The 144,179-nt window shown below is 41.8% G+C and overlaps 2 protein-coding genes across 6 annotated transcripts in view; both read right to left on the reverse strand.

Moving 5' to 3' along the window:
* Positions 1–5,394: 5,394 nt before the first annotated feature.
* On the reverse strand, positions 5,395–80,397 carry LOC120931574 (src substrate cortactin-like). Of its 2 annotated transcripts, XM_040343152.1 has the most exons (18): positions 80,191–80,393; positions 69,650–69,733; positions 59,650–59,723; positions 57,222–57,351; positions 54,505–54,615; positions 53,947–54,001; positions 49,880–49,935; positions 45,116–45,170; positions 38,097–38,207; positions 28,471–28,581; positions 25,094–25,204; positions 23,554–23,609; positions 22,387–22,456; positions 17,491–17,636; positions 12,882–12,992; positions 12,540–12,795; positions 10,145–10,189; positions 5,395–5,885 (listed from the first exon to the last, which is right to left on the reverse strand). In XM_040343152.1, the coding sequence occupies exons 2-18, from the start codon at positions 69,731–69,733 to the stop codon at positions 5,749–5,751; spliced, it is 1,719 nt and encodes a 572-aa protein (XP_040199086.1). In that variant the 5' UTR covers positions 80,191–80,393; the 3' UTR covers positions 5,395–5,748. The 2 variants fall into 2 exon arrangements, with proteins under 2 accessions (XP_040199086.1, XP_040199087.1); XM_040343153.1 differs by lacking the exon at positions 25,094–25,204 and having other exon boundaries at positions 80,191–80,397.
* A 9,914-nt stretch (positions 80,398–90,311) lies between these two features.
* The window catches only part of LOC120931576 (golgin subfamily B member 1-like), a 64,255-nt gene continuing 10,387 nt past the window's right edge, over positions 90,312–144,179 (reverse strand). For all 4 annotated transcript variants that reach the window (XM_040343158.1, XM_040343156.1, XM_040343154.1 and 1 more), the window contains exons 3-16: positions 133,618–133,785; positions 126,993–127,106; positions 125,937–126,233; positions 120,895–121,005; positions 117,968–119,342; positions 115,901–115,962; positions 103,569–108,607; positions 101,665–103,453; positions 101,408–101,551; positions 99,152–99,283; positions 98,904–98,998; positions 94,336–94,461; positions 93,901–93,994; positions 90,312–91,632 (exon numbers count right to left, since the gene is read on the reverse strand). In XM_040343158.1, the coding sequence (XP_040199092.1) occupies positions 91,501–91,632; positions 93,901–93,994; positions 94,336–94,461; positions 98,904–98,998; positions 99,152–99,283; positions 101,408–101,551; positions 101,665–103,453; positions 103,569–108,607; positions 115,901–115,962; positions 117,968–119,342; positions 120,895–121,005; positions 125,937–126,233; positions 126,993–127,106; positions 133,618–133,785 (9,678 nt within the window). In that variant the 3' untranslated portion in view covers positions 90,312–91,500. The remainder of the gene's footprint in view (positions 91,633–93,900; positions 93,995–94,335; positions 94,462–98,903; positions 98,999–99,151; positions 99,284–101,407; positions 101,552–101,664; positions 103,454–103,568; positions 108,608–115,900; positions 115,963–117,967; positions 119,343–120,894; positions 121,006–125,936; positions 126,234–126,992; positions 127,107–133,617; positions 133,786–144,179) is intronic.

The following is a 144,179-nucleotide window of genomic DNA, read 5'->3' on the forward strand; positions in this document are numbered from 1 at the left end:
CGCGGTATTGCATCCTAAGATCCAACAGTGTAATTCAATTACACCTGTCGGATTTTAGGGCTATCTATGCGTAACTGATTCTATGAATCAGTCGCATAGATACTCTGAGAGATACGACGGAGTATCTGAGATACGACGGAGTATCTCCTTTGTGAATCTGGCCCATAGTGTCCTATCATTGGTGGTCAGAATATGTACCCCAACATTGGTGGTCAGTGTCAGGAATGTAACCCCATCATTGGCAGTAAGGTGAAGAAATGTAGGCCCATCACTTGTGGTCAGAGAGAGAAGGGTAACTCCATCACTGGTGTTCAGTGGAAGGAATGTAGCCCCATCATTGGTTGTCAGTGTGTAAAATGTATGCTCATAACTAGTGGTCAGTTTGTGGAATGTAGCCTTATCTTTGATGATCAGTCTGAGTAATGTAGCCCTATCATTGGTGTTAAGTGGGAGAAATGTAGCTACATCATTAGTGTTCATTGGCACTTACCCTGTAAGCCCCATGTCCTGCACTAATCCTTATGGGGAGTACTGGGACTATACAGACATCATCGGGCAGAAGATCACCCCATCTTAGAGTGCCCAAGTTACACTCTGCACTCCCCTACTTTCATTGTATAATGAAAAAGCACTGCATGCGGGGCCATCTGATTCCTGGGGCTGGTTTATGCAACCCAAAGTGCATAATGAGCATGTGAGCCTGCATTGTGCCAGTATAAAGCCCACAGTGTGCACGGAGGTTCAGTTTTGAGCAGTTTTGGTTATTGTATTGTTTTTGAAACAAGCTGATCACAATGTCCTGCACTCTGTGGGTGCCACTGTAGTATATTATGGAGAAGGGGCGCTGCAACAATTCTCTGGTACTTTGTTCAAGTAGGGGATTTCCAAATGCATGAAGTAATCATATCCGTCAGAGAGGCACGCAGGCCTAAAACCCTAAAAGGTGGACGAGGAGGAATCATAAATGCAAGCTCTGTTGCCAAATGTATAGAAATGGAATCAGTTTAATTAGCAAGTAGTGTCTGTTGTTTATTTCTTATCAATTCACTGTGCATACAAAGCTGTTCAGGCACTGCCTCTTTCATCTGGCTACAGGTTTCTTGACCGACATGTTTTCCAAAATGTGGTTTTGTGGCAGCAAGATACCATGTTATTCTAATCACTAAGCATTGCTTGATCTTCATTTCATCATAAACGGAACTTCTAACCTGGGAGGGTGCAATACAGTCTAATTGTTGTAATGTAAATACATATCGTAGTTCAGAATTGCTCCAGCCTTTGACAATCATCTCAGCCCAAGGAATTGCTGCGTTTGCACCTATTGAATTATTTACTGCCATATCAGCACTAGGGTTGCCACCTTTTCTTCAAGTCAAACCCGAACACTTTCGCGGAGCACAGAAATGTTGTTTTATAGTATAAACTATACATAGATTTTTCTATTAAATAACATTTCTAATCATATGAAGTTAATAACAAGAGTCCCCCTTTACATCAGAGTCCACAGAGTTCCCCTTTTACATCTGAATCCACAGAGTTTTCCTTTTACATCTAAACTTGCAGAGTTCCCTTTCACTGTAAGGGGGGACTCTGCAGACTCTAACATAAGGGATTCTCTGAAAACCCTGATTTAAGGGGGAACGCTGAGAACTCTGATGTACAGAGAGGACGCTGATGTAAGGGGGAACACTGTTGCCTCTGGTGTAAAGGGGAACTCTGATGTAAGGGGTGCTCGGAGAACCCTAAATTACCTTAGTATACTCACTCAGAGGCAGGAGAGAGAAGGGGGGAGACTTCAGTCACAGACAGGGATGGATGTTGAGCTTACTCACCTCCTGGTAGTCATTACCTTTCATCCAGATGTATCTGAGGCTGCTGGACTTCATATTTCCAGACCCCCATTTCTTTTACGAGGTACAGCACCAGGGATTGGAGTGTGGGCAGACACAGAGGTGTAGGGGCAGCAGGAAGAGGTGCAGATCGAGCCCTCTCTCTTCTCCCATCTGTGTGTGTGGGTTTGGGATGGGGGGGGGGTTGTTAGTGCTGGCAGTGTAAAAGAAAGTGTAAAAAAAAAAAATTCAGCTTCGACAACTGCAACCAGCAACCCTGCTGGGAAGCCATAGTCCAGTCTGAATAATGTGTTTGGGTTTAAGGCAGTCTGAAACCCGGACACATGATTCCAAATCCGAACTGTCCGGGTGAATCCCAGACAGGTGGCAACCCTAGTTTCTTCACAGTAAGAGATGCGAAAATATGGAATAGACTCCCTCAAGAGCGAGTTCTGGCCAGCTCAGTAGATTGCTTTAAAAAAAAGGCCTGGATTCTTTCCTAAATGTACATAATATAACTGGGTACTAACATTTATAGGTAAACTTGATCTTGTGAATATCTCTCGGGGGATCAGGAAGGATTTTGTTCCCCTGCTGGAGCCTTTCTCTGGATCAACTGAGTATAGGATTATGTATATGGGATTGTATGATTTTTTTCCCCTTCTATTGGTTAAACTAGATGGACCTTTGTCTTTTTTCAATTAGACTAACTATGTAACTATGGTATGCTTGTTAGGTTATGATATGATTAAATTATCAGATCAATTACTAAATATTGATAAAGTTCTAAATTGGAAGAAGGTTGAAGCCCCCTCGCTGGCACCCTGGAAAAATCTAGTGCATAGCAATCTACCACTGTATAGGGAGACATATTGTAATAGAGGAAACTAGGAGAAATATGAAAGAGTATGGGCAAATTGTATAGAGAATGCTATGACGGCTTCAGGGTATGGGGATACGGAAATGGGATAAACAACACCATCGGAAGAAAGAGTTAAGGAAGGGTAAATAAGTGTTTTATATGTGATTGTGATGAAATGATTATTAATAATTTGATTTTATGGAAGCTCCTGAGTGAGTGGACAAATGTAAGCTGTGAAATGTATATTTGGATAAAAAAATAAATAAATAAAGAGATAAAAAAAAATGTATCAGATCAATTACTAAATATTGATAAATTTCACATAAAATGCACTTAGTCTTGGTAAGTTTTTCATAAGTTTAATGCAGAATAATTATTGAAGATTGCACTGTAGATAAAAGTAATTATAGAAACTTTGTTGCAAGTTTAGAAATTGTATATGCAAAAACTCGACTCCAGCTATGACTTTTTGTTCTTGGATCAGTTGAAAAGAATACGGTATTTATTATTGCCCTTGATCCTTTTGGAGAGATTTCACCTCACTTCCTGTCCCTCAGACAACGGTGAATAAATGAAGTGGTTATCTATGGCAATGGTTCTTAACCTCAGGGCCTTGTAAATTCTTTTAAACCTGCCATACCCCAAAACCCTTCAGTGAAAACAAACTCATACAATAAAAGTATGGGAATAGTAAATACGTATTAAAATTTAATAAAAAGGGAGTAATCAGTTGCAAATACGAGTTACTGTAATTTAAAGTGGAGGTTCACCCGAAAAGTTAATTTTTAACCTTAGATTGATGCTCATTTTGTCAAGGGGAATCGGGTAGTTTTTTTAAAATCTAAGCAGTACTTACCGTTTTAGAGATAGATCTTCTCCGCCGCTTCCGGGTATGGGCTGCGGGACTGGGCGTTCCTATTTGATTGACAGTCTTCCGACGGTCGCATACATCGCGTCACGATTTTCCAAAAGTAGCCGAACGTCGGTGCGCAGGCGCCGTATAGAGCCGCACCGATGTTCGGCTTCTTTCGGCTACTCGTGACGCGATGTATGCGACCGTCGGAAGCCTGTCGGAAGACTGTCAATCAAATAGGAACGCCCAGTCCCGAAGACCATACCCGGAAGCGGCGGAGAGCGGCGGAGAAGATCGCTCTCTAAAACGGTAAGTACTGCTCGGATTTTAAAAAAACTACCCGATTCCCCTTGACAAAATGAGCATTAATCTAAGGTTAAAAAAAAAATTTCGGGTGAACTCCTGCTTTAAGAAGACACCAAAAGACTCCCTCTGATATGCCATCCTAATAGTTGTTCTCATATTCATCCATTAGCAGACCCTACCATGTGCAACTCCCTTATATTCAACAGCATGCCTCCCTAATTTCCAGCCCTCTTACATTCATTCATCAGCAGCCCCTCAAAGTAACATTTTTTAATGTTCATCTATCAGAATCTCAGTAGCCCCATGAATGCATCTATCACCAGTCCTCTACGAACAGCCTACCAACCCTTCCCCAATTTCTAACAAGTTCTTTACAACAGTGGTCATCAACCCTGTCCTGCAGGGCCCACTAACAGGCCAGGTTTTATGTATTACCTTGGGGAGATGCAGTCTAGAATACTGCAATCACTGAGGACCAAATGATATCAGCTGTGATGTATTTCAGTTATCTTGCAAACCTGGCCTGTTAGTGGGCCCTGCAGGACAAGGTTGATGACCACTGCTTTACAACACCAAACTACCCACCACCATTTAGATTTATTTTAATTGAATTACAAAACAAAAATGACCACTAGTGTCACAATAGTAGGATGCCTGGAGCACTGGTTTGGAAATAATTGATAGCCAACTATTTTGCCTGTCACTTTAGGAAAGACATGGCCCAGCAGGAGGGAGGCTTCAGCCTGCTAATGAGCCACAATACAGAGACTGAGAACTACTGATCTGTGGGGCAAGGAGAGACAGCCTCTGGAGTTGAAAAAGTTAAAAGCTGATTAGTTTCTATGCACAGCTGCAGCAGATTTTGCCCTCTACATTTTTAGTAAATGAACTCCAGTAATACTAACAGGAAGATTAAAGTGTTTTTAACCCTAAATAAAAAAGAGCTCCTGTTTCCTTATAGCAGATTAAATAGCACAGTGCTTGTGCTGTCTAATCTGCCCCTCTCTGAGCTGTAGAAAATCTGGCTAAACCTGCCAGTTCCTGTGTCCCCCTCTGTGTACTGACCACCATAATAAACATGGCTGCTGAGCCCTGACTACAGTGGTCAGTGTGCGTCTCTCTGTCATCCGCAGCTCTCCTTTGCCCCCCTCACCTCCTACCTCCTGGCCTGTAAGCTCTGTGTGTCTTTGTCTCTGTCTCCGCCTCTCCCCTCTTGCCGCTAATAGTAAAAAATAGAAGATTACAAATTGTCACTGGCAGCCCCTCAATTATATCTAGGCATAACACACAGGGTAAGTGTTTTATTAAAACAAAGCTTGTAAATACCTCTTTACAGCTATATTCAGGCCGCTCACATGACTCCTATCCGGTTTCCTACTCTGATTCAGGGCTACAGTGGGGAGGGCTGATTGGTCACGTGACCTCCCCAGCTAACGTCAGAGGAAGATCTCATCTCCTCCTGCTGTAGCCTTGGATCGGAGTAAGAGATCAGCTGGGAGTCACGTGATCGGCCTGAATATAGCTGTAAAAAGGTACTTACAAGCTTTGTTTTAATAAAACACTTACTGTGTGTTATGCCTAGATATAATAGAGGGACTGGCCGTGAACTACATGTTTAAGGTAACAACCACTTTAATAAGAGAAAGTTAAAGATTTCCCCATTCAATTGGAAAAACCTACCCAACAGGAACACACATTACAAGTGAAACCATCAATCCTTTCCCCACTATGTGCAAAACTAAACAAAAAAGTCCTTGCTGGAGTTGGGTTTGAAGAACAGTTATGAATGTTTCATCTTACAACGTATTTTACTGTCCTAAAAGACTTTCAAGTTACAAAACACAACTGGATTAAAATGTTTTCAGGAAGCATGACATATCAGAAATCTGGTTGGGTTATCACTGCATAAGCTCCACATATGTAGCAGGAAAGAGCCCTCGCCGCCCATTGCAGGATCCAGTCCACCAACCCTCATCTATCATTTCAATGTCTGTGATGATATCCTGAGGTTCAAATGAGATCTCATCATCACCACCTGTGAATTACAAAACAAGAAGATGTAGATGCACACAGATATAGTACATATTGTTTTTTGTCCCAAATTGTCATTTCACTCCTGAAGATAAACTTCAGCTTGAATTAAATATCAGTCAGAACCTTATTTAAAGCCCCACTAAACTTTCCGTTTCAATCAGCAGTATACCTACATTCTAGGTGCATTAATACAAAACAGTCACAGCCTAAAAATAACAACTTCTGTTCGCGTTCTGACACGCCTTGGTAAGTCAGAGTTAGAGCTCTGCAATCAGCACCAAGCATGGAATTTATTTATTATTATAACATACATATGTGTCAGCAGTTTCAAGTGTTATGCTGGGATAATGCCTGCATCTACGGGAATCATCCCAGTATGTTTTTTTTTTCTGCCGGCTGCTGGTTCTATGTAAAATCTATCCTAGTGGCTAATTAGCATCTTGATTGCTTTTACAGGGGGCAAGAGAGGTCCTCCCCTCCTGCCACCCACCGGTGATCACTAGAATGAAGCCAGCAGTTTCGCCGGCTTACCAGCAAGCTTTTTTAGGACCAGAAAGTCCCTTATAAGCTCTATGGTATAGGAAACTGGAAGCGACTAGTACTTTGTCACTTCCAGTTTCCTCGGATGTAAACTGTAATTTGTGAAAGCATCTGTTCACACCAGTTTTGGTGTGATCAGATGCTTTTAAGGACAGAGGAGACATCTGGGGTCTATAGACCCCAGATGTCTCCTCTGTCCTTAAAAGCATCTAATAGACCCCTGATCTTTCCACAAAGCGTACCTGTCACTGCATATTGTTGTCACAATGGATGTTTACATTCCTTGTGACAGCAATAAAAGTGATCTTTAAAAAAAAAAAGAAACAGTATAAAAAAAATAATAACAATAAAAAATATATATATATAGTAGCCTTTACTCTGTTGGGATATGTCTCTAGTAGATTTGCACATCTAGACTTTGTAATATTTGCCCACTCTTCTTTGCAGAACTACTTCAGTTTCATTTGAAGGTTACAATTTGTGGACTGCAATCTTTAAGTCATTCCACAGATTTTAAATGGGGTGTAAGTCTGGGCTCTGACTAGGTCGTGCAAGGAGATTCACCTTTTTATCCTATTGATATATATATATATTCTTTAAAAAGCGTCCCGTTCCCCTTGTTTGTGCGCAAAGGCAAAAAACACGCATTAGTCCTGCATAAGTAGATTTTCAATGGGGTGTAAGTCTGGGCTCTGACTAGGCCATGCAAGGACATTCACCTTTTTCTCCTTCAACCACTGTGTGATCATTTTTGCTGTGTGCTTTGGGTCATTGTCATGTTGGAAGCAGTGACGGTGCGTCCATAGAGGGCGCAGGAGCTCCGCCCCCTCTCTCCTGCACAAGTCAATCAACAATAGATAGATTCATGCATTGCATGAATTTATCTATTGTCGCCGCTGCCGCCCTCTATTCACGTGTCCGGCCCCTTGTCGGGCACTGGGCATCTGAATTACAGCGGTGGGGGTGTTTTGGAAGTGCCTGATTAGGCTCTATAATAGGCTTCCTGATTAGAGCTTGTGGGCTCCAATAGGCTTCCAAATCTTTAAACAGCGGGCACACTGCTGTGCGTTCGAAAAAAGGGCTTCTCTAACACTGACCCGCCGGGTCTGGTTACCTGTCACCTGATTGGCTGAAGCGACAGGCACTGTGATTGGACACCTATCAGGCATTCAATCATAGCAGAGATGACATGAAGAGGACGGGAGAAGACATTGAGGACTCGGAGGGAGCGTGGAGGACAGCGTTGACCCAAAACAGGTAAGTGCAGGGCGGGGGGGCACACTGGCAGCATTTGATGGGGCAAACTGGCGGCGTCAATAAGACCCCACATCTCTCCTCCAGGCTGGAAAGCATGAGATCGGGGAAAAATTCACCGATCTAATGCTGACAGCATGATGTCACAACCTCGCGCCCGGGCCTCTGACGGTCATAGAGATGACTGGAAATCTCTATCGTCGTAAGCCGGCGCCAGCCGATTCGTTCTCTGGGCCCCGATGGCACGGGAGAGCACTGAGAAGCACCAGATGACGTCCTATGTGTAGAAGTGGTTAAATTCATTACCTTAACCCTCTGTACATTTGATTCTACTATATATAGCAGCATCACTCAAGTACAATAAAAAATAGTCTGGAAAAGGTGGCAATAAAGACCAGAGCAATTATTGTTTTTAATGTTTCATGTATTTGTATCTTTGGTAAATAATAGTTGCTATATTGTGTTACTCTTTGTGTATGAGAAACTAAGCTCTACGTTCATGGCCAAAAGAGCGAGTCACTCACTGACCTTGTTTATAATACTAGGAATAAATCATAATCCTTTGTTTGCGCTAAACCTTCTCTTACCATCTGGCTGCTGTGCTGCTTATTTAAAAGGAAAAATGGTTTGAGGTTACTTTTATTTGAGGTTACTTTTATTTTTTGTTTACGTTTAAAAGTTGGTAAAGTTGTGCTGTATAGATTTTTTTTTTTTTAAATAAAATCTATATTTTACAAATGCACCTTTAGGCCTCAGGCCCTGAGACCCATTGTCTGTGAATGGGCCATGCATTGAAGAGGCTAGAGCCACCAAGTGCTGGGTGCAGACAGCCCATTAAAGTCAATTTGACAGCTGTGCACACTGTGTACAATCGGGACCACTCCCCCACACTGTCAGATTGGGACAAGCGGCTGTTTCCGTGCAGCTGCTGCATCCCCATAGGCTTAAAAAGTGTTACCTGCATGGAGCACCTTGTGTCTTAAAGAGGAACTGCAGTCTGCTCACATAATTTGTAATAAAACATCTTTGCCATTCTGAAGCTTCCCTCCAACCACTTTGCATATTATTTTATATGTACTGTGATTCTGCACTTGCCAAATATGCTGCAGAAATTGCCCTCCTCTGAGTCTGGCTTCATCCATTTTAACTGTGGGCAGCTGAAGCTGCTGCCTGTTCACTTCCTGGATTTACACAGACACACAGGAGGCACACCTCCACCTCTGAAGCTCTCATTGGCCCTTGTATGACTCACCCCTCCTTCCTGGCAAACTCTCAGGAGAGAGTTAGAGAGAGCTGTGCATGATCTCATAAGCCTAGGCTTTTTACCAGACAAAAACAGGAAGTGGGCTGTTTAAGGTATTTACTGGCAGAAAAAAAAATGTTTTACTATCCAAAGTTAAAACAACAAGGGCAGAAGATTTAATAGATGGAAAGTTGAAAAATTACTGAAGGTCCACTTTAAGCCGCTTAACACATGGCCCATTCCCAAACAACGGATCTCAGTGCCTGTGTAAATGAGAACATATATTCTCAAAAGAGTACCACTGTGATACAAGTTTTGCATGGTATTATGAGTTTTCTAAAGTAGGAGCACAACAATAGCTTCTTTTATGACAGTCTGTGTGTAATTTAAACTCTGTATAGAGGCCAATACAGCAGGGGAGGAGAGAGGGACAGAAGAAGGGCTGGGTCACTCCTTTGGCTCATTCAGCATATAATCTGGGCTTCAGCTACTGGGCTGTGTAAACAGTTTTTTGGGCAAAACAGTTAAGGTTAGCCTGGTAAGCTTGTCTTATTGCTCCAATTGTTGGCTGGAAAATAGGCAACGTGCATATGCAATATTTAATATTTGCAAGAATAAAAACATTTAAAAGTAATTTTATTTTTTAGCCTGGAACATAATAACATAAAACAAATCTATATATTTATGAAATAAATAAAACAACACATTTATAAAGCACAACAATGTACTTTATTGATGTGCTTAGCATATGCCACCAGATTCAGGACTCTAAATAAAATATGGTAGTATAAGCAAAAGAGCCTGGTCACATGACCTGCCAAAGTCACATGTCTGGCTGCCCCCCAAATTGGTGCTGCATTAAGCAAAGAGAACTTCCCAGAATTTCACAGGCTGTATATCCCAACCCTGACTTTACAATGGAAATTCTAACACTGAGACTGCACACAGACAAGACAGATTCATATATAAGGGACGATAGAATATGAGAACAAATCATCAGTAATTGCTCTCAGTTTCTAAATAAGAATTGTTTAATTTTCCCACAAAATTTAGGATGAAGCCTAGTTGTTGCTACTGGCAACTACACTTTGGTTCCCAATTTATTTTCTCCAGTTTTAATGAATCAGCCACACGGTACCACTGCATCAGACAAGCTTCATTTCAATAAAACTGTCTCACTATTGGTATTTTAATGGGGAATAAAATATACATTTTCAGCTTACCTGCTTCATAATCATACAGAGCAATAGCAGAAGGTTCTGAGTTGCCTGTTTAAAAACAGAAAAAAAAAGAATGTGTTAATTTTGAAGATAAAGCTTCTTAATTAAAGGAGTTGTAAAGGAATTTTTTTTTTGCTCAAATGACTGTTTACATGGTATATAGACATAATAGTTAACTGATTCCTTTTAAAAATGATAAAAAATTGATAAAAATCAATCATATAATGTACCTGTAGTTTCAGTTTCGTTTTTGCATGTTATCCTGCCTCTGTGCTGTATAGAGCCATAGAGAAGTGATGGTTTGGAAAACGAAACTAGAAGCTCCCAGTACTGTGGTGATCATGAAACAGACAACCAGGAAGTGTCCAAAACAGAGGAGAATTACAGCAACATCAGAGCAAAAACAAACAATGAGGACATGAAACCAGGACTGCAGTAAGGTAAAGGAAGCTATTTAGCTAAAAAAAAATCCTTTAGTGACCCTTTAATGTTGAGTGCTGTGAGCTTACATGCATCTTAGAAGAAAACTCTAAAAGCAAATGCACTTCTAGGAGGAATCAAGTGACAATGGCACCTTTTTTCCCCATATTAGTGTATATGCCAGCCTCTTTCACCCAGGCTTATTTATATGATGTATCATAAGCTGTAGATATAATCATTATTAGCAGGGTTGGCAGAGACTTAACCTCCCTGGAGGTATGATTCTTTCAGAAAAAACATGCTGAAAGCGGTACCATTATTTGCAAGGAAATTTGGTGTTTTATATTGTAGGTCTGTAATTTTTAGAAATAACTCACTTAAATCTGACCAAACAAGATTCTAATAGGCATCCCGGGTATGACATTTTTTAAAAAACAAAATTATAAATTATAATATAATAAATAACTATAAATAATTATAACAAATAATAATATAATTATAATAAAAATTATTCAATAATGTAATCAACTCAAAATCACTGAAATTTGCTCAGTTGCAGAACTGTCATTGTCATAATTTTTTTTTTTATGACGAATCTCCCCACAAATCGCTATCGCACAATTCTGCAAGTGATTATAATTTATTATCGCTGTTTTCTAGCTGATCTAAAACTATTTTTGACATAAAGGGACACTTTTGGTTGCTATGGACAATCTACAGTTTACAGGGAGAAAAAAAGGTTTTTATTATATAAAATGACATGTAGGGCACTGGGCAGACCACTAGGGACAAGGGTGTGTGTTTTTTTTACATACAGTACTGTAATCTATAAGATTACAGTATACTGTATGTAATGTGTTTGTTTACTTTTTTGAATATGGCGCCGTTCTCCGTCCCCGTGCGTCGTAACGTCGCAGGGAACGGAGATCGGCGGCACAGGAGGACGCTGTGTGAATCGAGCGAGGTCCCGCTCGCTCACACAGCGCGGTGGCATCGCTGGATCCAGGGACAAGGTAAGTAAACACTCCCTGTACATCCAGCGAGGCAAGCCCGAGTCTGACTCGGGGTTACCGATTTTAGCCCAAAAATCTCACCCCGAGTCAGACTCGGGAACACCGCCCAGGAGGTTAAAGTGTAACTCTACTTTTGTCTCCAAAGAAAAATCCCCTTGGGGTGATCCATGTACATAGCAAGGATTTTCACAGACTGTGTAGCAGGTTCCTGCCCTTTTCTGTCCTGAAGAAAAAGCTGCTTGTTTTACCAAGTCCAGTCCAGGCTAATTGCTGGCTGGGAGGGTCTGCACTCATTATAACTGCCTGATGCACTTTCAGCGTTCTAGTGAGGAAAGTTGCAATGTCTGCCTCCCTTTAGAAGTAGTTAACCAAAATGAAATGCCAAAATGTTACTAGTATCTTTGCAAAGTTGTCGGAGAAAATCAGCGAGCCAATCACACAAGCAGGAAATATTTCTGGGGATGCGACTCAAAAATGCAACAAAAATGAAAAACTATTTTACCATGATTTTGATGCATTTTTCAATGGGGAGCTGCATGCAGCGTACAGGACCATACATCTCCCCCCCCCCCCCCCAGCTATAGAAGAATGGTTACAAGAACTGAATAGGTGTATAGATTTTGAGAAACACACTCACTTTCTACATGACTCCATGCATATTGCATTGTATCTGGTCCTGCTGGCTAGATGCCAGCATATATCAATGTCACCTAAAGTATAAGAAAGAATGCCCTAGGGCCTTAACTCCTCGGGTTATTTTTCTTATTACACAAATTGACAAAACAAACTTCATATACTTATTACATTCCAAATGATTTAGAACTGTTTTTGGCTGTATCGGTTTTTATGTTGTGTTTTTGTATTTACTTCGAAAACCTTAATAAATAAAATATGTTCGACAAAAACGTAACGTTTAGGTTTTTATTTTAATATTTATTATTTATGAATGTTCTCATTCTACTCACCATCTTTTGGCAATTCTTCATACAACTGTTCCTGTTGTGTAACTGGTTCATCTGGGATACATTCATAATCATCACCGTCCTCTTCTTCCTGCTCCCTCGGTGGAGGATCTGGAATATCTTCATACTCATCTTCTGTGATAGGTGGGGGGACAATAATATCTTCATATGTCTCTTCCTCAGAGCCTGATTCATCTGGAGGGGGCATCATCATTGGCACTTTGGGAGGGACCATTGGAGGTGCTTCATAGTTAGGATCCTGTAATAAATAAAGATGTGAAGGGTATAATAACAAGATGTGGAAGATCCCATATCTAATTTTAAAGTCTATGTAAATGTATTTACATCGTCTTCAGTAGGTTGTGAAGTCACTGTGGAGACACGTGGAGTTGGAGTAGGAAGCGGTATTTGGACTTTTTGCCTCTGAGGCACTTCAGGTTCTACATTCTCTTCAACCTACAACAAAATGAACAGTTTATATTTAGCTCTATTTTTACCTTTAGTATTGTACAATTGTTCAGGCTCCTCACCTTTACTGAAATGGCTTAGTCATAATGTGCATTAGAGGCGGCAACAAGTCAGATACAGCGACCTGGCTCTTGGATAGAGGATACTCTCTGTCATCTCTCCCTCTTTCCTACCCAATTAAAGGGGTTGTAAAGGTGTGTTTTTTATTTTCTAAATAGGTTCCTTTAAGCTAGTGCATTGTTGGTTCACTAACCTTTTCCTTCGATTTCCCTTCTTAATGTTTTTTTTTTTTTGTGTGAATTTATCACTACCTGTTCCTCCTCAGTAAGATGTTCTGGCTGACTAACCCCCAACCAGAACGGCTCGGATGATGGGGGCAAAGCTTACTGAGGAGGAACAGGAAGTGAGAAATTCACACAAAGAAAAAAAAACAGAGCAGCACAGTGGTGCAGTGAGTAGCACTTTCGCCTAGCAGCAAAAGGGTCGCTGGTTCGAATTCCGACCACGACACCATCTGCTTGGAGTTTGCATGTTCTCCCTGTGCCTGCGTGGGTTTCCTCCGGGTACTCCGGTTTCCTCCCACACTCCAAAGACATGCTGGTAGGTAAATTGGATCCTGTCCAAAAAATTGGCCCAGTATATATGTGTATGACTGTGTGTCCGAAGCGTGTTGAGATCCTATGGGGTAAAATGACCGCACCAGCCAAGCAGACTCTGGCTGGAAAAAGCGCCCAGAGGCGATTCAGTTCGCATGTGCAGCGCTATACAAGTCATTCATTCAGAAATTCAGACAAAGAAAAAAAACATTTAGAAGGGAAATCGAAGGAAAAGGTAAGTGAACCAACAATGCACCTATTTAGAAAATAAAAAACAAACCTTTACAACCCCTTTAACCACTTAAGGACCGCCCAACGCCAACATACGTCGGCAGAATGGCACGGCTGGGCACAGGTACGTACCTGTACGTCGCCTTTAAGAGCCTAGCCGCGGGTCGCGTGCGCCGCCCCCGGCGCACTCACGACCCGGTCCGGAATTTCCGTGACCACGCCTGCAGGACCCATGGACCCGATCGCCGCCGGTGTCCCGCGATCGGTCACAGGACCTGAAGAACGGGGAGAGGTGAGTGTAAACAAACCTTCCCTGTTCTTCTCTGTGGCAGTGTCACTGATAGTCTGTTCAATGTTATAGGGAACGACGATTAGTGACATTACACCTACAGCCACGCCCCCCCCCCCACAGTAAGAATCACTCCCTAGGGCACACTTAATCCCTTAGTGCCCCCTTGTGGTTAACCCCTTCACTGCCATTGTCATTTTCACAGTAATCAGTGCATTTTTATAGCACTTTTCGCTGTGAAAATGACAATGGTCCCAAAAATGTGTCAAAAGTGTCCGATGTGTCCGCCATAATGTCGCACTCACGAAAAAAATCGCTGATCGCCGCCATTACTAGTAAAAAAAAAATATTAATAAAAATGCCATAAAACTATCTCCTATTTTGTAAATGCTATTACTTTTGCACAAACTAATCAATAAACGCTTATTGCGATTTTTTTCACCAAAAATAAGTACAAGAATAAGAATAAGAATAAAAGTAGAAGAATACGTATCGGCCTAAACTGAGGAAAAAAATGTTTTTTTATATATTTTTTGGGGATATTTATTAATAGCAAAAAGTAAAAAATATTGAATTTTTTTCAAAATTGTCGCTCTATTTTTGTTTATAGCGCAAAAAATAAAAACCGCAGAGGTGATCAAATACCACCAAAAGAAAGCTCTATTTGTGGGGAAAAAAGAACGCCAATTTTGTTTGGGAGCCACGTCGCAATTGTCAGTTAAAGCGACGCAGTGCAGAATCGCAAAAAGGGGCAAGGTCCTTAACCTGCATAATGGTCCGATACGATAATTTTTGTATTACAGAATAAAAATTCAGAAGTGATGTAATGTGTTGTAGTGCATTTGTATTGTATTTTTGGATGAAAACTGTACTGATTAAACTAAAATCGTACGACCTGGTATCGTCCAAGAAATATTTTCGTGTTTGTCCCTTCGGAAAATTTTGAATGACAGCTCTGTACTAACGATCAGATTCTCGTATGATCTCGTCGAAAGCGTATTTTTTTGTACGATATTCTGATCGTGTGTACGGCTTAACTCCTCCACACTGACATCCCTCCATCAAGGCATTTTGATTTTTGCAAAACTCCATCAAAGAGTCAGCCCACTGCTTTTATCAGGGCTCAGGACAGGTGCTGTGATGGTTTAACAAAGCTGACCCCTTCCACTAGCCATAATCTGTCTACATTGCATAGCCCAGAGACCAAGTGATGATCTCAATCTAAAATGATCTAAAATAAGATATGCCAAAAAAAAAAAAAAATCTTCAAAGTTGTAATACTTGCGCTGAGACTTAGTAAGATGGTGTAAAGCAGCTGACACAATTTGCTGGCCAGAAATTAGAAAATATCATAAATAAATGTAGCAGTAAACATCAATGATTCATATATAAAATAAACATTAATTCCAAGAATAAAATATCAATATAATAAAAAAAAGCTGTTCATTCAAATAGTCCCAATAGAGAATGCAAAAAAAAAAAACAGAATGTATTGACCCTAAAAATTCTCAGTGGTCAAACAGCGCCTTTATCACAATAATAGTAAGGCTTCCCACGCTCATACATCACAATTTCCAAAAGGCATCTTCAAACAATTGCAGTAAATGTTCCTCCTGAAGTTCAGGACAACACGTTGTTGAACATCAGATGGGAGCACATTCACTGCAGTTGTTTGGAGAAGATGCATTGTGGAGTGTATGAGCATAGGAAGCCCTAGTGATTAATGTCATAAAGGCATTCCTTGACCACTCAAATTTTTGAGGGTCAATACCATCTGGTAAACAGTTTGGCTCACTCACTATTTGTGTTGTGTACAATATTCAGAGATTGTAAGCTCTAACGAGCAGGGGCCTCTGATTACTCCTGTATTAAATTGTATTGTAATGCCGCATACACACGCTCGGAATTTCCGACAACAAATGTTCGATGGGAGCTTTTGGTAGGAAATTCCCCCCATTGGACATTTTCTGTGGGAATTTCCAACAACAAAAATTTGATAGCTGGTTCTCAAATTTCCCAACAACAAAATCCGTTCTCGGAAATTCCGATCATGGGTGGACAATTCAGATGCACAAAATTCCACAGATGCTCTGGATCAAGTACGAGATGGATTCCACACACATGCTCTGGATCAAGTACTCAGTCTGGTAAAATTAGCGTTCGTAATGGAGATAGTACATTTGTCACGCTGTAACGGAATGAAAAGCATGAGGCTGAAAAGCGCAAATCGTCTCTCACCAAACTTCTACTAACACGACTGGTATTGAACTTCTCTTTTCTAGTGCCGTCATACGTGTAGTACGTCAACGCGTTCTTGACGTTCGGAATTTCCGACAACATTTGTGTGACCGTGTGTATGCAAGACAAGTTTGAGCCAACATCCGTCTGAAATGTATTCACGATTTTGTTGTCGGAATGTCCGATCGTCTGTACACAGCATAATTGTACTGCCTGTCCTAATGTTGTAGAGTTATTGCAATATAAATCCTGTACAATAATAGAAGAACATTTGTAAATATGCAGGTATGTATATGTGATGTGCCAATATTTTAGGTCTAATTTCTGTACACAATATAATTGACTCATATAGAATGTCTCTTTTTATGTAGTGAAACCTCTTCCTTTTCCCCTTTTTTGTGTCCTGAGAAAGTAGACCAGCAAAACACGTTGATGCACAGGGGCTCACTCACGCGATATTATGTAATAACATTTTTGCAAATATTTTTTTAACTGACATTTGCTTTTTGTGTGTCTTTTTATACTAGTGAGTGACATTGAAGAGAATGATTATTAAAGTGAACTTTCTGTTTACTCATGCAAGGCAGGGGAAAGGTGGTTAAATGTAAGCTCCAGATTGACTTGTCAGAGCTCACACATGGCTATGAAAACCTTGTCAGCCCCATGTAACAGAACTTGTCCAATCAGGAGAGGGCAAAGGGGGAATGAGTCACAGTCCTACCCAAACTTGGAACTGCTGGATATTTTACATAGCTCATTGCACCCAAACAGAACAGTCAAAGAATGAGAAAAGGTGAGTATATGCTACTAGGGGAGGGGTGTCTAAGTAAACCTTTCAAGTTGCCCTATATGGGCAGCATCACTATAAACTTTCAGCTACATAGACAATGTTACTCTGACTATTTCTCATCTTTTTTTCTCTCCTTTGCCTTCATTGGTTTTTGTATTGTTTTCTAATCAAAATGCAAGGTAGCCATTGTGACCAAGGATATGTACTAGGAGAAGAGATTAGAAACCTTTGGCCCAGGAGTTCTGCCAGTTGCTGTTAAAAAGGGAAATTCCTACACTGAACTGATATTTTTTAAGATTATCATTTTTAATACATTAAACAACTATTTTATTTATGTCTTACCTCTTTTTTTACTTGTCCTTGTCGCTCAATCTTGTCTCTCTGCTCTCTCCTTGCTCTCTCTTCTTCTGCTTTCTTTTGGTTTTCTTTCTCTGCTGTCTTGGCCATGTTTTCAAATCGTGATCTTAGATTCTGAGCATCACTTGTCACTTAAAAAAAGGATTTTCAGGGTAAAAAAAATACTACTACTACTTATCTTTTTTCTGCAGCCCTCAAGCATAAATGTGATACGAACACAACATACCGGTATACACTTTGAAAATGGTAAAAATCTGAAAAATAATACATAGGCTCCTCAACACTCTAATATAATACTTTAAGCAGATACTTGCTCATAAATTTGCATAAAGCACTGGCAAAAGTTTTTGTTTTTGAATAATGCCGCGTACACACGATCGGTCCATCCGATGAGAACGGTCTGATGGACCGTTTTCATCGGTAAACCGATGAAGCTGAATGATGGTCAGTCGTGCCTACACACCATCAATTAAAAAAACGATTGTGTCAGAACGCGGTGACGTAAAACACAACAACGTGCTGAAAAAAAACGAAGTTCAATGCTTCCAAGCATGCGTCGACTTGATTCTGAGCATGCATGGATTTTTAAACAATGGTCGTGCCTACTAACGATCATTTTTTTTCTATCGGTTTGGAATCCATCGGTTAAATTTAAAACAAGTTGGCTTTTTTTTAAGCTATGGATAAATAACCGATGGGGCCCACACACAATCGGTTTGGTCTGATGAAAACGGTCCATCAGACCGTTCTCATCGGTTTGACCGATCGTGTTTACGCGGCATTAGGGTTGGAACTAATGTGACTAGAGCAATTTCGTTGAAGCAATTTCCCTAAAGCCCCATACACACCATCAGATTATCTGCAGATTTTTGTCTTCAGATTTACCAAAACCATGTAGTACAAGGGCCTGCCTGATTGCATACAAATTGAAACTCTTAAGGTTTGACCTCCTATTAGATGGTTTTGGTAAATCTGCAGAAAAAAATCTGCAGATAATCTGATGGTGTGTATGGGGCTTAAGAAACAAGCAATACATTGGTTTATTATCTCTAGAGATTTAAACTACAGCCGGCACTGGACAGCCTGACAGTGTCTGTAATATTCTAGTGCCAGCCTCACTCAGGAGAGCTGGAGTTAGCAGTGTGGGAATGGTGGAGCCTCTCCTATCTCAGGTAGGTAACCACTGACACTCTGAATATATCTGATCACCTACTGACCACCAATGCAAGCAGGCACTTCTCAGTTTATCACCAGTGTAATTTAAACACATTTTTCACTGACCACCATCGCAAAGGGGACACTACATCGTGGTAGGAGGACACAGTACTGACTACTAGTGTAAGGGGACACTTTTCTACCAACCACCATGGTAAAGAACACCAGTGTAAAAGTAGACTTTACCACTGACTACCAATATAAGAGTATACTACACTGACACCAGTGCCTCTTCTCTGCTTACCATTGCTAGAGACACTATTCCATTGACCACTAAGGCCTCGTACACACGATAGGTTAAACAGAGGACAACAGTCTGATGGACCGTTTTCATCGGTCAAAACCGATCGTGTGTGGGCCCCATAGGTTATTTAACCACCGGTTAAAAAGAAGCCAACTTGCTTTAAATTGAACTGATGGATTCCTAACCGATGGGAAAAAAACGATCATTAGTAGGCACAACCATCGGTTAAAAATCCACGCATGCTCAGAATCAAGTCGACGCATGCTTGGAAGCATTGAACTTCGTTTTTTTCAGCACGTCATTGTGTTTTACGTCACCGCGTTCTGACACTATCGTTTTTTTAACAGATGGTGTGTAGGCGTGACGGACCATCAGTCAGCTTCATCGGTTAACCGATGAAAACGGTCCATCGGTCCGTTCTCATCGGATGGACTGATTGTGTGTACGCGGCATAAGCTTTCCACTGACAATCCAACATAAGAGGTCCCTTCTTTTCTTGCAGATTAGTCTGCTTAGGAGTAATTTTGAGTCCTTTTAACATTCTGCCATTTCACCAAGTCTTGATGAAGTGGGTCTGTGTGCCAAAAGTCTTGGCTGTCATTTGCCTTGCTTGTTGTAACCAGTTGAACAATACAATTTGGACTCTTCAGGATTTTTTGACCTATTACCATAGGCTTTAATTTCTGTCTGTCTTATGTCCTCCTATATTAGACAAAATCTGTTCATTGAGAGGTTGTTTTTTTCTCCTAAGTGCTTTCCTAACATCCAAACCCTAGCAAAGGAATGCAAGGACCTGCACTTCGGGGCGACAAAACGGTCTCTCAATACACAGGTGGTCCAGCATAGGAGGGAAAAATATAAAAATATAGTTTTTCTACACCATAAGGAAAGGGGACATTCTTTAAAGGATAGCGAGATGTATGTTTTGACAGAAAAGACAACTGGTTCAAAAGAGGTGGGAAAAAGGCCATCTATGTTAAACTGGAACTGTCTCCCACATATATTGCTGTTTTACCATCTCTAACATGGCAATTTCACCATTTACACCTTCAGCCATGTATATCAAAAGAAAAACATATAAGTAGACTTCCTGACACCAAGGGACGGGATTATGTAATTCGAACGGGGTGAATTCACAACCTTCACAATTCCCATTCTATTCTTTGACAATCATCTGCCTTGACACATTCTGTGGTGACTGGATTAATATGTTGCCCTTGTGTCTATAAATGTCAGCTTAAGTTCCTGACACTCGTAAGTCCTAATCTGGGCCATCGTATCTATGCAACTGATTCTTAGAATCAGTTACGCATAGATATCCATTAGATCCGACAGGCGTAAGGCTCTTACGCTGTCGGATCTTAAATGCAATTTTTTTTTGGGCCGCTTGGTGTAGCCTCTGTCGTTTTCCCCGTCGAGTATACAAATTAGCAAAATACGCGAATTCCCGAATGTACGCACGGTCGACGCAGTGAAGTTACGACGTTTACGTTAGATTTGTGCCGCGTAAAGTTTACAGGCAAGTTCATTGTGAAGAAAGCACTTGCCATTTAAAACTTGCGGTGTAACGTAACGCAGATACGTTACGCCCGCACAGTTTTACGCCCATATACGAGAATCTGGGCCACAATGTATAACAAATGATTTCCAGAGCACTATGGGTGAGGTAAAGAGGCAATGGCGGTTAATTTACTAAAACTGGAGAGCGCTCCATACCACAGGATCCTCTGCTACTGCTGTTTGGATTAGGCTCAACATCAGGACACACCACCCAGGATCCTGGGGAGTGTTCTTCTTCTCATTATGCACAATGGATTTATATATGCTTCCTGTTTGCCTGGAGAGCAATACTGAAGAAGTGGACTTCTTCTGTATGGCCGACCATCTTCAATGTAAAGAAGGAACTGAAGCAACTACTAGGGATAAGCTAGATTTGGAGATACAGAACTATTTCCATCTCAAGTGTTTCACATCCAGATGGCAGGCCTTTATGGTCTCTATTTTTTCAGACTCAGAATGGCTTCCTTTCATTTTGGGGATTGGCTCACATATGCCTCTCCTAAAGCACCATAAACTTTTGCCCTCCTGCTTTCATAACATATTTAAGGAACTCTGTCTCTGGCCAAATATCCTTGGAAACATTGCATCATTGGTTTTCCCCTGAGTATTCAAGTGGCTTAGCGGTCTCTGGACTTCTGTACATTTTCTTGTAACCTTAGTGTTATCCTGTCTCCCCCACCTAACTTTCACCTCCCTTCCCTCCTTATTCACTGTAGGGGTTAATGTTGTGGTAATACACATTAGGTTTTTGGATTCTTGGTCCTCCCAGGAATGGTACTGACAAAGTGAGTAGGAATTACTTGCATGAAGACTCCATCCACGCCTCGTTACTTTACAGGACAATTCTGTTATATTGTTATAAGAATGTGACCTTTTTGATCTAAGGTTTTTCTCTTATCTTTGCCTGCTTATTTTCCTGAAGGTTTTTATTAGAATCTCTGATCGCTTGGAGGATCGGAGCGATGTAATGACGTCACTTCTGGTCTAGGGTGGAAGTAAACAATTTTTTATCCCTTTTGCTTTTAAAGGTAGAGGAGAGATTTGGGGTCTTATTGACCCCAGATCTCTCCATAAAGAGGACCTGTCATCCCTTATTTATATTACAAGGGATGTCCTTGTAATAGGAATAAAAGTAATTAAAAAAAATTAAAGGGACAGTGTCAAAATAAAAAATTGATTAAAAAGGAAAACAAATTTAAAGCACCCTATCCCTCCGTGATAATGCGTAAAAGTGAACACATACGTAAGTCATGCACGAATATGACATTTTAATTTCATATTTTTATTATTTCGTATTTATTTAAAAAAATGTAAGCGTCGCCTATGGAGATTTTTAAGTATCGTAGTTTGTCGCCATTCCATGAGCGTGTGCAATTTTAAAGCATGACATGTTAGGTATCTATTTACTCAGCATAACATCATATTTTATATCTTACCCAAACACTTAGGTTATATATTATGATTTTTTGCATTAAAATGAATGAAAGTGTATTTTTAAAAAGAAAAAGTGTTTCAAAATCTGCTGTGCAAATACTGCATGACATAAAATATTGCAACAATCGCCATTTTATTCTCTAGAGTCTCTGCTCTCTCTCTCTCTCTCTCTCTCTCTCTCTCTCTCTCTCTCTCTCTCACTCTCTCTCTCTATATATATATATATATATATATATATATATATTAATAAATGGGGGCTCTAAGAAATTGTCTACCAAAAAATACTGATTTAAACTTGTAAACAAAAAGTGCCAGAAAAGGCTTGGTCAGCAAGTGGATATTCCTGTTAGCTTTATTGTAATTACTAATATTTCTACCCATAACTCTTGTTTTTTTTCCATAAACATAGTCAAATTCTTGTAACTTACTGGCTTCCAGGGGCTGTGTTTTCTGGTATACAGAACTTGGTGCTTCAATGTCAGCAAACCCTGAGGCAGACTATAGGGACAAAATACATATAAAAAACAGTGAGGTACGCATACACAATTAGTCCTTTGTTTTTTAAAGCTATATTGCACATTCCCTTTACTATATACAGTATGTCAAAGGCCAGGCCATTTAAGACAGATTAAGAAATAACTGAGAACTGGACACAACTTTTCCAGTCAAGGTTCTGATGATTCTACTACAGCCATCACTGCAAACCCACCACATTATGGCATGTTTGGACATAATCATTCATACCTTGCAATAGTATGACCTTATTTATTGATCTTTTTAGTATGCTATAACAAAGTTTCAGATGATCCTATATTTCTTAAAGTAATTATGTTATTAAATAATGGCTGCCATTGGTGACCTCCTTCTGAAGGTTCTGATAGTTGCCTGGCACATTGTCTTTAATTCTTTATTTGACATAGAAGGGTATGCAGGTCAGGACAGTTGTAATCAGCATACAGTACCTGTTCCAGGGTGGAGACTCAAAGTACTAAAGCAAGATAGTCAATGTAACATTCAGGAGAATGCCAGCAATGGCAGAATTTATTCTTCTAACATGACAGATTTCCTTTTTATTTTAAGGTGGAGACAATGTTCCTTTTTGAATGTCTTGTTTGCCTATATGTAATTCTATATATCGTCTAACACAGAACTATCACTTTTCGGTCATGCACTGTGATCATATGGACTCAATGGAGAAAAGAGCAGAAAGCTCATCATATTTATGACTTTAGTATACCAGAACAATATACGACACTGCTTTTCTTTTGATTCATACCAGTTGGAAAAGAGTGGATTCCAAAATAATTTCCTTAACAGTCACCTAGCTGGAAGGTGTAGGGTTGGTAGCTTTATTATCAACACATGTAAATAATGTCACTTCGCCATTCTATCCCTTTTACAATATTTAAATATAAAGTTAGCCTTTTTTATGGGTGCAATTAGGATTCTAGGTAAATAGCATAACTAGAGATTAGAATTGCTTTGACTCACTGGTTTGGATACAATGGACTGCAACTGTTACAAATTGACAAACAAAGCAATCTTTTCTAATCAGCCATTATTGCATAGTAAACAGTGCAATCTGAACTTCTCACCTTGTCCACACGGTCCGTCTGTACTCCAAAGCGCCCTCCAAACCCTTTGGCATAATCTAAATCATCAAAATAATTTTCAGTTGGAGCATTTTAAAATAGTGCACCATTATTTTTTTTAAGATTTTAGGCTTTGTTCAGATGAATGTTAGCGTCTGTCCTGCGTGCATGCGGTTTTTGTTTTGGCGACTGCATGTCCCCCCCCCCCTCATGCAGGCAACCTAAAGAGGTGGATACAGACGCAGCCATAAAGGAGCAGCTGTTTGGCCCCAAAAATACACAATTTGTGTCAGCATGCACCTCTATAGGCTGCATTCATGAAGCTAGGAGAGGATGCAGATACCAAAACAAAAGCAGCCTGCATACAGGACGGGTGCCAGTGCCCATCTTAATGAATCCTTCGAATATCAAGCACAAGGCGTACATGACACTTTAATAAGCACATAACCTGTGCTATATTGTTTATTATACCGTATATACACACACATACAATATCTATTCACATATCTACCGATAAATAAAAATACCTGCTTTCTCCTCTGCCAGATCTTTGCAGTTTATTGAAGGTGTAACTATCATAGAATATCAGATGTTTGGCCATGGACTAGCAAAAACATGGCTACATTATTATGGGTGTGCCCTATACAAATAGGAAGCAAAGCATATGGCAAATACAGCACAGAGTAGATAGAGGGGACACAGCCATTGACACCTTATTTGTAAACTGCAAATAGAAATAAGATCAGACTAGATTCTGTCTAAGCAAAAACTGTCTATTGTGGTTTTTATTTTTTGACACTTTTTTGGTGACTGGGTAGGGGTACAATGTACCCGATACCTATTCACATGGGGGGCTGGGATCTGGGGGCCCCTTTTTAAAGGGGGGTTCCAGATTCCGATAAGCCCCCCGCCCGCATGACCTCAACAACCACAGCCCAGGGCCCAAAGGGCCTGGTATAGACTGGGGGGAACCCTACACAGTTTTTTTCATTGATCTTTCATCTATATTGCTGGGAGCTGGCAATACATTACAGCCACAAGCAAGTTTAAATTGCATTTTTTCCTTTAGAAATGTAATTCTTGCTGTGGCAATGTTCTACACATCGCACAGATGCGCCACTTTACAGGCAGACTAAGGGGACCCCCAAGGCTCGATATTTAAAGGAATATTTCATTTTTATTGTTTCACTTTAGGCATTATTAAAATCACTGCTCCTGAAAAAAACAATAATTAAAAAAAAACGTTGTTTGCATTGTTACATGTCACCTAGGGCAGTACCCAGGTCCCCATACACTTTGTATGTTAATAACATGCATATAAGCTTTTAAAATTAGGACTTTTGATTTTTCATGTTCGTGTCCAAGAGACTTTAATAGGGTTTGTATGTTCGCTAGAACTTTTTGCCTGTTCGAGGTGTTCTGGTGCGAACTAAACTGGGGGGTGTTCGGCCTATCCCTACTCAGAAATAACTAACATACAAATATATGACTTATAGATAAGAGCCATGTGTCAACATTCTAATTAGTTTGGTCTACATATCACCTGTCTGAGATTCATGGGGCTGTAGCTGTTCCTTATGGCTCCAGCTGTGAGCAGATTTATCTTGTCTGTCTTTCTGTACTCCAAATTTCCCTCCGAATCCTTGAGAATGATCTAATTAGGCCAAAATAAAAGTAGCAATATAGGTGGAAAAGCTACATTTAAATAAAAAAAACTGAATATAATACTTACTAATTTCAATCTGTCATATACAAAGTATTGAAACAGTGAACAGAATGAAACAATATAGAAACTGGTTTTACTTTTTGAATTTGTGCTGTCATTGCTTGTTTATCAGCTGTGCAAAAAGCAACAGACTTACATCTCTGAGTCTGACATTTTAGCAGTAATCTTTTTAGAGCCAAAAGGTCTTCAACCTGCTCTGTACTGTACATGGACAACTCAGATAATATGGATTTAAAATGGTCCCAACTACACTAAATTTATTACATTGTAATAACCATTGTAATGTTACATTGTAACATTCATTTGGACAATGCATGCACATTATTTTCATCCACATGTCAATTCAATTGCTTCAGAAAGAAAGATTCCTTATATTATACAGAAATACAATGTTAAAGTCCAGCATTAGCCAAGGCTTCTTTTTTTAATTTTCATAGTAGGGAAGAATGAAAACATCTTTCAAACTTTTATTGCTGGATGGTGGCGGATAAAAAAGAGTGCTAAGAGTATTTATTTCATAATAGAAGTCCAAATATAGCAATCAAACTAGTTTGGGAGCTATAACATTCCCCTTCGTTGGGGGTCCTGTTCTCTGATTGTGTGCTTCATCAGCTGGTTGTATAAAAGATGCAAAGCTCCTTAAAATTGTAAATCACACTACATTAACCTTCACAATGTGAATAGGCTAGACTAAAATTGGACCTTTAATGTTAAATTAGGGGTCAGGAGGACAACCAGAATTGAGAATGGGGATCACATATATTTCACACATGATAGTTTCTAAGAAGGCTTTACATTTTGGAAAATACACCTTATTAATTTTGGCCATCAATGGCTTTGGTAACCATTTCCTGGCAATGGGTAATTGAGAGCAAATATTAATACACATATTTGGAATTGTTGTATTATGCTGCATTTTTATGGAGCTATCTATCCCTAGCAGAGAGAAATATGCTATATTCAAGCCCTGTATACACGCTCAGTTTTCCAGGTGGGAAAAAGTCCACCGGGAAAACCAAGGGGAAAGTCAAGAACTCGGCAGGAAAACTGCCAAGAGAGCTTTGGCCAGGAATCCCGGCCGTGTGTATGCTCCATCGGAAAAGCCTTGCAGTGTTTCCCATAGGAAAGTATTAGTAAATCTGGCAGAAAAAAAAAAACGCCCCATAATACACTGCGAGATCTCAGTGCATTGACGGCTGCTGATTAGCCAAAGCATGCACCTGACCTGCATGCTTTGGCCAATCACAGCGCAATGTGCTGCGAGAGCCATGATTGGCCAAAGGCAGGGTGCCTTTGGGCAATCATGGCTCAAGGGCTAAGTCCACGCCCCACACTATATAAGGCCGCAGCTTACACGGTGGTCGTATATAGTGATTGAATGAAGATTGTGCAGGTAGTGGTGTAGCGTGCAGTCAGTGTAGTGTATATATAATACAGTTCAGAGTATATAGTGCAGTTAGTGTAGTGTATATAATACAGTGGAGAATATATAGTGCCATCATTGTAGTATATATAATACATTGCAGAGTATATAGTGCAGTCAGTGTAGTATATATAATACAGTCCATGGCAAATAGTGCAATGTAGAGTATATAATACAATGTATTGAAGGGGACAGGGCCTCTTCCTGACAACCCTGGAATGTGGTTGTTGGGGTCTGTGGGCGGGGGCTTATCATAATCTGGAAGCCACTTTATCAAGGGGGCCCCTGGATCCCGCCCCCCATGTGAATTGGCAATGGGTACATTGTACCCCTACCCATTCACCAATTTTTTTTGAAAAAAGTAAAAACCACAACAGACAATTTTTGACAATTCCTTCATTAAAAAAGAAAAAAAGCTGACAGCTGTTATACAGGCACGGACAGCCATCTGGTGACATAACTCAGTGACCTGCCCCTTCTGACATCATATAATGTCATATAACATCAGAGGGGGGCGAGGTCATCCGGTTACGTCAGCGGGTTGCCCGCCCTTGCCTATATAAGAGCTGTCAAAGCAAAAAGACAGCAGTTTAAGGTTTTTCTATTTTCCGGATGTGTCGGGCAGCGTGATTGACAATGGATTTACATTGCTGGGCACTTTTTTTTTTTAATAAAGGAATTGTCAAAAACTGTCTCTTGTGGATTTAACGTTTTGATACTTTTTTTGATGAATGGGTAGTAGTACAATGTACCCGATACCCATTCACATAGGGGGGGGCCGGGATCTGGGGGCCCCTTTGCTAAACGGGGGTTCCAGATTCCGAAAAGCCCCCCACCCACAGACCCTGCCAACCACAGCCCAGGGATGGATGGGGGGGACCCTGCACCATTTTTTCATAGATTTTTCATCTATATCGGCGAGATTTGGCAATATATTACAGCAGCAAACAAGTTTAAATTATTATTTTTTCTTTAGAAATGTCATTATTGCTGTGGCACTGTTCTACACATTACAAAGATACAGATGCACCACTTTACAGTCAGACTAAGGGGACCCCCCAGGCAAGATATTTAAAGGAATATTTCATTTGTATTGTTTCACTTTAGGAATTATTAAAGTCACTGCTCCCAAAAAAACGATTGCTTTAAAAACGTATTCTTGGAGCCCATTAAGGGTGGATGGGTGGCAAGCCTCGTTTGAATTGCCAATTCTAATTGCCATAAACAAATAAGACCTGTTTTCATACACGTTTATAAGTAATTATATTGTGATAATTGTTCTGATATTTGACACATTTGTTGTTAATTATTTCCCATATATGAGCTCACAGATTACTATGTCTTTCTCATATAAATTCTATTAAAAATATTGAACAAGAAAAACTTTTTTTGCACTGATACATGCCTCCTAGGGCAGTACCCGGGTCACCATACACTTTTTATGGACATAATGTTCGCATGTTCGCTAGAACTTTTTGCATGTTCGAGGTGTTCTGGTGCGTACCGAATCGGGGAGTGTTTGACCCATCCTTATTTAGAAATCACTAACATACAAATATATGACTTCTAGATAAGAGCCACTTGCCAACATTCTGATCAGTTTGGTCTACATATTGTGAGGGAATGTGTTGAATACGTTTTTTGTCACTGGAGTGTTTGAATCTATTCTTAGGTATCACACCCACTGGGAGGTCCTCCCAACTAGGGAGTCCATAACAGTGAGGTAACCATCTCTCTAGCGCCCTCTTTCACATCTCGGTCTACATATCACCTGTCTGAGATTCATGGGTCTGTAGTTGTTCCTTATGGCTCCAGCTGTGAGCAGATTTATCTTGTCTGTCTTTCTGTACTCCAAATTTCCCTCCGAATCCTTGAGAATGATCTAATTAGGCCAAAATAAAAGTAGCAACATTTAAAAACAAAAAACTGAATATATTTCTTACTAATTTCAACCTCTCATATACAAAGTATTGAAACAGTAAACAGAATGAAACAATATAGAAACTGGTTTTACTTTTTGAATTTGTGCTGTCATTGCTAATTTATCAGCTGTGCAAAAGCAACAGATTTAAATCTCTGACATTTTAGCAGTAATCGTTTTAGAGCCAGGAGGTCTTCAACCTGCTCTGTACATGGACAACTCAGATAAAGTTTATTTAAAATGGTCCCAACTACACTAAATGTGTTACATTGTAATATCCATTGTAATGTTACATTGTAACATTCATTTGGACAAATCATGCACATTATTTCCACCCACATGTCAATTCAGTTGCTTCAGAGAGAAAGATTCATTTTATTATGCAGAACTAAAATGTTAAAGCCCAGCATTAGCCAAGGCTTCTTTTTCATTTTTAAAAGTAGGGAAGAGTGAAAAATAGGATTTTTTGTACTCACCGTAAAATCCTTTTCTCTGAAGTCCATGGACGGACACAGCTCCTTAAATCTTGACAAGTGGGTTATGTTCCCTGTTTACAGGAGAGGACTAGGCAGAAACATGTTAAATAGTTAAATACATGTTACATTAACAGAGTTGAACAGCCCCGCCCAGGGGGCGGTCCCTCCAGACATAACCCTCCTCACTGCAGCTTGCAGCCTCAGTTCGTAACAAGCAGTACAAACCTAAAAAGGAGGGGTGGGAGCTGTGTCCGTCCATGGACTTCAGAGAAAAGGATTTTACGGTGAGTACAAAAAATCCTATTTTCTCTTATCGTCCATGGACGGACACAGCTCCTTAAATCTTGACAAGTGGGACGTCCCCAAGCAGTGTCAAAAAACGAGGGGTGGGAAATATATCAGTAAAAACAATTTTAACTTCACCCCAAAACAAGCAGAGCTCCTCAACGGAGGAGGTGCAACTTTAAACAGCCGCCGGCAAAAACTAGCGGCTGAAAAAAACATCATAAGATGCACTCACAGCAACCATGTAAATTCTGGAAAAAGCGTGAACGGACGAGCAAATCGCCGCCTCGCACACCTGTGAGACCGACGCATGATGTCGGGAAAAAAAAAAAAAAAAAAAAAAAAAAAAAAAACCCAGGAAGCACCAATTGCCCTGGTCGAAAGTGCCGTGACCGGAAAGGGGGGCCCGCCCTTAGGAGCATAGGCCTGTATGACGGCCTGCCCGATCCACCGAGAAATGGTGGTCGACGAGACCGCCAGGCCCTTTTGTGGACCAGACACCGACACAAAAGAGAGTCAGAAGCTCCGAAATGGAGCCGTAGTAGGCTGGTATACCCGCAAAGCGCGTACCACGCCTAAAGTATGAAAGGCCGAAACCTCCTTCGGAAGAAGGGAAGGTCGCGGGCGCACCATCACCTAATCCTTATGGGGGATCAAGCATGGCGGCTTGCAAGACAAGACCGCCAACTCAGAAACCCCTCTAACAGAGGTAAAGGCCACTAAAGGGGCCACCTTCTGAGATAGTGTCAAGAGAAAATCTCTCTGATGTTTCCAAAAGGAAGGTTCCTGAAGAACCGAGAGCACCAGAGTCAAAACTCATGGGGGAAGAGATGGGCCAAGAGGGGAAAGTATATGACAAACCCCTTGAACACAAAAAAAGGGGACCCACCAGGGAACGGGCCGCAAAAAGGCCACTAAAAGAACACAGCCAAGGCTGAAATCTGCCCCCAAACGGTGCTTTAAGCAATTTTTAGATCCAATCCAAGCTTTAAAAACAGCAGGACCCTGGACATTGAAAGTACGCCCGTGGACGTCACTCCATCCCTTCGCACCAAGAGAGGTGCGACGGTAGATCCTCCGGAAGAAGACTACGGTGCCCTGTTGAGATGACCGAGTCAGACAGACCCTGGTCACCTAAAGTCTGGCTTCCAATAACCATGTTAAGCAAGTCAGTGACTGTACAACAGGAGGAAGTATGGGACCTTGAGACAGGAACCTCCTGCCCTGGCAATCGCCAGGGTGCCTCCGCTACCAGGCGCCCGATATCAGCGTACCAAGGACGCCGAGATTAATCTGGAGCGATTAGAATCATCGGGATCTCCTCAGCATCCACTCTGTGGAGCGGCCGAGGAAGCAACTACCATGGAGGAATGGCAAAAAATCACCGATACAGACAACACAGGGTCACCAGCGCGACTGACGCGTCTGTACAAGATCACTAGACCTGGCCACTAACTGACACCCTTGCGGCGGAGACAAGCTGCCAGGAGATCCATGCCATGTGAGGCTCACCTCCTGCAAGGGAGCCGAAACACCCCAAGCACAAAGACCAGTCGCCCTGGTCCAGCATCTGGCGACTCCAGTAGTCTGCCTGCCGGCATACCTGATGGTAGACTGAAGCCACGGCCGTGGCGTTGTCCGGCTGAAACCAGATTGGTCGACCACAAGGAGAAGCATAGCCTGATCGCCTAAAATAGTAGGACAATGAACAGTAGACAGCACCTGGTATTCCCAGGCGGTCTTCCACCAGGCACTAGCCAGGCCCGACCCTGGGTAGCTACCGAGACCAGACACATTCAAGGAGGTGTGGTCATAGGTCCACGCAAGTCCAGCGACTCAGGGCCGACTGGACCCCCCAGTTTTGTGAACCTCCAGGTTCACAACCCGTGAGCTGGCATTCGTCGTAAACACCGACCACTGGAAGGAAGGAAGGAACAACTTCCCGGACCGAAGAGTCGGGAATCTCTGTCACCAACTCAGAGAGACTCTGACTAGGTGGCGCACAGGAATCTAATGATTTCAGAGACAAGAGATTTTTACCACCTGGACAGTAGTTCCACTGGAAAACCAGGGTGTGGAACTGGGCATACAGTACCACCTTGAAGGAGGCTACCCACAGACCCTGAACCAGCAGGCGCCCGGAGAGAAGACCGATTGCGTGATGCCAATACCTTCTCCGCAGACTGAAGAGTCTGCAATTTCTCCAGGGGAAGAAGGACCTTTGCCACTGAGGAGTCTGGATCAACACTAGATACTCCAACGCTGAGTCGGAACCTAGCATGCCCATAATTTGAACCCTGGGTCGCACACATGTAGGGCAGGCTTGCTGCCACTGAGCTACACTTTCTGGCCTAAACGTTTAACATCCACCCGAATCTTCGGAGGGTCTGAATGGGAATAACCCATCCACTAGGTCGGAGACAGAAGCTGCTCTCAGAAGAAAGTCGTCAAAGTAGCCAATGAGGCAAAGCCTCGCTGTCCCAACAAAATTCAAATAAGTGCGAGCTCCTAGCTGAAAACCCATGGTGCTGACGCCAGATCAAAAGGGAGGGCCACAGGCTGACAGAGACCCTTCTCTCATCACGAAGCACAGAAAAAAACACTGACATGTGCAAAACGGGACATGCATGTATGCGTCCCTGATGTCCGAGGACGTCAGGACATCCCCCGGATGAAGCGCAGCTACCACCGAACAAATGGATTCCATGCGGAACTACCCGACGTTCACAAAGGTATTTAGGGCCTGAGGCCCATAGAAAACCCCAAAACTCTCGTCCTGCAGGAAAGGTAAAATTACCTTGCAGCTTAGCAAATCCCACACTGCCCAAGGCAGACCGACGTGCCGGGAGGGGAAGACACAAGGACAGAACTTTGTTCTGTGGATAGGAGGAAACCCTATCTAGTACTCCGAAGAGACCACCTCGCAGACCCACTAGTCGGAGAGCAGGGAGGTTTCACTGAATTGTGAACCTGCAAGCCGCCCCTCCCACCTAGAGACAGGAAGGGAAGGCTATATACATTGGCAGGATTTGGGTGCCGGCGTGATCGGCTTATGCACCCAGGGACAGATTAGTCCCCCAGCTGGGCCTTTGACGGCCTGGGAGGGTTGCCCCTAAATAATACACACACATAGTGTGTATGTATATTATGTAGGTGTATGCACACATGTCTTTGGAGGAAACCGGAGTACCCGGAGGAAACCCACACAGACACAGGGAGCGACAATGCAAGCTCCAGGCAGATTGGCGTCAGTGTGCAGATTGGCGTCAGTGTGCAGATTCGAACCAATGACTCTTTTGCTGCCAAGTAATGGAGTTAAGCACTACACCACCGTGTGCATAAAACCATTCTGAAACAGACGCCCTGGATAACAAGGGCGCAGCATTCAATGAAGCATCACAGACCTATATGAGGCCCTGGACCAGCTGGTCCGCTAGGCTAATAACCTCAGGAGAGAGTCGGTGCTCCTCCACTGTCTGGTGCAAAATGCTCACTCTGTGAGTTGTATACAGCACTAGGGGTCAGGACTACTCCAAGATGGCCGCCGAGCGTTCAGAACGCGGCCACAGGAAAAAGGCCAGCACAATGTAAGCTGCGCCATAGCGTGGCTACGACAAAATGGGCGCCAATGGGAGTTTTCAATGTAATTGAAAAATCTCCCAAAAAATAGCGCCAGCGACCACTGAGACCCCAGTGTAGTGGCCACAATAGGCCGCAAGCCAGACCCCAGCATGGTAAACATGGAACGGGTCAGTACTTCGGATCTTCTATCAGTCAGATCCATACAAGTAGGGGTTCCCGCCCGGCGGTGAGGGACTACAAAAGCCCTCAGTGGCTTTTCTCATTCCGCATCTCAGAAATTATCAAAGAAGGGCACAGAAGGAAAAAACCTACACAGCGGTCTGATTTGTGTGATCCAAAAAAGACCGAGCCCTCAGCGGAAACCCAGCTGCACTATGCAGCTTAGGAGAGTCCCTTGCAGCAGTAAAAAGCGCACCCATAAATGCCTTATTCTGCCCTTTTTTTTTTTTTTTTTTTTTTTTTAACTAGGTACCTAGTCCATGGCTCCATAACAGAGCATTCCCCAGGGGATAACGGGGGAAGGGGGCACTCTTTTACCGCCCGCCCGCAGTCCACCCCCACCCTGGCACAAACTGTGTCCAGGACTAACAATAAAAACTCTGTGGGAATCACAGGTGCTAACACCTGCTGCCACCACCAGCATGTGGGGAAGGACCCAGATACTGACTCCAATATTTACATATAGTGTGTATTATAATATGCACACCTGTCCATACAAATAGACAAAAGCTCCTAGAGCCCTATTCAGGGCCTCTCACCCACTTGCTGCGCTGACCAGGGGTAACCAGGGGACTCCCTCAGGAGGAGACTGCACAGCGCTGCCTGTGAGGAAAAGAACCGTGAGGTAACTTTTGCAGGGACCTGTGTTTAAACAGGAAAAGCCTCATAGGGCTGTTTTATTTAAGGATAAGACACAGATACAGCATAAAAAGCAAAACCATTACAGGTGTCACCAATCAGTCAGTGTCTGCTGAAGTATAATCATAAACATCTGTGCTCATCACAGGGCTTTTTACCTCACAGGAAAGCCCAATACAAAAAAGAAAAAACACAGGCCAGATAACACAGTCCCCTCAGGAAGGCCCCCTCCCCCCTGACAGCGGCAATGTTAGCAATGCAGCAAGGGAAAGGAGCAGGGAAGTAAGGGGAAGGGACCCCCGAACCCCAGGAATGCCCAGCTGTACCAACCCACCGAAGCAGGAGGGACTGTACTTACCCGTCCAAGCGAGGACTCGCTGACGCATTCCTGACAGAACTACAACCGAAATGGAGGTAGCTGTTGGCCCGGTCCACTGTGAGTGAGACAACACCACAGCCCAGTCATATGTGGACCTCGGAGCAAAGCTCACCGGCCACCTCAGGAGTCATGAGGTATGGCGTGGCAGACCAAGCCTCTTTGCAAAGGTGTGCCCACGCTTGCTGGTCGGACTGAGTAGACTACAAGGATCTATAATATCCAGCCTGTCTCTCAGCCAACAGTTGAAAGAAGATTCTTCAAGAAAAAGTAAAGTAAAATAAAATAAAATTTCTCCTCAGGGCGCTGGGCCCAAAGGGAGCCATACGTCCTTCTCCTTTGCTAGGCAGAACGAAACTGAGGCTGCAAGCTGCAGTGAGGAGGGTTATGTCTGGAGGGACCGCCCCCTGGGCGGGGCTGTTCAACTCTGTTAATGTAACATGTATTTAACTATTTAACATGTTTCTGCCTAGTCCTCTCCTGTAAACAGGGAACATAACCCACTTGTCAAGATTTAAGGAGCTGTGTCCGTCCATGGACGATAAGAGAAACATCTTTTAACCCTTTATTGCTGGATTGTGGGGCATAAACAATAGTGCTAAGAGTATTTATTTCATAATAGAAGTCCAAAGATTACAATCCAACGCGTTCGGGAGCTATAACATTCCTCTTCCTTGTGGATCCTCTCCTCTGATTGTGTGCTTGACCAGCTTGTTGTGTAAATTTTAAATCGCACCAAGACTCTAATCTGCACTCACACCAGGCGCTCATACTTAGCCCTGATATACATAAGGCTTTTGATAGAGTCAGGTTGTCTTATTTAGACCTATTACTCCCTAAACATGGCATATGTAATGAATGTTTACATGGATTCAAAGCATTATATCAAAATCCACAAACAAGAATTAAGCTCCCCGGTAATAATTCAGATTTTTTTTCTCACTGGGCAGGGGCACTAGGCAGGGGTGTCCATTATCTCCACTCCTATTTTCTTTAGCCATGGAACCCCTCGCCTGTGCTATCCAAAATAACTTAAGCATTAAAGGTTACACTAAAGGCTCCAGAGAATTTAAATTAAGTTACGATGTCCTATTGTTTCTGACCCGTTAATTTCTCTACCAAACCTCATTAAATAACTCAATATATTCCATAACCTCACTGGTTTAGGCGTAAATCTATCCAAATGTTCTGCTATGATAATAAATATACCACCCCAAATGACATCCCTTTGAAAGGAAAAATTCACATTGTTCTAGCGCCTTTAGATATTTCGGAATTCACTTCACTCCTTCCTATAAAACCCTTTTTCAGGCTAATTATATACTACTCTTTAACAATATAACATCCTTGCTCAAGCTATGGTCAACTTATGACATTTCTTTTACAAGTAGAACAGTTGCCACTAAAATGGTTGTTTTTTTACACATTTTTTTGGAACTGTGAACATCTTAAACCTACATGGCAACTAACCTTGAGCAAAATAAAGCAATTGACAGGTAAAACAATCTAATTATCACCACAAATGTGTCTTTTGTTCACACCTATACCAGATATTTCCATATCTTGTACTAGACTTATCCATACCTTATTTAGCTCTATTCATTGGATAATAGTGTGTAATTTGCGCTCTACCCATATAACTTGGCACCAGGTAATAAACAGAATGGAACAAATTTAACTTTCTGAATGCATTCATCATGTTCTTTTAGATACAATGCATATTTTTTTTATAAAAATGGAAACAATGGATATCTCTCTACATTTACAATTTCCTTGACAAATAATACTAAATGTGACATAGATTACTTTTATATTATTGAACTATATATATGTTACCTACCTTTAGCCATTTGTATATCTGAACTTTTAAAATTTCTCGCCTATACATCTTAAACATTAATGTATTGGATTATGAGCTTTTGACATAATATATATATTTTTTAAATCACACTCTGTTAGCCCTTACAAGTTCATCACTCTATTCAAATCAGCAGTTGAAGCCCTAATAAGAGGAATAGTTTAGCCTTCTAAATGTGTTGGATTATTATCTTTGAATTTCTATGAATAAATAAATACTCGTAGACGTCTTAAGCTTTGGTGTGGATCTTTCGTATTTATTCCACTTTCCTGGGTTAAAGAGCCAAGGTACTTCATACTCTACAGTAGTGACTTACCTTCACACTGAGAATTTAAAACAACTTTGGATCAAGTCCCTCAAAAGCTTTATTTTTTGCTGTCTGTGTCTCCAGTGGAAACATTTTTCCTCACCTCCCATTTTGTGGACAAACATTACAATGGCAGAAAGTGGAAATCTCCCCAGTGGGGACAAAGATAGCAGTAAGAACTTAACAAAAATGGAAACTGACGTGCCACACCACTGCTAAGAGGTCCAGATACAACTTTATTCCAATAAAAATTATAGGGTCAATCTACAAATTATCCAATGCATTTTGGCAGTCCAAAGATGCTCTCTTTATCAGGGCTTGAAAACAATGTGAATAGGCTAGACGTGAATTGGACCTTGAATGTTGCTTCTTCCTGAGTGATTACAAGCACAGGCCTTGTCACAGCTAGTTTGACAGTTGTATCTGGACCACTTAGAAGAGGTGTGGTGCTTCACTTTTAATTTTTGCTACCTTCAACTACAAGCCAATGATCCACGAGGGTGTAGAAGCTGCCTGTCCAGGAACCTCATTATTTACAGCAACATCAACACTTTAACCTCTTCCTGCCTGCCACACGCATATATGCAGCCTCTCTGCGGTTGGGCTTTAATGCTGAGAGTCCACATATATGCACAGTCACCGGCAGAGACTTGAAAGCTACCGATGCATACTTGTGATCAAGAGCTTTCTGATCGTGTGACTGTCAATCACAGTGGTCACATGACCTAAATGCCCACTTCCCAGAATCTAGAAGCTTATAAAAGGCCCAGGAGACAGCAGCGGGAAGGGGTTGAGATTGCAATAACATTAATATAACCTTACAGGTCCAGTGCTATTTTTTCACTGTCTTCAATTAGTAGTAAAAACCTGACCTGGGATTCTAATTCTTTTTTTTGGGGTGGAAGTCGGTATTAAAGTGGAGTTCCACCCTGAAAAAAAAATTTCCTCCAAAAAAAAAAAAAAAATATATATAAAAAAAAAAGAAAAAAAAATGTTTTACTTACACGAAATAGCTGTTGCTATGCGGAAGTCCAGAATCTGCCTCTTCATCCTCTGCGGTGGATTCTCTTCCTCCTCCTACACTCGGTTTCTTCTTGTGAATGGGGCGCGCTGAATTCTGGGAACTGTGTGTATCCCAGAAAGCAGCCGGCCCATTCACAAAGCGTCGCGCTGCTCGCACATGCGCAGTAGAAAAAGGGGCAGTGAAGCTGCACGGCTTCACTGCCTGTTTCCCTTACTGTGGATGGCGGCGCCTGGAGCTGCCAGGATGGAGGATCGGCCTCGGTGGGGGCCGACATCGCTGACGACAAGGACAGGTAAGTGTCCTTATTAAAAGTCAGCAGCTACAGTGTTAGCAGCTGCTGACTTTTATTTTTTTATTTCTTTTTACCGGACCTCCGCTTAAAGTAAATATCTAATTATTATGTCAGGACACCAGTCCAGTAGTTTTAGACACACTCCTGATGTTGCAGAGACTAATCGTTTATGTGAATGGCTTCACATTTCAGATATTGAATCTGATTTACAAAAGAAGTTGAGAATCTTCACTTTCTATATGAATATTCACTTCCTCCCTTCTATTCACATGATCAGATTAAAAAAAAATAAACAAATTCAAACATTTTTGATGAAGATTCTCAGCTTTTTTTTAGTAAATCATCCTCATTATCTCTATAATCACAATTATAAATCATAGGTTCATGGACTTTTTACTTTAATGGGAGGTCTACATACCTGTTTGAGACTGATGTGGCTGTACCTCTTCCTTGTGGGCCCAGCTGTGAGCTGATTTATCTTGTCTGTCTTTTTGTACACCAAATTTCCCTCCAAATCCTTTAGAATGATCTGAAGGTCATAAGTAAAAATACGTGAAATAAACTGACAGGACTTGCGGAACATCAATTTGTAAGAGTAAGTTGAACATCTAAGACATAAAGTTTGTTTGCGAGAAATACCAAAAGAGACAACATCCAGGCAAATCAAATCAATATCATGTGTCCGACCATTAATGTCCTAGCGATTTTGTGACATGAGTAAAGGATATAAAGCAAAGGTCTGGCACAAAAAAAAAGGGAGAGAAGAAAAAAAATAGACGGCCACGGCCTGCACTATTCATCTGGGGCTTACAGGAGCTCCACAACAAGGGGAGGAAGCATGTAAAAGCAATAAGCAGAGAGAAAAGTGAAATTAAGAGAAGAAAGGAGGGGAAATAGAGGGGGGAACAGGCACCCCAGGGGTTTTTAAGCTGTACCACATAGAACCTTTACAGTTCTAAGAATCAGGTGGCCATTTGAGAAGGCAGTTAGTGGTCTATCCAGAGCTGCCAAATCTCAAACCGTGAACCCAGTTTTTGACCTCTTCAAAGCTAAGAAGTGATGTTTTCCACGACCGTGCTATAGTTTGCTTTGTTGCCATAAAAATGTGAGTAATTAGGGTGGCGTCTGCAATAGGTTTATGTAAGAGTGCCCACCATGGGTCTCTGTAAATTCACATAGAGGACCATATCGACCAATGTGTCTACCCTAATCCACAACCTCCGGACCTTGAGACAGGTCCACCATATATGTTTCATCTCGCCCAAATCTGGGCAACCTCAAAAGCAGTTGAACGGGTATTATGCCTGACTTGTAGCGATCCTAGTTGGGGTAAAATACCAACAAGACATAACTTTGAAAGAACATTCAAGAGCCAGAACATTACAAGATGATTTAAACAAGGTCTCCCACATTTTACGCCAGTCGCCTGGTTATGGAGCAGGGACCAAGGTCTTTTGTCCATTTGTCAGACAACATAGGGGTTGTTTTTGTTGTTTTCCAATGCAAAAAGTATAACAAGAAAAAAAATGTCAGTACTAAGACTTTTACTACACTCATCAGGTTCATACTTGCTTTGGAAATTTCAATGTGTTTGGTAATAAAGGAAACAGAGATAGAGAAAGTTGCAGGGCTCAGAATTTAGGAAGTGCATTCACAGTGAGCTACATGAAGGCTAACTGCAGGGGATTGCAGAGAACTTTTAGACTGTTAGATTTTTCCAATGTTTCTTTAGTAGAAAATGAAATTAGTGCAAAGCGATCAGGTAGTCAGGAATATCAAGTAAAGTTAAAGGGGTTGCACATAGCCACTGCCAGCCCCTCTGCTCACATAAACACAGTCCTAAACCTTGTGGACAGTCTTCCCAAAAGAGTTGAAGCCTTTATAGCTGCAAAGGGTGGACCAACTTAATATTGAACCCTACGGACTAAGACTGGGATGTCATTAAATTTCATGTGCGTGTAAAGGTAGGTGTCCCAAAACTTTTGGTAATATAGTGTATACTAGGGCCAATTTAGACAGGAGCCAATTAACCTACCAGCATGCCTTTTGAGTGTGGGAGAAAACCAGAGTACCCGGAGGAAATTCACACAGGCACAGGAATTACATACAAACTCCATGCAGGTAGTGCCATGGTTGGGATTTGAACCGACAACCCTAGTGCTGCTAGGCTGAAGTGCTAATAACTTATCCACTGTGCTGACCTTTAAATTGTTGGAAAAACAACAGCATGTAATGAAAAGTAGCTTTCTAATGTGACTTTAAACTATATATATATATGCCTTTGACTTTTCTATCTAGCAAGTGGCACTGCAGTGTTATAATGTGTATTCTATGGTTCAATGGTAATGTAATGAGAGGAAGTGTTTGTTTTCCTCACTGTGCACTTGTTTGTTGTTCTCTTCCTGTCATGATAAAAAGCATGTAATATATTCCTCCATAGAAGTACAGCTGTTTGCTGTATCCAAGAAGCTTCCAAAGCATCATTTAAATACTCAGATAATAGGTTATGGGTCCCAGGCACCCAGCAGCACCCAGGCACTGAAAAAAGAGAATTCTTCAAGACAGTAAGTACCTCATACCTGAAGAGATAAGGAATAGTACACGAGACAACCACACCATACACTCCTGAACAAAATGGTGTAGCAGAAAGGAAAAATCACACTGTTATAGAAATGGCCAGATGCATGTTGTCGAATGCCAACCTACCTCACAAATACTGGGCAGAAGCAATCATGACTGCAACCTACCTACAGAACAGACTACCCTCAAGCGCCATTAAAAGTACTACATTCAAAATGTGGCATGGATCAAAGCCTAGTATAGGGCACATCAGAGTGTTTGGATGTAAAGCATATGCCTATATTCCAAGTGAAAAGCAATACAAGCTGGAGAACAGAGCCATAAAGGACATGCTTGTAGTCTACAACAAGCAGAATAAGGGTTACAGAATAATACACCCAAAGACTGACAAAGTGACAATAAGCCGTAGTGTTTATTATGATGAGAGCCCATCACCAGAAACATAGATCCCTAAAAGCTGTGAAGTGAATATGCCAAGCAAACCAGAAGAAAAGGTTGATCAAAGAAAACCTGTGCAGGAGTCAGAACAAGAGGTGGAACTCACAATGTCTAAATCAAGCCCCCCACCAGATCCTGCTGAACTGCCTGTAGTTAGAAAATCCACTCGGGCTACAAAAGGGATACCACCCTGCAAGCTGTCATACACTGTCACATTACACAGCATACTTGAACCAACATCCTGGGAAGACATAGAAAAACTGCCAAAACGCAAAGCCAATAAATGGAGAAATACAACAGAAGAACTAAAGTCACTTCAAGAACATAAAACCTGGACACTCACAGAGCTCCCTCCTATATAAACTATAGGAAATAAGATGACTTTCAAAATAAAGTCAGACGCAGAAGGGAATATCCACAAATACAAAACCTAGTTGCCAAAACCTAGTTACTCCCAGAATCTCAGTGAAGATTACGATAAAACATTTGCTCCCGTCATAAAACACTCCACCATCAGAGCCTTGTTAGCGTTGCAGCCAGGAAGGGTATGCAAGTGAAACACCTAGACGTTAAAACTGCTTTTCTATATGGAGACATTAACCTTCCGGCGGTAATCCCGAGAGTGGCTCAGGGTTAATTTTCAGTACCAAAAGCGGTAACCTCGAGCCACACTTGGGATTACACTGTAGTATCCCTGTATTGTTACTTACCTTGTCCCTATGATTTCCCTGATGTCCTTCCGCTGTGTCCTCCGGCTGTGTCCTCTGGCCGATGCATTTTTCTTCTGGGTTCCCTGCTCTGCTAGCGCTGCGACACAGGGGGGCAGAGCCGGGCAGGAAATTCAAAAAGTTCAAAACATAAAATACACACGATACATTGTAATCTGTTAAGAATATATTACTGTATAAAATCATTCCACCTCAGTTTAGTCCCTAGTGCTTTGTCCCGTGCACTGCCTGCACTTTTACCATTCTTTCAGCCTGGAAACTTGAGAATGTCCATGCAATTCAAAAAGCATCCCTTTAGGTTAAAAGCAGTTTTAGACCAGCTAGAAAACAGTGATAGTGAATTAGAATTGCTTGCAGAATTGAGCGATAGTGATTTGTGGGGAAATTCGTCATCAGACACTGAGAGTGACCACATTGACGATTCTGCGACTGAGCTCAGTGATGTGCGAACTTGGTGCTCTATTGACTGCGGTACGAATCAGGCAGCGCACCCAAGATTTCAGTTCACTGGAGCATCTAGTATAAAAGCAGACATTGAACAGGACAACCCCTTGGCATACTTACAATTATTTCTGACTGATGAGGTTATTGAAAACATTTTTACTGAGACAAACCGGTACAAAGAGCAACAATTAGCTACTATGCATTGGAAGTTTCCAAGAAGCAGAAAGTGGGAGCCAGTGACCTAAGATGACATTGGAAATTTCTGGGCCTAATAATAGTTCAGGGGGTGGTGGGGAAGTGCAGAAGTGGTATTGGACAACTAATAAATTACTTGCCACTCCTTTCTTTGGCACGGTCATGTCAGAGGAATTCTTGGGAATTACAGTATCTCAAATGACACTAAAGAATTTCCAAGAGCTATGTGCCAGAAAAAGTAATCAGCATAGGTGAAAGTCTAATGGCCTAAAAGGGAAGGCTCAGCTGGGTACAATACATTGCATCAAAAAGAGCGTGATTTGGTGTAAAATCCTACATGCTGTGCAAATCGTCAACTGGCTACAATTGGAAATTAGTCATATACACTGGAAAAGGAACAATATTCAATCCAAAATACAGCAACTATGGAATGGCAACATCTTCCGTTCTTTCACTGATCGAGCCATTACTAAATCAGGGCTATTGTGTAACAACCGACAACTTTTATATGTCTCTTGAACTTTATGAGTTTCTTCTGCAAAACAAAACAGATGCCTATGGAACCGTTAGGGCTGACCAGTGCGACATGCTGGCAATGTTTGGCAATAAGAAGCTGAAGACTGGAGAAATGTTTGCCTGGCAGAAAGGCAAAATGAGAGTACTGAGATGGCGTGACAAGAAAGATGTGTGCCTAAAGAGTACAGTTCATAATATCTCCACTGTTATGGTACACACGAAAGTTGGGAAAGAAATCAAAGAGCCACAAGTAGTGATAGACTACAATAATGCCATGGGAGGTGTCGACAGAGCTGACCAAGCAATGACATTCTACCCAGCAATGAGGAAACAGCAAAATAAGTACTACAAGAAGATCTTTAGGCATCTTCCTGAGCAATGCTTGTGGAATACATTCTGCTAAAAAAAAAAGAGTGACAAGCCTTTTATTCATTCCACCATCAATGGCTGTGAATAGATATGGATGTCGTGAATAGATATGAAGCCATTTTGACGTAATTTGGAAAGTTGACGAACGGATCTTTGTGAATCACCAAACACCATCAATGGCTGTAAATAGATATGGACATGTGCTGTTGTGTTGTCAACCCGGACCACCTGACTGGTTGTCACTTCAAGGACTACATACCACCAACCGATAAAAAGTCAGCACCTACAAGGATGTGGTTCAATTGTCCTGATTGTGACGTCAGACTTTGTGCAGTCCCATGTTTCAAAAATGTTCATACCTGGGATGTTTACCAAACCAATATGGAGTGTCTAGTATTACAGTAACTAGTATATTGCACCCTTGTTTGGACAAATTTCAGTGTTTTTGGTTTGATTACATTATTGAATAAAATATATTATTATTATATTATTATTATTTTTTTATAATTATTTATTATATTATAATTTATGATTTTATGTTTCAAACTTTATCATACCCAGGATGTCTTCTAGACTTGTTTGGACAGATTTAAGTGAGTTATTTCTAAGAATTACAGGCCTACAATATAAAACAACAAATTTCCATGCAAAACAATGTACCACTTTGACTTTGAAAAATATTGATTGATATAATCAGACCACCATTGAGGTAAAGGAAGACCTCTACATGGAGCAACCGCCAGAGTTTGAGCAAGGAGACAACCTTGTGTGTAAACTTCAGATGAGCATCTACAGTCTTAAGCAGTCTGCAAGGATGTGGAATGAGAAAAATGAATAAAGTACTTACTACAGAGGGATTCTCAAGAAGTAAAGCAGATCTCTACTCCAAGAATCAAGAAGACAGATGGATATACATCCTTATCTATGTTGATTACATTATAACCTGTTTTAAACAAGAAGGGTATTGCAATCAGATAGTTCACAAGCTGAAAGAAAATTTTGAAGTCAAAGAGATAGGGAACATTAGATACTATCTGGGAATCCAAATAGAGAGAGGAGAGGAGAAGATGGAAGTTATCTTCTCAATCAATCTCAGAAAATCTTGGAAATCTTGGAAGATGTGCAAGATGCAAAGGAAATGAAAACTCCTATGGAACCAGGCTATCAAACGAGCAATGAAGCAGAAATCTTGCTACCCAACAATAATACGTATCGCAGAGCAACCGGTAAGCTGCTATATGTTGCCACTGTGACAAGACCAGACATAGTCGCAGCAGTGGGCATACTATGCGGGAAAGTCTTAGCCCCTTGTCAGCATGACTGGAACACAGTAAAAAGAGTGATGCAGTACCTCAAAGGAACGATTCAGATGACGTTACGGTTACCAGCAACATCACATCCAAAACTGTTGCAACAAGCAACTGGCACTCTATCTTCAACTGAGGCAGAGTACATTGCAGAAGCACACGCATGTCAAGAAGCAATATGGATTCGTCAAATTTTTGTGGATATTGGGGTAAACATGTCAAAACCAATTCCCATTTTTGAAGACAACCAAGGTTGTATAAAGCTTACGCAATCAGAAAGGGTCAATCCTAGGACCAAACACATCAATGTCTAGTATTACCTACTAGACATCAAGAGACACTAGTCAATCAAGAGCAAAGTGTTATTGACATTCAATATTGCCCATCAGAGGAGATGACCGTCATACTTATTTCCAGAAGAAGCTGAATGTAATTTGACAAAAGACATGCTGTTGAAAAGGGGTGTTGGAAAAACAACAGCATGCAATGCAAAGCAACTTTCTAATGGGACTATAAACTATATATATATATATATATATATATATATATATATATATATATATATATATGCATTATACCTTTTGATGCAGCAGGTGGCACTGCAGTGTTATAATGTGTATTCTATGATCATGTAATGAGAAGAAGTGTTTACTTTCCTCACTGTGCACTTGTTTGTTGTTCTCTTCCTGTCTATAATATATGGCATGTAATATATTCCTTCATAAAAGTAAAGCCGTTTGCTGTATCCAAGAAGGTTCCAAAGCATAATTTCAATACTCAGCTAATATAAATTCAGTCTGTACTGCCCATTAACCTGCTGGCTGTATACTGTATGTATTATATTGATGTTAACTGATTACCTTGCTGAGATGCATGTTGTTCCACAGAAGCCTTGTAGTCATATCCTAGTGCAGACTGAAAAAACAACACTTTAAATGGACTGAATTCTAAGGCAACATACAGTAAAATACATTTTGCATTTTTAAAAAGTATTTATTATTTTTAAGTCTTGGAATTTGGCTGTAGAGGACTTGTTGTGGTCAACTCTAGTTTTTCAGCTGTCTTTCACTTTGTATCCCATCATGAGATCAGATGTTTGCCATCTATCCTATGACTTCTGTCAGTTTTTACAAGACTGGCAAGAGGGACACTTTTAAGAAATAAAAATACATGTCCTTGCCAAAACCTTTACATACTTCCATTATATTGGAAGGCAAAAAAAAAAAAATACCTTATGTACAAAAGGATATCATGCATTTACAATTTTTTCAACCACCTACAGAACAAAAAGGATTACAAATATTTTTTGCTCCCCCATAGTAACCACATTATATCATGTGTCTGAAGTATGTCAAGCTAAAACCTGGCCAACTCATAGTTAACACAGGGCTGTGTATCCTCCTCTTGGTAACAGCTGAGATAAGAAAACCATGATGGGGCCTTTAACTTTGTTAGCTTATGAACTACAATGTATTCTTATTTAGGTTACCCAGCTCTCTTTTGATAATACTGCAATCCATTATAGTCAACTATTTTCTCATCTTTTGTAATCTTTTGGAGGTTCTACCTTTTCTATGTATTTATTAACTTGAGGGGACATCTGAATAGAAAATCTAAAGGTGAAAAGAGGAATGTTGTGAACTGATTCTATCAAGTGTGATTTGACCATTAGCTGTAGTGGTCTATCATATCTTGTGAGTCTATTCATTTTAGGGGAGCTCAACTGTGAAGGTCATAACTGGATGAATTTTTTTTTTGGCGCACATTTGGGCACGTTTTTCACATTATATTATATGTTGCGCACTCATATAATTTATTTTTTAGAGATTGAGCACCGTAGAGGTTACGGCTACTTTATTTTATGTGTTTCTTTTATGATACAAATGGATTAAAAAAAACACTACATTAAAATATTCAGTTTTTTTATGGGTGACCAGAGTGAGGGGTGGTATATAGTATATGCTGTATCTCCAAAATTAGAGCTGATAGCTAAAAATTGGCGCCATTTTTGGAATCAGTGTGGTTGATTTACTAAACTGGAGCATGTAAAATCTTGTGCAGCCAATGGTAGCCAATCAGCTTCTAACTTCTGCTTGTTCAATTAAGCTTCGACAAAAAACCTGGAAGCTGATTGGTTCCTATGCAGAGCTGCACCAGGTTTTGCACTCTGCAATTTTAGTAAATCAACCCCATTGTGTCAAATATACCCAGGAACAGGTCTAACTTCGAGACACTAAAATGTGTGTTGGTCTGTGTCATTTTTTAAAGCGTTAAGGATATGATTGCACATTGATAACTGTGAACATTTAATTATTGGGAATATTGATACAGCTTTTAAGTACTTGCTTATTGCATATGTGTTTCTGAGTTAGTTTTATTAAATGAGCATTACATTTAATAAGAGGCGGTTCACAAAGGGGCGACCTGGGATCCGACTTGAAGTTGCCCCAAGTTGCGTGGTTGAGAAAATCAATGGAAGTGAATGGAGCCGACCTTAATACACACTAATGCAGTCGCTCCGACTTCAGGAAAGGTTCCTGTACTACTTCAATCCGACTTCTAGGCAACTTGTAAGCAACTTGTACCCATTGATTTCAATGGAAGTTGCCTCAGAAGTCGGATCACTGTCTTAACTGAAGCAACAATACAGGAAGAGAACATACATTTCTAAGGCAAACCCCTCCCTCCCACAGAGCTGATTGTTGTTTGATTGGCCACTGGAAAGCCTCCTGTCCTGTCCTTGAAGTTGCCTTGTAAGTTGCCTGATGATTCATACTCAAGTCGCATCCAAGTTGCCTCCCAAAGTCGTGCTGCCCCTGTGTGAACCGGCTCTAAATCAACAGTATCATAGCTGATTTACTAATCTGCATGTTTGTTTGGATTAGATGATATAAAAAGTACTGAATCTTGTGATTCAGCACAAAAACGTTGAGAAAATTATGCTTTAAAAAATATAAAAAAAAGCATAAAAAATAAAAAAATCGGGCCCTGGACAGTTTAACTCATAATGTGCTAGTATGCATCTCATACTAGCACATTATGACAGACTTACCTGAAAACGAGGCAGTGTTCTGTCACCACTGAAGATGCTTTTTATCTTCACCTGGTCTTCTTTACAGGTTAGCGGGCTTCGTCCATGTGAATGACATGCGCACAGGAGTCACTGTTTACTGCACGGCTCTGAAGGAACGGCACGGGTATGCCATTCCTTCAGAGAGCTTGAGCCGGTGACGTCACCAGCTGCATCTAAAGTAAATATCTCCTCAACGGTGCTCATTTAGGAGATATTTACAGTACCTATAGGTAAGCCTTATTATAGACAAAACAGGATACCACGCTAGTGGTAAGCAAAAAAGCTGCAACTAAACAGTGAGATATACACCAAAACACAAATGCAAACATTTAAAGGAGTTGTAAAGGAAAAATAAATTTTGCCTAAAATTAATGTCTGCAAGGTAGACAGACAGAATAGTGTAATGATTCTGTTAAAAAACGAGTAAATACCTATTAAATTCCTTCATCTATATCACCTCCGGCATTCTAGTTTCTGTTCTCTCATTCACTTCCTGGTTTGCATCGTTTGTTCATGTAAGAACTACATTTCCCAGTATGCATTGCGGCACGCCCAGTAATTCGCACCTACTTGAAGTCTCTAACACATAGAGAGCGTCCTGCCACACAGATGTAGTTCCCAGGAGGGGGCGAGCACGTCACTGACCACCGCAGTAAAGCCTCCCTTCACGGTGGTCAGTAAAATCAGACAAGCAGGAAGTGAACAGAACAGAGAAGAAATAGAGCAACTTCTGAGCAAAAACGAACAATGAGGAAGTGAAAAGAGGAATGTCTGCAGGTAAAGGATGCTTATTAGGAAAAAAAATGCTTCCCTTTACAACCCCTTTAAAGCTGCGCTAAGAAAGATCCCACTATATAAATGGGAAAAAGTGATTAGTGTTATATTAAACCAACATCTAGAAATAAATTGATAAGCAATTTGGATAGTGAAACAAAACCAAAACTAATTCACCAAACACCATAAATTCGGAAGTGTAAAATGATACAGAAAATAAGTAATAATATAAATAAATAAATATAGTAAACAGAAAAATATACATAAAGTCCGTGGATGGTGAAGGAGAGGAATAATGAAGAGCCCCCAAAGCACCGAATGGTATTCAAAATGATAGGATATCCACCAAGGTATACTTGTGCACCACCACCATATAAATTTTAAGCTTACCACAAGCAAGCTATTTAAGGCTTGCGGCTATAACCCAGCCCAGATCCTGTACCAGGAAGTGTTGGTAACACAGAGAATGATCCAGAGAGATATGCATCAGCACGCCGTCTAAGGCCCCGTACACACGACCGAACATGTCTGCTGAAACTGGTCCGCGGACCAGTTTCAGCAGACATGTTCGGTCGTGTGTACGGCCGATCGGACAGGATTCCAGACCGTTTTCGAGTGGGCAAATGTTTCTAAACTTGCTTAGAAACATGCCCGCTGGAATCCTGCCCGTCGGACATGTACGGTCGTCTGTACAGACTTACCGTACATGTCTGAGCGGCCGCCATCCCTCGCATGCGTCAAATGACTTTGACGCATGCTTGGAAGCATTGAACTTCCAGGGCCGTGCACGTCGCCGCGTCATCGTCGCGGCGACGGCGCGGCCTCGTCACCGCGTATCGTGTACGCGCGGATTTCTGTATGATGGTGTGTACAGCCATCATACAGAAATCTCCGGGCGGGCATGTCCGCTGAAAACGGTCCGGCGGACCGTTTTCATCGTACATGTTTGCCCGTGTGTACGAGGCATAAGGAGTATTCCCAATTAGGTTGAAGACTCAGGCAGGTCAATGATACCCCTAATGGAATGACCATGCAGTGTATGAATGCACATACACATGTAAAAACTACTCTCAGACCAGGTGCGACGTTCCTCTCTGTATCCACCAATCGTGTCAGCCAGAATTCGATGATAGCAGGTATTTAGAAATACAGCTGGTTGGAAGGAATTGCATTAGTCAAAAGTATTGGTGACACCTGGCAAAAATAACCAGGAGGCATCCTAAAGGCCGATGAGTGCCACAAAGGGATGGATTCCACGAGGATCTGACTTTATGCCTACAAAAAGCCTTGGGGTTACTACAACCTGCAGTGGATCGCCTCTCAGTGGTGTGTAGTGCACACTGCACAGCTAGAACTACACACCACTGAGAGGCGAAAATCATACATGGACGTTTACTACCTTAATGCTAGCAAAAAGGCCAAGGCAGAGATTGACTTGTTAAACAATTATTTTGTTGATTTTCTGCAGTAGTTGAATAGGTTGAGAACTGATAACTACCTAGTTGTGAACATTATTCAGCAGGTTTTTTTGTTTTTTTAAAACTTCAGATAACCTATGTATAACATAAGACTGTAAGGGATTACTTTAGAAAAACTGTGTATTTAAGTGTATACTCTTTTCTGTTACATTATATTTATTCTTCTTATCTTTAGAATGCTCATAATAACATAAAATGTATTTTCTTAAGGACCTTATACAACACAGCTGTCCTTCCTCTATAATAAATCAATCACCCTCCCTATCTGTCAACATTGCTGCACTGGATACACATATTACCTTGTCCACACGGTCTTTCTGAACTCCATAACGCCCTCCAAAACCTTTGGAATGATCTGTACAGAGAGATAATTTTACCAAATCTAAAAATATATACTATAAAATTTGTAACTCATTTTCAAACTGTTACGGAATATTTTTCTTATAGTCTGTATTGTCCAGGCCAATTTTCAGATTTCAGCGATGTCACAATTTGAATAACAATTGCGTGGTAATGCAACACTGTACCCAAACAAATTTTTTATCATTTTTCCCCCACAAATAGAGCTTTCATTTGATGGTATTCGATCACCACTGGGTTTTTAATTTTTTGCGCTACAAATAGAAAACCCCCAAAAATTTTGAAAAACAAAAAAGTTTTCTTTGTTTCTGTCATAAAACGTTGTAAATAAGTACCGTATTTATCGGCATATAACACACACAGGCATATAACACGCACCCTAACTTTAAGAGGGAAGTTTCAGGGAAAAAAAAGTTCTACAGCCCCCTACGTATAAGACACAGGCACAGTTTATCCTCAATTTTCAGGGTAAAAAAGTGAGTGTTATACGCCAATAAATACAGTAAGTTTTCTCCTTCACTGATGAGCACTGATGAGGCTGCACTGACGGGCACTGATGATGAGGCATTTATGTGCAGCACTGATGGGCACTGATAGGCAGCACCAACGGGCAATAATAGGTGGCACTGATATGCAGCACTGATAGGTGACACTGATGGGCATTGATAGGCAGCACTGATTAGGAGGCACTGGCATGCAGCAGTGATGGGCACAGATTGGCATTTCTAATTGGCACTGATTGACATTCCTGGTGGGCTCTAGTGGGTATCCCTGGTGTTCTCTAGTGGGCATCCCTGGTGGGCTCTAGTGGGTACCCTTGATGTGTCTGCACTGATAATCAAAGCGCTGATTATCAGCGTGGTCCCCCCTGTCAGGAGAGCAGCCGATCGGCTATCCTCTACTTGTGCCATGTCAGCACCAGTAGAGGAAGAGCCGATAAAGGAAACTTTCTGGTTACCATGTGATGAGCTGTGATTAGACACAGTTGATCACATGGTAAAGAGCCTACATCATAGGCTCTTTACCAGGATCAGAGATGTGGTGTGTTAGATTGACACACCACACCACCAATTGTCGCACACTAGCGGCTTATCCTGCTGGACGCCATATAATGCCCGTTAAGGATAATACAACCACTTTCAGGCCATCATTCTGCTATATGGCAGGTGGGAAGTTGTTAAATATTTTTAAAGTTAATGGGAACATGTAACAAATAGTAGTTGTTATCCCAATATAAATGTTTTACTTTATGCTAAAAAAACACATCCAATAAAAAAAAATCTTTATCAATTCAGGCCAAAATGTATTCTGCTACATGTCTCTGGTAAAAAAAAAAATCCCAATAATACTATATTATTATATATTACTATATTGATTGGCATGAAAGTTATAGCATCTACAAATGGTGGTATACAGTATATACTGGATTTTTTTTTTAATACTAGAAATAGTGGTGATCAGTGACTTATAGTGGGACTGTGATACTGCGGTGGACAATCCGACACTAACTGACACTGGGTGGGAACTGACTAACTGCCACTGACATCACCAGTGACACTAATACAGTTATCAGTGCTAATACTATACACTGTCACTGTGCAAAATACACTGGCTGGTTAACATCTAGGCGATCAAAAGGTTAACTGTGTGCCTAACAATGTGTAATGTTTGCTGCTTTTACTAATCGATGTGACTGATTTTTCTCCCTGCTTTTCTGGGAGGAAAAAAACAGGCACATTGTGGCTCCATGCATAGATCCCTGTGTTGTTTGTAAACACAGGGCTCTGTACTGTGATTCGCTAAGCCGATCAGCAGGTCCCAGATATAAATCATTGGCCGGGACCTGCTGACTGACTTGTGCTGTATCGAATGACAGCACAGATCGGGTGGCAGATGGGCGCGTGGGAGCCCCCTATCCAGTAATGCTGGATTACAATGCCTTAACCAGTTTGCTGCCAAAGCCTTTTTTGGCATTTTTGAACATGTTAAAAATCACATTTTAGGCTTGAAGATAAGTAAATCCCACAAACATCATTTTCACTTTCTGAAAAAAAGACCCTGGAGAATAAAATGGTGGTAATTGCAATTTTGCATGTCACATGATATTAGCACACATTTATCAATTGCTAATTTTCGGTAAAAAATACACTAAAGTTAATTATAGTGCACAGAGACACAATATTTTACTCAATTTAGATAATATTGTGTCAAGTAAAGTATACCAAACGTGTCAAACCTTAACTTCAAATTCCAGTACATAAAAGTGTCCATAGGAGACGCTTTAAAAGACTTCACAGGTCATTAATTTAGAGTTAACCATGAATAATATCCCTAAAATGATTGCACTCACCCCTGCATGAGTGGCGACACCTAATATGTTTAATGCAATTGCCTTATTCATATGTAGATGCACCCATCTGAACTTTTATGTATGCATGTGCATGTACGAAGGGAGTGATACCATTACCAGAAAGCTGACAGTCAGCTTGACAGTTGTAAACACACTTTAAGCTGTTATAACAGCAGCGGGCATGAGCCACAGTTTATAAATGGCACTGATAGACAAGAGGTTGAGGCCGGGTTCACACTGGTACGACACAATGACTGTCATCCTACTTTTTCCTATTACATCGGCCCTACATCTGTTCTACATTGGTACTACATCCGTCCTGCATCGGTCCTACTTCCATCTGACTTGAATGAACAGGATACGATTTTGCTCCAACTTTGAGGTAGTCCAACTTGTCCTTTGACCAATCAAAACAATCCCAGTGTGACATAAATTCCTTTTCCTGCTGCCGTAATCACAATCTTGGATGTCACAAGTCGGATGGTTAGGACAAGGATCTGACTTTGATCCGACTTCAATGATATTCAATGGGCTGAAAATGGACCAAAGTAGTGCAGGAACCTTTGCTAAAGTCAGACCAGTTAAGGCGGCTCTCATAGAAGGTGTCTTAACTGGTCAGGCACAAGTCGGTCCGACTTTGACAAAGGTTCCTGCACTACTTTGGTCTGACTTTGGTCTGTTTTCAGCCCATTTAATATCATTGATATCAGATCGATGTAGGATCCTAAGCATCTGATTTGTGATGTCTGACAGGGTGATTACAGAAGCAGGAAAATATATTTATGTCACATCGGGATTGTTTTGATTGGTCAAAGGACAAGTCAGACTATAACAAATTTGGAGCAAAATTGTATCCTGTTCATTCAAGTCAGATGGAAGTAGTACCGATGTCGTAGGGCATAGTTGGATGGACAGTCACACAACAGTCGTGTCATACCAGTTCGAACCCGGGCTGAGGCTACATTCACACAGTGTTTTGCTACAGATAGAATGGCACTTGTATATACATTGTATACATACATACCGCTGTGAACAGCCACCAATAGCTGCGTCTGCTGACAACCTGTTATTGAAGTGTATGGGGTTGGCTGCTGCAGCTAGCTGCTCTCTGGTAAAACACAGCAATAGGAATCAGTAGATTCCCACCACTGCCATTCACACCATGGCAAATGCCCATGCAAATGTAGGCTAATGAAACAGGGACTTTCTAGACTGATTTACCTCTGAGGTATCTGAAGTGAAGAGAAGTGAAGATAGGCCTTTGTTTACAAGTGTGATGTAATGTGGGAGGGACATGGATGATTTACAAAAAAAAAATCATTTTACTAAAGCTTTATTGTATTGACATGTACATCACACATCTAACCATGGTTCAAGGGAATTCAAACTTTTCTCTTTGAGGTACACCCAGGTGCACTTCACTTCACCTTACTTCACACTGTAGAAAATCTGGCTTAGGGCGATTGTTACTCACACTTTAGTAAAGCCCAAGTGTACATGTAAATGAAGCCCCCATTCTGTCCTTGTTGGTAGTGCTAAGTTCCTGTGTATTGCCTATACAGACCATTACATGACAGATCCTCCTGGTTAAGATGCCCATATAGACTTTCTGCTGAATGATGTAGCCCATGTATAAAATTACAGTAATCATCTCACCTTGCTGAGAAGAGTGTTGTTCAGTTTCACCTTTGTAATCAAATCCTACTGCAGACTAAAAAAAAAAGGCAATTATTTAAACAGGGCAATGTAAATAAAGTATTTATAATTTATATATATATATATATATATATATATATATATATATATATATATATATATATATATATATATATATATATATATACATACATACATGTTATGGTAAATTTGACTTTGTGAACAAATATGCTGAATAAGTATACATTTTATTTTGTATATGTATAAATTTAATTAAACATATTTAGAATGATGTAACAAAGCAGTGTTAAGGTCAATGATTAATTGCAAAGTGCGGTAGCCTACAATAAATGATCAGATTTCAGTTTACTTTTGACACGTCAGTGAAGAGAACATTTCTGGCTTTTGTCTATGATTAATAATAATTGTAACAATACCGGTAGAGCACCAGCTGTGCTCACAAGCGGCTTGCATGGGTTATCCATAATTCTTATCCTAGGGAATCATGGAAGGCTGCCGCATTATCCCTGTTGCTGGTTATCCGGAAGGTAAACTCACCTTATCACATCTTTCCTTTTGCACTCCATATTTGCCTCCAAAGCCTTTAGCTGCATCAGTCTGTGAGGAGTGTTTTTCCACTTCTGACCTGTAGTCGTGACCCAGGGCACTCTTGTAAAGAGAAGAAGAAGATATCAGTAAACTTTAAATGTAATTGTTTGTTTCCTCAGATAGATTTTAAAGCAGTAGTAAATTTGTTTACAAAAAAAAAATTCCTCCTGCAAGGCAATGATATAATGTGCTATTATGCATCGCATACCAGCACATTATGTGAAACCTACATTAAAATGAACCCCTCCAGTGGTGCGCTGTCACTTCTTACTTCCGGGTTTGCAGGCTCCTTTGGATGGAGGAGCCATGATGATGTCATATGTGTGTAGGAGTCGCTGTTCACAGCACAGGGCTCTGTAGGAATGGCACAGGTATGACGTTCCTTCAGAGTGCATCCCCTGGTGACGTCACCATCAGCTTCACAAGTAAATATCTCCTAAATGGCGCACATTTTTAAGATATTTACTGTACCTATAAGTAAGCCTTTTTATAGGCTTACCTATAGGTATAAATCATCAACCAAGGGAGTTTACTTCCACTTTAAATTGCAAGGTGATATAACATTTTCAGAAAAACGAAAGGGTCTTTGGCTAAAAATGTACATTTTTCCTGGGTAACAGTCGAAGAAAGTGGTTGTTCGGTGGCAATGCTAATTAAGGTTCTAATATTATGAATAACTTCTTTATGTCACATTTTGAGAATAGGTAGGTCTATGGATTATGGATTATTATGATTCTGTCAATCTATATAAGTGGTGAGATGGGGCGGTAAGATCGTACATACCGTATTTGAGATTACAGTAAGTGAATTTAAAGTCTGGTTTAAAAAAAATCTACTCAAGTATGCATTTATAACTTAACCACTTCATTACTGGGCACTTAAACCCCCTTCGTGCCCAGACCAATTTTCAGCGCTGACGCATTTTGAATGACAATTCCCAGATCACACAACACTGTACCCAAATTAAAATTTTACACATTTTTACCCACAAAGAGAGCTTTCTTTTGGTGGTATTTGATCATCTCTGCGATTTTTATTTTTTGCGCTATAAACATAAAAAGACAGAACATTTTGAAAAAAAACCCACAATGGGCCAGATTCAGGTAGGAGATACGACAGCCTATCTCCAGATATGCCGTCGTATCTCTGAGTGTGAGGCGTTGTATCTTGGCGCCTGATTCAAAGAATCAGATACGCCAGAATTTGTCTAAGATACGAGTCTCCTACGCCGTCGTATCTTAACTGCATATTTACGCTGGCCGCTAGGGGCTGTACGCTGATTTACACCTAGAATATGTAAATCAGCTAGATACACCTATTCACGAACGTACGCCCGGCCGTCGCAGTACAGATACGCCGTTTACGTAAGTCTTTTTTCGGCGTAAAGTTACCCCTGCTATATGAGGCGCAGCCAATGTTAAGTATGGACGTCGGGCCAGCGTCAAATTTTCCGTAGATTACGTCATTTGCGTAAGTCGTTTGCGAATAGGGCTGGGCGTAATTTACGTTCACGTCCCTGCTGTCACCACCGATCGCGGGTACCGGGCGGACATTGCGGCTGCCAGGCACACGCATCGGCTTCCCAGCGATGTGCCGGGCACAATGTTTCCCCGCTGCGCGCCCCCAGCGGCGTGCACGGGGAATGTAAACAAGAGGACTTCCAGAGACGTCCACTCGGCACTTGAGAGCCGCGCTGTGGACGTCTTTCGTCCATAGCGCGGATCCCAAGTGGTTAAACGCTCAGCCTCCTCCAAATCTCAGTATTTTTTTTTTTGCTGCTTTTATCGAACTTCCTCTTAACCTCCCTGGCGGTATGACTAGGTCAGATTTTTGATGCTGAAAGCGGTACAATAGGCCTGTAATTCTTAGGAATAACTCACTTAAATCTGTCCAAACAAGAGTCTAGTAGACATCCCGGGTATGATAAAGTTTGAAACACAAAATCATAAATTATAATATAATAAATAACTATAAATAATTATAAAAAATAATAATATAATAATAATACAAATTATTCAATAAGGTAATCAAATCAAAAACACTGAAATTTGCTCAGTTGCAGAATTGTTGCTGTCATTACTTTCAGTGTTTGATGACGAATTTCCCAACAAATCACTATCGCTCAATTCTGTGATTGTGATTCTAATTTATTATCGCTGTTTTCTAGCTGGTCAAAAATCACTTTTGACATACAGGGACACTTTTTGGTTGCTATGGACAATCTAGTTTCCAGGCAGAAAAAAAATGTATTTATAATATAAAAGTGCATGCAGGGCACTGGGCAGACCACTAGGGACAAAGAGGGTGTGTAATTATTGTATACAGTACTGTAATCTGTAAGATTACAGTATACTGTATGTGTACTGTGTTTTTACTTTTTTGAATTTGGCGTCGATCTCCGCCCCCGTGCGTCGCAACGTCGCAGGGAACGGAGCTTGACGGCACTCGGGCACTGTGTGAATCGAGCGGGGAAACAATTTAGTTTTAAAAAAGATTACTAGGACAGCTGTTATTGGGACACGAAGAGTAAAGAAAAACTTCTAAACCTTACAAACAGCAAAAAGCACCTAACAAAGGACATAATCCTCCCCCACCGTATCCAAATTGAAAAAATATATTGGGCTAGAGTCCCACTTTAAGAACTTTCATACATTTTAAAGACTCACCTTGTCCATCCTGTCTTTCTCTGTTCCAAATTGTCCTCCATATCCATATGAGGCTTTTGGACCTTCCTTTAACTCTTTCTTCTTTAGTTGTTCATGTTCTTTAGAAACGTTGCTTCTTAACTGACTTATACTTTAAGAAAAAATAATCAAAAAAAAGTTACAGTCTATACATTTTTTTAATTTTTCCTAATTCCTTTAATGTCATGACCTTAAACAGCTTAAATCTGCTATTCCAACTTATGTTACACTCGAGCAGTTCTGCCCACGTTTCCATTTTCCTCTGCTGTAGGTGCCAGGTCTTGCGATAAAACCAGGGCTCAAGTCCTGTGGGAACGCGTGGGAACGGAGTTCCTGCACTTTTTTTACAGCAGGAACGCAGTTCCCTTTGCAGGACTAGAGCAGCTGAGCCACCCGAGCCAATCCTTCACTGTGCGGCGATGCCCAGCTTGACTCACTGTCAGGGGCAGGCGAACCTTAGTAATCTTTTATGTTACTGGCTGCTTCCTGTATATGGATTCATCGGGTAGTGTGCGGGTATTCCGTCACTTCCTCGATGCCGCAATGCCTCCTGGGAGCTTTTGTCATTGTTCCAAGGAGACATTGCGGAAGCCTGCCGCGAGTTATTGCGGGATTTAGAAAGAACTTGCTTAAAAAAAAAAACATGCGCTTTAGTAATTATGCATATGAGCGTATCATTTTTTTTTTTTGGTGGGGGAGTGGATCTTGGGTGGGAGTTCCCACACTTTTTTTCCCAGGACTTGACCCCTAAAACATACATTCCAGACCCATGTGCTTCCCAGGATGCACAAGGATCATTGTCAACTGGCTCTCTGTAAATCCATACTGAATAAAATATAGAGACTGACAAGCTGACCTCTTCTAAAAAAAATCCTGGTCATTATGCTGATCCAATGTTTTAAAACTTTCTTGGCTCTGGGCAAATATACAGATCAAAAGTTCTGACTTTCTCTGAGTTTATTTGCAGCATTTTTGTCCTAGGAGAGAATCTGAAGCCTCGTACACAAGACCGAGTTTCTCAGCAAAAAACAGCAAGAAACTTGCTGGGATTTTTTTTTCCGAGGAAACCGGTCGTGTGTACATTTTTCGACGAGGAAACTGTCGAGGATCCCGTCGAGCCAAAAAGAGAGCATGTCTTCTTTTTCCTCGACGGGAATGGAGAAACTTGCCTTGTCAAGTTCCTCGACAGCCTAACAAGGAACTCGACGAGGAAAACGATGTGTTTCGCCCGTCGAGTTCCTCGGTCGTGTGTACGAGGCTTCAGAAAACAAAAACAAAGCCAGAGCTAGCCAGGCAACTAGCGCTTTCAAATGTGGTCAGCATTGGAAGCATGAATATATCTTACAGTACAGGCTTTGTTTAAGGCCTCGTTCACATGTGTTGACCTGCACCCACACAGATGTCAGATTGGGAGCAGCGTCTGTCTCCATGCAGCTTCTATGTCCCAATTGACATGAATGGGACTGTCTGCAAAGGCATGCATTGAACACCTGTGCATCCCTGTGTGGGTAAACATGGCCATCCACTTTATTATGCCCCTGTGTGAATGGTGCCCAAGTCTGGAAAAAATAATAAATGAGTAAAGAAATGTAATTAATTATATATTTATGGTGGATATGCATAAATAAACGTCTTAAACACCGCACACCTAGCAAAGCCATTAATAAACCCGGCGAAAGCAGCCTTAGCCAGCTTCACCCAAAGCCATGCTCTTAAAAGCATTGCAGAAAACACTGGATGGATTTACAGGAGCTTGAACAGAGACCTTAAGGCAGGGGTCTTCAAACTATGGCACTCCAGTTGTTCAGCAACTACAGTTCCCATCATGCCTAGTCATGTCTGTGAATGTCAGGGTTTTACAATGCCTCATGGGACGTGTAGTTCCGCAACAGCTGGATGGCTGTAGTTTGAGGATCCCTGCCTTAAGGTGTCACTAAACCCAGGACCCTTCATTCGCTATATCTGGTCTCCCACATTACACACAAAATGGAAATGCAATTATTTTAGTAAATCTAAACTGCTAAATACTTTTTCTCCTCAGTCTTGTGACTTCTATCAATGTCTGGTTAAAACTTGTAGAAGAAGTTTTCATTCTACCCTGACTGTACTATGAGGCTGCATGACCCCTGACCCTCTGTCTGGACAGTGCTGATTGGCCTTGTGCTGATCACCTTAGTGATTTTAACCAGGCGCTACACTACTTTCTGAGTTACCATGCTAGAACAAGTCACAGAGAATTTAGAAGTCCTTATGCATACTTTTTCAGAGTCAGTGAGTCAAAATGATAGCCTGGTAACTAAAATTTTAGGAGAGAGCAGCGATAGCGGCCTTCATATTTCTCTTGTGACCGGTATCTTTTAAAGAAAACAAGACATCCTGCTAAATTTTGCTTACAAAGTAGAGAACTTACTTTATATGCTGAGGACGGCCAGATCCTTCAATGGTTTTGGCCCCCCACCTTTGTTCCTCTTCACTGATGTCGTTCTAAGAAAGGTACATTTTAATATAATGAATAGCACTAAAAGTAACAAATAAACATCTATTCTTTATTTCTATCAGCATAACAAAATAGCATGTCACTGTTTATTAGAATTAAACCTTTGGTGTATGAGGCGTGCCCAAAAAGTGTTGACGCTGTAATTGGTGGGAGCTGGCTGCCAGTTTACCAGCTTGGGCCCTCTCTGTGATTCAGGAGCACTGATATTGGCTTCTGTGTGAATGAAGCCTGTAAACAGTGTATTCATTAATAGAATGTTGTTATGGTGCTTTGAATGTTGTTATGGTGCCTAGGTGCCGCTCTTTCTCTCCAGGCCACCCTCCCTATATGCAATGGATAGATTCATGCATAGCAAGAATCTATCCACGGCTGCCATGGCCGCCCCCTCGTCATGCGTCTGGCCCGTTTCAGGGCACCGGGCGCATTAAATTACAGCAGCAGTTTTTTTTTAAGCACCTGATTAGAGCCAAAGGCTCCAATAGGCTTCAAAATAGGGTGGGTTTGGATAACAGAGAATGCACTCTGATCCCACCCAGGTGTGTTGCAACAGCGAATGAAAATTCACTGTTGCAAAACTGATTCTCCTCCCCGCCAATCGGGAAGCAGGTATGAAACCCGTTGACCGATTGGTCAAAACATCAGGCAATCGTATTGTATGCCTAGTGCCGGGAGGAGCAGAGAGGAGACGCACTGGAGAGAAGAGAGTAGAGGACACCGGATCAGCTTTCCCCGAGCACGCCACGCTTAAGCACAGGGACAGGCAGGAAGATGGCCACATGCAGGGTAAGGAATGACCAGACAGTGTGTGGGGGGATTTGCTGGGGGTGTTATTGCCGCACTGCTTGAAATACAAAAATCAATTAAAGATGTTTAAGAGGCTGTTTGAGTTCACATTGTGTAAAGATCGATTCACATAATGAGAGCTACAAAAAAAAAGTTCTCTTTATAAAAACCAAATCGCCAGCTGTAAAAGTCCATACCAAACTTACTGCTGCAGCAGTGGCCATTAGCATGCTTTAGCCCCTTGAATGCCAGGACTTACCTTGGTAGGTCCTGGCGCCGCCCCCCCCTCCTGTAGGCAAAAAAATAAATATATATATATATATATATATATATATATATATTTTTTTTTTTTGGCCCCTTTAAGAAAGAAACTTAAAAAAAAAAAAAATTCTTTAATGGGTTGGGATTGAGCGCCGGCCACCATTTCCCTATGAAGCGCCCCGTCACTACAATCTAGACATGGCGCTTCATTTGCAGGCTTTTATCTTGAATATGGGCGCATTGAAAAGCGCTGATATGCTTCCCGTGCCTCTCTATGAGCGCCGGGAGCATTACTACTGTGACTTCCGGCTATTCGTCTTACAGACAAAAATCGGAAATGACGTCACGCGGCACTTTCTCTGAAGTTCACACTGCCCGAGCGGAGTGAAGCTGGCGCTGCTAAGGTAAGCCAGCCAAGCCACACTCAGTTCAAAATGGATTTGATTTATCGCCCCATTAGGTCATCAGCGGACAGCGGTGCACTGCCTGATCCCCACCCATCCACCTTGGAGCCTGTTATTGTATTTAGACTGCTGGGACTTGTAGTTCTCCATCATCTCCTGGGGCTCAGGTGCATGCAATCCACCCTCTATGGGACTACAAGTCCCAGCAGTGAGAAAAACTGAACAAATATGGTGGATTGCATGCACCTGAGCCCCAGGAGATGATGGAGAACTACAAGTCCCATCAGGTTATAATATAAAGCTTCAAGGTGGATGGATGTCTGGACAGTGACAATTGATGGGCACAGTGGTGACATTTGATGGGCACAGTGGTGACAATTGGTGGCACAGTGGTGACAATTGATGGCACAGAGGTAACAATTGATGGCATGGCACAGTGGTGACAATTGATGGCACAGTGGTAACAATTGATGGCATGGCACAGTGGTAACAATTGATGGCATGGCACAGTGGTGACAATTGATGGCACAGTGGTAACAATTGATGGCATGGCACAGTGGTAACAATTGATGGCATGGCACAGTGGTGACAATTGATGGCACAGTGGTAACAATTGATGGCATGGCAAAGTGGTGACAATTGATGGCACAGTGGTAACAATTGATGGCATGGCACAGTGGTAACAATTGATGGCATGGCACAGTGGTGACAATTGATGGCACAGTGGTAACAATTGATGGCATGGCACAGTGGTAACAATTGATGGCATGGCACAGTGGTGACAATTGATGGCACAGTGGTAACAATTGATGGCATGGCAAAGTGGTGACAATTGATGGCACAGTGGTAACAATTGATGGCATGGCACAGTGGTAACAATTGATGGCATGGCACAGTGGTGACAATTGATGGCACAGTGGTAACAATTGATGGCATGGCACAGTGGTGACAATTGATGGCACAGTGGTGACAATTGATGGCACAGTGGTAACAATTGATGGCATGGCACAGTGGTGACAATTGATGGCACAGTGGTGACAATTGATGGCAAAGTGGTGACAATTGATGGCATGGCAAAGTGGTGACAATTGATGGCATGGCAAAGTGGTGACAAATGATGGCATAGTGTTTGATGGCATGGCACAGTGGTTGCGTTTTGATGGCACAGTGGTTGCGTTTTGATGGCACAGTGGTTGCGTTTTGATGGCACAGTGGCTGCGTTTGATGGCACAGTGGTGATAATTGATAGGCCGAGTGAGGCTGCAATTGTTTTTTTTTTTTTTTTTTCGTTTGCGCCCCCCCAAAAAATTTGAGCACCAGCCGCCACTGGTAGACAGGGGATTATGTATGTAAATGCTCAAATGGTTGTGAAAAAACTTTACAGACTAAATTCTAATTAGCTGTAGTTAAGTTGGACATATTGGCTTTTGAACACTAAAGGTGACTAGAGGCATTTTAATGTGGGCATTTTCAGTAACTTTACAATTTTGCATGCATATTAGACATATGTGATTTGTTTCATAATGAATCGAAATTTGGACAAAATTTTAATTTTTTGAAAATTCGGATGCATACAAATTTCTGAATCACAATAGTAATGAATTTCAATGAGTCCAAAATAAATTATATCAAAACGAATTGTCCTGATTTGAAAATGAATTTGAATTTGAAATGAAAATACAGTAAGGTATAAGAGTTAAATTAGTCTATGATTCCTAATTAAGCCACTTTATAGAATAGAATAAAATAAAATAGAATACAATATAATAAAACAGAATAGAATATAATAGAAAACACAAGAATATAATAGAAAACACAAGAATAGCATGGAATAGAATATAAAAAAAAATGAATAAACTAGAACAAATATAGCTATTTTCTGAATCTCGAATTTTGAATTAATTTGAAAAAAAATAAAAAAAAAGACAAAACGAATACAAATATACTAAACAAATTCCAAAAACTGTTCATTCTAACATAATGATTATGACTAAACAAAATTATTAACTTTTAACGAACAAATCCAAAACGAAACACATTTTTCCGTCATGCACATCTCGAATAAATGTATTTCTGGCCTGTAACAATATAGAGTACAGCAACAGCTTTAAAAAAATAAATACCTTTTATAATCAAAAAAAGCAACCCTTAAACTTCAAGCAAGTGACATTTCCTAGGCTAAAATGATGTCATCAATCTGCTGCAGGCAGGAGGAAGAATTTTATCAGTCTCCTGTTCTCCTGTGATGGCTCTGACTGCAACATTGTAACTTTGTAGTAAGGTGAGATGCTGCAACAGAGGCTGATCTATTTTAGACATTTATTAGTACAGTCAAGATCTGTGCAGACACAAGTATTTACATCATTGTGTCATCTCTGAGTCACCATCTCAGTCTAGGAAACGGATGTTCACCCTGGATGATGCAAAAGATGGTGCAAAGCAAGATGAAGACCCTGGTGATTGGGCAATGTGATCTCTGAGAGGTAATGAAAACCTTTAGTGTTATTGCTCTACTCTCTCATTTAGGCCCCAGGCATCCACCTCTCTCACTGTATACAAAATACTCAATGAGCCCCTACAAACATCATTGCATGATGATTTACTAATCAAAATATCAAATAATCAAAGTTAGTAATGGTGATCCCATGCATGGTAGATAAATGGAACTATGGAGACAAAGGCCCGGATTCACATACCTGAGCGCATCTTTATGCCGGCGTAGCACATCTCATATGCGCTACGCCGACGTAACACAGAGAGGCAAGCACAGTATTCACAAATCACTTGCTCCCAACGTTGCGCCGGCGTAACGTAAATTCCTAGGCGTAAGCCGGCCTAATTCAAAGTAGGTGGAAGTGGGCGTGATACATTTAAATGAACCGTGACCCCATGCAAATGATGGGCCGAACGAACGGCGCATGCGCCGTCCCGTAGATGCTTCCCAGTGCGCATGCTCAGAATCACATTGGAACGAACGCCTAAGATACGTCGAATCACTGAACGTAACCTACGCCCAGCCCTATTCACGTAGTACTACGTAAACAACGTAAAATACGACAGCTGTTCCGTGGTCCATGCCTTTGCATGGGATGCGCCTCCTATATGTGGAATAACTTTACGCCGGACGTACGCCTTACAAAAACTGCGTATATTACTGTGACGGGCGCAAGTACGTTCGTGAATCGGCGTATCTCAGTAATTTACATATTCGACGCGTAAATCAATGGGAGCGCCCCTCGCGGCCAACATAAATATGCGCCTAAGATACGCCGGCGTAGGAAAGTTACGTTGGTCGGAGGAAGCCTATTTTCAGGCGTATCTAGTTCTATGGGCACGGCGCATAGATACGACGGCGCACATTTACACTTACGCGGCGTATCTGTAGATACGTCGGCGTAAGTGCTATGTGAATCCGGCCCAAAGAGTTCAATGCATTGTGATGCAAAAGGAAGACAAGGCAATAGCCATTCAATGATAATGTCCTTGTGAAAAAAGATGATAAATATCAATACTCCAAGGTGCCAGGTGAAGGAACAGGTGGAGAAACATGGAACCCTGGTTAACTCATATTGTGAGAACTCCCATAGTGGTAAGGGAGAGATGAATTAATGTGGTCCAGAGAAGGGTGAATGTTCACCAAATAAGCAAAGTCAATGGCTATCTAGACTCTAGACTCTAGATTCTAGAGCAGGGATCTTCAAACTACGGCCCTCCAGCTGTTGCAGAACTACACCTCCCATGAGGCATTGCGAAACTCTGACATTCACAGACATGACTAGGCATGATGGGAATTGTAGTTCCTGAACAACTGGAGGGCCGTAGTTTGAGGACCCCTGTTCTAGAGCATATATCTGTATGGTCCTGTAGTTAGACCAAGGTGGATTTTGTGAACATAGCCTCCCTCGCACATCAATGCCTATTCAAATAACCCATTCCATTGGCTGCCTTGGAAGAGAGTCCACAAAGTAATTGAATAGGACCCAAGAGTCACAAAGTCAATAGCTGTGTTTAAAGAGGCATGCATGCAAGTTTTGTATACTTATCGATCAAGTGGTTCGTGGAAATGAAGACCCATTGTTCTCATGCAGGGGAATGTGCTTCCTGGATACGCATGGCCATGCACCAACGGATGAACGGGGCAGAGAAAGAAGGTGGACACCAGATAAGCCTGGCCGGTTTTGCCAGGCACCGGCTGGTTGCTTCAAAGGCAAAGTGGTTAGAGGTTTACAACCACTATAAGGTGTCCATAGATGGATCAAATTTCATCTGGTTTAGCAGGGACCGGACAAATTTTGATCCATGTCTGGCCACTTCAGTTTAAGAGAATTCGATCTGTAAATCAACTTCTGTTTCACTGCCCTGTTGGATGAAATCTGCATGTTCAGCAGCTGCATCCAATGGCTACAGCGCTGATCTGTGTAGTGAATTTGTTCACTTTTGTTTCTTGCAGCCACTGGCAAAACAAAAAAAATAAAACAGAAACATGTACGGCCAGCTTTAGCCTGGATGACTGTTTATAGAGGAAATGCTGCTGGATATTAGCATAAGTGCCTTAATGCAATGACACTAAATAAAAAATGTGTTGAAGTGCAAATAACGTTTTTTTTTACCACAGAGCATGTGATCACAGCATCACAATGCAATATTTAATGATGTTATTTTTATATGAAATTTTGACACTTACTGTATGTGCACTCAGCACTTTTGATCACAGCATCACTTTAACCAGTAGCCTACCGCCCGCCGGAACGATGAGGCTCTCGTTCTGGCCGGACATCATATGGCGTCTTCGCCTTCCCTTCCCACTAGAGGGCGCGTGCCGTGTCACCGGGAACCCGATGCGCGTGCCCGGCGGCCGCGATGGCCTCTGGGCACCCGCAGTTGCCCAGTAACTGAGCAGGACCGTGGATCTGTGTGTGTAAGCACACAGATCTACGTCCTTTCAGGGAGAGGAGACCGATGGTGTGTCACTTGTACATAGGGTCACCGATCGGTCACCTCCCCCAGTCAGTCACCTCCCCCCACAGTTAGAATCACTCCCTAGGGAACACATTTAACCCCTTGATCACCCCCTAGTGTTAACCCCTTCTTTGCCAGTCATATTTATACAGTAATCAATGCATTTTTATAGCATGGATCGCTGTATAAATGTGAATGTTCCCAAAAATGTGTCAAAAGTGTCCGATGTGTCAGCCGCAATATCGGTCACAATAAAAATTGCAGGTTGCCGCCATTACTAGTAAAAAAATAATAATAATAAAAATGCTATAAATCTATCCCCTATTTTGTTGCCGCTATAACTTTTGCAAAAACCAATCAATATACACTTATTGCGATTTTTTTACTAAAAATATGTAGAAGGATACATATCGGTCAAAACTGAGGAATTTTCACTTTTCTTTTGTTTATAACGCAAAAAAATGAAAAACGCAGAGGTGATCTTATACCACCAAAAGAAAGCTCTATTTGTGGGGAAAAATTATAAATATGTAATTTGGGTCCAATGAGGCATGACGGCGCAATTGTCATTCAAAGTGTGACAGTGCTGAAAGCTGAAAAATGGCTTGGGCAGGAAGGGGGTAAAAGTGTCCTGTATTGAGGTGGTTAAATATACATATTTTAAATTTTTTAATATTATATATTTTTTGCATGTATTTGGACCACTATATTTGATACATGAAGTTATTTTGTATAAATTTTTTGGAGTCAACACATTTTTTATTTAGTGTCATTGCATCAAGGCACTCATGCTAACATCCAGATAGCTCAGCATTTCCTCTATAAATATTGCATTTGCACGGTCATATGGGATGTAGACAGTGCTAGCAGCTGTCCTGATAAAAGGTGTTACATATTTACAAATTTTGAGTAGCTCGCAAGATTTCTTGGTTTTAGCCTGGATGACTGGTTTCACGATTTATTCTGACTCGTTTTCTAGTTTGTTAATCTTCTGCCACATTTGCTTGATTCTGACCTTTGACCTCTGCAGCCTGCACCAAACTCTGCCTCCATTGCTATCATAGAGCAAAGAAAAGTGAGACATTATTGCTTGAAGTATACACTGATCATTCTACTTTTGCACCAACCTCTGACCTGGCCAACTTCAACTTTGTGTTTTGATCTTTGGCTTTTGATGTCTTCTGGTACTTCAGTAATATTTCAGTAAGGTTGTGGTTCTATCTCCCCCGGTATATTATATTGTAGCGCATAAATCCTGGGGCATCCAAGTATGGGAAAAATGTGTCTTACTTCCTTAAAAGTATTTAAGGTAGATGAGGAATACCAATAGAACAGTTACTGCATAGTGGTAGTCAGGGCCGGCCTTAGGTGTTCAGGGTCCCTGTGCGAGCTAATCCTGTGGCGCCCCCACCCCCATCTTCACCCCTCGCCCCCTGGTCACCTAAAAATACACAAAGAGGAAAAAAATGCCACCCCGGGTGTAATACAATCGCGCAGGGGGTGCTGGTCTGACACCCCCCCATTGTGTGGTACCCAGGGGCTCACCCCCCCCATAGTACGCCTCTGGGTGGCCGCACGGCGCCCCTGTTGCCCATGGCGCCCTGTGTGGCCGCACAGCTCGCACACCCCAAAGGCCGGCCCTGGTGGTAGTAGCTGCAATTTGTATAATAGGGTAAACTAGAATAAGTGTGGTTGCAGTAGTCTAAAAAATTAAAATAAAAAAAGATAACAGACTGAACTAATCCTGTGGGTATACCTCCCTGCCTCTCTGTCCCCACAAAAAAACACTTAAAAAACGATTACAATGATTGCGTTGATCCAGAGGCGTCCCTAGGGGGGCCAGAGGGGGCCCTGACCCCCCCCCCCCAACATCATGCTGTGCCCCACCATGTGCCCCCCCAGAGAGGGTGAGCGTCCCCAGTCAGCTCTGCGGGGGATTCCTCCCCCTCCCTCTGCTTGCCGACACTGCATAATGCATAATGCGAGCGCTCACACAACCAGAAATTCTAGCCTGGACCGTGTTTAAGTGTGTGCACTGCAGACTGTAGTACACTGTAATCACTGAACTACATTATCTCCATCCCTTCTCTCCCCCCTCCCATCTGTCTCCCTCCCCCTCTTCTGTTCTTTCAAAACATTCACAATTTACTTTCACTTTCAGTTAGGCAGATAATATACGATGCAAATTTATTTCCTGCATCCACAGATTGCAGGAAAGAAACTTGCATGATTCCCCCATCAACAGACAGTGGTGACAGGGGAATATCCCTCCTGCCCAGCAATTATATTCTCCCGACGATTATCACCAGTGGCTATACAGCAACCACTAGTGACAATTATAAGAGAATCTGCTCATTAATGGTTCAAATCTCAGCCAGTTTCTGCTGAACCAGCTGAGATTTAAACTGTCTATGGTTGGTCTTAGCTCTTAGGCAGCCCATACATTGATTAGCACTGTGGAGTGTCGGCTTCCTGGCGTGATCGGGCATGTGGGATTTCAAACACACCCGAGCCCATCTCTATTGGTTGTAGACAGTTGAGCTCCCTGCAGGTTGCTCAGCAGCAGTGGACCCTTCTCTGACATGCTGATCGGGATGCAGCCAGGTGATGCTCTTAGTCAAATCCTAGTCATAAATATCAGTGATTTTATTGATCAAAGCCCACAGTTTACAGGCATAGAGCCCACATGGCTGCTGATCATACGGTTAATTATATTTATGTGGTTGTACTCTTGATGCTAATAAATACTGTGTTTATTAGATCTGACTGGGAGCATCACCTGGATCACATGCCGATCAGCATGTCAACAGAGAGGGTTATACAGCATTACTGCTGCTAGGTGATGACCAGCTGGGGGCTCGGCTCTCTATAACCAATAGTGCCAGCCTTCCCCTACATGCACCCATAATGTCACCAGCACTAGATCCTAATAGACTGCCGCTACTGCCAAGGAGACAGATGCCAGACCAGCGCTGTAAATAGCAGGGACAGGACAGCTGGGGATCCCCACTCCGGCAGAACACCAGGGCCCGGTGGCAAGACAACCTTTGCAACAATGATAGTTCTCCCACTGCTTTGGACCCTTATATTTTCTTGGTGTGCTGGTGACATATATCTCTTGTTTTCTGCCACCCTGTGGGGCCCCAGTATAGTAGGAAGGGAGCTCACTGCAGAACATGTGAAAGGGCCCATAGTGGGATCGTAGTAAAGGGCCCCAGGATATATATATATAATTGCATTTTATAGTTGGCCCCCCTACTTTTGTCCCTGTCCCCCCATGTGCCCCCCCTAAATATGAAAGCTGGAGACGCCACGGCGTTGATCCAAGCAACAAGTTTAGTCTCTAGTCATAGAAACCAACTGAGCTAGCCAAAATCATCATAGATTAAAAGCAACGTAAAATGCTATTACTACAGATTTTTTGCTAGACTGCAACAGTATAGTTTTTTTTTTAAAAAGGTACAGTATATTGCCTAAAATAACAAATTCATAGCAGTTTGACTTACCACAAAATCTGGATCAGTTTCCCAGTCATCTCCACCATCATTCTGAGTTACTGAAACTTTGTGTCCCGCAGCTGCCTTCCACATCTGTTGTAAAAACATATATAGGATGGAGACATTGAATATTGAATATTACCAGGTAAATCTCATAAAGCGCCAAAAATATATTTTAAATACTCTAGTTTTGTATGAGGGAGAGTTAGAACCTCTTTCAGTATTCCTACTAGATTCACCAATGCAATCATTTCCCGTCCTGGAGTTAGAAATATTCCTGTAAAGTTCCTGTTAGAAATGAAGACCATTTTCTTATTTATTTTTTTTAAACAATTTAAGTGTACATACTGAAACTCTTCTACATAAATGTAGAAACATAGTTATCTGTCGGGCTTATAAACACCATTAGCTGCTAAGATATTCCAATAGGGCACAAGTCTTTTTATATTGAAAGAACTTCTGGTAAAATTTGCCCTAATACTATATCCTTTTTTAAATGGGCCAGTGTTAATATGGAGTTGTTAATTGCAACTTTTGACTCTTTTCCTTTTATTGTATTTTTGCTGAAACTCAATAAATACATATTCAACCTAAAATGGTCTAATGTTTCCCAACAATTTAACTGATCTCCTTAAATTAGGATGAAAAATTCATTGCATAGGCACGTTCCTGAAATTGCATGTCTGAAATGATTTTCATTGCCCATTTCAACAGGAAATGACCCCTGTCTATATTTCCTACCAATTTGATATTCTGTTCTAGTCTAACCCTATCAAAACATTTTTTATAAATATTTTTAGAATTATTACAGATTGTGAACTGCAATCCTCTAATACAGTGGTCTCCAAACTGTGGCCCGGGGGCCAGATGCCGACCTTCACTTGCTTTTATCTGGCAGTTGGGGCACAATTTTACACACTGAAACCAATGATGGTGCATAATCCCCCCCCCACTGACTCCAACGATGGGGCACTATTCCTCCCACTAACACCAATGATGGGGCAGAATTCCTCCCACTGACACCAATAATGGGGCACAATTCCTCCCACTGACACTGATGATGGGGTACTATTCCTCCCAATGACACCAATGATGGGGCACTATTCCTCCTCCCACTGATACCATTGATGGGGCACTATTCCTTCTCCCACTGATACCATTGATGGGGTACTATTCCTCCCACTGATACCATTGATGGGGTACTATTCCTCCCACTGATACTATTGATGGGGCACTATTCCTCCCACTGACGCCAACGATAGGGCACAATTCCTTCCACTGATACTAAAGATGGGGCATTGTTTTCCCCCCACTGTCTTTGGGGCTTTTTCTACTCCCACTGGCCACAATGATGCCCCTTAAAATCTGAAGGATGGTAAACTGGCCCCTTTTTTTTAGAAAGTTTGGAGACCCCTGCTCTAATGGATCATAAGTATGCCTAATTCTCACAAACTGACCTTTGGGTAAGTTATTAACCAAAGATGGGTGATGACAACTCATTGGAACAATGGAAATATAGAAATTATGGTCAGTAAGCTTAAAATAAGATGTTGCATGTAACTTATCTGAAACCTTAAATTGTTATCTCCAAAATATGAACCCTTTGTTTCCCAATATCAAAGGTTAATTCTACCACTTCATGATTTAATGCTTCTAACACTGTTATATCTCCATCCCAGATAAAAATATATCGTCAATATATCTTTTCCTGACAACAAAACAAGGAATAAGATTCTAAAAAAAACACATTCTCCTTCCATTTGGCAATAAATAGATTGGTTGTGTGTGAATGTGACTCCCATATTTACATTACATTTACAGTTCTATTTAAGGATAACTTCTAGGCAGTAGTTTGAGAGTACGATTTCTGCTACAGCATGCTGTGTGAATAAAAACCAGATTGCATGCTTATACAGTAATATGATTGGATGTATCTATCAACATCAATATGCTCCATTAATCTGCTTTAGTAGCCCACATTACATTTGTTCTAATAAAGTAAATACTATTTATAGTACAGGAGGAAGTGTAGAAAATGTTGTTTCCTTTATTTAGCATGAAATCTATGTAAGTATTTGTTCTGGATTATTGTAAACAATGAATAGAGTGTATGACTCAAGCTAATTCTACACTAGCAACTGATTTAAGTACGTAAACCATTTCTAAGTTAAAACTGCATTTAATAGTGGGCCAGTAAATTTTAATCTTAGCTTGCCTTAATAAATGCTGCTGACTACCCTAAACCAAAATTGAATTGATAGACATGCAATCCTTTCAATGCAAAGGCAACAAACAGGGACTCAAAAGGAAAAAGGACACTGATTACAATAGTTTATAGTCTACTAGTATAAGTGAAAGGTCCTTAAGATGTTGTTATGCTGGTCTTGCTGGGTTGCCCTAATAACATTTGAAAATATTTACAGCGTGTAGAATGTAAATTTTTTGGAGCTTATTAGACTAAAGATATCTGCGTGAATTTTTTGGGTACTCCGGTTTCCTCCCACACTCCAAAGACATGCTGGTAGGTTTATTGTCTCCTGTCTAAATTGGCTCTGGTATGTGTATGTATGAATGTGAGTTAGGCACCTTAGATTGTAAGCTTCCTGAGGGCAGGGACTGATGTGAATGTATAATATATGTAATCTGCTGGCGCTAAATAAGGCCAAAAAGAACCAAAAAGCTCTTTACCTCTTCATACACTAAAGAAGAAAGGGCCCTCAAGGTGCTGCCTCTTACAAATACTATTACAGAGTTTCCATATATATATATATATTATTCTAAAAATTAAAAAATGGGGAGGAGGAGTGGGATGGGAGCTCCTGGTAAATACTATGGGCCAGATTCAGAAAGATCAGCGGATCTTTCTGCTGGCGTAACGTATCTCATTTACGTTACGCCGCCGCAAGTTTTTCAGGCAAATGCTTTATTCACAAAGCACTTGCCTGTAAAGTTGCGGCGGCGTAGCGTAAATCACCCGGCGGAATTCAAATTCGGCGGGTAGGGGGCGTGTATCATTTAAATGAAGCACGTCCCCGCGCCGAACGAACTGCACATGCGCCGGCCGCGACTGAATCCCAGTGCGCATGCTCCAAATGACGTTGGCAAATTGTCATGCTTTCGACGTGAACGTAAATTACGTCCAGCCGTATTCGCGAACGACTTACGCAAACAACGTAAAATTTCAAAACTCGGCGCGGGAACGACGGCCATACTTAACATTAGCTACACCTCATCTAGTAGGGGTAACTATACGCCGGAAAAAGCCGAACGCAAACGACGTAAAAAAAAAGCGCCGGGCGGTCGTTCGTTTCTGAATCGGCGTAAATCCTAATTTGCATATTCCTTGCGTAAAACATACGGAAGTGCCACCTAGCGGCCAGCCTGAAATTGCAGCCTAAGATCTGACGGTGTAAGACACTTACACCTGGCGGATCTTAGGGATATCTATGCGTAACTGATTTTCTGAATCAGTCGCATAGATACGACCGGTCGGACTCAGAGATACGACGGCGTATCAGGAGATACGCCGCCGTATCTCTTTCTGAATCCGGCCCTATATGTTTAACTCAAAAATAAAAAACCTGATTGTGCTCAATTATCACAATAAACTATTTACACCACTCACTGTGCACATCATGAAAGTACAAAAAATATTTATTGTTATCAACACAAATGAAAAAATGAAAAATCTACGTTAAAATCAGTATCATTCAACCAATGACATACATACAGGTAAAACACCATGTCCACCTCTTATAAACATGTGGATATGAGCACAAATGTAACAAATACCGTATATAATTATAGTATCACCCCCTGGCTCATATGGCTTCCCCAGAGGGATACACGTATATGTCTGTGTGCAAAACCAAAATATTTGGCTAGTATCATGCAGTAAGGTTATTCATCCCATTCACTGGATTGCTTCACAATAAGGTCTGTATCCTGACAAGGCTAAAAGAAAATGCCAAAGTTCGTGCTGGAAGATGACAAAGATGAATAATGGTAGGGTAGCTGAGAAAATTTGGTAATAACAGTGGTCCAGAGGAGGTACAGTGCCTTGAAAAGTATTCATACCCCTTAAAATTTTCCACATTTTGTCATGTTACAACCATGGCGTGCATTTGTATTCGGCCCCCCTGAGTCAATACTTTGTAGAACCACCTTTCACTCCATTTACAGCAGCAAGTCTTTTGGGGATGTCTCTACCAGCTTTGCACATCTTGAGAGTGAAATTTTTGCCCATTGCTCTTTGCAAAATAGCTTAAAGGAGTTGTAAAGGAAAAAAATGTTTTGCCTAAAATTAATGTCTGCAAGGTAGACAGACAGAATAGTGTAATGATTCTGTTAAAAAACAAGTAAATACCTATTAAATTCCTTCATCTATATCACCTCCGGCATTCTAGTTTCTGTTCTCTCATTCACTTCCTGGTTTGCGGCGCTCGTTTATGTAAGAACTAAATTTCCCAGTATGAATTGCGGCACGCCCAGTAATTCACACTTCCTTGAAGTCTCTAACTCGTAGAGAGCGTCCTGCCACACAGATGTAGTTCCCAGGAGGGGGTGAGCATGTTACTGACCACCGCAGTAAAGCCTCCCTTCAAGGTGGTCAGTAAAATCTGACAAGCAGGAAGTGAACAGAACAGAGAAGAAATATAGCAACTTCTGAGCAAAAACTAACAATGAGAAAGTGAAAAGAGGAATGTCTGCATGTAAAGGATGCTTATTATGAAAAAAAATGTTTTCCTTTACAACCCCTTTAAGTTCCGTCAGATTGGATGGAGAGGGTCTGTGAACAGCAATTTTCAAGTCTTGCCACAGATTCTCAATTGGATTTAGGTCTGGACTTTGACTGGGCCATTCTAACACAAGAATATGCTTTTATCTAAACCAATCCATTGTAGCTCTGGCTGTATGTTTAGGGTCATTGTCCTGCTGGAAGGTGAACCTCTGCCCCAGGCTCAAGTCTTAAGTGTTTTGCAGACTCTAACAGGTTTTCTTCTAAGATTGCCTTGTATATGGTGCCATCCATCTTCCCTTCAACTCTGACCAACTTCCCTGTCCCTGCTGAAGAAAAGCATCCACCACCATGATTCACAATGAGGATAGTGTGTTCAGGGTGTGTGCAGTGTTAGTTTCCTGCCACACATAGCGTTTTGCTTTTAGACCAAAAAGTTAAATTCTGGTCTCATCTGACCAGAGCACCTTCTTCCACATGTTTGTTGTGGCCCCCCAAACTGCAAACAGGACTTCTTATGGTTTTCTTTCAACAATAGCTTTCTTCTTGTCACTCTTCCATAAAGGCCAGATTTGTGGAGTGCACAACCAAAAGTTGTCTGCAGCTCCTCCAGAGTTACCATGGGCCTCTTGGCTGCTTTTCTGATTAATGTCGGCCTTCATGATGCTATTTGTTCACTAAAGTTCTCTAAAAAACCTCTGAGGGCTTCATAGAACAGCTATACTTATATTGAGAATAGATTACACACAGGTGGACCCTATTTACTAATTAGGTGACTTCTGAAGGCGATTGGTTCCACTAGATTTTAATTAGGGGTATTAGAGTAAAGGGGGCTGAATACAAATGCACACCACACTTTTCAGATATTTCTTTTGAAAACCATTTATCATTTCCCTACTACCTTACAATTGTGTGCTACTTTGTGTGGGTCTATCACATAAATTCCCAATAAAATACATTTACGTTTTTGGTTGCAACATGACAAAATGTGTAAAATTTCAAGGGGCATGAATACTTTTTCAAGGCACTGTATAATGACCAGGGTTTGTGTGGTATGATGTTAAATGAATATTATAACATAGTCAGCTGTTAAAACATACCAAGTCCTAAATTGTCTTCCTCACACTGCACTGTACTGATGATCCGTGATAAGTCATATGACAAACTCAACCTACCAATCCCGCTCCCTTGCGGACCAATTTATAATCCAAGGTAAGAGTACACAAGATAGTGAAACAGTTCCACATCCAAGAGGTATTGTAGGTATACTTATCAGGTCCCATTGAGCACCCAGAGGCGATTAAGTTTGCATGTGCTGCGCTATATAAGTTTTCATTCATTCATTCATTCATTCATTCATTCACCAATGTCTTTAAAGGAGTGGGGTGATCTTTCCCTGCAGGGTCTGCCGTGCCATAGAAGTATGAATATCAAGTGGTCGAAATCAAGGGGTGGACAATGGGATAACCTGACTGGTTTCGCCAGTCTCTGCCGGCTGCTTCAGAGGCACAATCGAATAGCATTCTTTACCTCTACAAAGCATTGTAGAGCTTTTTCAAAGCAGATGATATCTATATTTCTCTTTCATCTCAAATCTCTAAAACTAAAGATTTGTTCCTCAATTTAGGATAGTAGGCAGAGCCATACAAACCATGCCTTTCTGCCCTTTGCCCAGCTGTTCATGACAAACAGCTTATTTATAGACTTTGGGCCAGATCCGACTTTCGGTCAGATCCACAAAGAACTTACGGTGGCGTATCTATTGATACGCCGCGTAAGTTCTACGATGCGCCGTCGTATCTTTGTTTTGTATCCACAAAACAAGATACGCCTGAATGTGGGCTAGATCCTACCGGCGTACGTCTTAGTACGCTGTCGGATCTTAGGTGCATATTTACGCTGGCCGCTAGGTGGCGCTTCCGTTGATTTCCGCTTAGAGTATGCAAATTAGCTAGATACGCCGATTCTCAAACGTACGTCCGCCCGGCGCAATGTTTTAACGTCGTTTACGTAAGGCTTTTTTCGGCGTAACGTTACCCCTGCCTCTATGAGGCGTACGCAATGTTAAGTATGGACGTCGGGACAGTGTCGAATTTTCCGTCGTTTACGTTGTTTGCGTAAATCGCTTGCGAATAGGGCTTTGCGTAAGTTACGTTCACGTCGAAAGCATTGACTATTTGCGACGTGATTTCGCCCATGCGCACTGGGATACGTCCACGGATGGCGCATGCGCCGTTCGTAAAAAGCGTCAATTACGTGGGGTCATACTAGATTACCATACAACACGCCCACTCCAAGCCTACTTTGAATTAGGCGGGCTTACGCCGGAAGATTTACGTTACGCCGGCCCACATATGGGAGCAAGTTCTTTGTGGATACCCTACGAGCCACTCTGATTTACGGTGGCGTAGCGCATATGAGATGTGCTACGCCCGCCTAAATATACGCCCGTTTTTGTGGATCTGGCCCTTTATGTTTATGCTAACCCTTGAAAATTTTAATTCTTTGCCTAGGTCCTTCATGATGATAAATAAGCTTACATACAGAAAAGCTGAGAAAGCTTCTATTGCATCAAACAAGGTGACCTTTTTCCTTCTTAAGATCTGTTCAGCTATAGGGTAACACCTAAACACACACAGGAGCAAAAATTAAAATTTCTCCATGTTTTATGGAAAAAGTAAAAACAACCACCACAACACTAGACTTCTTTCACAGAAGAGTTTTAGGTTTTCTACAGTAGCTAGCCACTTCCTCTTAATTAAATGCACAGTCATATTGCTACCGAGCTGCCATTTCTGTAAACTACAAATAGAGGAAAGTACAATATGAACTAAAACCTTAGTGGAAACAATTAAATAAATGCACAGGCTGCATATAAAGCAATGATAGTTTGACATAGTAGTCATATTACCTGTTCCTAGCATTTCTTATGCCAGAACTACACTATACCATGGCTCTAGTCTTGTTTTCTATACTCCATGTAATTATATTATTATTTTATAATTCAGCTAAAAACTGCACTAAACTAACATTTTTATATAATCCCAATACAATTTCATTGGAAAACATCACAGTCTAATCAGCCTTGTCTTCGTAAACTATTTTGGCCATCTTCGAGGAATAGACTAATACAATGCCATGAAATTGGAATCATGGCAGCTACTAACAGTGAGTTTCAGCCTACGGGTATCTGTAAAAACAAGCCTATTTTCTTGATCCCTCAATAACTATTTGTAGATCACAGCAAACAGGTTCAGTGTACACTTGACAACTCCAAAGTTGGACCGACTTTGCAGTGCAACTCTGATGCAACTTTGGATGGGTGCAACTTGTATACGATGTTGGGCATTGACCAGTGATAATGGACAACTGTTGCATTGTATAACATTCAAGTACGACTTTCATGCAACTTTTAAGGGTTAACATTGAAGTCTATTGCCCTCAAGTTGCATAAAAGTCAGACCAAAGCAGTGCATGAACTACTCTGAAGTTGCTGCAATATTGAATCGCACATATATGAATGGAAATCATTGGGGACGACTTGTCATGCGACTTAAATGTCCAAAGTTGCAGTCTCAAGTGTGAATAGACCCTAATTGGCTGTGTTGAATTTTCCCGGCTGGCCAATAATGTTTAGAAAAGGCTGGCATTGGGCGGGAGGGCCCATTTACACAAATTAATCAACTGCAATACATTATGGAACACATTAACTGGCTCTGCATTAGGCTTCGTTCACATGGGTATACTTTAAGGTTACATCCGTGTGTACCCAACCAGGATGCACAGCTGTTATGTGCATCCCAATCTGTGTCTATTGGGACCCAATGGCTGCTCAGACACAGCAACTGCTCCCAATTTGATATCTGTTTGGGTGCACATACCCAAACTTACACTGTTAGCGTTCAGGAACATGCAACCACACAGATGTCAAATTGGCAGTAGCGGCCGTGTCCATGCAGCCACTGCATTCCAATAGACATGAATGAGACTGATTACATGGGGATGCACAGAATAAATGTACATCCTGTGAGAAAAAAAACAACCCCTTGCACAGATGTGAGCTTAAAGGGTAACTCCACTTTTGTTGAGGAAAAAAAATTACCCTCTAGGTAATCGATATACATTACAAGGATTTTAATAAACTTTATTGCAGATTCCTACCTTTTGTTATACTGAAGGAATCCCTGTGTGTTTGTCTGTGTCCATGTGGGAAATTAATCTAATGGGAGTGGTTTCATAAATATCAACCAGCTGCTGCACCTGCAGAACTCTAATAGGGAAAATTGCAGGGTCTGCATCTCTTTAGTCGTGATTTCCTATTAGGACTATCTTACCAAAAATTAAATTTTTGTTGTGGGGATGCCTGATATCTGACTTGGATCTTAGTGCAGAAATCACTGAGCCAAATCACACAATTATGGAATGATGTTTCTGGGTTGGGGGTCGTTCCTCCACACACTGTGTACAGAACACCTCCAGGTAGCCATATTGCATTGCATTTTACAGAAAATTACAGAGCTGCAGATTGAAAAGGAAATGTAATTTTTAATAACATTCAATGACAATATGACTTGTGTCGCAGTTGTATATGCTATATAATAATATTTTTTTTATTTGTAATTTTTTTCCCAACGAAAGTGGTGTTGCCCTTTAAGTATGCCCTTGTGAACAAGGCCTTAAGGCAGCCAATTCATTATAAAATAATCTGTACACAGACGAAAAAAAGTGCGTGACTCTTTCTTCAAAATGCAGCCCACTACAAAGTCCAGTATGCATTGTGCGTTGGCATGCGTAGTGGCAATTCATAGAGAAATATGCGCACCTTGGTGCACATTGCCACGATGCACAAGTTAATGGTAAGGTGATAAGATTTTTAAAATGAAATCCGGGACATATTCTTTTTTTACTAGTAATGGCAGCAATCAGCGAATCTCTGCCCATCGCCGCCGCTGCCCGCCTCACAGCCTGTCAACTCTTACTCTCCGGGCCCTGGCTACTACTGGGTGGGGAGCGGAGGAAGATCACTCCGCCAGGGAAGACAAGGAGATAAGCAGGCAGGCGGCTGGCCTGGACTTGAGCCAAGGCAGAAGAACATACGAGCGGAGCTAAATGGGCATACACCCAAAACGGAAGAAATATTCCCTCCACTCCGACCAGCAAATGATAATCAGAAAGGGGCACAGATAATGAGGGAAAAAAAACACCCCCTAAGCTAGTAGAAGCGGCGGAGCGGGGAGGGTGTTAATTCAGAATATTTTTTTTTTTAATTCTGTACTGACTGTCTTTGAAATTGCCCCAGCCCCTGTTCAAATCCAATCCGGGGACAAAACCAGGGACAGACTTGGTCCAGGGACAGTGTCTTCAATCCGGGGACTGTCCCCGGAAACCGGGGATATTTGGTCACCCTAGTTAATGGGCCCCCACTGAATGTACAGTATGTGGATGCTGCCTTTGTTGGCTTCTGACAATGTTGGCTGTCACACTGATCCAGTGGTTTACATTCTTCCTGAAGCACTGATCTGGAACATGTATACAGATTAGGAACCCGGATTTCATTCTGTTTATCTAATCTGCCTGCTTGTTCCAGGTAACTGACAGAAAATAGAGACAACCCGGCAACTAACATTTTTATAAGAAGATCACCAATGGCCGCCCCTGTATTATTCTCAGTTTAGGTTTCCCATACGCAGACATGCTTAATCAATGTATCTGAGAAAGACTGACAACTATGACAACATTTATATGACTATCATTTTTTTCTAGTAAAAAACATAATGAAATAAATAATGGAGTAAAGTCATCTTTTCCTTACCGTTCCGATTGTGTTATGTCTTGGTCTTTTGAGTTTATCTCTCTTCGATATGCTGTGTTCAGTAATCTGCCAAAGTTGTCCTATTTCTTATACTATGTGGTTGGATGACTATTTCGTCTCTGCTGACTTCCTGTTGTCACAGTTCCTCTCTTTCATTTCATGGCTCTAAAATTTGACTTCCCCTTCTGTGGTTCTTGTGTCAGTGTACACGATCAAGTATATAGATCTAACTCCAGCTGGTATGCTATTATTTTTATGTAGTAACATTGTTAATGTCAAATGAAGGAAAACACTGGTAGAAGAGATTTTTCTCTCAAAAGTTTTAAGTAGTTCACTCATGCTAATATTTGGATTACAAAAAAGAAAGTTAAATATAATGCCTAAAATGAAACATTAATACGTTACCTATTTGTTAAGTAAAGTTCAGTGACAGGTAAGCATACAGGCAGTGCAATGATAAGGTAGAAAATAAAGCAATGCTTTGCAATGTAAGATTTAATGAAGTCAGGAATTGCATCTGTTTTGTTTCCTGCAGTAAATTTCATAATAAGACCTCTTGCACATGGGCGAAAAAACACAGCGTTTGCATCTGTGTAGCATTTTTTTACGGATCTGCCCACGGGTGCCTTGTTTTCTTTGGGTCAATGCCAGGGCTGTCTTTAAGTCAGGGCAAAAGGGGAAGCTGCCTCAGGCCCAGTCATTGTGGTGCCCAAAGTAGCTGCCCCTTGAGCCTACACTGCCTGAAAATAGTCAACATGTGGATTGAGAGGGCCCAAGAAAATGTTTGCCCAGGGTCCAATCAATATTAATATTAAAGACGGCCCTGCCATTGACCCACAGACAACAAGGCACCTGTGGGCAGATTCATAAAAAAAAAAACATGGTTGAAGGAAAGAAAACTGTTTAATGTACGTACGGACCGTATGTCCGCATTTTCATCCGTCCGTTTGCGGATGAAAACGGGACATACATGGGTCCCTATGTGATTACGGGTGTCAGCGGATGAACATCCGCTGACACCCGTAATTTGTCTGCCTCCGCAAAGATCCGCATTTGCGGACGGAAGAAATCCTATTTTTCTTCCGTCTGCCGGATCGGATCGGATGAACACGGACATACGGTCTGTGTTCATCTGATCCCCCATAGGGGAGAGCGGAGGAAAGACAGGGCGGTCCCTGCACAGTGTGCGGGGACCGCCCTGTCAGCTGCCAGCTCAGCGGGGATTTTACGAAGGAAAGGGCCCTTAGGGATGAAGGAGGTTCAACAAATTAATGACCTGGGCCCAACAGAATGTCCTGAATCAAAGGTGGTGTTCACTCTGGGGCTAAGAAACAGCGAAGTTGAGTTATTTTTTTTCCAACAACCGGTGGTGGAACAAGATTTAAAAAATTGTCAGATTGTGTGGGAATACTGGAGGTGGACCTTGCAGCAACACTAAAGCCTCATACACACGATCGGATTTCCATTGGACAAATCAGTGAAATTTTTCTGCGAAGGGCGTTGGCCGTGAACCTGTTCTGCATACAGACGACAGAACTTTTTCAGCAAACATTCACAAAACTATGTGGTTTTTCTGCTCTTTAGCACCACCCTTTGGGCAGGTTCTGCTAATGTTGTCTTATGGTTCAGAGCATGCGTGTTTGGACTTTGGATTTTATTCCAATGGACTTGTGTACACACGATCGGATATTACGACAAAACACATTTGTTGTCAGACAGTTTTAAAGCATGCTATAAAACATTCCAACAACAATTGTCCGATGGAGCATACAAACGGTCGGATTATCCGACAAAACCCTGCCATCACACATTTGTTGCCGGAAAATCCGATCGTGTGTACAGGCCTTAAGACTACAAAATGTCCTTGCTTCATAGCTTGCCACCCTTACAATTCAGCCGAGGGGGTACATTTCATGCACTATCACTGGAATTTCAAAAAAGGCGACAGCGTACCAAGAAGCTGCAAGAGGAGACCAACGTGTGTTCGGATACCGTCATCACCACATTGCTTATCCGGTGAGAGGAACTGGGGACATATTTGGATTGTTTGCAGACATCTGTCAGCGGCATACAGAGACCAAGGCTGTGATACAGGCTATCTTGCGAAAATAGATCTCTTGGATCTTAGTTTCTGGTAAGTGGCAGTAGTTTTGGAGGTGGAGGATCCCTTTTCTATCCTAACAACACTGTTCTTAGGTGATTTTGCGGTTTGATGTCACCAGACTATCCCTAGGAAGACTCCATGTTATAGATATATTGGCATCCATCCTTTAAAATATGAAGTTTGCTTGATTTCCTTCTTACAGTGGGACTTTATGAACTATTTGTTTTTTATTTACATTTCATTGATTGTTGTCATCAATTTGATACACGGTGCATTTTATGCAGTATATTATTGCACTTTATTTTATATTTGTTGTGTTCGATTTTTGTATATCTTTTTCAGTTTACTAATATTGAGCACTATTTTTTGCGCAGCTTTTTATTAATTAATCCCCTTGTTCTCATTGGATCGGTGTGGGAGTCGTTTTTCTGGGAACTGCAGCTGAGGATCCAGTTTTTACAGTGGTTTACACCATGCCCAGTTGACCCTTTGAAAATATGTTCTTCAGGGTTCTCTGCCTCCGGTAAGCCTCTTCTTCATTGGTCGATGGCGGTTTCCTCTATTGCACTTGTTTCATTCCAGATCATTGGGAGTACTACCACTTCAATTCACATTGAACTTTTTGATTATTATCTTCACTCATCAGTGACCGATTTATATTATTCAGTGTCTCACACCATTTTCATAATTGGTTATTGTTTTTCACTGATGTACATTATATTTAACATATTTAGGTGTTATTTCATTTGTTAAATGCGCTACACTTTTTATGTTTTTTCTTGTGGGTATAGTTCACATGGACATATTTCTTATTTGGCATTTACGGATCTTTTATTTCTTTTCTATACTAATGACGTATTTGTTGACTGGCAACCTTTTTTCCAAGTTATAACATTTGTGATAAAATACAGTTCATTGTAACTTTATAGATCTTTCATATTTAATTAAAACCATTTTTAGTAATTTAACAGCAATGCTAGATTCTTATACATGCAGATCATGTAAAAGTGGGCAGGGTTTTTTGAAGTACATATGTTTATTTCAGGAAAATGAGTTCATTATGTTATGCTTGTATATTGCAACACCTGCAGCTGGTTTCCTGAATTACACCAAAAGTCTCCAGGAACTTCAATAGATAGTCTCCAGATTTCACCTCTTTTTAGGAGGGCACAAAGAGCAGGCACTGTGCTAGGTATACCTGAATGATAATCCTGTTGGGAGCAAGCTCCACTACAAATCTATTCATTTAAAACAAAAAAATAAATAAAACATTGTGTTGACATTTCAAGCATTCACAAATAATTTCTGAAATTTGCCTTTAACCACTTCAGCCCCGGAAGGATTTACCCCCTTCCTGACCTAGCTCTTTTTTGCGATACGGCACTGTCTCGCTTTAACTGAAAATTGCGTGGTTGTGCGATGTTGTACCCAAACAAAATTGACGTCCTTTTTTCCCCACAAATAGGAGGTTTTTTTTTTGTGGTATTTGATCACCTCTGCAGTTTTTATTTTTTGCGCTATAAACAAAAAAAAAAAGCAACAATTTTGAAAAAAAGCAATATGTTTTATATTTTGCTATAATATCCCCAATATATATATATATATATATATATATATATATATAATTTTTTTTACACACACACGCACAAAAATCTTCCTCCGTTTAGGCCAACATGTATTCTACATATTTTTTTTAAAAAAGCGTATATTGATTAGTTTGCGCAAAAAGTTATCGTATCTACAAAATAGGGGATAGATTTATGGCATTTTTATAAAAAAGTTTTATTAGTAATGGTGGCGATCTTTATCGTGACTGCGACACTGCCGTGAACAGATCGGACACTTTTAACACTATTTTGGCACCATTGACATTTATACAGCGATCCGTGCTATAAAAATGAACCGATTACTGTGTACATGTCACTGGCAGGGAAGGGGTTAACACTAGGGGGCGATCAAGGGATTAAGTGTGTTCAAACTGTAGGAGAGATGGGCTCACCGGCGGACATAGAGTCCGTGGCTCCCGCCCGCTAGCCGCCGCCGGAGTGATGTATGGGTACGTCTTTTTGCGCACCCATGCCACTTTGCCGACGTATATCAGCCAATATCACGTATATCAACTGAATGATAATCCTGTTGGGAGCAAGCTCCACTACAAATCTAGTAATTTAAAAAAAATAAATAAATAAATAAAACATTGTGTTGACATTTCAAGCATTCACAAATAATTTCTGAAATTTGCCTTTAACCACTTCAGCCCCGGAAGGATTTACCCCCTTCCTGACCTAGCTCTTTTTTGCGATACGGCACTGTCTCGCTTTAACTAAAAATTGCGCGGTTGTGCGATGTTGTACCCAAACAAAATTGACGTCCTTTTTTCCCCACAAATAGGAGTTTTTTTTTGGTGGTATTTGATCACCTCTGCAGTTTTTATTTTTTGCGCTATAAACAAAAAAAAAAAGCAACAATTTTGAAAAAAAGCAATATTTTTTACTTTTTGCTATAATATCCCCAATTATATATATATATATATATCACACACATACACACACGCACAAAAATCTTCCTCCGTTTAGGCCAACATGTATTCTACATATTTTTTTTAAAAAAAGCGTATATTGATTAGTTTGCGCAAAAAGTTATCGTATCTACAAAATAGGGGATAGATTTATGGCATTTTTTATAAAAAAGTTTTATTAGTAATGGTGGCGATCTGCGATTTTTATCGTGACTGCGACACTGCAGTGAACAGATCGGACGCTTTTAACACTATTTTGGCACCATTGACATTTATACAGCGATCAGTGCTATAAAAATGAACCGATTACTGTGTACATGTCACTGGCAGGGAAGGGGTTAACACTAGGGGCCGATCGAGGCATTAAGCGTGTTCAAACTGTAGGAGAGATGGGCTCACCAGCGGACATAGAGTCCGTGGGACCAGCAGGCACGCACCCGCCCGCTAGCCGCCGCCGGAGTGATGTATGGGTACGTATTTTTGCGCACCCATGCCACTTTGCCGACGTATATCGGCGTGAGCCAGTCGGCAAGTGGTTAAAGTTGATTTCCTATGATCATCAGCTCCATCTAGTGGCCATAATGCAGTATTTCCTGAAATACAGTATATCAATCAGGAAAATGCTGCAATATGGCCACTGGCTGACACAGGCAATCAAAGGAAATAAATGTATTCGGGTACATTCTCACAGGTGTTTTGCCACCTGGGTTTGATAGCAGAGAGTGGCTAGCTGTGAGACTGTGCGTGGTATTGCCAGGCTGTCCACGTCCAGCATAGCCATTCGTGACTATTTGCACACCCAGCCATTACCTGATGTGATCGTGGCTGGACAATGAAAGCCATCCGTTACCTGTGGCTAAAACCTTTTTAGGTACCTGAGCAAAGAGTTGAAAGAGATGTTAGGAGGGGGCTAAAGAAATGAATGTAGACTAACGCTTCTCTGCTATTGAAAAATTCATTGTTGGTGGATAACACTAGTAAATGCTTCATGGAATGGCCAAGTCAGCTAAAAAACACTCAGAGTGCTGATCAATAGTATATTAGCTTTTTCACACAGTATGGGATAGATTCACAGACAAGATACGCCGTCGTATCTCGGAGTCCGGCCGGACGTATCTATGCGCCCGATTCATAGAATCAGTTACGCATAGATTTCTATTAGATTCGACCGGTGTAAGTCTCTTACGCCGTCGGATCGTAACTGCATTTTTCCGCTGACCGCTAGGGGCGTGTATGCCGATTTACGCGTTGAAATATGTAAATCAGCAAGATACGCAAATTCACGAATGTACGTCTGGCAGACGCAGTACATTTACGCCGTTTACGTTAGCGTATAGTTACCCCTGCTATATGGTGGCGTAAGTGCGACTTACCAATGTTAAGTATGGCCGTCGTTCCCGCGTCGAATTTTTAATTTTTTACATCGTTTGCGTAATTCGTCCGTGAATGGGGCTGGACGTCATTTACGTTCACGTCGAACCCAAAGACGTCCTTGCGGCGTACTTTGGAGCAATGCACACTGGGAAATTCCACGGACGGCGCATGCGCCGTTCGGGAAAAACTTCAATCACGTTGGGTCAAGCCTAATTTACATAACACACGCCCACCTCTTCACTATTTGAATTAGGCGGGCTTACGCCGGCCTATTTACGCTACACCGCCGCAACTTTCTTTTAAGAATACAGCACTTGCCTGTAAAAGAGGCGCAACGTAAATAGGATACGTTACGCCCGCACAAAGAAACGCTGATCTACGTGAATCTACCCCATTGTGTCCAAAGGCAGTGTATAGTAAGCAAAGCCCAAAAATGCTTTACATTCATAAAATTTGTACATATTAGTTTGACCAAAAAAAAAAAAAAGTTTGACAAACAATCTGGTTTATTAAAAAAAATACTTTTATTTGTAATTAAAATGTATATCAACATTGCCCTGTCATCACAGAGGTAATCAGAACCCTGGTGTGTTACAGTTTCTAATCATGAGACAGAAGACAAGTGTTCCTTCGATAATGGAATGAAAAACACAAATGCATACACTTTGGCTTATTTATAAAAAAAAAAAAAAAACACTGAGAAAAAGAGAGTGACAGCCTACAATAACCAGCAAGGTTGATCATTTTATAATTCATAGTTAAAAATCTGCCCAATTAAACCCAAATGATTGGTTCTTATAAGAAAAATTACCAATTGCTTGTTTTTGTTTTATAAATCAAATCCACAGATGTACATATGATTAATGTGTATGCGTGTGTATATATCTGAATTAAAGGGGAATAACAATCTCTTCCTGGCATGGTACACCACATACATTCCCACTAGACATTTTGGATTAGTCACCAGAACTGTATATAACCGGTGCTGCTTTGGCCCTTCATTAATGCTCGAGGCATACGGGAAAACTTGCCCAAATACAACACCATGGCTTCACTTTGGCCTCCCCAACTCTACGCGTACAGCCAACTACATCTATACATCGCTGTGGGTTATGATGGCTGTCAGTCCTATAGCTATAAACAATGTAGTGCTTACAAGGCAAAATGTATTAGGATATCCCGGTACGCCTTATCCTGTGTAGAAAGAGACTGACGCAAAAAAGGCTCAACCCGCAAAGCTTTACCACGAGATAAGAAGATTTATTTGAACCATGCGTCTATTTTTTACATCTAACAAGCATACATATTCGCCAGCACACCATGGATCGACAACTCCCGTCCAAAAAGTTTTTAATTAAAAAGATCACATCACAAAGGGATAGTGCAACGTTTCAGAGCCACGCAGGACCCCTTTGTCAGTCATGCCTGACGAAGGGGCCCTGCGTGGCTCTGAAACGTTGCACTATCCCTTGTGATGTGATCTTTTTCATTAAAAACTTTTTGGACGGAAGTTGTCGATCCATGGTGTGCTGGCGAATATGTACGCTGTTTGAGGTTTCCAGAACCCAACTGGTAATGTTGCTGCACCCACCATTTCATGTGGCATTTTTGAAAGGAACGTGTGCGATAGGAATATTGATCAGACTTTTTTTTTACATCTAACTGGCTGAAAAGAAAGTTCAATTAAAAAAAAATAAAATAAAGATCCTTATCCTGGTGTGCCGTCATGGCAAATGTAACCCAATGCCTAAAATATACTATTTTATGGGTATTACGAATTACAGTCATAACACCACCTAGTGAAAGAGGCTTTTTTCAAGAAGGTTTGCATTCAAAAGCTAGTAATTACCTTTTGGAATCAGAGTAATAAGGAGACTAGCACAGCAAAAATAGAGCAAAACTTCACATTTTAGAAAGCAAACTCATTAAAAGAGGTACTAGCAGATCATCTTCCTGACATTACCTAAAATCCCCTTGGTTAACTCATGCTGCTTATTTCAATGTGTCAGACCGGATATTCAAATCCGTGTTATAGATGTCAGTGCAATTTGCAACGTTTCTGACTTTTTACTACATCCTCCTTCATTTTGGTGGTTTAATTTAAATCTTTTCTAACAAGACTGGGGGAAAAATGTGTGACAGCTTTTAAAAAAAAAATGTTCACCATGGAATACACTTTCATCACTTCGATAAACTGGGGGAATCATACTGAAGTGGTTTAAAAGGTAATCATTCACAAACACTCAGATGATAACACTGATTACTTGCCAAACAGAAATAATCACTTAAACAAGATGTATAATTAATAGAATAATTAACAATGAGACATTTTCTCTCAGTACATCAGGAAGACCAGAAACTATATAGTGTGTATGAATGCATGTATATATATATATATATATATATATATATATATATATATATATATATATATATATATATATATATATATATATATATTACACACACACACACACACACACACACACACACACTAAATTACCAAAAGTATTGGGACACCTGCCTTTACCCGCACATGAACTTTAATGGCATCCAAATCTTGGCCTGTAGGGTTCAATATTGAGTTGGCCCACCCTTTGCAGCTAGAACAGCTTCAACCCTTCTGGGATAGCTGTCCACAAGGTTTAGGAGTGTGTCTATAGGAATGTTTGACCATTCTTCCAGAAGCGCATTTGTGAGGTCAGGCACTGATGTTGGACAGAAGGCCTGGCTTGCAGTCTCCGCTCTAATTCATTCCAAAAGGTGTTCTATAGGGTTGAGGTCAGATATGTTCCTCCACCCCAAACTCATCCATGTCTTTATGGACCTTGCTTTGTGCACTGGTCCAAATCTTTTGGTGATTGGGGGGGGGGGGGGGGGTTATGGTGTTTGAGAATGGCCCCTTCCTGTTCAAACATGACTGTGCACAAAGCAGAGTCCATAAAGACATGAATACAAGAGTTTGGGGTGGAGGAACTTGACTGGCTTGCACAGAATCCTGACCTAAACATGATAGCACACCTTTGGGATGAATTTGTGTGGAGATTGGGAGCCATGCTTTCTTGTCCGCATCAGTGCCTGACCTCACAAATGTGCTTCTGGAATATTGGTCAAACATTCCCATTGACACACTCCTAAACCATGTGGACAGCCTTCCCAGAAGGGTTGAAGCTGCAAAGGGTAGGGCAAACTTAATAAGGAACCATACGGACCAAGACTGGGATGTCATTAAAGTTATGTGCGTGTAAAGGCGTCACAATACTTTTGGTAATATAGTGTATGTACACACACACACACACACACACACACACGTACATACAAAGAATGGTGCAACATAAACCTTCATGAACACCTTCACTTTGCTACCTGCCCAATATCCCTTCTTCTGTGTGACAGTCCTACCTGATAGTGTTAAGATTTTTACAGAACAAACAAATTACTTTATCATAAAAGATACCAAATCACTTAAAAAAGGAATCACAACAAAAACTCATATCAATGGACATTCAATCTTTTCAGGGAACCCATTACTAGGAGAGAAATATGAAATGCCATTGCTAGATGTTTTTTTACAAGATACAAGCTCTAGGGAAGTTATTCAGTCCTGCTTTTACCACCACTACCCTGTGATCGAGAAATTGAACGCATGCAATGAAGTCTAAACTTTCATCATGGATACTGGTTCTGGATAACTGACTCACCAGGCAGAGATGTAAAGGGCATGGAACATTAAAAACAAAGTTGGCAAAAGGAGTGCTCAAAATTTAAACCCCAATAGGTTCTCTTTAAAGGCCAAGTTTTAGTGAACTTTAAATAGTTTTATTTTGGACCAAGCTGGTCCAAACTATTTTTTTCACCAATAAGTGCAACGGCTGTCAGTGCTGTATACAGCCTCAGCATACAGCACTGAATTCCAGCAGTGGGACAGGTATGAATGAATACAAAGCTTCCTCTGATCGCCTGAGGCTGAGATAGAGACATCATAAGAGGCATGGAGGAGCTCAGCTATGAGGAAAGATTAGAAGAACTACATTTATTCTCTCTTGAGAAGAGGAGAATTAGGGGGGATATGATCCACATGTACAAATATATAAGGGGTCCATATAGTGAACTTGGTGTTGAGTTATTCACTTTACGGTCAACACTGAGGACAAGGGGGCACTCTTTACGTCTTGGACCAGCTTGATCGAAAACAACTATTTAAAGTTCAATGAAACATGGAGTTAGGCTTGAGTCACTTTCGCCAGTGGAGGCCTTAGTTGTTATGAGTTTTTATTTGGATCATTTTCTAGAGTCATTAGGGGAAATAAATTCCAGAGGCTGTTCCATATTTCTTTAGTTCCCCAATTTAAAAAATGAAGCCTGGATGTACATAGAGCTAAAGCCGACTATACAAATCGAATTGCACTACTACAACTATGCAGTGCAAGGGGCTGCCTGATTTCATACAAATTGAAAGGATTGCTTAGGTTTGTCCTCATATCTCAAAGTTGGTTTTTGCACAGAGATTTTACAATCCGCTTGTATAGGGTAGGGCAGCTTTAGGCTCCCTAAAAGGCAATAATAGCCAATTACACATCTACATGGTTCTGTAAGTTCCTGATGTAGAAAGTCATGATGATATGAAAAAATTCTGTGCAAATTACACAAAAGCAAAAGAAAAAAACCCACAAGTGGAAAAAAAAAAAAATCAAATAGCAATTTTAGGGAAACATACAGGAATGAAATATTACAAATGCACACAAGCAATACCGCGCATTAGCAATAATAAATACAAACTCTTTCCAAAGGTTATTTTAGAAAGAGAAAACAGTAACTGGTAATATATAAATATGCAACATTCTTATTAAACAGAATATTTACAGGTTTACACAACCTCTCCCTCCCAATTTAGCACAATCAAAGTGAGGACATAAAATTTCTATAGAATAAACATTATTTCTGAGATCACAGAGAGAACTGAACCAGCCTAAGAGTTGTGGAAAAGGCAACAAAGGTGAACTGGGTTAGAGGTCTATGCTTGCCATCCGTCAAAAAAGTTGAAAACCTTTTCAAGGCATGCTGACTTTTAGAAAGCGGTGTGTTGCATCCAGTGATGCTGCTGACATCATCTTCAGAATGTATAGTGCTGGAGTCCTGAGTACAAGATATGATGCCGTTCCACACTTTCCGTGAAGACACAACTAAGATAAGAATAGTAATCTCTTGGTGCTAGTCATGGCTTCAACTCATTTCCCAACTATGTTCAGCATGAGGGCTGGAATGGTGCTCTTCAACTCCAATGTCATCACTTTCGTGGTAAAAGCATATATTCTTACAGATGCCCAGTTAGGCATAAGAATAGTAGTGCATGAATAAGTAATAGATACAAAGAAGCCAGCAAGGGGGTTTTGGTGCGAGAGCAGAACACAAGCCGCAGTAGTCTTTTTAGTGGTGAGCTTCTTGCCTGAAACGAAAAATGCCATTGAATGATTACAAGATTGTTGGAGAGAGGTACTGGGTACCTATATGTTCCTATAAGTTTTTAGTGAGACAATGGGGGTCATTTACTAAAGGCAAATCCACTTTGCACTACAAGTGCAAACTACAAGTGCAAAAGTGCACTTGAAATTGCAGTCGTTGTAGATCCGAGGGGGACATGCAAGAAAAAAAAAAAAAACAGCATTTTAGCTTGCATATGATTGGATAATGAAATCAGCAGAGCTTCACCTCATTTCAGATCTACCCCTCAGATTTACAGCGACTGCACTTCCAAGTGCACTGTATCCTTTAAACATTACCTCTTAGTTTGGTTTTAAAACAGAATTTTAGCCCAACACAAAGTATGCTTAATGTCCCTCCCCTCTCCTGTTTCCTAACCTGTGAAAGAGATGAGTATACTTTTATTTATTTTTAGTCCGCTCTGGTCTGCTCATGTAATCCGCTGTGTCAGTAAACGGTGGCTGCAGAGGAGAGGAGGGAGTACTCAACAACAGTGGGGAATTTCAATAGCTGCGACATCACTCATAGGCTCCCCTATCAAAGTCGTTGTTTGGCACTCCCTCCTCTCCACTGCAGCCACTGCTCACTGACATGGTGACTGACTAAAGTGATTTTCAGCTTCCTGGGAGACACCCCCCCCCCCCCCCCCCAAGTATGGCATATGACAGGGGTGTCCAAATGCAGTCCACAGGCCAGCTGTAGCTTTTTGCTTGCCTTCATCCAGCCCTTAGGGCACTATATTTTTCAGTGATACAAGGCACTATTCCACCAAAGATGGTGCACTAGTCCTCCCACTGACATCAACAATGAGGTAATATTTGTCCCACCGACACCAGAGATGGGGCACTATTCTTCCCACTGATGCCAATGATGTAGATATTTTACTCTCACTGACCACCAAGTCAGGCCCAGATTCACAGAGTGTGGGCGCACATTACGCCGCCGTAGAGTAACCAATGTACGCTACGCTACGCCAACGCAGCGCAGAGAGGCAAGCAATGCATTCAGCAAGCCAGTGCTCCCAACGCTGCGCCAGCGTGGGATTCGAAGGCGTACGCCAGCGTAGGTGGAAGTGGGCGTGACCCATGCAAATGATGGGCCGAGCACCAGACAGATACGCATCACGAACTGCGCATGCGCCGTGACGTGGACGCATCCCCCTGCGCCTGCTCACAACCACGTCGGAACAACAGCCTAAACTACGCTGGATCACTGCGTACGGCGTGAACGTAAACCTACGCCCAGCCAGACACACGTCCAACGTAAAATACGCCGGCTTGTGTTCCCCGATGCAGACCTTTGCATGTCTGCTGCTGAGTTGCACCTCCTTTATGGGGAATAACTTTACGCCGGACGTACAACTTACGCGCACCTCGCGTAGCCTGCGTCGGGCGCACGCAGGTTCGTGAATCGCTGCATTTCCCTCATTTGCATGTTTGAATGGCTAATCAATGGGAGCGGCACCTTGCACCCAGCCTAAATGTGCGCCCACCCTACACCGGCGTAAGCAAGCGGCGGGGTGTAGCTTCGTTTTAGGCACATATCTGTTTGTGGGTCTGGCGCACAGATACGACGGCGCACATTTGCACTTATGTCGGCGTAACTTGTTATACGTCGGCATAAGTGCTTTGTGAATCTGGGCCTAAGTTTACTACCACTAAAGCCAGGGCATTTTCTACTCCCACTGGCTACAGTCAAGCCCCCCTAAAGCTGGACCAATGTCACTATGGCAAAATATCTACACCTAGAATTCTTCTTTAAAGAAAATCTGCGCAGATACAAAATATGGGAGCATCAATTGCTTACTTAATTTCTGGCTTTGCTACCAAGTAAGTCAATGACCCGGAACTAGTATGAAGGACCGGAATATGGTCTTGACTGGCTACATTGCTCAGGTCAGTGATTCACTTGTTAGGGAAGTCTAGATCAGCACAAAGCCCTAGAGAATGCACCATTATGGGGGAAAAAAAGCAATAATGGCATCTCTCATGTATCTATCCTCCCCTTTAAGAATGGAGCCCTGTTATTTGACATTTCTGTTTCAGGTCAATACCAAAGTAATTAAACCATTAAGTCAGCCAAACATAATATTTTCAGGAGAAATCAGCCATTGCAGTAGAGTTGGAGAATGTCTGATAATAGCAAAAAGTACAAATGAAACAAAAGGTAACAGAAAACTGTAATAAACCTTTATCTGGGCAAGCTGTTTAAAAGCAAAATTTGGCTTGTTCACCTTAACATTTGGTACATCATGTGGCTCCATTAGCAATGACAGCTCATGTGGTGCAACAGGTTCCTCACGGACTGACCAATCCTGTGAACCCAACCTACATAGGAAGAAAAAAAAATCATGTTATTCCCCTAATTCAACTACATTTAGCTCACTGCAAACCACGACAGCAAAAACATTGGGCTTTGTTTTTATCAGATATGAAAGAAAACATCTATCGCTTACCAACACACACACACAAGAAAAAAAAAAAGAAAGACCATCAAACAATCATGAAGGCAAATAACACAGTACTTAAAAAGAGAGAGATTTAGATCAATAAAGCAGGGTACACTTTGTGCTTAACACCCCATAATCAAGACTACTTTAGACCACGCTGACCTTGCCTGTCCTGAGCAAAATTCTCTTTAGATGGTCTAGGCCAGCGGTCTTACTCACCTGTTTATATTTTCTTCCAATTCCTGTATCTTGTCCTCTGCTCTTTGACGTTCCTCCCTCAGCTGTTGCTCAAGGACTGACCTGACATGTTCATGTTCATTACTCTGTTGCTTCAGTTCCAGATATCTATTCAGAAAGAAGGGAATTTTTTTTAAACAAAAAATAAGTGTGGCATTTCAGGGATTACTGGTATGGCATTGAAAAAACACCTCTAACATAATGCCAGTTTTGGGGTTCAGGATGTGTTAATTTTATGGGTTAGTGTAAAGGTCCCTTTTGAGACACAGGTTTGCAGTTGTTTTTTTTTTTTTTTAATTAAGTGCAAAAAAAAAAAAAAAAAAATGTAAATAAAAAACGGTGAAGCAAAATAAGGGTCATTGCCCATTAATGCAGCCTAATCAGTGCCCATCTGCAGCCTTGCCATTGCCATGAATGCAGCCTCTCCATTGCCATGAATGCAGCCTGATCGATTGTCCATCTGCAACCTCAGAGGGAAGGGGGGGGGGGGGGCGGGATGAGCACCAACAGATTACATACAGGAGAATTTACAGAGCAGCCTCTTTAATAAAATTTCTCCCGCCTCCTATGATAGACAGAGGAGTCGTCCAATGGCAGCCCAGGAGACGGGACTTCCTATTACAGACGTCACTGAGTAAACAGGAGATTCTACTGTATGTAATTTGACAGCACTCGTTCCCCCTCTCCCTGTCCCCTCCGAGGCAGCGTCGATAAATACAGTATATAACCAAATTACAAGGGGGGCCACACTAAACTGGAACGGGGGCCGCAATTGGCCCTCGGGCCGGACTTTGGACATGCCTAGTCTAGCAGGTGGATTGACAGGGTCCTTATGAATCTTTGGGAGAGTGTATATGGTTGGTATACGACTAAAACTAGGTACCAAGTACGTTTTTTATTTTTTAGTTATTACGCTTATCCTCTATGTAATTTCTCCTTGGTTGACCCAATGAAGGAGCTGATGGCGTGTGGGGTTTTTCTCAATCTGGAGGGATTCCACCATCCCTGCTCCCTGGGATGCTGGAAGGCACAAGGTGGTCAGCCCCTTCACAGTCGCCCCCTCCCCCCGTTGTCCCCTGAAGACAAAGAGGTGGTCGCACAATTATTTTTGGTATGATGGGAGATTTTAAATTCATAAAAAAAAAAAAAGTGGCGATGGGCGCAAAAGCCTTGCCAACCTCTTGATGGGTAAGTGGGAGGAGAAGTTCATATTTGCCCATAGGGGAGATGAACTTCTATTTTACATTGACGACCTATTCTTAATTTGGGTGGGTTCCGAACTGTCGTTAATTGAATTTATGAATTATATTAATATGAACTGTAACAATATTAAATTGGATTATCAGTGGAGCAAAAAATCAGGTCAATTATCTAGATGTGACTGTGATTAGACAGACAGTCTAACCAGCTGGCTACTAAGGTTTATTTTAAGCCTCCAGACCACAATAGTTACCTTCCTATATATAGTGGTCATCATCCCATATGGTTAAGGAACATTCCAAAAGGACAATTTATGTGGGTTAGAAGGAATTGTACGCAGGATTCAGATTTTTTTGGCACAATCTTAAAAATTGATTTGTGGAGAAAGGTTACAGAGCTGACCACTTGGATGGGGTGATCGAACTGGTGGGACAAACCTCTCAGGAATCTTGTCTGATTGATAAAGGGGAAATTAGAGATGATAAACGTGAATGGGGATTTATTAGTAATTACGATTCTCAGTTCAGAGAGGTGGAAAGTATTTTTTTTAAATACTGGGGAATATTGAGCATGGGCAAGGTACTCAATAAGTCCCTTCCCATGTTTTAATTTACAGAAAAGGGCCCTCTTTTGGAGACAGGGTGGTAAAAAAGTTGCTAGACTCACCAGTTAACCCTCAAATGTTTTGAGACAGAGCAGGCTTTTATGCCTGTAGAAAATGTAAAGCGTGCCAACTCTTACCAAGTTAATACGCATGTTAGGGGATTAACCAGTTTTCGATCCACAGGGAATGGCAGAGAGTTCGATATTAGAGAATTTATTTCAGGCAATTACACTCATGTGGTATATGCCCTTCAGTGCCCATTTGGGTTAATGTACATTAGCTGCACTAAAAGAACATTAGGTAAATGTGTGTCGGAACATATTGGCATAGGATATAAAGACCATAGTGTCTCCCTACATTTTAGACGTAAACATAACAGAGACGCTTCTGGCCTTATATTTTGGGATATTGATAAATTGAATCCCACTTGGAGAAGATCTTATGCCGCGTACACACGATCGGTTAAACCGATGAGAATGGTCTGATGGACCGTTTTCATCGGTCAAAACCGATCGTGTGTGGGCACCATTGGTTAAAAAAAAGCCAACTAGTTTTAAATTTAACCGATGGATTCCTAACCGATAGAACAAAACCGATCGTTAGTAGGCACGACCATCTGTTAAAAATCCACACATGCTCAGAAGTCGACGCATGCTTGGATGCATTGAACTTTTTTTTCCAACACGTCGTCATGTTTTACGTCACCGCGTTCTGACACAATCGTTTTTTTAACCGATGGTGTGTAGGCACGACTGACCATCAGTCAGCTTCATCGGTCCCAATCACAGGGAGCTGTGATCAGTGTCCCGTCACTAGGAAGAATGGGGAAATGCTTGTTTACATCAGAATTTCCCTGTTCTTACTCTTCGTGAGATGATCGCAGGTATTTATCGAGTCCGCAGGACTCGCAGTTGGACTCACTGAGCTTGCGGCAGGCGTGCGTGCCCACAATGCTGCATCTTTAAGGGGACGTACAGGTACGTCCATCTGCCCAGCCGTGTCATTGTGCCGACGTATATCGTCGTGCACTGGTCCTTAAGTGGTTACATTTTCAAAATAAGTGTAATGAAAGAGTAAAAATTTTGGGAATGCAGAGAGAAAAAAAAATATACACACACACACCGTATTTATCGGCGTATAACACACACCCCGATTTAACAGAGGTTTCAGGAGAAAAATAAACCACTTTGAAGCAAAAAGCAAAATAATGGTCAGTGTTCATCTGCAGCCTGTGTGTCCATCTGCAGCCTCGCCATCTCCTCGTACAGCCGCCATCTCCTGTTCACGCGGCATCAGCAGTCACATGCACAGTCCCGCCTCCATCGGCATTGGACCAGCTCCTGTGATTGACAGAACACTGGTCCAATGCCGGTGCTGGAGGCAGGACTGTGTGCGTGATGTCAGAGCCGAGTAAACAGGAGATTACGGCTCGGTGAATTTCGGCGGCACTCGTTCCCCTCCGAGTCTGAGGTGCACTATCGGTGTATAACACCCCCCCGTGATTTTCCCCCTATTTTCAGGGGGGAAAAGTGTGTGTTATACGCTGATAAATACGGTATATATTTATTTATTTATTTATTAAGCCTTAACCTGCTCTCACCCCTCAAAACCTGCAGCAAGAATCAGAGGGCTGCCCTTCTAAAAATACTAACTAAATGGATATCTCTGGATTGAATACTTTCCGAGTCAACGTTTCAGAGCAAGAAAACAGATTCAAAACTCAGAGAAGTCAGTGCTCTTGGTCTTTATACTTGTTCCAGGTAAGAGCCTAATAGTATAGAAGCCATCAGATTGCAAGACAAGCCAAGAAGCTAGCATTTTCAGAAAGACATGTCAAGCAGTGGCAATCTCCATATTTCTTTCATGGCAGGTTCTCTTCAACGTGGTTTAAACCCTTACATATATCCAGTGAAGTGACTGACCTCAGTTGATACACAGAGATTAAACAGATCCTTCTACATAAGTTGTGCCTGTTTATTTGCAGCCCTTTCCGCTCTACATCCGTTCAAAGTGTTGAATTTTAAAGCTTGTTGGAGTTTAGAAAAAAAGGGAGTGGAGAGGTGAAGTTACACTCCGCAGAGTTCAGTAAGGAGAGCTTGGAGAGCCGATTGGACACTTAGTGCTTCTAATTGAGACAAGTACACACTATAGAGGAATGTGCTTTGTTCATATTTCATGTCTGAGGTTTACAACCACTTTAACCTTAAAAGTACAATTCCTGCCTAACACGGTCTTAAAAATGTCCCCTCCCCCTTTTGTTACCTACATGCAAACTAACCTGTGTAAAAAATAAATAAAATGGTATACTTACCTATTTTTAGTCAGTCAGCGGTGGCTGCAGGGGAGAGGAGGGAGCACCAACAATGGCTGGGACATAGGAGCCTATGAGTGATGTCACTGCTCCCGGATTTTCCAAGCCATTGTTGAGCTCCCTCTCCCCTCCCCTGCAGCCATCCCTCACAGTGATGTGCAGGTCTATTCACAAAAAGGTATGGCAGGATACAGATCAGTGTGGATTTACTAAACTAGAGTCAATATTTGAATAAGACAATCAAGTGGCGCTTGAGCTGCTATTTAAAAAAGGTATGTGCGGGAACTGGTGGTTACTTTAATGAGCTTTGTTTAAGGAGCAGATCTAAAATAATATAAAAAAGGGCAAGTTGCAATATCACAAATAAGGTATATATTAGTAACTGTAAAGGTTATTAAGGCTATCACAGAGTAAAAGGGCAGAAATATAACTAACCTTTGCTGAAGCTCCACGAGTTGTCTATCGGCTTCAGTTTGGGGTTCCTTCCTTTCTTGTGGGGCTCCAGGTGCCGAATCACTCAGTAAAGTATCCTACAGAAAGAATCACAATCTTAATTTAAAGGAAAAAAAATTAAGGAAAGGGAAAAGCCAACTGCAAAACACAAACTATTTACATTGTCTTTTTTGTAATGTTTCTGCCAAATCCAGCTTTATTAATAATTGGGTAGTTGCGTCTATTCTTACCGAACTTTTGGGATGCATTTCATGCAGCTGTCGCTCAAGGGATGAACACCGGTTGATAGCATCTCTAAGACTTTGGTTGTTATCATTCAGCTGGAGAGATAAAGAACTTTTCTCTTCGAATATCTGAGAAAGCTGCAGAAATACAATTAGATGAAGTTAAAGCTGAACTGTTACTGTCTAAAGAATGCCATATCATGTCTCTGAACAATTCTAAAACACAAATCTGGGATAATATTAAACCCCCTCCAAGAGCTCTCCATCTAATTGCCGGGATAAAAAAAAAAAAAAAAAAAAACTCCCTAAACCCTCATTTTACTTAGGGTGTGGTCATGTGATCATCCAGCTCATTGCCCCCCCCCCCCTCTGTTTACTTACTGCTAGGGTCTTTCTTGGGATTGTCCCTTTCACTAACTGTGTGATATGGACAATTCCAGCTGGCTGGGATGCAGAGGGGGCCTTTCAAAATCCAAGAGAGATCCAACGGTGAGAAAAAGAGGAGTGAAGGGGAAGGAATGGTGAGGGTTAACATGCAGAGCTGGACAAGCAGTCCTAGCAATTGGAAACAGCATAATTGAGGGACCTGGATGGGGGGACTCAGGTGAGTATATTAAATGTAAAGTTTACCTTTAAAAAAAAAAAAGCACAGATTTGTGTTCTTCAGTGGATCCTGGGTACAATGTCATGCTCCTGCACTCACTGCCTGCAGCTCTGTTGCCCGTACATCTTTTTGGACTTTCTGTTACAGAGCTGTAGGCAGTGTCAATGGACGACGAGCATGATTAGCATGCACAAGGTGTACTGAGAACTGCAAGCTGTCTGCCCCAGTGGTAGACAGGACTTTTTTCATTCACAGATTCCGGTTAATGAATGACGCAGTTGTGCTTGTGTAGCCCTGCACAGCGGGTGTGGGAAGAGGATCCCCACCCGCTGTCACGGGGGGGGGGGGGTTAGGAGTATGTTCCAAACTATATATATATATATATATATATATATATATATATATATATATATATATATATATATATATATATATATATATATATATATATATATATATATATTATAGATTTTGCTCCCTTTTTCTTTCAATTTTAACTGCCTCGCATTGATTGACCTTGGAATTTATCCATATGTGCTCTTATGGGAGGTCATCTCTGTTCTCAGACCTTTACATGGAGCTATTTTTGTCTAGAGAGTAAGTGATTTGATATTTTTTTATATTTGTAATAGTGTTATTAGTTTTACAGGTTTAAAGCTTAACCTTTTACTAGCTTTCATAGCTGCTAAAAAAAAAATTCCGGTTAAAGCGGATGTGTGCTGAAAAAAAAATATTAAAAGCCAGCAGCTACAAATACTGCAGCTGCTGACTTTTAATATTAGGACACTTACCTGTCCTGGAGTCCAGCGCTGGCGATCGCTCGTCACTCTGCTGCTCCCCCGCCATCCACAGTGGAGGGAACCAGGAAGTGAAGCGCTCTGGCTTTACTGCCCGGTTCCCTACGGCGCATGCGCGAGTCACGCTGCGCCTGCCGATTGGCTCCCGCTGTGTACTGGGAGCCGAGTGTTCCCAGCACACAACAGGGGTGGGGGTCGATCGGGAGGGGACGTCATGCCCGCAGTCTGCCCGAGACTGTTGTGGCCGGAAGTGGGTGAAAATACCTGTCTTTAGACAGGTATCTACACCCCCCTCCCCCCTGAAAGGTGTCAAATGTGACACCGGAGGAGGGGAGGGTTCCGATCAGCGTGAGTTCCACTTTAGGGTGGAGCTCCGCTTTAAGCTCTCTGCCTGCAGAATGGGAATACAGGCACTGATCTGGGGGGGGGGGGGGGGGGAAAGGATTCAACAAAGCATCCCTTGCAAATTTAGTAACAACTGCGACAGTTTATGATAGATGGGCACACTGTTCTATCTCACAGAAGCTGCTGAACACATTGGCTGCAGCCATTTGAAGGATGGAAACTACCAGTGAATTCAAATACAAATCCTCTGAACCCACACTTACCTATGTATCTTCTGCAGTCCCCTGACATAGATCACAGTCTACTCTGTACCTTGTTTTCAAATTATTTTCTATGTCAGGAACTGTGTTGTGCTGAAATAGCTGAGCAGCACTTGCTCTAAAATTTCACAGCTAGTTCTGTGAGTCCTGAGTCCTTAGCGAACTATCATGGAAAAGGCTTTGCAGAAAAAAAAAAAAAAAAAAAAAAAAAAACACAGATACATTCGCATTAATGTCCTAGTGCTTTTACACTAACCTTAACATTGAGCTGTTGTATCATTAGTTCTTTTTGGTGTACTTGACCGAGTGCGTCACAGAGTTCAGTGTGTAGGTTCTGCATTTCTGCCTGTGTGCTCTGAAGGTCTCCCATTAGTAAACGGTTGGAATGATCACTGGAGGTCTGAAAGATACACTGCCCTTTGTTACTATGATTATATAATATAATATACTATTTTACAACCAAACAGGGGACACTTTTTTTGACACCAAAGACAATTTTATCGAAGGAAATACCTTGTTGTCTTTTTGGTATGAGCTCTGCAGAGTCCTCTCCATTTCCCTAGGTGGTGTCTTCAAGCTACTTTGCAATCTATCGCGATCCTCCTGCAGACTTCCCATTGCTTTGGACATATTGCGAAGCTGCATTTGTGAACCCTGAAAATCAGCGGTCACTCTACGGATTTCTTCCTCTCGCACCTGCAAGCTGGACATAGGCTCTTTCAGTTGAATTTGTATCCGTTGTTGTTCCTCTTTGCTTTCTGATAGCATGAAATTAAGGTTATCCCTTTCTGTTTTTACTAAGCCAAGCTCTTCATTCAGGTTAAGAAATTCTTTAAATTGGTCCTGCAAGCTCTTAATTTCTTCTTGAGCAATATCATGACTGTCTTGCAAAGATCTCATGGATCCTCCAAATGCTTGTATCTGAGCTTTAAGAGAAGCATTTTCTTCATAAGCAACTAGCAGCCTCTGCTCTGCATCCATGAGATCCCTTGCTAGTTCTGCTACTCGTTCTTCTGCTGTCTCGGTCTCGTTACGCATAATGCCAGTATCATGCTGTATGCTCTGGAGCTTCTTATTCAAGTCATCCTCTGCATGGCGCACTCGCTCCTCAGCCTTTGCTTGTATGCAAACAGCTTCTTCTTTGATGCTTTCCAATTCTTTTTTCACTTGCAGTAGCTCTTCCTTCAGGATTTGCACTTCATGTTCCTCCTGTGTAAGCTGATTTCTAAGTGCCTCATTCTCGTTTTTAAGCTGTGAGATATCACGTGTCAGACTATCAACCTGTTCTAGACTTCTGTGTTTTTCCTTCTTTGTTTCATCTAACTCCTGCTGCAGAGCATCCCGCTGTCCCTTTTCCTGATTTAGCAGCAGCTCCTGGTTATTCTGTTCAAGGCGCAACTTTTCAATCTCCTGTAATTTTTCCCCCAATAACTGCTTAAGTTGTGAATCCTTCAGTGAGATCACCTCTTTTAAGTCTTCCCGGTAGCGAGCTAGCTGAGCATTTAATTTAGCATTCTGTGCATTTAGGTCATCAGTGCGGCTTCGAAGGTATCTTAACTCTTCGCGGAGCTTGTTGCTTTCTGCTGCTGCCTCTTGAATGAGGCCATCTTTAGCAAGAATTGCATCAAGATGTCTTTGCTCCAATTGCTGATAATCGCTCAAAACCCGTTCTCTCTCCTCCTGTAAAGAGCACATAGATTTAGTGAATGCCTGTAACTGCGCCTTACTTCGGTCAGACTCTTCCTGGTTGGCTTTTAGTTGAGTTTTCAGTTCTTCTAATTTTCCTTGCATGTGTTTCCTATCCTTTTCAGCTTCTTCTAATCTCTCTTCTAAAGCTTTGCACTGAATTGCATGCAGTTCATTTACCTCTCCCACAGCTACACTGACTGCTTCATCACAAGCACCTAGCAACCGCACAACATCTCGCTCTTTCTGTTCCAGCTCTACATGCAGCTGTTCTGTTAAAGATTTGGAAGCCTGCAGGTCACTTTGAGTCTGCTCATTTTGAAGCTTCAAGTCTTGAACTTCTGCCTCTAACCTTTGTACGGTTTCCAGCAAATTCTTATTTTCGTTGTGAAACTGTGTCACCTCTATGTTCAGACTCTCCAATTGGTTTAGCCTATCTTTTGCTTCCTGGCTTTGCATTTTTAGCTCTTCCTGGCAGGCATGATGAATCTTCTGTTCTTCTTCCAGACAGGAAGAAAGAATCGATTTTTCTTCCAGCAGAGAATCTCTTGCTTCAACAAGACTCTCTACCTCGGTCTGCCCAGCCGTGACCAGTTCTTCATTTTCTAACTGTAGCCTGAAATAAAGAAAGACAAAATGGGACTGAAATATAAGAGGTTTTTGACAGGTTATTTAGATAAAATAGGCATGGAAAAAAAATCTAGTCAACTTTTAGTTAAACAACTTCTTACCTGCTCACGTGACCCTTGAGTTCATCAATTTGAGATGTGACCTGCAGAAGCTCATTTTTAAGATCCATGCATAGTTTCTCTTTATCACGTATCTCATCATCCTTTTTCTGCAATTCGTCATTAAATTTCTCATTCCACACTTTGGAATCCTCTATAACACGGTCTCTATCATCTTGCAAAGAACACATGCTACGAGTGAACGCTGCAAGCTTTGCTATGTTTTGATTCAGATTTCCTTGCATAGCTTTTATTTCTTGGTTCTTCTCTTCAAAATGGCCCTGTAGGCGCTTAATGGATCCTTCAAGCTGTTCTTTGTCTTGCTGTAGCAAGCTTATCTTCGCATGCAAGTTTGCCATTTCTTTAACATGTTTTACCCTCTCCTCTTCAAGTTTCTTTTCCATATCTTCTTCTTTTCTTTTAAAAAAAAGTGTAGTGTTCTCTGTAATTATTCGTATTTCCTTCTTGATCTTTACATTTTCAGCCAAAATTCTTGCAGATTCACTCTGAGTGTCATCAAGTAACACACGAAGCGATGTTTGCTCAGCCTCTGCCTTCTTTGTGTCTGCCACAGCTTTTGCTACTCTATCGCTGAAGGCAACCCTTTCGTTCTCGCACTCACTGTGCACAATTTCCAGGGCTTTAAAAGTTCTTTCTAACCGGCTGATTGCTTCTTGATATTGTATGCAGTCTTTTTGTAGTTGTCTTACTTCCTGCTGCTTTTCCTTGAGCAATTCCTGTAGCTCTTTTGACTGGGTCATCTTGCCTTTTTCACCTTGATGTACCGATTTTAACTTTTCCACAAATTCTTTATGAACCTCAGATATGGCTTCAGCTTTCTGTCTCTCCATCTGTCTTTTTTCCTCTTCTAGTTGGAGTTGAAGGTTTTCCAACTCTTGCTTCAAACTTTCATTTTTAATCTGCAAGTCCACAGCATCTTGCTGGAAGTTTCCAATGCTTCCGTTGAGCTCAGCCATTTGATTCATCAACCTCTCTTCCAACTCATCCTTCTCAGTTTCCAAGGCTTGCTTCTGCTTATTAACTTCATCTAGGTCATTAACAGCAACTTGATATTTATTTTTCAGATCTGAAAAGTCTTTCTCCATTTTATTATTCATATCTTGTGATCCGCTTAACAGAGTGTCTGATCTTAGCTTTTCTTCCTGAAATTCATTTATAATTGTATTCATTTTCTCAATTTCATTTTCTTTGGCCTTCATACGGGTTTCTAACTTTTCAATAACTTCTTCAAGTTGTGACATTTTCTTCAAGGTTGCTTGTTGTTTTTCATCATTTTCTGTAAGCAAATCTAAAGTAGCCACTCTTTCATCAACAACCAGTTTATCATCAGGAACTGAATGCATTAGTTCAATAGCTTTAGTTTTGCTGACAACTTCCTTTTCTAGTATCTCAGTGCTGCGCTCTTCTAGAACTTTTTGCAAATCTAATTCAACACTGTGCAGTTGGAGCTTCAGCGTTTCGGTTTCCTTAGTGAAATTTTCCTTTTCAGACTGAGCCAGTTCCAGTTCTGATTTTAGGACATTGTTTTCGGATTGGACCCTTGTTAGCTCTTCTTTAACCGCCACATTTTCTTGTAAATAATTCGATTTCTGCACCTCTGTTGCCTTCTGCAATTCTACTCTCAATCTATCATTTTCTTCTTCAAGTTCAAGTATTTTTTGCTGTTTTGATTTGGCAAATTTTCTCATCTTTTCCTTCATATTTTCTATCTCCAGTTGTGATTCTTCCAGTTGGCTCTCTACATCTTTCTTTTCAACCTCAACACGTTTCATCTTCGTAAATAATTCTTGCTTCTCTTGTTTCACCATTTCCACTGCACGCTTCATTCGATCAGTTTCATCACTAACATTTTCATATGACTGCAGTAATGTCTCATACTCTTTTTGAAGGTCAGTCAGCTTGTCTTGCCATTCAGATGCCTTTAAGTCATGTGACATTTTCAAGGTGTCCAACTCTTTATTCAAGTCTTCTTTGTCTTTTGTAATTCCTACTAATGCCAACTTCAGGCTTTCACAGGAAGCTTCAAGGTTTTGATTTTCCAATAAGCATTTATCTATTTCCATTATCAGTTTACCTCGTTCTTCTTTGTGGGCAAATAACGTATTCAGTAAAGTTTCTTTTTCTAGGTTCAGTTCACTTACTGATCCCTCTGCAACTTGTAGTCTATTCGCTAAATCTTCCTTTTGAGTTCTCATAGTCGTCAACTCTAACTTCAAAGCCTTACTTTCTTTCAGTGCATCTTTTCTGGAGATCAATGCAGCCTGAAGCTTTCGCTGAAGTTGCTGTTTTCCTTTTTCTCCTTCAACTTCATCTTCTTGTTTTTGTTGTACTTCTTGAACTTTAACTTCAAGTTTTTTGCAATGTTCCTCATGATCTTTGGCTTGAAGCTCCATCTGAGATTTTAGAGACAAAATTGTATCATCTTTTTCTGAAACAAGGTCATTAGCATTCTTAAGAGCTATATTGCTTTCTTCCAGCTCCTGGTGAAGTTGTCCAACCTCTTCTTTTTTATGCGTTAGTTCATCTTTTATTTTCTCAATTGTTAATTCCTGTAGATCAGATATTTCTTGTTTGCTATTTTCCAGCTCTGTTTTAAAAACAGAAGATTGTGTTTCTAAAACCAAACACTTGTCTTTTTCTTGTTGTAGCTGTGTAGTCAAATGGTCTATGGTATCGTGTAGATATGAAATCTCCTCAAAGCGTTCATCAAGTTTCTCTTCCAATTGCAAGGCTTTTAACTCCAATTCATTTTTCTGAGACTGAAAGAGATCCAACTGTGTTTTATAGCTGTCCAGTGTCAGATCTGTAGAAGGAGATTTGTGAACTAAGAGGTCTTCAACCTTTCCTGGTAAAAAGTCTACCCATTCCTCTCTCCAGTTAGACTTTTCAGAACTGTCTTGTGAGGCACACACAGACATCAAGCCCTCTGCTCCATGGGAAGAGTCACTACACAGTTGGTCTACTGGATAAGGTATTTCTGTTTGCATTGCTCGTTCTTCAAGAATCATGGCAGAATCTGAATCTGATTTTTGGTTCCTCTGTATTTTTTCAAGATTTTCTTGCAAGAGATGAAACTCTTCTTTCTGTTGTTTTAGCTGTTCACGGTGGTGCCGATCTTTCTCTTGTGCCTTTTTAATGGTGTCCCTGCGAGAGTTCAAAGCCTCTTGGACTTTTTTTTGGAGGTTTTCCTTTTCTTGCTCAAGTTGTGTTATTCTATTTTCAAGCTGTAATACCATATTGACTTTCTCTTCTGTATTTAATTGATTGGATGGACTATCTGGCTTTTCAGATGCCATTCTATCTACCTGTTCAACATGTTTGGATTTACCTCTTAATTCGTCAATCAAAATTTGAAGCTGTTCATTAGCCAAACCTTTTTCAGATAGCGCTTTCTTTAAATGTTCTAGTTCAGATTCAAGACTGACTACTTGTTTAAGAAGCTCCTCCTCTGTGTCTTGTTTGCATACCACTTCCTCTTCAGATTTTAGGCTACTATTTTGTAAAGAGACCATCTCTTCAGGATCCAAAACTTTTTCAGCTTTATGTTTTTCTAGATCTTGTTCCAATTTTGATACTTTTTTAGTCAATTCCTTTCTGCTAACTAGTGCTGCCTGCAACTTTCTTTTAAGCTGCTCGATCTCTTTCTTCTGATGCTCTACTTGAATATGCAGTTCCTCCTTCTCTTTTAATCCTACCTCACAATCATCTTCCGATTTAAAATATTTTAGCTGTTGTTCCAATTCACATTTTTCTTTCTGCAAGCAATTAACATCATTCAGGCTACTCTGGTGTTTTTCAGTCAAGAATTGCAACTGCTGATCATAATTTTGCCTTTGGTTTTCAACTTGGATATGCAGTTCCTCAAGTTCCTTCTGTTTTTTCTGGAATTCACTTCTCTGGTCTTCCATTTGGACGTGTAACACTTCTTTTTCACCTTGAACAGACTTGAGAATTTCTTGACTGTGCGTGTAACTAGAGGACACATTTTCCAGTTTACTTTTTACCTCCTCAAATTCTGTCTGAATAGATTGCATCATCTCTTGAAGGCCAGACTTCTCTTGAGTAAGTATATCTCTTTGAAGGTTTAGCTCTGCGTTGTCTCTCTTTAGGGTCTCCAGTGATTCTTCCCCTTTTCCACTTTGTTGGACAACTGATCTCAGGTGCTCTTTTAGGGACTTTATCTCTTGAACCATGGAAAACTTTTCTTCATTTAGAAGAACCATCTTATCAGAAAAACTATGGCTGACTTCCTCAATCTGCTGTTCCTTTTCCGTTGATGAAAGTTGTAGGATTTCTAGCTCTGCAGACTTTTGCGAAAGTTGCTCTTGAAGAGACACTATGTCACGTTCATTAGCTGCTAGTGCCTCACACAGTCTTTCTTCTTTATTTTGGCTAAGAATTAGCAGCTCATTTAGGCTCTCAATGCTTTTCTTCCTCTCTTCCAACTGGTTTTCCAGTATCCTTGATAAAGAATTCTGCTCAGAGAGCAGCAGATTCATATTATCCAGGTCTTTTTGTAATGCAGTAACCTTTACATCTTTGGACTTTGATTCATTTTCTAAACTATTTACTTGTTCTGCCAGTATATTTTGACTTTCATAGTCAGGCACGTCCTGTTTTTCTAAAACAGAAGGTTCCAGCTCATACTGAGAAAGCCTTTCTGATGGTCTCTGCTCTTGTATGACAGTTTGAAGCTTTAAAGTTATAGCATCCTTCTCAGATGTCACAACCTCCAACTGGCATATTAGTTCCTTCACCTGCTCTTTCAGGGATCGGATGTCAGAATCTCTGCATTCCTCCAAATTGCGGCCTTCCTCTAAATTCTCTGTTAACGTAGTATGATCTGTCTCTTGTTCCACCTTCAGTTGTTCTTTTAACTGATTTATTTCTTCCTGAGTATCTACTAGGTCCAACATAAGGATGGACAGCTGCTTTTCCTTTATGTCTTCCATCACAACATCAACAACTACCTCCTGGGATACAGAATGAGACTGAACTTCCAATACAGATGAGTGCAGCATCTAAATTAGGCAAAAGTGTAATCATTATTGGAGGGAGAAGGATAATGCTCTAGACAACTTACTGTTTGCATTACAAAATCAAGTGCCAAATATAAAGTATACAATATAAACCTCAGTTAAAAAGACTATAAAAAGGTCTGTAGGTTTTGTACCTTTTTATAATTAATGGAACAGATTGTTTCCCCCAGGAAAGTTTGGAAATTAGAATGCTTCTGCCACAATACAAGAATGTTCCAGCTGTCTATTATAAGTGTTTTCTATTACTCTAGATTTTAAAGCATGGACAAACATGGGGTAAAATGCCACTCAAAACTGACCCAGTGCTTCAGATGCAAATATGGAGGTGTATGGCTTCAGCCAGCGCTGCTCCAGCCACCAGACATGTTTCGCCTCGCCTACCAGGGCTTGGGGACAGAGGTGGGATGCCTGCTCCCACTTTCTGAATACTGGTATGGACACCTGTTATCCACCAGCTTTGAGTGGCACTCCAAGTCTACACGTTTTACCTCTTATCTGCTGATTGGGCTTCTAAGGACATGCTGCCCACACAAACATCAGCAGCAGGATAGCAACAGGAGCTCAGATCGGCGCATGCTCCTAGCAGTAGGACGTGTGGCTCATAGCTCCAGGCAGGCAGGTTCACCCAGCTTCCCTGCATCCAGCCTCTAAAACTCTGCCTCGCATACACCGGTCTATGGTCCCTGACACAGTCTTTCTTGCAGCCCTCCCCTACCCACAATAACCTACCCCAGCTACCTCAGCCGCATCTGTCACCTATTCCGCGCCGCCCGAGTGGCTCACACTTAAGCCTGGCCGCAGAGGACAGACCACGGATGCGCCCTTATCCATCCGCCTCCCACTCTTACTTTTCCTACCCTTTCCTCCCGCAGAACTTTTAGGCATCGCCTCCCCGGAGCCCTCAATAAGATAAGTGCCATACCTCGGCACAATCCGCCCCCCCCCCCGTGGCAGTTTGCGGCCGTCCTTTTTAGCACCTAGCAGAGCGCCATCCAGACCATCTATTTACCACACTCCCCCAGAGATATCCCCCGCCCTGAGGGTGCTCGTCAGCCACCCTGAGCATCACCTAAGTGCCGCCCCGTGGTACAATCTGTCCCCGTTACAGTTTGCGGCAGTCCGTTTCAGGATAGGCCGCGGCTGCTGCCTTGTGGAGCACCATCCAACCACCACACTCCTCCAGAGACCTCCCCGCCCTGAGGGTACTCCCCAGCCGTCCCAAGTCTCACCGAAGTGCCGCCCAGCGGTACAATCCGCCACCCCGTGACATTTTTGCAGCCGTCCGTTTCAGGACAGGCCGCGGCCTAGCGGAGCACCATCCAGGCCATCCAATACTGCACTCCTCCAGAGATCTCCACCGTCCTGAGGGTGCTCGCCAGCCTCCCCAAGCCTCACTCACAGCCCCCTGAGCCGACGGTCCTCCACCCCAGCAGGAAAGACCACGGCTCAGGCCTGCCTTTGTCCCAGCAGCCATCTTGGTACATCCTGACTGTGAAGCAGGGTCAGCCCAGACTCACCCCCCTGGCCACCACCACTAATACTCACAATAACAATAACCAGCAAGACCCCCCACCACTCAGACCACCTCATCAATCCACACTACACACCTGTTCACCCCTTGTCTTTTGACCCACGCTTCCTTACGTATTTACGACAGAGGACCACCAAGTGGGAACAAGCAGCTGCAACTTACGCCTACAACAGGTAAGAACCCAGGCCACCGTCACCTTAGTTTGTTGATCCAGGGTCTATCCGATCGCCGTTGAGGGAGGAGGAAGGATTTTTTTCTCCCCCACTGTAGTATATTGGCCTCGCTCAGCAGTTTTTTTTTGCCTTCCTCTGGATCAACCGGGAGGGTTAGATTGGGGGGCCCACCAAACCACCACCGATCATCAGTAGCAGCACGGTTCTTAAATCGGTAACCACTGTAGCTTGCCACTGGCTGGTGGCAACCGTCACTAACCGCCAGACTTCACCGCGAATCATCTCGTCATCATCAACGTTTGGTTGGGATCATGCTCAACCTCAAGTATTCAGCAAACACTATTCGGGGCCTAAGGAACATGGCCGAAACGTTACCAAATACCATTCAAAAAATACTACAGAGAGAACAACTGTCAAGAAACCATCAACCATGAAAAACAGGAAGGCCCCATCGCATTTACAGCATCTATCATGCGCCCTGATCAACGCAAGATCCGCAGTCAAACAGACAGGAAATCCACAACCTCATCATCCAGGACAACTTAGACTGCCTCTTCATTACGGAAAGTTGGCCAACATTGGATTGCAACACCATTCTTGGAGAACTTATACCAGAGAATTATGGCATCATAACCGAAAATAGACAGGGACAAAGAGGAGGAGGCCTGACAGTGATATACAAGTCTCACCTCACGCTCATCAAACCAGACCTACAGAGTTCACTGCCGTTCATGGAAACGCTTACTCTGCAACTACAAACAAAACCCCAGGACACCGTTCACATCTTGCTGTGCTACAGACCGCCCGGACCAACGACGCATCTCCTCGCATCACTAATGGAATTTATCGCCACGTATACATTGAACACCAAACACCTCCTGCTACTCGGAGACTTCAATCTCTGGGCTAATTCCCCACAGGATCCCATTGCCAACACCTGCATTGACCAATTAGAAGGACTAGGTCTGGGTACACCCACACATCTATCAGGTCACACCCTCGATAAACAGGATATAGACATTACCATAATGGAGAATAGACCGTTACCCTGGACAGATCACCATGCAATCAACTTCAAAATAATCAACAATACAGTCTTTAAAAAAACAACAAATCCACTAACATCACACTGGACAAGATCCCAGAAGAAACTCCACTCGTAACTCTTCAAAACCAGATTATCAAATAAAATAACAATAAACCAAATGCATTCGTCAGTGGAAATACTCAATTCCATTAACAAAGCTGTACTGCAGACAAAATCGCTCCGAAACGCAGAACGCTCATCCGAAAAAACAACTCCGGCTGGTTCAACGACGCTCTCACACTACTGAAGCAAGAACGCAGAAGAGCAGAAGGCGCCTGGAGAAGAAACCCAACTACTGAAACCCACAAAATCTACAAATCAATCACGAAGAAATATCAAAGAAATCTTCAAAGCAAAAAAAAGAACACTTCTCAACCATCCTCGCAAAAGCCCTGAATCGTCCCCATAGTCGCCCAAAACATGAATCCAGCCTGCCTAGAGGCTCCGAATCATGATACTCGGATTTTCTCGATTATCGGATTTTTTCATTAACAAAATCAAAAATATCCGTGAAACAATTCAGCAAAAAAAAAAAACACCAACCCCGTCCCTACAAATCAAAAAGGTGACGATATTACAAATATACCTCAATCTATAAAATTTAAACTCCAGCCCATTTCCATCGACACCACCAAAAATATCATTGGTAGTCTGCGGGACAGTACAGCGCCGAATTACATTATCCCCACAAAACTGCTGAAAGAATGTGCCGAGATATTGGCACCGGCGATCTCGCACCTTATAAATCAATCATTTAAGGAAGGCATGGTGTCGACCTCCCTAAAACAAGGCGTAATAAAACCCCTTTTTAAAAAAACAAACCTCGACCCAAAGAACCCAAACCACCGTCGACCTATAACAGGTCTCAGCGTCTTCTACAAGGTCATGGAGAAAATTGTAGTGAAACAGCTACAACAGCATTTAGACACCCACAAACTACTGGACCCACTACAATCAGGTTTCCAGGCCACGGCACGGAAACAGCACTTCTCAAAATATGGGATAACACTCTCAAAGTAGCAGACAAAGGAGAATATTGTCTTCTGATACTGCTGGACCTTAGTGCGGCATTTGACACAGTAGACCACAAAATCCTGCTGACTCGGCTCACAGAAGTAGCCAGAGTCGCAGGCTCAGATCTACCCTGGTTCTCATAATTTCTGGAAAATCGATCCTAGACAGTGAAACTAGGACCTTTCACTTCAGAAGCACGGACTCTGACATGTGGTGTCCCTCAAGGGTCCCCCCTGTCGCCCGTGCTAATCAATATTTACCTTCGCCCACTCCTCAAAATCACCAGTAACCAGGATCTACTCTACCATTCCTATGCCGAGGATACTCAGCTCTACTTTTGTATAAAAAAACAAAAAGGACCATTACCTCGGACTAGAAAAATCCCTTACTTTGATAGACAACTGGATGACGGAGAGTCACCTCAAACTCAATGGATCAAAAACAGAACTCCTTCTGGTCCATGCAAACACAAAGAGATCCGCCAGGACAACATGGTCGCCTCCGCCGATATTTGGACAGACCATTACCCCCAGCACCAAAGTCAAAAGTCTAGAAATAATTTTTGACTCCGACATGACAATGGCTGCTCAAATTGGGTCAGTAGTCAGCGGGTCTCACCATCTCCTGCGTCTACTAAGACTTGTGCCCTTCATTCCGAAAAGAGACACCGCAGTAGTGGGAACACTAATAAATTCCAAGCTCGACTATGCCAACTCCCTATACCTAGGTCTCATTACCAACTCCTATACGAACGGAAGAGAATCACCAGGCCTTCAGAAAAAAACTCAAGACCCATCTTTTCTGAAGGAAAAATAGAAGGAAATGGATACCAAGCGCCTTGAGGCGATTCAGTTCGCATTTGTAGCGCTATATAAGTTATTCACTCACTCACTCACTTACACGTGATGATTTCGATTTTAAAGCTTACATAAGATGTCAATTGTGTAACACTTCTTTGGATTGTTTTTTTTTTTTTTAAATCAATAAATAAATTTTTGGACCTGACAATTGGCCACTTGCAACAAACTGTATTGCAAAGAACAAGAAAGTCAAGCTATACCTCGTTACACTTTACATGCAAAGCAACAATCATATAGCCGATTATTTCTCCCCAGATGCATTGCAGCATCCAATTCAAAAAACATTAATTGAGCATGCTTTAACCATCGTATTTATGGGCGTATAACACACACTTTTTCTCCCTGAAAATTGGGCGCAATTAACGTGTGCGTGTTACATGACAATATTTGCATTTAGCTGCCTCGGAGGGGAGGGGTGGGGAGCGTCGTCAGATTACATGGAGTGGGGGATCTCCTGTATACTCGGCGGCCTCTGTAGTACAACGTCCTGTCTCCTGGACTGGCATTGGATCAGTGTTCTGGCTATCATAAAAGCCAGTCCAGGAGGTGGGACTTCGTATTAAAAAGGCTACAGAGAAATTGTGAGATCCCCGTTATGTGTAATCTGATGTGAGACTGCCGATAGGCACTGATCAGCCTGCAATGGCGAGGCTGCCGATGGGCACTGAGTTTTTTTCCCCCTGAAACTCCTCTCTTAAAATTAAGGTGCATGTTATACGCTGATAAATACAGTACTTTTTAATAATGAATGTGGTAACCATCAATAATCCATTAAGCACTTAATGGTGTGTAGCAGGACCGCAGAACAAGTAAATAAACTATAGAAAATTATACTAAAGCGCTATTACAGTGCAAGCTCAAGTGGAAACAAACAACAAAAGGATGAACAAATAATATTAGCTGCATACATAAAAATCCTGCACTTCGGGGTGAGGGGGCGTGAATGCCTGTCGCCAGCGGCTCGCTCCCGCTGTGATTACACACAGCGGGAGCTGATTGGCAGGTACCGCAGACTCGATACCCACCGGCACCCGCCAAACATCAGCCAGAGAGACTTATGTAAACAAGGCAGATTGTCTTTCTGACAGGAGGGAAGGCAAGGATTCTGTGTCTCTGGAAAAGCAGCAACTAGGATCCAAGTCTTGCCCTAGTAAAAGCACCTCCCACAGTGTAGTAAAACACTGGCTGGGCACACAGTTAACCCTTTGATCGCCCCTGATGTTATCCCCTTCCCAGTAGCATTAATACAGTGACACTATATTTTTAGCACCTTTTACTGTATTAGTGTCACCGGTTCCTGCAAAGTGTCAGTGTCTAAATGTCTGCCACAATATAACAGCCCCGCTATAAAGTCTGATTGCCGCCATTACATTATTGTTGCACGATTGACAGTTAACCGCTTAAGGACCGCCTCCTGCACACATACGTCGGCAGAATGGCACGGCTGGGCACAAAGCACGTCCTCTTTAAGAGCTTCACTGTGGCGGCGTCATCGATAGTATGTTCCCTTTTAAAGGGAAACACAATCGATGATGTCACACCTACAGCCACACCCCCCTACAGTTAGAAACAGAGATGAGGTCACACTTAACCCCTTCAGCGCCCCCTTGTGGTTAACTCCCAAACTGCAATTGTCATTTTCACAGTAAACAATGCATTTTTAGCTGTGAAAATGACAATGGTCCCAAAAATGTGTCAAAATTGTCCGAAGTGTCCGCCATAATGTCGCAGTCACAAAAAAAATTGCTGATCGCTGCCATTAGTAGTAGAATTTTTTTTTTATAAAAATGCAATACAACTATCCCCTATTTTGTAAATGCTATACATTTTGCACAAACCAATCGATAAACGCTTATTGCGATTTTTTTTTACCAAAAATAGGTAGAAGAATACGCATCGGCCTAAACTGAGGGGAAAAAAATGTTATATATTTTTGGGGGATATTTATTATAGCAAAAGGTAAAAAATATAGAATTTTTTTCAAAATTGTCGCTCTATTTTTGTTTATAGCGCAAAAAATAAAAACCGCAGAGGTGATCAAATACCACCAAAAGAAAGCTCTATTTGTGGGAAAAAAAGGATGCCAACTTTGTTTGGGAGCTACGTCGCACGACCGCGCAATTGTCAGTTAAAGCGACGCAGTGCCGAATCGCAAAAACTGGCCAGGTCCTTTAGCTGCCTAAAGGTCCGGGTCTTAAGTGGTTAAAGTGACGCTGTATCTCAAAAAATTGTCTGGTCATGAAGAAGGGGGGCGGGGATCAAATCTTCCAGAGGTCAAGTGGTTGACAAATGTTTCGTCATTTGTCGGACTGTTGTAAATTACCTAAAATGTCAGGTTTACCCAGTTCAGAGCCATTTACTAATCTTCTAAATCCAGCATGAAAAAATTACAATGGTGGCCCTCAAAAAAAAAAAAAAAAAAAAATTTGATGGTGAAGCATCATCCTTTTAAAAGAAGAACAAAAAACAAGACAAAAAAAAAAAGAAGGAGAATAGAACTTGTGGATGTAACCGATAGACAACTGTATGTAGGCTGTTACAATTCAAACAGAACTAGTTAGACATAGGTTTGTCTATGGCAGAGCGATACAAACATTTTATATTTTGTACCTGCTCTGGCTGGAGATTTACAGTTTTCAGGTGATCTTCCACAGGTAACAGGATATGGATATCTAAAAAGAGTAATTCATTTTTCAGTTATGACATAAGGAATATCTTATTTTCTGTTTATAAGATATTAAACATTTTCTAGATCTTCAAAAATAATAAAAACAAAAAGAAAAAAACATATAAACAACACACATAAAAAAGCTAGGTTCTTATTATTTCTGGTAAAAGTTTATACAGAGGGGGATGCGAGTACTCCCCTTTCTTTGCACGTGAGGCGGCGTTGGTGAAAGGCTAGGCATCTTCCATATTAAGGAACCTCCTTTTGAAAATTCCTGTGGACTATTCATCATCCATTCAATATTTATTTTATGGACTTTAATATATTGAGTTATCCAGTTTACATTTATTTAAGCCTTGGTAGGCTATAAAGGTAGCAGCTGTTTGCCTTAATTGGCTAGGAGGTATTTAAATTTGTTTAATTTGTTCATTTCACCTTATCCAGGAGCGCTTGTTAATATAGGAACTGGGCGTTTTTTCTCCTATATTATTTTTCAAAAAAGAAACACAATACAAGATGGATAGGCTATACCCTAAAACAGAATCGTTAAGTATGAGCATTTATGCATAAAGTTTAAGTCCTTAGACACCAGTCACCATGGTGATCTCACATTAGAATCACCAAGAATATAAGTGTACTATGAAAGTAGATATAATTTAACTATTACATGCTTGCTGTTTTCTACAATTACTACAATGTGCTAATGTACAAGCACGTTGATATATAGGAGGCTACTTATGATCATAAAAATTACATATATTTATCATGTCAGTTTAGTTAAGCAGATGATGAAAATGGTCCTTTTCATGGGTGTTATTGAATTAATAACAACGCATCTGCATCCAAAAATTGCAATCAAACTAGTAGATTAGGATGGACTTTGTGTGCACAAAGGCAAAAGCCAGAACATCTTCTGTTTCGGTTTAGGACTGTCTGCAGCTAGCGTGAAGTTAACACTGTTCCCCAGAACGGAAACCTTTTTGCAGGCTTATGCCGCGTACACACGGTCGGAATTTGCGACAACAAACGTTCGATGGGAGCTTGTTGTCGAAAATTCCGACGTGTGTAGGCTCTATCGGACATTTGCTGTTGGAATTTCCAAAAATACAAAGATTTGAGAGCTGGTTCTCGGATTTTCCGACAACAAAACTTGTTGGAAATTTCGAGCGTGTGTACACAATTCCAACGCACAAAATTCCATGCATGCTCGGAATAAAGCAGAAGAGCCGCACTGGCTATTGAACTTCATTTGTCTCGGCTCGTCGTACGTGTTGTACGTCACCACGTTCTTGACGTCGGAAAAAAATCCACGGTTTTGTTGGTTTCGTTGTAGCCAACGCAAAATACCAAGGGCCAGATTCAGAGAAGAAGTACGCCGGAGTATCTGCTGATACTCCAGCGTACTTTCAAATTTGCCGCGTCGTATCTTTAGTTTGAATCCTCAAACCAAAATACGACGACTTCTGGCTTCGATCCGACAGGCGTACGGCTTCGTACGCCTTCGGATCGTAGGTGTAATACTTTGGCGCCCGCTGGGTGAAGTTTGTGTGATTTTCCTCGTCGGGTATGCTAATTAGCTTTTTACGGCGATTCACGAAGGTACGCGCGGCCGTCGCATTCTCTTACGTCGTCGCTAGTCGGCTTTTTCCGGCGTATAGTTAAAGCTGGTATATCGTGGCCTATCTTTAGACTTGCCATGTTAAAGTATGGCCGTCGTTCCCGCATCGAATTTAATTATTTTTTTTTGCGCAAGTCGTCCGTGAATAGGAAAGAACGTAACTCACGTCGACGTTCAAAAAATGACGTCAGTGCAACGTCATTTCGTGCAAAGCACGGCGGGAAATTTCAAAACGGAGCATGCGCAGTACGTTCGGCGCGGGAACGCGCCTAATTTAAATGATACACGCCCCATTTGAATTAGGCGGGCTTGCGCCGGACTTGATGCTGAATAACAAAGAGACTCTTTATTGCCTTAGTGTTGTGTAGGATTATACCAAAAAGAGTCTTACCTGAAAATTCTTCTTGTAGCTGTGTTTTGGAACTTGTATCTGACAGTTGATGTAATTCTTCATCAGTACGTTCATCGTTTTGTCCGTCTGTTTCAGGCACTTCTGTTACATTTACGGATTCATCTTTATCAAAATCATTGTGTCCAAATGTTTCAAACACTTCCTTTACATTTACTGCTTCACCTCTATCACCATCATTAATTCCATCTGTTTCCAACGTTTCTTTCACATTTACTGGTTCCTCTCCATCAATATCATTGTGTCCCTCTCTTTCAAATGCTTCTTTTACATTTACTGCTTCATCTCTATCACCATCATTCTGTCCATCAGTTTCAAACCTTTCGTTTACATCTTCCTCTCCATTTCCATCAGTAGGTGCCTTGTGTTGACTAAATTCAGTGCTGTTATTAACAGTGTCTGTTCCGCCAACCTGTTGCGATTGGTCTTTCACCTTTTCAAGCTTTTCTTCGTCTATTTCTTGCTGCAATGTGTCCACCAGAACTTCAGCTTCTCTTAACTTTTGCAATTCTTGTTTCATTAAATCTAACGTGAGTAATGTTTCCTGCCCCTTTTCTAGTTCGTCCTTCACTTGATCAATATCAGCCAGTGATTCCTTCACTCTCTTTAGCTCTTCCTTTAGTCTTGACAGCTCTTCTTGGCTTTCTTTGCCCTTTGTTAGTTCACTTTTTACATTTTCTAACTGAATACTTAGATCATCTGTTTCATTGGTGGCCAATTCTGAATCTTGCTGACCAAATTTCTCCTTCTCCATTAGCATCTCATTAACACTTTTTAACCTTTCCAACTCAACGTTTACTTGTTCCTGAGATTCTTTCCTTTCATCCAATTCTGCTTTGAGTTTTTGCACCTCTTCATCGACTTCTTTGCTCCTTGCCAGTTCCGATTTCAACTTTTCCAACTCCTGCTCTTGAGCCCCTTTCTCTATTTCCAACTCTGACCTTAGCCCCTCTAAATCCTTGAGAGTTCTTTTCTCGTTGTCTAGTTCTGCCCTCAAGGTATCTAGTTTTTCCTGAAAGTCTTTCTCCAGCTGTGCTCTGAATGTTTCAATATCATCCTGTACTTTCATGTCCAACTGCTGTCTTGCTTCTTCTATTTGTTTCCTGGCTTCCCTCTCCATTTCCAAAGCTTGTTTGGCCTGCTCTAGTTCATCTTGTGCCTGTATTCCTCTTTCAACCTCTGTTCTTAGAGACTCTAACTGGCTGTTGACACTTCTTTCTTTATCCAGCTCTTCTTGTAACATTTGGTATGCCTTATCTTTGTCTTCAAGCATTTCTTTGTACAGCATGATTTCCTGAACACGTTCTTTTTGAGACAGCAATTCTCGTTCCATTTCCCGATATTGCTCAGAGAGAACCTTAAAAGCAAAGAGGAAAATAAAAGCAAATAAAAAATAACCCAATTAAGGAAAAGTAGTCAATAAGCTTACTATTTAATGTGAACCCACAACTAGGCAATGGACATTCAATGATTTACATACCCTTTGCAACCAGTAAATCCTATATTGGAGCTTAGTAGTTGCAGGCACTGTAGGACAATTCACTGTTAAATATAACAAAACAGAAGCACTGCCCCAAGAAGGTCCATGATGCAATATGCTCTTTTCTCTCAGTGCATGTTCTCTGTGTTTACAGAATAGAAGGCTGCCAAGTTACCACTGGGAGAAGGGAGATAGGGGAGGTAAGCTACCCGAAACAAAATTAAAAATTAATTGCTTCACAGTACATGCGGCAACAGAGGCCAGGAAGGGCTTGTTTAAAGTGATTGTAAAGTTTATTTTAATCTTAATGCATTCTATGCATTAAGATAAAAAGCCTTCTGTGTGAAGCTGCCCCCCTCCTAATACTTACCTGAGCCCCATCTTGATCCAACGATGTTGTAGGATTGTCTCAACTGCCTGAGACTCCCCTCCTCATTGGCTGAGACAGCAGTCCTCCCATTGCTGTCAAAGTCAGTCAGCCAATGGGGAGAGAGGAGTCGGGGCGGGGCCAGGCCATGGATCGATGTCTGAATGGGCACAGGGAGCTGTGGCTCAGCTCGGGTGCCCCCATTGCAAGCGGCTTGCTGTGGGGGCACTCAACAGGAGGGAGCGGCCAGGAACACCAAAGAGGGACCAGAGAAGGAGGACCAGGGCTTCTCTGTGCAAAACCAACTGCACAGAGGTAGGTATAACATGTTTGTTGTTTTTAAACTTTAAAAAAAAAGGAGACTTTCCAATCACCTTAAAGCTCCCTTACTACTTGTTAAAATATGTAAATGCTTGTCACCTTAATCATATTCTATGTTTCAGAAGAGAAAAATGTATAAAAGTTAAAGTGGACCTGAACTAAAAAAGTGAAGATTTTCTATGTTATAGGCACTATCAGAAGTGTCAACTCTACCAATGCAGCACCTCGTAAAATGTAACATTTTGTATTGACTTTTTGCTGAAAAATATCAGTGCCCTTCCTTTTATATCAATTTGCCTAGGCACTCCTATGCCTACAGCCTTACATCTGCAGTGTAAATCTAGGGCACTGCTGCCCCTGACTTCTTCTAGCAGGAGATTTTGAATGGAGATTTTCTGATTTCACTTCTGTACTGCTCACTGTAGACCTTTCCTGGAGACTCTAACATGAGTAAGCAATGCTCTGACTCTACCGAGATAGCCACTTCCATAAAAGAGACATAGTGCAGAACGAGGTTCACCCAGATTTTGTTTTGACAGATTTTAGGCCATAAAGTGCGATATTTGTACCAGTTACACAAAAGGAATCATTTTTAAATTCGCAGGGATGTATGCAGTTTACCATTGTACACAATGTTTTATATATTTCTTTGAGGGATGCAAGAACCATTCCACCCAAAACGATATTTCTATTTTTGGTAATAATTTTTTAATAAAGAAAGTAATATGTAATTTCTTTTACCTGTTTTTGAAGTTCAGCATTTTGCAACTCCTGCTCCAACATCTGCACCACCTGAGTGCGGGAGCCAAGGGCCTCGCTCTGTTCTTCAAGTTTTCTCTGTAGATGTTGATTCTAATAAGAAAAAAACAAACATTAATTTTTTTGAATAGTTACAATAAATTAAGCCTGCCCAGAATGAATGGTATCTGGATTCGGTTTAGTATTGATACCCATTTCAATTCTCTTTGCTTCAGATTCTACACTGGAGGAGCAGAGATCAATTTCTAAATGCAAAACTCAGCCACAGAGTTACTGACATAATGGATTTCCTGATCTATCCTAAAAGACTATAATGCAGTTACAGAATCTTTCTGAATTGGCTTTAAACAGGTTACCGTTGGCTTTTAACAGCTTCTTTGAGAGCAATACTGTCTAGGCACTGATTGCATTATTTTAGGGAAAAAACACTTTGCTATATGGCAACTCAAATGTATGCTATCATTGACTATTTCAGTCACGAAAGGGAAAAAGAAAATGTTTAAAAAAGCTTTGGATGGTAGCAATTGCTGCTATAAAACCTAGATATAGCTATCAGCATTGATGGTGCGTTTCCATATGTACAAGCTGCCCATTACATACTATCAGAGATGTAGGTTTTTGAACTAAGTGCTGATAGCAAGCCAGAAGGTCCCTCTCCTCTAGACCAGAGGACGCAGTGCTCGTGGTTGGGCTTTGTGACTAACTGAGCTGAAGGGAAGTTTGGCCAATGGCAAAAAGCTGAGCTTTTTGTTTTGTACCTTGTGTCCTTTTTCTGCAAGTGGGAACTACGACCCAATAGTCAGAATCTAAAGGTCTTCTCCATTTTCTAAATAACCATTATAACATTTATACTTTGTCTCTTTGTGTTTCAAAGACTGGCTTATTGAAAAAAAAAAAAAAAAAAAGAAAACTCTTCACTACTTAGCAGGAAAAAGCATGCGCATATACATAGTAACATAGCAGGTGAGGTTGAAAAAAGACAAGTCCATCAAGTCCAACCTATGTGTGCGATTATATGTCAGTATTGCCTTGTATATCCCTGTAGGTTGTGGTCGTTCAGGTGCTTATCTAATAGTTTATTGAAACTATTGATGCCCCCTGCTGAGACCACTGCCTGTGGAAGGGAATTCCATATCCTTGCCGCTCTTACAGTAAAGAACCTTCTACGTAGTTTAACCAGTTAACAACCGACCCATAGCCAAAGTACGGCTACAGGGCGGTTGCTTAAAGGGGTTGTAAAGGAAAAAAAAAAAATGTCATAATAAGCATCCTTTACCTGCAGACATTCCTCTTTTCACTTCCTCATTGTTCGTTTTTGCTCAGAAGTTGCTCTATTTCTTCTCTGTTCTGTTAACTTCCTGCTTGTCTGATTTTACTGACCACCGTGAAGGGAGGCTTTACTGCGGTGGTCAGTAACGTGCTCAACCCCTCCTGGGAACTACATCTGTGCGGCAGGACGCTCTCTACATGTTAGAGCATGGGTCTTCAAACTACGGCCCTCCAGTTGTTCAGGAACTACAATTCCCATAATGCCTAGTCATGTCTTTGAATGTCAGTGTGTTACAATGCCTCATGGGATGTGTAGTTCTACAACAGCTGGAGGGCCGTAGTTTGAGGATCCCTGTGTTAGAGACTTCAAGGAGGTGTGAATTACTGGGCGTGCAGCAATTCATACTGGGAAATGTAGTTCTTACATGAACGAGTAATGCAAATCAGGAAGTGAATGAGAGAACAGAAAGTAGAACGCCGGAGGTGATATAGATGAAGGAATTTAATAGGTATTTACTCGTTTAACAGAATCATTACACTATTCTGTCTGTCTACCTTGCAGACATTAATTTTAGGCAAAAATGTTTTTCCTTTACAACTCCTTTAAACTCTGGGAGGCCGTTAATTAACGGCCTTTCAGAATCGCGCACACGGGAGTGTCCGTGACCGCCAGGTCCGCATCACGGAAAATCGCAGCTAATATCGGCGGTTTACCACGTGATCGCTCCGTCCAATGACGGAGCAATCACTTGTAAACAAACCGACGCCGGTTCCCCCCTCCCCTCTCTGTACTGAACAGTACAGTATGAGAGGAGAGGGGGGAGAGCGGAGGCAGCAGCAGTGCTGTGGGCTGGATCTGTGACAATTGCAGTCACAGATCCAGCCATCCATCCATGATCGATCAGCCATCCCTGCCCAATACTCTGCCCATACTGTGCAATAAACAATACCCTGCAACACTGTGCCCCATACTGTGCAATACCCCCGCAATAGTCTGCAATACGCCCCCCGCTTCCCAGCCTAGAGGCGAGACATGGGGTCTTACTGTAAAGAGGACCTGTCATGCCAAATTCCTATTACAAGGGATGTTTACATTCCTCGTAATAGGAATAAAAGTGATCCAAATTTATTTATTTTTGCTGAAAAAAGTGTCAAACTAAAATAAAGTAAAATGAACAATAAAATATATTTTTTTTAAAGTGCCCCTGTCCCCGTGGGCTCGCATGCAGAAGCGAACGCATACGCAAGTCCTGGCCACATATGAAAACGTTTTTCAAACCACACGTGAGGTGTCTCTGCGAACGTTAGAGCGAGAGCAATAATTTTGGCCCTAGACCTTCTCTGTAACTAAACATATAACAAGTAAAAATATTTAAAGCGTCGCCTATGGGGAATTTTAAGTAGCGAAGTTTGGCGCCATTGCACGAGTGTGTGCAATTTTGAAGGGTGACATGTTGGGTATCTATTTACTCGGCGTAACTTCATCTTTCATATTATGTAAAAATATTGGGCTAACTTTACTGTTTTTTTTTTTTTGTAAAAAACACGTTAGAAAAATTGCTGTGCAAATACAGTGTGAGATAAAAAGTTGCAACAACCGCCATTGTATTCTCTAGGGTCTTTGCTAAAAAAACATATATAATGTTTTGGGGTTCTATGTAATTTTCTAGCAAATAAATTATGATTTTTACATGTAGGAGAGGAATGTCAGAATTGGTCTGGGTGTTCCACACCTGATGGTGCTTCCTGCATGTCGGGCCTCTGTATGTGGCCACGCTGTGTAAAAGTCTCACACATGTGGTATCACCATACTCGGGAGGAATAGCAGAATGTGTTTTGGGGTGTAATTTGTGGTATGCATATGCTGTGTGTGAGAAATAACTTGCCAATATGAAAATTTTCGGGGAAAAAAATTAAATAAAAATAAATAAATCTTGATTTTGCAAAGAATTGTGGGAAAAAAAAGACAACTTAAAAAAACTCACAATGCCCCTTTCTAAATACATTGAAATGTCTTCTTTCCAAAAAGGGGGTCATTTGGGGGGTATTTGTACTTTTCTGGCATGTTAGGGTCTCAAGAAATGAGATAGGCCGTCAGTACTTCAGGTGTGATACATTTTCAGATATTGGCACCATAGCTTGTGGACGCTATAACTAGCACAAAGACCAAATAATATGCACCAATTTGTACTTATTTTTACCAAATATATGTAGCAGTATAAATTTTGGCCAAAAGTTATGAAGAAAAAATACTAATTTGCTAAATTTTATAACAGAAAAACGAAGAAAATTCATATTTTTTTACAGAATTTTCAGTCTTTTTTCTCTTATAGCGCAAAAAAAAAAAAAAACTCAACAGTAATTAGATACCACGAAAAGAAAGCTCCATTTGTGTGAAAAAAAGGACGAAAATTTCATTTGGGTACAATGTTGTATGACTGAGTAATTGTCATTCAAATTGTGAGAGCACCGAAAGCTGAAAATTGGTCTGGTTATTAAGGGGGTTTAAGTGCCCAGTTGTAAAGTGGTTAAGGTTAAACCTTTTTCTTCCAATTTTAATAAATGGCCACGAGTCTTGTTAAACTCCTTTCCGCAAAAAAGTTTTATACCTATTGTTGGGTCACCAGTATGGCATTTGTAAATTTAAATCATATCTCCTCTCAAGCGTCTCTTCTCCAGAGAGAATTAGTTCAGCGCACGCAACCTGTCTTCATAACTAATATCCTCCAGACCCTTTATTAGCTTTGTTGCCCTTCTTTGTACACTCCCCATTTTCAGTACATCCTTCCTGAGGACTGGTGCCCAAAACTGGAACAGCATACTCTATGTGCGGCCGGACCAGAGTCTTGTAGAGCAGGAGAATTATCGTTTTATCTCTGGAGTTAATCCCCTTTTTAATGCATGCCAATATTCTGTTTGCTTTGTTAGCAGAAGCTTGGCATTGCATGCCATTGCTGAGCCTATCATCTACTAGGACCCCCAGGTCCCTTTCCATCATAGATTCCCCCAGAGGTTCTCCCCCCAGTGTATAGATTACATTCATATTTTTGCCACCCAAAAACATTATTTTACATTTTTCTACATTTGCCATGTAGTTGCCCACCCCATTAATTTGTTCAGCTCCTTTTGCAAGGTTTCCACATCCTGCAGAGAAGTTATTGCCCTGCTTAGCTTAGTATCATCTGCTTTTGCAAAATCCAGATACACCAAGTCTACGGGCCTTCCTTTATCTAGATGGCAACTCACTTCCTCATAGAAGGTTAATAGATTGGTTTGGCAAGAACGATTCTTCATGAGTCCATGCCGATTACTGCAAATGATTGCGTTCTCATTATTAAAATCTTGTATATAGTCCCTTATCATCCCCTTCAAGAGCTTGCATACTATTGATGTTAGGCCAACTGGTCTAATTCCCAGGGATGCATTGTGGGCCCTTTTTAAATATTGGTGCTACATTGGCTTTTTCTCCAATCACCTGGTACCATTCCAGTCAGTAGAGTGTCAGTGAACATTAGGAACAATGGTCTGGCAATTACTTGACCGAGTTCCCCCAAGTACACTCGGGTGTAAGCCATCGGCTCCCGGTGATTTATTAAGGTGCCGATATATGCAATTTGTGGATACCTGTTCCTGGTCAGTGAGTCATTGCAAGCAGTGAGCCCTGGCACTTGAACCAGCAAATCAATTCGCAATGGCAGCAACCATATATCTGTTATAACCGACTCCCTTAAAATTAGTCACGTAGCTAGCCTTACCTCTTTTTCCTGTTTTTTGTGCAGCTCTCTAGCAGCATCCCCACTTTCATTAAGTGCTCTTCTGAGGTCATTAACAATTTCTTGACTGTCCTGAAACTGATGGGTGAGAGTGACTATTGTCTCTTGGCTCTCAGAAAGCTGTCTTGTCAGCTCAGTAATGTTCTTTTGACTGTCATGAAGTTCTCTTGTCAGCTCACTAATGTTTTCGTGTAGTTTTGAAGTATTTTCCTCATTGTTCTGCACATTTTGCGATGTTTGTCCTGTAGTATGAGCATTTTGATTTCCATCTGGATTTACCTGAATGGCAACAAAGGAAATGTAAGAACAATTTGGTCTGAGAGAGGAGTGGTATTTGGTCTGACAGAGTGGAAAATACTTATGTATTAAAGTGGAACTTTACCTAATATTTCTGAACATGCAGGATTTTTATTGTAGAAGAGAACATACTATGAGGTTGATTTACTAAAACTGGAGTGGGCAAAATCTAGTGAAGCTCTGCATAGAAACCAATCAGGTTCCAGGTTTTTGGTCAAAGCTTAACGGAAAAAGCTGAAGCTAGCCGATTGGCTACCAAGCACCGCTGCACCAGATTTTGCACTCTCCCATTTTAGTAAATGAACCCCTATGTCTTTTCTGCATTAAAGTATTCTTACCTGCTTGTTGGCAATGTACAGTGAGCTGAGCTTGCCCAGCTCAGTGGACAGTTATGGCATCTTCCAAAAAGAAACTGATGCCACCTCGGCCTGGTCAATTAAAATGGCCAGGGCCCGAAATCCAGAAAAAAACACGGCCAAAGGTGTGAGGGTACCAGTAGACACTGTATACGCTGGAGTGGAGGAAATTATAGTTCTGCTTTAAGAACCAAAAAGAATGATCTGTATTTCTCTCCAAGCAACCATTCATATTATATGTTGCCTTGGCAACAGGAAAGTAAAGGAGGAGAAATGCAGACCGTTCTTAAAATCAGACATTTCACACATAAAGATCAAAGCAACTAATGAATGTAAAAAAAATACACTGCTCACTCATGCAGGTGAAACTGAGAAAAGAATATACCTGGTTAGTTGCAGTTTTCTTGAGCTCCTCTATCTGTTTGTTTAGTGTGGTCAGTTTGGCTTTTGCTTGAAGTTTTAATTTGGTGATTTTTGCACCAGAAGCTTCCTTTTCCAACTGAAACACATTAGAAGCAAACATAAAAACATTCATCATTTAAATACGGTCTACTCAAAAAAAGATAATAATAAATGAACCATAGCTAAAACAAACCTGTCAGATCAATGTCCGGTGAATCCAATAACTATGTACTGCAAGTGCCTGCCTTGTTGGATAGAATAGGTAGGTGCTCACATCACATTACATAGTTGGTAATTCTAAGGATGATGTTACAATTTGTGAACTGAGCAATCTTAGTACAGTGTATGGTGACTCCGAGACTAAGTTACTCACGCAAATGCGTCAAAAGCGTGTGCAAAAACACGTCAATAAAATCTTGATGCAATAAGTGTATTAAAAGGGCATACATGGTGTAAAGGTCACCACCGTTTACGATATTCCCATTCCATCACCCCACGACAGCTTATCAGTCCACAATCCAGCAGACACGATCCATTCCATTTCCCAGAATAACGAGACAAGCTCTGTTACTGGTTTCAAAATGTATGAATGACTTTTAATGGTATCTTGGCTTTCTTATATACAGTACAAGCATGTTACAGTAATCAAAGGAACACAGACTCTCCCCCCACACATCACACAATGGGGCTTCAATCACATTCTTTTAGATAATGGCATTCAAAGGAGTTAATTATCCCCCAGACGTTCCATCTCCGACAATAAGTGATTCACCTGCATAATACACATTCCTTTACTAAACATAATTGACATGCTAATTCCCTATCCCTGAAAGGAGACATCTGACCTTCAGACTGCCAACTCACAACACCTCTATCATCAATAGACTTTTCACAGAAAACAGTATTAGCATTGAAAGAGACACTCTTATTGACCGGTTGGGGGTCAGAATGAAATCACCTGTAATATGTCCAGATCTCCTGCAATACATGAATTATCAGTAATGTCCCATCTCATGTAATTTATAATTAATATTTCTCAGTCACCCTATGCCCAAAAGGGGCACAGGGTAACCCTAGACCCAAGAGTCATTAGTGACGCTGGCACAGGAGTACCCCCCATCCTTCAAAAGTCTCTGGGTGTCGCGGGTCATTCCGTTACACATGGCATTTAAAATTTCAAAGCACGTCTTAGAATGCCCTAATGCCCCTTACACACTGGAGTCCACCAGCGGATCTGTTTTTAGCGGACAGGATCGTATTTGGACGTCGGCAGGTGTCAACGAGGCCCCTTTCGCGCGGCTTTCCGATCAGGTCCGCCTGTCAGGTTTTTTTTTTTGCAGACCTGGGTCGGATGCTCCATGCACCTCTTTGGAGCGGTGGATGTCAGCGGTGACATTTCAACTGAAATCCGTTGCTGTCCGATCTGATCCGGTCTGTGAAATCCAGGACGGATGGAAACCCTATTTTCCATCCGTCTGGAGAATCGCATAGGTCATCTCTGCACAGTGAGCGGAGACGGACCTGTCATCTGCATGCTCAACTGGGATCAGCGGATCGATCCCTGCTGAGCAAAGCGGAGTCCGTACATGGACAAGCCTGTGTGAAAGGGGCCCAAGGCTTTTTTTTTCTTCTTATTTTCACCTGGTGATCCGGCCAGAAAGTCTGTTTTCCAACAGAACAAATTGTCCTGCAGAGGTCGCAGGTAGAGGGTTACACCTAATTATTTACCACCGACAGGGTTACTTAAAATGGCAAGCGTTTATGTAAAGTCTTTATCCCAAATGGAAAAAAAAAAAAAAATTTTGCTTTAAGGCCTTGTTTACACGAGGCTGGAGGGTTGGTAATATCCTGTGGTTGAGGCACATTCTTACCACCCCTCAACCGCTTCTCTGGTTGCTGCTGAGGCAGTCGATAGTGGGTGTACACAACGCTTTCCAACAGGAATTATACCCCCTGTTGCACTCAGTGGGTGGCACCACCCGCCAAGTGCGACCCATTTAAGTGAATTGTGCCAGGCTGCAACAGCATGGTTGTCTGGCACTTAGGGAGCCAATACAGACGGTGAGGAGGCACCACAAGGTCTCCTCACCACCTTTCCATTGCTGTCTGACTACAAAAGACCCAACTGCCTAAAAAGAGTTATCTGTAGTTTTGTTTCAATTGCCAATGGAACTGGTTCTCTTGCATTTATTGATGATGTGACTGCTGACAAAGCAGCAGGATGAATTCTGAAGTGTTTCGTGCAATATTATTATCTGCTCATATTCAGCCAAATGCTTCAGAACTCATTGGACGGCGCTTCACAGTGCAGATGGACAATGACCCGAAGCATACTGCGAAAGCAACCAAAGAGTTTAAGGGAAAGAAGTGGAATGTTATGCAATGGCCAAGTCAATCACCTGAATCGAATCAGATTGAGCATGCATTTCACTTGCTGAAGACAAAACTGAAGGGAAAATGCCTCAAGAACCATCAGGAACTGAAGACAGTTGCAGTAGAAGCCTGGCAGAGCATCACCAGGGATGAAACCCAACATCTAGTGATGTCTATGCGTTCCAGACTACAGGCTGTAATTGACTGCAAAGGATTTGCAACCAAGTATTAAAAAGTGAAAGTTTGATTTATGATAAACAGACAGATATCTCACCGCTCCAGGTGAGCAATCAAGGGTTGTTGAACCACCAAGGTGCTGGCAATGCTAATGATAGCAAATAAATTTGCAGTTGAAAAATAAAAAGACAACTTTTTTAAGTGATTTTGGAGTGCGGCTGTCCAGTTCTCGTCCATTTATTTGCTTTGATTTATGATAGTTAATCTGTCCCATTACTATTGGTCCCTTAAAAAGTGGGAGGCACATATACAAACTATTGTAATTCCTACACCGTTCACCTGATTTGGATGTAAATACCCTCAAATTAAAGATGAAAGTCTGCAGTTAACCGCTTGCCGAACAGCCACCGCAGTTATACGGCGGCAGGTCGGCTCTGCTGGGCGAGATCACGTAGCTATACATCATCTCGCCGAGCAGCCAATAGGGGCGCGTGCCCGGCGGACGGGATCACAGCCGGGCACCCGTGATCGCTCGTTACAGAGCGAGAATGCGCTCGCGATCCTGTCAGGGGGAGAAATGCCTGATTGTCTGTTCCATACAATGTATGAACAGCGATCAGTTATTTCCCCAAGTCAGTCCACCCCCCCCTTCAGTTAGAACACACCCAGGGAACATACTTAACCCTTTCCTCGCCCCCTAGTGTTAACCCCCTTCCCTACCAGTGGCTCTTTTATAGTGATCAATGCATTTGTATAGCACTGATCGCTATAAAAATGCCAATGGTCCCAAAAATGTGTCAAAAGTGTCCGCCATAATGTCCCAGTACCGATAAAAATCGCTGATCGCCGCCATTACTAGTAAAAAAAAAAGAAAAATAATAAAAATGCCATAAAACTATCCCCTATTTTGTAAACGCTATAACTTTTGCGCAAACCAATCAATAAACGTTTATTGCGATTTTTTTCTATAAAAAATATGTAGAAGAATACGTATCGGCCTAAACTGACGCCAATTTTGTTTGGGAGCCACGTCACACGACTGCGCAATTGTCAGTTAAAGCGGAATCGCAAAAAGTGGCCTGGTCTTTGACCAGCAATATGGTCCGGGGCTTAAGTGGTTAAACAAAGGTAAGCTCAGGGTTGTAAAATACAGAAAACACTTTCCAGGATACGCAAACAATGCAAAAGGATATGATGGAGAAACTGCAAAGTGTGAAGAAAACAAAGCTGTTTAAAAGCTTGTGCAAACAAAGTACATTGTATTTTCACAGCTATGATTTGTCTATAATGCTTGATGAAATGGCCAGCATAGTGGTGAATGTAAAGTACTGCAAATCAAAAACAAGACTATACTGTTTTTTGGTTCAATTTGTTTTAGTGTAAGGGCCCATCTATTCCTAGCGACCTTACTTGTCAGACAATTCAAATATGCGACCACCTGACATCCAAACTTGGTCCATCTAAACCTTTGTGGCCTATGCTGGCTTTACGTGCGGCGGGGTTCCTGCCCTTGCGAATGGCAGATCAGTCAGTAATACTCCTTCCATGTCACTCTCCCAAAACCCAACACAATGGCTTCAGAGACAACAAGTAATGTTCTATATTTGTGCTATCCCTTTAGTGTTGGACATCCTTGCCAAGCCGATGGGACTCAAAAGATATGTGCTTACAGGATGACCACCCCACTCATGTGGTTTCCCAACTTTATTCTTTACTGTGGACACTCTTTCTCCTGACCTCCCACCCTATACGCAAGTCTGGTTAATCAGAACGTAGTCATAATATCTCTCTCTTGGACTGAGAAAAACCCAAAAAACTGGTGACCAGATGGTCTATTCGCCCTTTTAATCCATCATCACCGAACACTTGCTGGCATTGTCGTACCGCCAAAGGAACTATTCTCCATATCTGGTAGCATTACCCCACTGTAAAAAGATTTTGGCAACAAATCTTTGAATTATACCGTAAGCTGATGGAAACGTCTATCTAACCCTCACCCAGAGTAAACTTTTCTATACTCCCTGGACTCCTCAATTCTGTAAAGAAAGACATTTTGTGACACTTCCTGGCCATGGCCAGAGTAGTTATACCCGCTTCAGGAGATCAATGGCCACGCCTTCCCTGGTGGACTGGGTGATTGAAGTGTGACACTATAAGAGACCTGGAACATCTGTTGGCTCAGGAAGCTGGAAAGAAGGATCAGTTCTCTCTCACATAGACTGCATGGTCCATGTTCTGTTACTCATCAGAATTAGTGTCTTGGGCTGAAAGTGACCCAGAATATCATCCACTCATAGCCATGTTGGAGTGTACCCTAACCCCTCCTTCCTATCACTATTTTTCCTTTATCCGCTTTCTATTTCTTTCTTAGTCCAAGTCATTTTTAGGGGCCCTTTTTTTTTACACAATATGCAGGATATCATTGTTCATCTATGACAGTATGTGATCCCTCTGGCATACTCTTCTCCCAGAAGTTACAGCGTTTCAGTGTACTTTACAAAGCCTCGTTATCGAACGAAGCCATCTTTGATGCCTATATTGTTGCCCTGCACCTCCTTTTCTATTCTATCTCTCCCTGCTTTTCTGCATTCACCTAAATCTCTCTAGTAGTCGAATGTTTGAGACTGATTTTGTAATTCAGAGATGATCGTATTTCTACCTTATGTTATTCATAATAACTTTACTCTTGTACTTTATCCATGTATGCCTTTACCAGTTTTTTATTTCAATAAAATCAGATTGAACAATTCGTGTTATTGTTTTTTTTTTATTTGATACTGTTGAATTTTTATTATATATGCAGTAAAAAACAGATAAATAAACATTCCAAGCCACTTGCACATAGACGCCTGAGCTCATACATCTTAAATTCCGGTGCACTTCTCCCATCCAGAAAGCCCAGGTTCTGCGTTAAAGCCATCCTTTAACAATGCATAGCTGTGCATGGCTGTAGTCGCATATGTGCCAGTGCTTGCCTAAACACGAGTATAGCGTACCCCAAAAAATAGAAGTTATTTTCCCTGTAACCCTTTCACCTCTTCCTCCTCTCCTGTACATGTGATCTACATCCAGTCTCTATCAGCTTCCAGGTTTTAGTGACAAAGCTTATTTAAAAAAGTCGAGGTTAGAAGCAGATTGGTTTCTATGCAGAAGTGAGACAGATTTTTGCACTCTCCCAATTTTAGTAAATAAACCCCTATGTGACCTTTATATTAACCCCTTTCTCCATTAACACCCTCATCTTTATCCTCCTACTGTATGTGATCCTTTACATTAACTCCTTCACTTCCTCATCCCTTTCTGTTTTACCTGTACGTTTAATGTATCTAGTGTACAATTACCAAGCTCCATGTTTCAACCCCCTCAATACCACCATGCAAACAATTGCTGCAAAAACTGGGGTGTCTTTTCAAAAAGTTTTTGTTTGGTAAGTATTTGTTTTTATGAATATATATTTTTTATAATGGTGCAGTAATTGTCATTCAAACTATCACAGCACTGAAAACGAAAAATTGCCCCCGGGAAGGCCAACACTGAAGTGGTAATTATTTTAAAATGTATCATCTCCGTCTTGCTCTCAGGTGCTGAGCAAGGAGCACTGATGGTAAAATGTGAAAAAGAACAGAAACCAATGGAATCCAATTAGATGTCCAACAGATCGTTGCCTTAAATAATGACTACCGATTGGGTGCTATGGGGTACTACTCATTATAGCTCATTGCATTGCCTTGCCGAATAAGTCTGGATTTCATTTACAGGCAGGAACTTTTTCTGTAGTGAGACGATATTTAAAATTAGCTTTAGTATGCAAAAAAATAAAAATAAAAATTGCATGGTACTGCCGTCAACTTTCACAGGAAAGAAGCAGCACAAAAAAAAGGAGGTGCAAGAACACACAAGAAAGCGAGTGTGCTTGGACACATCACCTGGTGTAAACAAGCTCTCAGATTGGTGTGCCCCGGGGTTGTGCACAATTCTAAAAAAGGTTGAAAAATATTGCTTTAAGTAAATTATATATTCCTTTTAAATCTATAGATCAGTTAGGCAAACCCTTGTACCTTAAGCTGCGTTTCCTTCTGCTGAAGCTCAGTGTCCTTTTGCTGGATCTCTGCATCCTTTTGCTGGATGAGTTCCTTCAGCTGAATCACCAATTGCTCATAGTGAGCCATGGTTTCCATCTGGTCCTCTGACATTTTCTCCACTGTACCAGATTCTGCCACTGGGTCCTGTAAAATGTAAAACATAGACGACTTCTGTCACTGAGACAATCAGGGCGTTTCCACCAGCATTTCCAGACAACACAGCTCAGATATTCCTATTGCTTTTTTTTTATAGTCACAATGTTGGGAAATTAAATTGTATCAATGCTGTGTAATCTGAAGAGGTCTGTATAAAAGAAGACTGATGACTATAAAAGCAAGCTGTGAACTTGTGAATGGTTCAGCCATCTCCAATGTGCATTAGAAAAAGTTCAAGCACAACATACATTAATAATAATAAAAAAAAATATATATATATATATATATATATATATATATATATATATATATATATATATATATATATATATATATATATATATATATATATATATATTTATTAAATAAAGAAATAAAAAACATGAATGTTAAACCCCAGTTGTCACATAGTATTACATATTCTTAGGAACAACAAGGTGTGATCAGTTGTTGATAAGGATGATAGAGATATAATACCGAGTCATAAAAGCTGGCACTAAATGTAGTCAATTATTGACATTATTTTTTTTTTCCCCCCCATGTATGGGATCTATTCTTGTATATCCATTTTCTTTTTTTGGTAGCTTGTGGTAAGAATGTGTACACTGCCTGCTCATGTCTACTTCACCCGATACCATGTCGCTCATAGATCTTAACAGTGAAAATAATATCAAAGAACTCTTAAAAGGAGTTCTCCAAGCTAAAACTTTTAACCCCCGCTGTGCCCGGGCTGTAAAACTATACAAAATAAACTTTCACTTACCTGCCTACGATCCCCCGTTGTTCCGATATCGCCGTCCCGTTCTTCGGTCCCGGTCTCTTCCACTTCCTGCGGGTCGGTGACTCACAGTGCGCTCAGCCTATCAGCGGCCGCGACGGGACATTGCTGCGGCCTCTGATAGGCTGAGCGCACTGTGAGTCACCGACCCGCAGGAAGTGGAAGGGACCGGAGAACGGGACGGCGATATCGGAACAACGGGGGATCGTAGGCAGGTAAGTGAAAGTTGATTTTGTATAGTTTTACAGCCCGGGCACAGCGGGGGTTAAAAGTTTTAGCTTGGAGAACTCCTTTAAATTGCACCAGCACATTAAGTCTGAAATGTGTGGCAGCTATCCCGATCCCAATCCCAAAAGGGTTTGTAAAACCTCAGCATCACAATTATGCCTCATGCACACAAGCTTATGAAAATAAGCATATTTTTTCCCCCAAATTAGGCAGAAAAAAAATGCCTTGAATGTTAAAATAAGTATGCATGCATGTACGTATGACATTTGACCGTAAATGCATTCTACTGGCCAGAATATATCATTTATAATATTCCTGTAAATGCCTATGTGTGCATGGCTACATAGGCTTACATAGAGGTGCTTTTCCATGCAAAAAGTATAGTGCAGTAACATTCAGTAAGGAACCACACAGGCATAGTGTCAAAGAAGTGAACAGAAGCCGCATCAGGCAGTGAAGATGTGCACGAATGTACAGTCCCTTGAAAAAGTATTCATACCTCTTGATAATTTCCACATTTTGTCATGTTGCAACCAAAAACATAAGATGTATTTTATTAGGATATTATGTGATGGACCAACACAAAGTGGCACATAATTGTTAGGGGGAATGAAAATGATAAATGGTCTTCAATTTTTTTTTACAAATAAATATCTGAAAAGTGTGGCGTGCATTGGTATTCAGCCCCCCCCCCCCCCCCCCCTGAATGAATACTTTGTAGAGCAAAGTTTTGCTGAAATTACAGCTGCAAGTCTTTCTGGAGATGTCTCTACCAGCTTTGCACATCTAGACATTTCTAGTGACATTTTTGTCCATTCTCTCTTGCAAAATAGCTCAAGCTCTGTCAGATTGGATGGAGAGCATCTGAACAGAAAAAGTCTTGCCACAGATTACCAATTGGATTTAGGTCTGGGCTTTGACTGGGCCATTCCAACACATTAATATGCTTTGATCTAAGCCATTCTCTTGTAGCTCTGGCTGTATGTTTAGGGTCGTTGTCCTGCTGGAAGGTGAACCTCTGCCCCAGTCTCAAGTCTTTTACAGACTCAGGCCCCGTACACACGGCCGAGGAACTCGACGTGCCAAGCACGTCGAGTTCTGGGATGAAGCCGCCGAGGAGCTCGGCGGGCCGCCTTCTCCCATAGAACAACGAGAAAATAGAGAACATGTTCTCTATTTTCTCGACGAGCTCCTCGGCGGCTCCATCGAGCCAAAAGTGTACAGACGACAGAGTTTCTCGGCAGAATCCGGGTTTTGACCGAGTTTCTCGGTGAATTCTGCCGAGAAACTCTGTCGTGTGTACGAGGCCTAACAGATTTGCCCTGTATTTTGCTCCATCCATCTTCCCATCAAGTCTGACCAGCTTTCCTGTCCCTGCTGAAGAAAAGCATCTCCACTACCTGATGCTGCCCACCACCATGCTTCATGGTGGGTAAGGTGTGTTCAGGGTGATGCGCAGTGTTAGTTTTCCACTACACGTTTTGCTTTTAGGCCAAAAAGTTCAATTTTGGTCTCATCTGACCAAAGCACTTTCTTCCCCTTGGCTTCTCACAAACTGAAAATGGGACTTTTTATGGCTGTTTCAACAATGACTTTCTTCTTTCCACTCTTCCATAAAGACCAGATATGTGGAGTGAACAACTAATTCCTTGTACACACACGATCGGAATTTCCAATGGAAAAAGTCAGACGGAATTTTTTTTTTTATTCCGACCGTGTGTATGCCCCATCTGACTTTTTCCGTCGGAATTTAGAAAGAGAACATGTTTTCCAGACGAAAAAAATTTCTATCGGAAATTCTGTTCGTCTTTATGGAGCTCTGACGGAGAAAAAAACATGCATGCTCGGAAACAATGAACTTCATTTTTCTAGGCTCGTTGTAGTGTTGTATGTCACCTCGTTTTTGACGGTCGGAATTTGGAGTGTCCGTGTGTATGCAAGACAGCTTGAACGGAATTCCATCGGAAAAACCTGTGAAGCCCCATACACACTATCAGTTTTCCTGATGGTTTTCTCTTCAGGTTTACCAAAACCATCTAATATGAGGTCAAACCTTAAGTGTTTCAATTTGAATGCAATCAGGCAGGTCCTTGTACTACATGGTTTTGGTAAACCTGAAGAGAAAACCATCAGGAAAACTGATAGTGTGTATGGGGCCTCAGAGTTTATTTCAACGGAAACACTGATCGTGTGCACAGGGCATAATAGTTGTCCTGTGGACAGATTCTCCCACCTAAGCTGTGGATTTCTGCAGCTCCTCCAGAGTTACCATGAGCCTTTTGGCTGCTCCTCTGATTAATGCTCTCCTTGCCCAGCCTGTCAGTCTAGGTGGCCATGTCTTGGTAGGTTTGCAGTTGTGCCAAACTCTTTCCATTTAAAATGGATTGAACTTCATCCCTGACCAGTCTGGTATGTTCATGATGCTTTTGTCCACTAAGGTTCTCTAACAAACCTCTGAGAGCTTCACAGAACAGCCATATTTATACCGGGGTCAAATTACACACAGGTGGACTCTATTTACCTATTAGGTGACTTCTGAAGGCAATTGGTTCCACTAGATTTTAGTTAGGGGCATCAAAGTAAAGGGGACTGAATACAAATGCATGTCACACTTTTCAGATATTTGTAAAAAAAAAAAAAAAAAAAATTGAAATCCATTTATCATTTTCCTTCCACTTCACAATGATGTGCCACTTTGTGTTGCTCCATCACATAAAACCCCAATGAAATACATTTACGTTTTTGGTTAGAACATTTTAAGGGGTATGAATGCTTTTTCAAGGCACTGTATCATTGGTCAGGGGAAGAGTGCAATCGCAGAGCCAGATTATCTGGGAATATACAGGTTTATATTTTTAATTTTACTGTATTTTAAAATATTTAACCCTACCTGTATTCCATATATGCATATTGAAAAGGAATCTGGGTATTGAAGAAGTGCTTTTGGCCAGGGAGAGAACAGATCCAGCCGGGCAGAGTGCTGGATCGATACATTTAAGTATTTTGGGGGGTGGAACGGGAATGCATTAAAAAGGAAAAAACGTTTTACATTTAGAACGACTCACTACTTCTCTCTGACTCTCCAGATTGTGGGTGGGCTCGACCGCCATTCAGAGTGCCATAGAGAAGAGGCTTCAGAGGATCGGTTGCACAGCATGGAGGAAGCCACCCAGAACAAGGAATACGGCATTACATCTTAATCCCCCAAGACTTCAAAATTATTTAACAATTGCAGTACATGGGAGCCCCCACTGCAAAAACATTATTTTTGTCTGGTGTCTGGGGTGGGGCTTTAAATCACTTGAAGAAAACATTTGTATTTTTTTCATGCGCCTTAATAAATGACCATTGGTCTCAACAACAATGTAGAACATACAAGTTAATATATAACTGACCAATAAAAAGAAGTGTCTGAACTGTGTAATCACATATCTGCTATATAAACTTAGAAGCATGGAAAGCCCTTTAAGGCCTCATGCACACGAGAAGCAAATGCAAACTCATCTAAACACAAGTTTTCAAACGCAAAAACCGGCGTTTAAAACGCCCGTTTTTGCCGCGAATTTCACGGCGTTTTACCGCGTTTGCGTTTATAAGCATTTGGTTAAGAAACATCATAAGACCCTCCCTAAGCTCAAAAAACAATATTATTTAACCATTTCAGCTATTTTGTGAGACCAGAGCAGCTGAGAGAGCAGCAGTGTACGTGTATTTAGCGTGTCACTTGCCACGTCACCTGGCCACATCACCTGCCACGTCACCTGGCCATGTCACCTGCCACAAGTTGTGGATTGTCCACTGGCCACGTCACCTGCCAAGTTGTGAATTGTCCACTTGCCACATCACCTGGCCACGCCACCTGCCACAAGTTGTGGATTGTCCACTGGCCATGTCACCTGCCACGTCACCTGGCCACGTCACCTGGCCACGTCACCTGACACAAGTTGTGGATTGTCCACTGGCCACGCCACCTGCCACGTCAACTGGCCACATCACCTGCCACAAGTTGTGGATTGTCCACTGGCCACGTCACCTGCCACATCAACTGTCCACGTCACCTGCCAAGTTGTGAATTGTCCACTTGCCACATCACCTGGCCACGCCACCTGCCACAAGTTGTGGATTGTCCACTGGCCACGTAACCTGGCTATGTCACCTGCCACGTCACCTGGCCACGTCACCTGCCACAAGTTGTGGATTGTCCACTGGCCACGTCACCTGCCACATCAACTGGCCACGTCACCTGCCAAGTTGTGAATTGTCCACTTGCCACGTCACCTGGCCACGCCACCTGCCACAAATTGTGGATTGTCCACTGGCCACGTCACCTGGCTATGTCACCTGCCACGTCACCTGGCCACGTCACCTGCCATAAGTTGTGGATTGTCCACTGGCCACGCCACCTGCCACGTCACCTGCCATGTCACCTGGCCACGTCACCTGCCACGTCACCTGCCATGTCACCTGGCCACGTCACCTGCCACAAGTTGTGGATTGTCCACTTGCCATGTCACCTGGCCACGTCACCTGCCACGTCACCTGGCCACGTCACCTGCCACAAGTTGTGGATTGGCCACTGGCCACATCACCTGCCACATCAACTGGCCACGTCACCTGCCAAGTTGTGAATTGTCCACTTGCCACGTCACCTGGCCACGCCACCTGCCACAAGCTGTGGATTGTCCACTGGCCACATCACCTGGCTATGTCACCTGGCCACGTCACCTGGCCACGTCACCTGGCCACGTCACCTGGCCACGTCACCTGGCCACGTCACCTGGCCACGTCACCTGCCACAAGTTGTGGATTGTCCACTGGCCACGTCACCTGCCACAAGTTGTGGATTGTCCACTGGCCACGTCACCTGCCATGTCACCTGGCCACGTCACCTGCCACGTCACCTGGCCACGTCACCTGGCACAAGTTGTGGATTGTCCACTGGCCACGCCACCTGCCATGTCACCTGGCCACGTCACCTGCCACAAGTTGTGGATTGTCCACTTGCCATGTCACCTGGCCACATCACCTGCCAAGTTGTAAATTGTCCACTTGCCACGTCACCTGGCCACGCCACCTGCCACAAGCTGTGGATTGTCCACTGGCCACGTCACCTGGCTATGTCACCTGCCACGTCACCTGGCCACGTCACCTGGCCACGTCACCTGCCACAAGTTGTGGATTGTCCACTGGCCACGTCACCTGCCACATCAACTGGCCACGTCACCTGCCACAAGTTGTGGATTGTCACCTGGCCACGTCACCTGCCATGTCACCTGGCCACGTCACCTGCCACGTCACCTGCCACGTCACCTGGCCACGTCACCTGCCACAAGTTGTGGATTGTCCACTTGCCACGTCACCTGGCCACGTCACCTGCCATGTCACCTGGCCACATCACCTGGCCACGTCACCTGCCACAAGTTGTGGATTGTCCACTGGCCACGTCACCTGCCACATCAACTGGCCACGTCACCTGCCAAGTTGTGAATTGTCCACTTGCCACGTCATCTGCCACATCACCTGGCCACGTCACCTGCCTCAAGTTGTGTATTGTCCACTTGCCACGTCATCTGCCATGTCACCTGGCCACCCCACCTGCCACAAGTTGTGGATTGTCCACTGGCCACGTCACCTGGCCACGTCACCTGCCACATCACCTGGCCACAAGTTGTGGATTGTCCACTGGCCACGTCACCTGCCACGTCAACTGGCCACGTCACCTGCCACAAGTTGTGGATTGTCCACTGGCCACATCACCTGCCATGTCACCTGGCCACGTCACCTGCCACAAGTTGTGGATTGTCCACTTGCCATGTCACCTAGCCACGTCACCTGCCACATCACCTGGCCACAAGTTGTGGATTGTCCACTGGCCACGTCACCTGCCACGTCAACTGGCCACGTCACCTGCCACAAGTTGTGGATTGTCCACTGGCCACATCACCTGCCATGTCACCTGGCCACGTCACCTGCCACAAGTTGTGGATTGTCCACTTGCCATGTCACCTGCCACATCACCTGGCCACGTCACCTGGCCACGTCACCTGCCACAAGTTGTGGATTGTCCACTGGCCACATCACCTGCCACATCAACTGGCCACGTCACCTGCCACAAGTTGTGGATTGTCCACTTGCCACGTCATCTGCCACGTCACCTGGCCACGTCACCTGCCACAAGTTGTGGATTGTCCACTGGCCACGTCACCTGCCACATCAACTGGCCACGTCACCTGCCACAAGTTGTGGATTGTCCACTTGCCACGTCACCTGACCACGACACCTGCCACAAGTTGTGGATTGTCCACTTGCCACGTCACCTGCCACAAGTGGATTATGCACTTGCCAAATCACCTGGCCACATCACCTGCCACAAGTTGTGGATTGTCCACTGGCTACGTCACCTAGCCACGCCACCTGCCACGTCAACTGGCCACGTCACCTGCCACAAGTTGTGGATTGTCCACTGGCCACGTCACCTGGCCACGTCACCTGGCCACATCACCTGGCCACGTCACCTACAACAAGTTGTGGATTGTCCACTTGCCACGTCGCCTGCCTCAAGTTGTGTATTGTCCACTTGCCACGTCATCTGCCATGTCACCTGGCCACCCCACCTGCCACAAGTTGTCGATTGTCCACTGGCCACGTCACCTGGCCACGTCACCTGCCGCAAGTTGTGGATTGTCCACTTGCCATGTCACCTGGCCACGTCACCTGCCACATCACCTGCCACAAGTTGTGGATTGTCCACTGGCCACGTGACCTGACCACGTCACCTGCCACATCACCTGGCCACGTCACCTACCACAAGTTGTGGGTTGTCCACTTGCCACGTCACCTGTCCATGTCACCTGCCACAAGTTGTGGATTGTCCACAATGCAATACAAGCAATTACATTTTTTATGTTTTTTTTATGGTTTTTCATCATTTGCCATCATTTTTGAGATTTCTAATGTAAAAAAATAGGTCACCTTTAAAAACGCCTATAGACGAAATCGCGGCAAAACGCCGGTACCGCGATTTGCCGCGATTTGCGTCTAAAACGCGAAAGCTGAATGCTTCTGAACCCAAAATTTTGGGTTTGGAAAAACGGCCCTAAACCCAACTGCTTTGAAACGCCAAAAAACGTGAATGTGTGCATGGACACATAGGATAACATTAAATGTGTTCAGGGGCAGTTGAAAAAAATGCCCAAATGCCTCTGAACTCGAGTTTAGCAGCGTCTCGTGTGCATGGGGCCTAAGATGATTTTGCAGCAAGCACTACTGATGGGCTATAAAATGACCTTTTACATCCAACTCTTTTGCTGTCAGTTCATTGTGAAGGGTTGGAAAACTCTAAGGCCCTGTACACGCGGTCGGGCCATCCGATGAGAACGGTCCGAAGGACCGTTTTCATCGGTTAACCGATGAAGCAGACTGATGGTCTGATGTGCCTACACACCATCAGTCAAAAAACCGATCGAGTCCAACGCGGTGACATAAAACACAATGACAAGCAGAGAAAAATGAAGTTTAATGCTTCCAAGCATGCGTCGACTTGATTTGAGCATGCGCGGGTTTTGAACCGATGATTTTGCGTACTAACTATCGGTTCTGACCTATCGGTCAGGCGTCCATTGGTTAAATTTTAAAGCAAGTTCTCTTTTTTTGGACTGAAGAACTGACCGATGGTGCCCACACACGGCCGGTTTGGACCGATGAAACTGAACTTCCGTCCGTTTTCATCGGTTTTGTCCGATCGTGTGTACAGGGCCTGAGATTAGAAGTGACTTTGGACATAACTAGCCATCCTGCATTTATAGGATCATACACAGTAGGAAAGCTCCATGTTTTCAATGGGCACCTCATTTTGCAAAACTGCAGAAAGTCTCTCTGTTACCTTTCATACATTACAAATGTCTCCTAGCTGATGAAGGCAGCGCTTTCCTTTATTCTCTGTACAATAGCGATGGTATGGCTTTTAATGAGCACGACTTGGTATGATGTGCGATAACCAGGCTGTCTTTGAATCAGAAAGTAAAAATGTACAACTAAATCATCCCGGTAAAGGATGTTAACGTACTGTACATGTTCTAGATATCCACAGTACCTAAAATAGTTACTGCAAATACTTTCCCCAAGGACAAACTGTGGGAAACAAATTATAGTTTGAAGGCCCCATCACATTTTGTAGCAATGCCACTAAAACACATGCATTGCCTGCTCTGTGTGCAATGCGCTGCCCTTCATTGCAAGTAACACTGCAACGCATTGTACAATAGAGCCCAATGCACTGCAGTGCATCACAATGCACGTACCATTTGCTGTAGTGGGCTGCTTTTAAAAAAAAGTGTAATCTACCTAATATTTAACCCTATTGTTGCATTAGCAGTCCATTTATTACACAGGTTAATGTTTGTGCATTAATACACCATAAAGGAAAGCTAAGGTGTGAATATGCCTGCCGGGAGTAAATTTTTGCATGACTTAACCACTTGCCGACCTCCTCATGTACATATACGTCAGCAGAATGGCACGGACAGGCACATGTACGTACCTGTACGTCCTCTGCTTGACGTGGGTCGGGGGTCCGATCGGGACCCCCCCCCCCCCCCCCCCGGTACATGCGGCGGTCGGTAAGCCTCGGGGAGCGATCCGGGACGACGGCGCGACTATTCGTTTATAGCCGCCCCGTCGCAATCGCTCCCCGGAGCTGAAGAACGGGGAGAGCCGTATGTAAACACGGCTTCCCCGTGCTTCACTGTGGCGGCGCATCGATCGAGTGATCCCTTTTATAGGGGAGACTCGATCGATGATGTCAGTCCTACAGCCACAACCCCCTACAGTTGTAAACACACACAAAGTGAACCCTAAATGTTACAGCGCCCCCTGTGTTTAACTCCCAAACTGCAACTGTCATTTTCACAATAAAGAATGCAATTTAAATGCATTTTTTGCTGTGAAAATGACAATGGTCCCAAAAATGTGTCAAAATTGTCCGAAGTGTCCGCCATAATGTCGCAGTCACGAAAAAAAAAAAAAATCGCTGATCGCCGCCATTAGTAGTAAGAAAAATAAAAAAATTAAAATGCAATAAAACTATCCCCTATTTTGTAAACGCTATAAATTTTAGCAAAAAGTAAAAAATATTGCATTTTTTTCAAAATTGTCGCTCTATTTTTGTTTATAGCGCAAAAAATAAAAACCGCAGAGGTGATCAAATACCACCAAAAGAAAGCTCTATTTGTGGGGAAAAAAAGGACGCCAATTTTGTTTGGGAGCCACGTCGCACGACCGCACAATTGTCTGTTAAAGCGACGCAGTCCCGAACTGTAAAAACCCCTTGGGTCTTTAGGCAGCATATTGGTCCGGTCCTTAAGTGGTTAAATAGCAT

The sequence above is a fragment of the Rana temporaria genome, chromosome 3 (assembly GCF_905171775.1).
Source record: "Rana temporaria chromosome 3, aRanTem1.1, whole genome shotgun sequence".
Classification (NCBI taxonomy): Eukaryota; Metazoa; Chordata; class Amphibia; order Anura; family Ranidae; genus Rana; species Rana temporaria.

Bases quoted from the DNA above. Each gene is read 5' to 3' on its own strand.
- LOC120931574 (XM_040343152.1), bottom strand. From the start codon at position 69,733: ATGTGGAAGGCAGCTGCGGGACACAAAGTTTCAGTAACTCAGAATGAT. The intron at 38,208-45,115 runs GTAATCAGTTAA...TATGACCTTCAG, and splicing joins ACAACATGCATCTCAGCAAG to ATCATTCTAAAGGATTTGGA. The intron at 25,205-28,470 runs GTGATATGTAGA...TGGCCTAATTAG, and splicing joins GACCCATGAATCTCAGACAG to ATCATTCTCAAGGATTCGGA.